The sequence below is a fragment of the Talpa europaea genome (assembly GCF_964194135.1).
Source record: "Talpa europaea genome assembly, chromosome: X".
NCBI lineage: Eukaryota > Metazoa > Chordata > Mammalia > Eulipotyphla > Talpidae > Talpa > Talpa europaea.
The window spans coordinates 7,283,742-7,419,871 of NC_140081.1; the positions used below are offsets into that span (position 1 = coordinate 7,283,742).

The window sequence follows — 136,130 nt, forward strand, 5'->3', positions numbered from 1 at the left end:
GCTGTGTAATCCTCATCGAATTGACCTCAACGTTTGTTGAACATCTGTTGGATGCAATGAAATCTGCTCCCTGTTTTGAGAGCTGTACAGATGAACAATGTCTGGGTGGGTTCCTGTCCTCTGGGATTTCACAAGCAAGTAGAGCGGATACATTCAATTTTCGGGGAGGAGCCACACTTCATGAAGGAGGTAATGTATGGAAGGGGACAGGGTTTATGAAGGAGGTAATGTAGGAAAGGGTTGTATGAACCGGTAATGTATGAAAGGGTTGAAGGACCAGTTTATCCTGAATGGACTCCATCCCCACCTCCATGCCAAAGAGAATTCAGGAGCAGCGGAGTACAACCCCCAGCATGCCATGAATCTGCCATGACGTGACTTCCTGAAGAGGGGTTGCTGGGAACTGAGGATGGAGTTAAGCAGCGTTGCTTGGTATCAAACGGGACACATGTGGGCCTGCACCCAGGGTTCCGGCTCAGACAGCCACACAGACATATAAAAAGATGCTGTAAATCCTATCTGCCCCCTTTAGGGTACGGTAGATGCGGACGAGAGACCGGGATCCCAAGTCAGGACTGAGATGGAAGGCAATGAGCCACACTTAGAGTAGCAAGACGGTAAAGTACCTTGCAGATTGTCATTGCTGTCATTGCCTTAAAATAGGGGAAGGTTGTTCACAATGGGATAAAGGGTCAGGGGTCCAGGGGAAGAGGGTTTGGAAGGCCAATGACTGAGATAGATAGAATGAAGGTATAGAAGAGGATCTGTTCTCGTTTTCTTTTTTAAATTGCTATGTGAACAAGAAATCAAGAAATAAGAATGCTCTGAAACATTTAGCCCCACTACAAACAAGGTATAAATAAATGATTGAATAATAACATAATCAAGAAGCCAGAATTCTGAGAGTAAATAAATATGCATGACTTTCCTGTGACACCTTATATCATGAGCAGCTTCCTATGGAAGTTGATTTTACTTACATAAAAATATGCTTTTGTATGTTAAATAGGATACATCTAGACAGCCAATTTATTCTCTTAAATAAAATAACCACCTGTGATGCTTTAAGCCAATATTTGAAAACACATCAAAGATTCCAATTTGATACAGAGGACTCCAAAGAAAGAATTAAAAGCCTCAGGGAAAATTGTGCTGCCAAAACTAGAACGATAATGAGCTGAAATTTCAAATTTTGTTCTTGCATTAGTTAACGCATTCTGGCAGAGGTGTTGCTTAGAATAAATGCATTGCAGTGCTTCTAAGAGCCAAATGGCTTGCTTTCTCAGAGTCTAGGCAAGGCAAAATCTCAAGTGCCCTTCTTTAGGTCAAATAACCCTACATGTTTGCCTTCTAGGTAGAAGATTCTATTCCTCTGCCCGCTCTGCAGTCAGAAGCGCTCTCGTCTCCCCTGGAAATCTGCTTCATCGGACCATTTATGCTCCAATGTCCGAGAGTCCCTCAGCACAGTCTTCCAGATTCAGGGAGCTAGATAACTATGAAGATTCCCCACATGGAAATCTACCGCTTATTGAACATTTTTAATAAGAAACAAGTGTAGGGGCCTCCCTGGTGGTACAGAGGGTTAAGTCTCAGCACTATGAAGCTGTCCGCAGCCACTGCAGCACGAGTTGCATCCCCAGCCGGGGAGCTGACCCACAAGGCGCAGCAGACCTCTCTGGTCTCCCCCACTGCTCCTCTCAGCAGTGTACTTCAGTCAGTCTGCCTGTTCTGTTCCTTGCTCTGTCTCTGGTGAATCCTCTGACCCCACCCCCCACACCTCTTGCTTGCACCCCAGTTCTTGTATGCATAAATACATAACAAATAAATCTTAAAAAAAAAAATAAGAAACGGGAACTAAACCATCAAAACTTAATTGTGTAAGGGAGGCCACCTCTTTATTTTCTATAAGACAACCTAAATTGAACTCTGAGCCTTAGTTTCTCCTGGCTGGCAGGAAATCCAGCCCAAGCCTTTTGTGCCCACTTCCCCTCCCATCCCCCCTGGGTTGTAAAATGCCAAATTAGGGCCTCCCTGGTGGCACAAGGGGTTAAGACAGAACCTGTGGGGCTATTGGCAGCCACCGTAGCACTAGTTCTATCCCCAGCCAGGGAGGTGACCCACATGGTGCGGTTGACCTCTCCTGTCTCCCCACTGCTCCCCTCAGCAGTGTATTTCAATCAATCCACCTGTTCTGTTCCCCACTCTGTCTCTGGTGAATCCTCTCACCCCCCCCCTACACACACACACCTCTGGCCTGTACCCCAGTTCTTGTATGCATAAATAAATGAATCTTTAAAAAAAAATAAAATAAAATGCCAAATTAGTCATCCATCATTAATCTGTGTGGTTCACAACTGAGAAGTCCAGTGACTCACAAACTACAATCACTTCCTGCCTCCTGGAATGCATACTTCCAGCAGTGAGGAAGAAGGGCCAGGGAAACTCCCTGAACCCTAGAAGCAGTCTCGGTGATGATGCCAGAAGTTACTTCACAGGGCTTCCCCTGGTGGCGCAGCGGTTGAGCGCTGGGTTGGGAGGCTGCCCGCAGCCAGTTTGATCCCCGGCCACCGGTGAGGGTCCCACCAAAAAAAAAAAAAAGAAAAGAAAAGGTCACTTCACAGACCTTAGCTGCCCTGACTCTACACTTTCCCCTAGAAATAGATCCAGATTCCCAAGCCCTTCTTGCTGTCATAGCAGGTGTGTGTGGCCCTAAGCTAGGACTCCAGAGCTGAGGCAAAACTGAGTGTTAAGGACAATCCTGCTCTGGTCTCTCTTCACACTGCATCAATCTTTGTCTTTTCCCAAAGGACAGAGTCAAGGACCAGTGAGACCATTGCAAGGGTCCAGAAGTTCATAGTCAAGGTGTAGGGGTCTTGTGCTACATAAGCCACCCAGTGGTGGTGCTGGAGGACTAGGGAGACCCCATTGAGCTTAGCATGTAAGGTCATTGGGTCATTCTGATAAAAACCATTTCAGGGGAGTGACAGGAAGGGAATCTGATAGAAATAGACCAGGAGTCTTTAAGAAGCAGGGATGGATACAGTAAATTTAGTCTGTTCTTTTGGATTTTTTTTTTTAGATTTTTTATTATTTTTTTATTTTTATACAAGAACCAGGGTGCAGGTCAGATGCATGGGAGGATGAGAGGATTCATCGGAGACAGAGCGGAGAACAAAACAGGCAGACTGACCAAATACACTCTGAGGGCAGCAGCGGGCGAGACAGGACAGGTCTGCTGCGCCATGTGGGAATCTCTCCTCCGGCTGAGGACAGCTTCATTGTGCAGCGCTCGACTGCCTGCGCCACCAGGGAGGCCCTAGTGTGTTCTTTTGGACATGTGATAGCTAGAAGTGATTTGGGGGTCTCTTAAAACTTGCTATAGTTGGGTTTTTGTTTTCTTTTTTTAACACAACAATAACTTGAACATCTCTGAAGGCTGCAGGGCAGGAGCCATATCTAAGAGGACATGGAGATGGGAGAGAAGGGACTCAAAAGCACAGAGAAAAGGATTTGCTTATGAAAGAAGGGAAAGGTGTGGGCGTCCCCTGGTGGCGCAGCGGTTGAGCGCTGGGTTGCGAAGCTGCCCGCAGCCTCTGCAGCGCCGGTTCGATCCCCAGCTGCTCCCCGGCCACCGGAGGAGGGTCCCACATGGTGTGCAGACCTCTCCTGCCGCCCGCTGCTCCCCTCAGCAGTGGACTTCGGTCCTTCTGCCTGCTCTGCTCCCCGCTCTGGCTCTGGTGAATTCTCTCACCCTCCCGCGCTTCTGACTGTACCCGGTGCTTGTATAAATAAATAAATAAATAAATAAATAAATAAATAAATAAATAAACTCTTTAAAAAAAAAAAAAAAAAACAGGGAAAGGTGTTCCCCATAAGTTCAGGAAAGCAGGCAAAGGTGGAGTCTGAGGTAGATAAAGGTAAATTGGAGGTGACAGTGGGATATTGTGGGAGCTCAGACCTCAAGAACTTGTTTTTCTCTGTGTCCTACAAAGCAGTCACCTGCCAGGGGATGGAGATCAGTAAGACTTTACTTTCATTTACTTATTTTTGGTTTTGCACATAAATATCTAGTGACCTCACTAGACCAGCACACTAGTTCTAGCAGTTTGAAGATTCTTTTGGGTTTTCCAGACGCACAGTCATAAAGCCTATAAATAAGGAGGCTTGCAAAGGAACAGACAAAACCAAATGAGAATAAACCCTAGAAATAGGACTGCAGAACTGAAGCTACTAGAGGGGATACGTGGGGTGGGGACACAGGGTGGAAGGGCCAATGGTCTGAGGGCAAAGGACTGTGGGTGTGTTGGTGGCGGGCGTGGTAGGGTGACAGACCGCCGAGGAGGTGTGTCCCTATTGTCCTAAATCATATATAGTGTTGTAAATCAATGTTACCTCAATTTAAAAAAATTTTAAATAAAATTTTTAAATAATGAGTTTTTTCTGAAATTGTGCCTCATTTCTTTTGCTTGCCTTATGCAAGGGCTATGAGGTCTTTGTGGTTCTCACTGAAACACAAAGGCCACAAGCTCTCACAGCTGCCTGGTGGCTGAGCTGGGCCTGGAAGTCAAGGGTAGTTGTTAGAGGAGGCACCATGTTCCCCGCCCCCACTTACATGCAGTTGCCTTGGATTAGCTACTGGGAGCCAGGGGTGGAGCCGGGTGGCCTGGGAAAGCTGTGGAACACAGAAGGCAGGTGGGCTCTGGAAGGAAAGCTCTTGTTTCTGCAGCCCAATTTGTACCCTGGTGCTGCTGGGAAGGAGACCTGGAGGAGATACTTGTAGGGACATTTGGAAGAGACAGGTGGGTGAGACGCGTGGTAGGTGGGGAGGCTGACAATGGCAGCCGTTCTCTTCATGTGGTGTCTCCTTTGGTCCAAGCTTTCTGGAACCTGCTTCAGAAGCCCTTTCCTATGGGTCCCCACCAGAAGGTAACTTGGACTTGTGGCAAACTTTCAGACCTCAGTGGCCTGGCTTCAGGCTCACTCTGGCTGGCTGGGATGTGCCCACGAGGGGATGGGTACCTTCGTATGATTTATTGGGAAAAATATCTCCTCTTCTCTTCTCTCTCTACCCACAACAGTTCTAGTAAAGTTCTCGCCCACTAAGAGTCTGCTCAGCCTTTGTGTGCACTGATGGCCAGACTCTGTTGGAGCGTGCACCCCACTTGTTTGGGGTCCCTGGTGCCCCTTGGTCAGGCACTAACATAACAGCTCTCAGTCTTGGGCTTCTTTGCTTGTCTCACTAGAGCGCACATCTCGGAGCTGAGGTGAACTCCGATGTCTTGCCAGTGTAGACAGTTGCTCAGCTAGTAGAAACTTCAGGGGACAGACAAGCTTACGGAAAAAACTAACAGGCTTCAGAGAGCTCAACTCCAGGGCTGTTCTAGTGCATAAATTAGCCGATTTCACAGTGCATGATAAGAAGTAGGCCTCTCCATTGTCTGTCTGAAACTAAGAAGTTTTTGGCAGAGGGATCATGATTTCATTTTCCAAAGTGTTATCTCTGAAAACATAATCAGCTGAAAGAAAAGGACCCCTTTATGTAAATTAATTTCGCAGACAATTTTTCACGAACACCTCCCTTGAAGGCTAATAAATGAGAAACACGTGTGCTTGCAAAGTACAATTTATCTTAGTTAGTGGGCATTTTTGCTCTCTGGGATAGAATTTTAATCTGCTACAGAACAAAGCAACTTGGGAGTTAAGAGGTATGTCAAACTGTCAACAAAGAAAATAAATGAAAGAACCAAAGAAACCAATTTAAACTAATTCAAGGCCAGCGGACCGGTGAGGAACCGTGGGGTGAGTTGCTGTCTGGAGGAAATTTTGAGGCTCTACCTCTCTGATTAACCTCATGTATTATCACCTGTCCTTCAACCCCCTTGCACTTGTATTTATCAGTTTCTTTGCTCATCGTTCTCATCCACAATTCCCTGCAGAATGCAGAACCTCACCAAACAACTGATCTCAAAACAAGGTCGTTAAATACAGAAATGGCCCCACGCTTTTTGGTAAAAGGCAGTGGCCCCAAGTCCCTTGAGTCCAACCCATTCTGACCTGAACACTCCAGGTCTGGAGAGCCCCAAGGGGATGTTCCATGGGCACTTGGTTTCCAGTCAGGGGGCAGTGTCTTCCAGGTGGCCCCCACCCGCCCCATGCACCAGCACCCACCTTTATAGGTCATCCCAACCAGTGAAGGTTCAGTCCTCAGCTGGGAAGAACCACTGCCGGTGGGCAGTGTTGGCATTCAGCGGACAGATCTCAGTGCCCATGTGGCCCAAGGCCACGGACCATCATGACAGGCTCATGTGCCCATGGAGATGACCTTGCGAGGCCACCTGTGAGAACTACACCCGCCCCAAGGTATCAAAAGGTTATTAGCCATTTGGAATACCACCTCTGACTGCCACCATGCTCACTGTTTTATTTTCTCCAAGGTGTTTCCTTTTCACTGAATGCTCCACCACACTGTCTGTTTCCCTGCGGCAAACTTGCATCGTCATTCTCTCCTTCCTACCTGAAAAGTGCACATGAACTTCTTGAAATGGCTGATTTCACAGAAGAATTTGAAATTGCTCGTGATCTTCAAGTTCTTCCCTGTGCTTACATTTCAAATAAGATGAATTTGGATATGTGTCTCCCATCCAAGAGAAAGAAGAAAAAAGATGCATATTATTATATTGATTGTTGATTATATCGCAATAAAGTTGAAATGCATTATACATAGATACACATTCATAGTGGAGGAGGGGAGAGGGAAAGGTACAGGAGCATTTTGGCTGCGTGGCATCTCGTATTTTCCTCTCCCCCGGCTCCCACTGGCTGCAATGCCATGAAAAAAAAAGTCTATTTCATTAAATATGTTAGTAGAGGAAAGTGGAATCACGTAAAAAGTTGGCCATCAGATATTTTAAAGAGATCAAGGTGGTTTTATTTTTTAAAATATTTATTTTATTTATTTAATGCATACAAGAACTGGGGTACAGGCCAGAGATGCAGGGGGTGAGAGGATTCACCACAGACAGAGTGGGGCACAGAACAGGCGGATCTACTGAAATCACCTGCTGAGGGGAGCAGCGGGCAAGACAGGAGAGGTCTGCTGCGCCATGTGGGTAGCTCCCTGGCCAGGGATCAAACTTGTGCTGCAGTGGCTATTGACAGCTTGATAGCGCTGAGACTTCAATCCCTGCACCACCAGGGATTATATTAATTTGGCTTGAGAATGACAAAAAAACTTCTTACACTTTGAGTTCCAAACTTTTGTGCTGCAACAGTGAGAGAGAGAGAGAGAGAGAGAGAGAGAGAGAGAGAGAGAGGGAAGGAGAGAGTATAATGCAGAATGTGGGGGCCATTTTTATTGCCTTTGCATACGTTGTGAAGTTTCATGATTTCCAAGCTCTATACTCAGAAACAACAGTGACCAACTCAAATAATGTTTTAACACTGGGGGTTCTTTTCCCTTCTCTAAAAATATCAATAGTGTTTTTTAATAGCTACCATCTGTTGGGGAATATTATGTGACAGGTATAATATTAAAGACTTGCTGCCTCACTTAATCTTCACACAGTGCTGTTGGAGGATGTCACTCACTTACGTGGTGAGCAAAGGGAATCAGAGGCCCTTGTCTAACGACTGTGCAAGCCTCAGCTCTGTTCCATTCTTATCTATTCCGCTACATTGACTCCTGCCCTGCCTCTGTTTAGACATCTGCCACCCATGCCAATAGGAGCAGATGCTCTGAACAGAGATCGAAATTTCACCTGGATTAAGGTAGCAGTAAAAAAGACTCTTGTTCTCAAAATGAAGATTTCTATGCCAATGAGAGCTCTCACTCACTGGGCAAACATTCATCAACTACCTCTTTTGTGCAGATCTTCTTCTGGGTGTTGATTATTAAATTAAAATTGAAAAGAATGCTACTCACTGGGTAACTTACCACTAAACTAGGTGGGGGGGGGGAACATAATTTAAAGTATTCTTATCTCTAGCAGGGAACTCAGCTTGAAGCTGAATTTTGTTCATCACAAAAATCAGGTATATTTAGAGGCTTGGGAGGTAGAATAGGCAGATCGTTAGTATTTACAGAAATGGGCTTTTAAAGAAACTCATTCTTACGGAAGAGAATCATAAAGAATAATTTGGGTACCAGGACAGTGGACAAGGTCAAAGAAGAAGGTAGGTCTTCAAATCGCCTGGATTTATGATGCAAGCCCAGAACCAGGGACCTTGAGCAAAGGAGCAAGTCAAGCATGTAAGAGTTGATCCATCAGGGCCTCCCTGGTGGCCTAGGGGTTAAGTCTCAGTGCTATCACTGCAACCAAGATCTCCCTGCAACCCCGCCCTGGGGAGCTGACCCATATGGCCCAGCAGACCTCTCCTATCTCGCCTGCTGCTCCCCTCAGCAGTGTATTTCAGTCAGTCTGCCTGTTCTGGTCCCCACTCTGTCTCTGGTGAATCCTCTCACCCCCATATCTCTGGTCTACACCCCAGTTCTTCTATGCAAAATAAATAAAATTAAAAAAAAAAGAGTTGATCCATCAGGTCTCCACTGCAGCAGCTCCGTTCATGGGCAACAGCCATGGCCCTGGGCTCTTGCAGCAAAGGGAGACTGTGCCTTCTAGGCTGGCATGAGTGCTCTTGGCATGGGACTTGGGCAGCTTCAGGACAAACATCATCTCCGAAAACCACCCGCAGTAAGAGAACCAGCTGCCATGCTGGGCAGCAGCTGCATGAAAAGACTTGCCTGGGCCTCCCTGGTGGCGCAAGGGGTTAAGACGCAGCACTATGAAGCTATCTGCAGCCACTAAAGCACAAGTTCAATCCCCAGCCAGGGAGGTGGCCCACATGGCACAGCAGACCTCTCCTGACTTGCCCGCTGCTCCCCTCAGCAGTGTATTTCAGTTGGTCCGCCTGTTCTGCTCCTCACTGTGTCTCTGGTGAATCCTCTCCCCCCCACACACACACCTCTGACCTGTACCCCAGCTCTTCTGTGCATAAATAAATCTTTTAAAAAAAAGGTCTGGAGCAGGAGAGGCAACAAACGTGGGTGGCACAGGGTGGCCAAGGGAACTTTCACAAAACACCTCCCTGAGACTCCCTAGGCCATCTGGAAGGAATAGAAAGGCCAAAGGTCCAACAGAGGGCTGGTGGTGGAGGCTGACCCTGCGGATGTGTGCAATTATGTTCTGCCAATTCATATTAAGTGGATTTGAAAGTAGCAGTGTGAGATTAATGAAGTTTTACTTTATGAGGAAATATGAAATAATTCACCCCTAATTTTCTAAATTCAAGAATCTCATAATTCCAAAGCTGCATAACCAAGTGAATTTCATGTTGAGTTTGTCCTGTTGTCACATGGCACAGCGACATTAGTTATTAACCAGAAGTAATGGTCCTATTATGATATTTACCTGAATTACATGGGTTTTGAATTATACAAGATGTCCGCGCTTAGTAGCTGTTTTCACATACTCATACTGCGGCTGCTGCATCTGGGATGCTTGGGTTATATAAACAGCTGAGACAAAGGGGTTGATGAGTCAGATAGAGCCGTTCTAGTCAATGAAACAAGTGTCTTTTCCTTTCATTCCAATAAATTAATACCTTCTTTCATACAACGTGGCATTTTCTCAGAAGACTCCTGAAAATGAATTAAGTAGGAGTTGCATTTTTAAGCTAGCTCTTGCAGAGATTTATCACCTAAGTAGCCATTACATTCATGTGGCTATAATATTTTTATTTTTCAATTCATCAGTGATTACATCAATCCATTTTACATCTCTCTATGGGCTTAATTCTGGCTGCCCACTCAGAAGTCACCTATGGTCAGAGGCAGCTCATAAGCCTCTTGTGAAGACAGACTTCTGAAATAAAGAGACTGTGCTATAATGAATTTTGGGGTTTTGTTTTGAATGCCAAAGGTAAATGTAGTCGTCGAGATAAACAGGCCCTTACAGCAAATTCTGTTCGTTGTTTTTAAAAGGCTTTGGAATTAGTTTAGTAATTACAGAGTATAAAGTGTGAGGTCAGCGCTGCGCACTATGGAAGCTATAAACTGTATGTAGCTACTGAGCACTTGAAATGAGGCTAGTCTGAGTTGAGATGTTCTTTATTTTTTTTTTATTTTTAAAGATTTATTTCTTTTTTTTTTTTTATAGAGGCATGTTTTTATTTATTTATTTATTATATTTGTTTGTTTGTTTTGTTTATACATGCACTGGGTACAGTCAGAAGCGCGGGAGGGTGAGAGAATTCACCAGAGCCAGAGTGGGGAGCAGAGCAGGCAGAAGGACTGAAGTACACTGCTGAGGGGAGCAGCGGGTGGCAGGAGAGGTCTGCGCACCATGTGGGATCCTCCTCCGGGGCCGGGGAGCAGCCGGGGATCGAACCGGCGCCGCAGAGGCCGCGGGCAGCTTCGCAACCCAGCGCTCAACCGCTGCGCCACCGGGGAGGCCCTAAAGATTTATTTCTTTATGCATACAAGAACGGCAGTACAGGCCAGAGATGTGGGGGGGTGAGAGGATCCACCAGAGACAGAGTGGGAGCAGAACAGGCGGACTGTCTGAAATTCACTTCTGAGGGGAGCAGTGGGTGAGACAGGAGAGGTCTGCTGTGTTATGCGGGTAGCTTCCTGGCCGGGGGATCGAACTCCTGCTGCAGTGGCTGCGGATAGCTCCACAGGTTGCATCTTAACCCCTTGTGCCATCAGGAAGGTCCTTAGATGTTCTTTAAATGTAAAATGGGGGCCTCCCTGGTGGCCTAACGGTTAAGTCTCAGCGCCACCACCTCCAAGGCCCTCCCCAGCAAGGCTGTCTCTTGCAAAGCAGCCTGAGTTGGATCCCTGGCCAGGGAGGTGACCCACATGGCGCAGCAGACCTCTCTTGTCTCGCCCACTGCTCCCCTCAGCAGTGTATTTCAGTCAGTCTGCCTGTTCTGCTCCCCACTCTGTCTCTGGTGAATCCTCTCACCTCCCTCATGACCCCCACCCCCACACCTCTGGCTTACACCCCAGTTCTTGTATGCATAAATAAATAAATCTTAAAAAAAAAAAAAAAGAACCAACAATGAAACAGCATTAGGAAACTCCAAATTTCTGAATAGAGATGCTTTTTTGAGGTCTTCAGAATCCAACCAAGCAAAAACAATACTACCAGAGAGAGGACACCGCTGAGGCCTATAGCAATGGCCTTAGAGGACAAATTAAGGTTCAGACAGCAGGGGTGGCTAAAAATTGAGGTCTAAGAAGGCTCTTGGGAGAGTGAAAACAACAAAGAAAAGGAAAGACTCTTTGGACTGAAAATAAAGATCAATCATGGAAAATACAAAAGAAAAGACTATGACTCATGAATTTCAGATACGGACAGAAAATGAATAACAATCATGCACAGGAGAAAATAGCATGAGGTTGTTGTTGAGATGTTGAAAACGGAACCTCAAGTCAGCTAAAGTCTTCTGCCTATTTCCATAGATATTTTCAAGAAAAATATTCAAGTAACCAACAAGTGCACAATTTCCGGTTCCCTTCACAGAGTCATAAATCAAGCCAGAAGAAATCCAAAAGCCATTTAAACCAATTATCTGTTCCAGGAAGGAGCAACATTTAAATGACTCAAAAGGAAATTCAAAGGCATTTGGGGGGCACTTTTACCACCTCTTCAGTTTCCCTTTCTGAACCCTCCGCAGAGATGATGCCTGGCACCTAGGAAGTCAGAGAGAAGGGAGCAGAGTCCTACCCCTACCATGTCTTGCTAAGGTTTTGATTCACACATTGATAAAAATATCAAATCCTCCTAAACCCTTGGTAGTTTACCCAAAACAGTATTTTCAGCTTTGTACATGAGAATCACTGGGCAGCTTTGCAAATGACAGAGACCCAGGCCCAGACCAGCTGAGTCAGAACTTGTTAGAACTTGCTCCCGGCGGGCCAGGGAGCAACCCACATGGCGCAGCAGACCTCTCCTGACTCACCCGCTGCTCCCCTCAGCAGAGTACTTTGGTCAGTCTGCCTGTTCTGTTCCCCACTCTGTCTCTGGTGAATTTTCTGGCCTGTACCTCAGCTCTTGAGAACTGGGCTGAGGCACAAGCATTTTCCTGATCACTCTGGGTGGTTCTACTGTGTAGCTTGGGTTGAAATCCACTGCCGTAAAGGAGTATCTCTCCACCCATGTGACTAAAACCAACTGACTTCTTGCTTGAATGAAAATACACTGTATGGCCCTCCTGGTGGCGCAAGGGGTTAAGCACAGCACTATGAAGCTATCCGAAGCCTCTGCAGCATGAGTTCAATCCCCGGCCAGGGAGCTACCCACATGGCGCAGCAGACCTCTCCTGCCTCGCCTGCTGCTCCCCTCAGCAATCCACCCTTTTCAGTCAATCTACCTGTTCTACTCCCCACTCTTTCTCTGGTGAATCCTCTCACCCTCCTGCACCTCTGGCCTGAACCCCGGCTCTTGTATGCATAAATAAATAAATCTTAAAAAAAAAAAAAAGAAAATACACTGAAAATCAATTTTGTCATTCCGTCCCTCAAACATGCCACATTTACACTTTCCCCTCACATTCTCATGCCTGTTTCATTTTATTTATTTATTTATTTTATTGTTTATTGTTGAGCAATTCTGGATGAACTTGTGATCCTGATTTACCCAGGAACTATAAAGATAATTTGATTCAAATCCCAGACTTGCTACCCCATTTCTTCGTTATATGATAAAATCCAAAGCTGGAAAGGCAAATCATGAATGAGACAATGGTACATGACAAATTCAAAAGTTACACATGAGTATCTGTTAGGTTATATAAAATTGATGAATCTAATTTTAATATTTTTCCTTCTCTCCAACCTAATCATGAATTGGAGATTTTCAATTATTCTCAGATCAAGAAATTCCATATTCAAAATGACATACTTGAAATCTTGGATATGTTTAGACTATTAAATGATTAACTAAATGAGCACTATTTGCCTGTTAAATTGCATGATGTAAAATGAATATTACTTTCAGATATTCAAATAAAAGACATAAAGCACTGAACATAATTGCAGTCAACTTTTCATTATCTACACTCACGAAAAAGTAAAGGTGACCTGAATAAATGCAAGTTAGAATATGTTTCTGGAAGGGAAGACAAATGTCCATTCTAGAAATAACATAAATGCCATTCTGATCAGCATGAAAGGGGAAATTTTAATGGGTGAAGTGATTCTAAAGTTCATATGGAAGAATAAATAGAAGGAAATAAAGCCAAGGAAAAATTAAATAAAAATGGTGAGGGGAGTAATTTATCTTTCCAGATAATAAAATTTGGGCCTCCCTAGTGGTGCAAGGGGTTAAGCACCGCACTATGAAGCTATCTGCAGCCTCTGCAGCATGAGTTCAATCCCCGGCCAGGTAGCTACCCACATGGCGCAGCAGACCTCTCCTGCCTCGCCCGCTGCTCCCCTAGGCAGTGCACTTCAGTCAGTCTGCCTGTTCTTTTCCCCACTCTGTCTCTGGTAAATTTTTTGGCCTGTACCCCAGCTCTTGTATAAATAAATAAATCTTAAAAAAAAAAAGACTATAAACTCCACTTGCAGTAGCATGTAACCTGCAAGCTTTGATATGCCACACTACCATTATCATTAACTTGTATCTCCATCATGATTTCTTCTTTTTCTTCATGATTACTGAGACATGTTTTTGTTAATTTCTAAACATGTGACATTTTTAAGATCATTTTTATTGGAATTTTAGATAAATACTGAAGAGTGGAGACATTCGGAGGACACACCTTGATGATTTTCCACAAAATGAATTCACTCAGGCACTCACTCACGGAGCAAGATAAAGAACGCTCTTAGTCCCAGATGCCACCAGCAGATCCACTCCCAGTCATCACCTCCCCAAAGTTAGCTATCTGTCCTCATTCCTGTCACCGTCGATTCCAGTTATGTGTCACTTAGAGGGATCCAGCCTGAGAAATGTGTCATTAGGCGGTTTCATCACAGGGCAAATGTCATAGGAAGCACTTCCACAGGCCGAGGTGGCACAGCCTATTGCACACCGAGGCTGCAGGTAGGGACCACAGTCACATGTGAGGTCTGTCTTGACCAAAATGTCTTTGTGCAGTACTTGACAGCTGGGATTTTATAGAAACAAAGATTCATCCATTTTGTTGCATGGATAAACAACTCTTGGAACTCGTGCTGCAGTGGCTGGTGATAGCTTCATAGTGCTAAGGCTTAACCTCTTGCATCACCAGGGAGGCCCCTTGCCTTCTGTTTTAGTCAGACTTCTGCAGAGAAATAGAACCAACGGGATGTGGGGTGTGAGAGACAGAGAGTGGGGGTGGGGTGGGGAAGGATGATTATAAAGAACTGGTTCCCATGACTATGGGGGCTGAGACGTCCCAAGATCTGCAGGGTGAATGCCCAAGCTGGAGGCTCAGCAAAGTGGGTGTAGACCTCTCAGGCCTCTGAAGGCCTAAGAACTCAAAGAACCAGTGATGCAAGTTCCAGGCCAAAAGCTGACAGGCTCAACCCTGAGCGCTCTGGCCTAAGAGCCAGAGGCCAGAAAGGACCAATGTCGTTTGGTTCACGTCCCAACTCAGCTGTCAGGCAGAAGGCGCTCCCCGTTTTACTCAGTCTTTTCTTTCTATTCAGGACTGCAGTGGATTAGAGGAGTCCGTCCCTCCTCCGCACCATCTCCACAAGGGAGGGCCATCTGCTTTACTGGGCCTACCAACTCGAATGTTCATCTCGCTTAGAAACAGCCTCACAGACAGATCCAAAAGAAAGTTTGGTTAAACATCTGGAGGCCCCATAGTCTCGTCCCCCTCTTCTATGGTTACAGCTGCCTTCTCTGGGTTCTCCCCCTCTTGCCCATTCAAGTCTAGAATGTTTCTTCACTCTACCTTCTTTTCCTTAATCCATACTACGGTAAATAGATCCTTGGGTAACCATTGCTTCATTTTTCTATTAGAGTCTCGACCTACTGCCTGCTGGCCCCTGGCTGGTAGTCTTATTTTTACATATTAATAGCTACAATTAACATTCCTAAATAATAAATTCTGTGAGCTAAGTGGTAAAGAACCTATTCAAAGCAATGATAGGCCAGCTGGGAGATTCAGAAGGCCTTTGATGCACAGTCTGGTCTTCCAGTCTGAATGTCCACGTGAAACCAAGGGCAGAGGGTCCAGAGGAAGCCTTAAATGCTAACACCTCAATAGCGCTTACTGTCCATAAAATCTGGGCCAAGATCCCTGAACTTGATCCGCCTCATCATCTCCTGTGGGACACAGCTGGCCACTGACAGGCAATCCAACACAACATTTAACATTCAAAATGTGAAACGTAGAATAATGAAGCCATCTGTTCCATATTATGTTGTCCAACAATTATAAGTAATGTGAGCTATAAATACAACAAGCAAAAGGAAGCAAACAAAAGACCATTAATCAATACAGACAATTTGCACGAGATATGATGACTCAAGTGTATTTACACAAACACAGAATAGTCTTTTGAGGAGAACGCAAGCGGTTGACTAAAGATCTAAACTACGACCCACCGATCTCCCGCAGTCCTACGACTTGTCTGAAGTAATGAGTCCGCATGGGAATTTCACATCGAGAACTTTAATGTTCACATTGAAAGACTCACATAGTCATGCAGTGGTGGCTTAGCATCCAGAGTAACTTCATGAGGGTTACATCATAAGGACACCCTCATGGAGAGGACTCTAAGAAACTAGTCACCCTCACACTCCCGCTCAGAAAAGCTGTGGGGGTTTAAGGGGGGTGGGGAATGGATAAGCAAAATGGTTTGGCTCTGGATGCGCACGGCCCGCAGTCTCTTGGTCACTCGGGCTACCCCATAGTCACCTCCAACTCAATCTACCTAAAATTGGACAAACCCTCTTCCTGGTATGGACTTTCTTTTACAGCCTGGGCTGTGGTCCCAGAAGGTGGACGCAACTCAAATATGTAAGTCAAATCAAAGGGTGGAACTAAGGGATATTGTGCTCAGAGCAATGAACTAATACACCCGCAGCGGAGGGGAGAGGCTTTCTAAACAGGCGCTCAATGATGAGTAACACCTAGAATAAGAATCGTAGCACGGGGGCCTCTCCGGTGGCGCAGCGGTTGAGCGCTGGGTTGCGAAGCTGCCCGCAGCCTCTGCGACACCGGCTCGATCCCCGGCTGCTCCCCGGCCACCAGAGGAGGGTCCCACATGGTGCGCAGACCTCTCCTGCCGCCCGCTGCTCCCCTCAGCAGTGTCCTTCGGTCCTTCTGCCTGCTCTGCTCCCTGCTCTGGCTCTGGTGAATTCTCTCACCCTCCCGCGCTTCTGACTGTACCCAGTGCTTGTATAAATAAATAAATAAATCTTAAAAAAAAAAAAATCGTAGCACGATGCCATTTATATAAACTAGACACCAACATGTGACCCCCAAAACTCCACCTCAACATTTTAGGGCTAATACTTTCTTGAGAACATGGGAAGGCTAGGGAGGAGACAAAAGAAATCAGACTTTGGACTGACCACGGAGGACAGTGAGCCACGAATGCAGACACGTGATAAACTTGAGTCTCTGGGTCAGAGATTTTTTTCAGCTACACAAGTAACAAAACGTAAATGTCTCGCTGATTCGCTCCAGGTGACTCAAAAAAATAAAGGAAATTAGAAAAAGAAAAATACTCACCCACATTCCCCAACACCCAAAAATAAGCATTGTGAACATTCACAAAACTTCCCCCATCCACTGCTTTTTATTTCATGTAGCTATTTTAAATATAAATAATTAATACTTGTACTACTTTTCATATAGCTATATTACGTGTAAGTGGTTCATCATTTTACCTCTTTGTGGTATTTTGATTACTATCATAAATTAGAATTTCTTTAGGTTAAAAGAACTATGACAAAAGGGTTTAAAAAGTGTTCAGTCCTCCCTGGTGGCGCGAGGGGTTAAGTCTCAGCACTATGAAGCTGTCTGCAGCCACTGTAGACTGAGTTCGACCGTGGCCAGGGAGCTACCCACGTGGCGCAGCAGATCTCTCCTGTCTCGCCTGCTGCTCTCCTCCTGCTCCCCTCAGCAGCGTGTTTCAGTCAGTCTGCCTGTTCTGTTCCCCGCTCTGTCTCTGGTGAAGACTCTCACCACCACCCACCCACCCCCGCACCTCTGGCCTGTACCCCAGCTCTTGTATGCATAAATAAATCTTAAAAAAAAAAAAAGAATTACAGCAACAAAAGTGACATTTAGGAATAAAACTAGATGGTTTATGGAGAAAACAAAAAAGAATGAGTCCCTTCAGATTCGGCCCCATTCAAGTCGAAATCAACTAAAAGTATAGGCTGAGAGCAAGCAGGTGATGGCCCCTTGGGGACAGGCCAGGTGACTTGCCCACCTGCCCACCAGGCAGAGAAACGCCCCACTGGGCCTCAGTCCTCAGCCCACTGTCTTCTGTCTAACCACAGGCACAAATGTGGGGAAAGCAATTCCCAGCTTTGCTCAAGCGGCCTTCCCTGGCCCCCCAATTTGTCATTTTACATTCTCCCACAAGTCATTCTGTCCTTATTCTTTGACACTCTCACAGGCCCCTGTACATACCGAATTAGAATCAAGTACTTCTTCGCACTAGATTTGTCTAAGGCCTATGAGACAGTCAGGTGCAAGAAGGTAGGTCGCTTCCCCAGCACCTGACATGCTGAGTGGCTATCGCTGAGGGTTTGAGTTACATTCGTTGAATGAATGACATGTAACAACTTCACGTGCTCATGTCCCTCCCCTGCGTCTCCATCTTCAGCGGTCATGCTACTACCATTCTGCACGTCACTGGATTCCAAGTTCAGGGGATGGCTCCATAGGAGAAAAATCTCATGTAGCAACAACAAAAAAGCTGGTTTATTGTTTTTTAAGTGCCTTTCTTTCCAGTCCATTTACATGCGCCCTTAACCCGCAGTGAACGCACTCTGTTTGAAGTGACTTTTAGAAACCATAATCACTAAAATTGAAAACGCCTATTTAAGCCAGACTCCCCCTTTGTGATATTAAAGTATCCCCTGTGCGCTGAGTCCCTCCATGAGGCCTATTCCAGCTTTTAGTCTACCTCATGGGCTTTTCATCTGGAACCTCTTGTGATCTTCAAGTTGTAATTTTCACAAGTGGAGCCCTAAAGCTCTTTAATATTTTTGTTTACCACAATTATTCATTTCATTTCTGCAAGTGTTTGGTAGCTTAATTCTCGGTAGTATCTTATGAAAGAATGCTGTAACATCTCACAGTATTAAAAGAAAAAAGTAAAAATGCTAAAGACAGCAATTAACTGAGCAGTTAAAATACTTCCATCAGTATCAGAAAGCTCAAACGTGAACACAAGTAATGATCTCAACCACATTCAAGAGGGAACATCGGGACGCACAGTACCTGAGAACGTTGTATATCAGGGCCAGGACTGGGGAGGTGCGGGAGGGGCAAGGCGAGATCCTGTCATATTTTAAAATTCTGTATTTTGTTCATTGTTAATTTTTTTAAAGATTTATTTATTTATGTATATAAGAGCTGGGGTACAAGCCAGAGATGCGGGGGGTGAGAGGATTCACCAGAGACAGAGTGGGGAATGGAACAGGCAGTCTGACTGAAATACACTGCTGAGGGGAGCAGCGGGTGAGTCAGGAGAGGTCTGCTGCACCATGTGGGTAGCCCCCTGGCCAGCCGGGGATCAAACTCGTGCTGCAGATGCTGCGGATTGCGTCATAGTGCAGTGCTTAACCCCTTGCACCACCAGGGAGGCCCCACTGTTAATTTTTTAAGTTGATTCTTCTTTTAGAATATTAATTAAAATATTACTGATGTGTCCTCTAAAGTTAAGGACAATTACCAGATAACCCAGGAATTCCACGCCTAGGTATATACTTCAAAGAATTAAAAACAGGTACTCAAAAAATATTTACACATGAATGTTCACAGCAGCATTACTCTAACAGACAAATGTGGAAACCACTCAAATGTCCATCAGCAGATGGAGAAACAAATCATCTTATAGCCATTTAGTGGAATATTATTCAGCCATACAAAAGGAATGAAGTACTCATAGATGCTATGGCATGCACGCATGTTGAAAACATGATGCTGAGTGCAATGACTCAAACATAGAAACGTCACACATTGTATGATTCTACTTATATTAAATGTCCAGAATAGATAAATCCATCAAAATGAAAGGAGATTAGTGGGTACCAGGGGCTGGGAGGGAGGAGGGAGAAATAGAGAGTGAGTGCCCATGGGTTGGGGAATTTATTTTCAAGTGATGGAATAGCTTCGGAAGTAGATGAAGGTGGCAGTTGCATAACATTGTAAATATACCTAATACCATTGAATTATTCCTTTGAAAGGGATTAATTCTGTGTTAGCTGAATTTTACCTTAATTTAATATGGATCTGTCTCTTCTGGATTCCTGTGGTGTATTAATGTTCCCCGAGTTCAGTGCCTGAAGTAAGGGCCTGACTTGTCATCTTTCACTTGGATCAACTCTTTAGTTTTACTTTTAACCAGAAATAAACTGGGTGAGAAACTGAAATAAGCTGGGGCCATACACAAATCTGTGCTTGACTCCAGCTAACAGAATAACTCATTTCTGGCTCAAAATTAGTAATAGCAGCTGCCCCACGACCCTTCCCTTGCAGCACTTCGAGGACTCAGTCATCACACGCCGGGCAAAACACCAACACACTTTCTCCTCAGCGAGGTTATTGGGAAAAGTTTAATCAGCTACGGAATGTTGTGGGAAGCAAAGGCCACCTGTGCAGGGGGAGGGACAGGACCCCTCTGGTCCTGGTTCGTGGAAGTGGGGTCTAGCAGGTTCCCTCAGATGCTCGACATCCCAGGTTGAGTGGAGAACAGAGTGATTCGAGAAAACTGGACGATTCCTTCAGATGGTTCCTTCACCTTGGCTTCAGTTACTTCAGAGGCTTACAAACAGACAGACAGAAAGGAATATATTAACACACCAGGAACTGAACAGCCTAAGTTTTCAAAGTGGCTCCAGATGAGCTTCACTCCACGCTGGTTTGCTCCTGAAGGTCTCCAGGTGTGAGGCTCAGCTAACTCGAGTGTTGCTCTACCCAGCGGAGCATGAAGATTCTGCCCCTGAGTGAAATGGGGAGGCCGCTCGTGCTGGAGCGACGAACGCTTCACAAGTCTTCCAAAAGCTGCTGTCCCGGCTACAGAGAGCAGCTCACCCAACCCGAGGCCGGCCACGACCCCTGGGGCTAGTGACCCCAGGCACCAGCTGCCTCTGAACTTGGATTTAATAAAACTATGCCCGCTGCTTCCCCCTCCCATAAAGGCTAATAGAGCCACGGGGAAAAACATGGGAAGCCGAGCCAGTCTCTGAGCTCTCCCTAGGAAGAGAGAAAATCCTGTTTTATTTTGTACAAATCCAAGGAAATCTGCTTTTCCATGAGTGACCTAGCGCAGAGGTCAGCGGACTGTTTAGTAAATAAAGTTCTGTTGGACACAGCCACGCCCGTTCATTTGTGGAAGGTTGCGGCAAGTGGAAGAGCTGCCACAGAGACTGTGGGGCCCACAAAGCCTTAAATATCTACCATGCGCCCTTTACAGAAAGGCAGCTGGCCCCTGACCTAACTACTGCAGCTCTAGCCGCGACGGCCTACAGGTCCCCAGTGGCAGGCGCGCTGGCGTGTTGACTCCTGACCGCAGGTCACTCCACTTCCCCCAGGCCAACAGCTCACTGCCAGCTCTGTCCCTGCGTGCCAGGTTCCCAAAAGCACCAGCCCACTATGTCAGTCAACAGGCGCATCCTGGCGCACGGGATCCCAGGAGACAGACCCAGTAACACTCCCTTCTACGCTAGGACAGCTCATCTGTAAAACAAACACGCACTTAGGGATCCCATCTTACCCACTTGGGCCGTCCCCGGTACCCCGAGTCACGCGTTAGTTTCAGCTTATTTCCAACTCCTCTAGCCTTGGCTCTGAGAAGCTGTCATCGCTGGCATCGCTGTATCTATCACTAGATTAAAAGAGGAACTCATTTAGCAAGGTTTTTTTTAAAAACCAACAACATCTGGACAATTATTCCATTTACAGTTCCAACACTTTCCGTAATTAACCCCCAACTCAGAGAAAATACTAAGGAATATTCTAGCACATTTCAGTCAGTCACCACAGGCCACACACAACGGCCTCCTGTGTGTGACCAGAGGATTGGGTTGCTGGTTTTCATCTTCAATTAGAAGTGACCTATTCAGAAAGTATATAAAAGCATTTCAATTTAGGTCAAAATTTATAATCTTCTGAAGACCACTGATCATTTCTGAACTTTGACAAAAACCCTGCAAGCAGATTGCTCCTGCTCCTTTTCCCTATCAACCAGAGGCATTATGTTAACAAAATGATTTAAAATGAAAGCCTGAGCTGATGGAGCCATTTATTTTCTGTGACTCTACACTGGTCCTATTAGGGTCTAAATCTCAGTATCTGATGTTGGGCATCACTTAGCCCTACGCCTAGTGATCTCAATTTGTTCTCAAGGTCAATAACATAGCATGAAATAGTACCTGGCTGCTCAGAGCTTTTCCATTTTTCACGCTCCCAACAACTGTTTCCTTTGGCAAGAGGAAAGGAGCGAGAGAACAGAGAGCATAGCTGTGTCTCCAACACCCTGAGTCAAGGTTGTCAGTGGTAAGCTGCGGTGTGTCAGCAGTCCCTCGAGTCATGTCCCTGATGCAGGCGAGAGGCTGAGGGGCCCTATTTCCTCATCACCCGCTGTTATACCTGCTTCCTTCCTTCCACACACACACACACACACACACACACACACACCACCTCTAGGCTGGGAAAAAGCAGGGTGATCCCACCCTTGCCTGGTTGTAGTACTTATTAGCCACATACCTTCAGACTGGTCATTTGACTCCTCTGAGAGTCTGGAAAAAATTAATACTAAAACCTACAACTCACCAAAATGTTATGAGGCTCACCTGAGTATGGATAAAGGTGTGCTGAAAATTATATAAAAATATGAGCCATTGTTGTTTACGTGGTTACATATTTCTGACTTGGAATCTCTCAAACAGTCATGCAAAGGGCCAAGCACGTGATTTGCAGACTGTTTCCTGCGCCGGGAGTAGTTCCCGCCCCCATCTGTTTCCCACCCAACAGCTCTCTTTTCCTGTCTGAGGGCTGGTAGTGCCAAGCGCTGCCAATGCATCAAAAAGGCACAGCTGAGTCTAGCAAAGTCAGGCTGGACCTGAGCTTCCTCCTGGCGAAGTTAAATGACTGGCTTAGATCTTTTTTTTCATATGTGTCAGGGGGTGGGGCCGTGATAATAAAGCAAAACATGACCCTCAACAACAGAATTATCAAAATAAGCAATGCTGCTCAGCTTGACTTTACGGCACTCCCACGCCAGCAAAGAGCAAGCGCTGGACTTACAGTGGGGATGATCACCCTCATGCCAAACAGCACTGGAGCCCGCACATTCAATAAATGGTGGGTGCTTATGATTTAGGGATTCATTTTTGCCTCATACAGAACAGACTTAAAGAAATCCATACAATAAAATCATCAGGGTATCTTTTCACTTAATTCAAGGCATCTCAGCCTCATCTGAGGACTAGCCCATCTTTTTAAATAATCATCTGCACACAGATACACTTCCCAGTGGGAGAGTTATAAGGTATTGGGGTTTTGCTTGCTACATTTTATGAAATGGGTACAGATTCATTCAAGGGGAACTTTTAAAAAAAAGATTTATTTATTTATGCATACAAGAACTGGGGTACAGGCAGATCTACTGAAACACACTGCTGAGGGGAGCTGCAGGCGAGACAGGAGAGATCTGCTGCACCATGTGGGTACCTCCCTGGCCAGGGATCAAACTCACGCTGCAATGGCTGTGGATAGCTTCATAGGTTGCATCTTAACCCTTGCACTACCAGGAAGGCCCTCAAGGGGAACTCTTTAACACCAAACTCACTGTCCCATAAGGTAGTCAGAAAGGCAGCTTAGTGATCTAAATTTAAATCAATTCATATCTAATCAAATGTAAGACAACATTCCCTCACTTGCACATATTGAGCCGCACCCCAAGTGTCACAGCCACACGGGGCTAGTGACACTGCACTGAATAGTACAGATGATAGGACACTCCTACCACGGCAGAAAGTTCCATGGGCTGGCGTGGCATTCAAAGCAGATGAAGGGTAATGAAGGGTAATCACCACGCAATTGGTCCTCTGGTTGCTTCCTTTTATTTTATTTATTTACTTATTTATTTATTTTTTCTTTTTGTGGGACCCTCACCGGTGGCCGGGGATTGAACTGGCGCTGCAGAGGCTGCGGGCAGTCTCACAACCCAGCACTCAACCGCTGCGCCACCAGGGGAGGCCCGCTTCCTTTTAGAAATGTGTTTGTGGTTCTGTTTTTAACATCTGGCTCTCTAGTTTATTAAAACCACGGCACATCTCCGTCATGCACGCGTGCGTCCTGAAATAGTGGAAGTGCTCTTTGAAAAAAAATACTCTGCCTCACTATTTGTTCTAAGACAAAATCACCAGCAGCAACACATAGGAATCAGTATCCCTACAGCCCCGGCTTGACTTTTAAGACTGGACCGTGATGGTCCGCCGTGGTTCGGACAAACAAAAGGCTTGTCACAGTCAATTGTCTACAGTTCCTACTAAATTCCCAACATAAGAAAACATGTCTCCCCAGGGGCCAGGGCAAGGCTAGAGCAATGGGCCCTGGCGCTCACCTTTTCTGCTACCCCGAGGCAGTCATTCAACTCTTCTTCATTAACAGAAAGAGGTGGTTGGAATTTAAAAAAGAAAAAATTTTAACGGCAGACTCAGGATTCCCAGTATGACTGAGGCCCTCCAGTACTTTCTATCAAAATCCACTTCATGTGGGAAAAGCATGTTTTAAACAGGATGCTATGCGCACAGCTCTCCCCAATGCGTTGTTACCACTGTACTGACTTCCTTCTCAAAGAGTCCCTGGAAACCATAAAATAGAAGAGCGATGGAATAAAATCTTAGCATGCTTTGAGTGAGTTTTGCATGGAATAGCAAATGGCAGAATGTAACCCCCGCGGGGCGTTAAAAGCACCGTGGTCTCTACTATGATAAACCACGCGTTCCTGGTGGTACCACATCAGCAGGGGGGCAGGGAGTCCCTCTGAGCACAGAGGACCTCTGAACCAGCACTTAAGCCCCAAGGAAAGGGAGAACCAAACGTGTTTTATCAGTGGAACTTCACCAGGAAAGGTCTCCAGGTTTGGAGTTGGTGTCAAATCACAGAGGGGGGAGCTTTAAAAAAAAAGAAGTTTAAAGAACTGTTAAAAAAAAAAAAAAAAAAAAAAAGCAAAGGGCCTCCCTGGTGGCGCAAGGGGTTAAGCACAGCACTGTGAAGCTGTCCACAGCCTCTGCAGCACGAGTTCAATCCCTGGCCAGGGAGCTACCCACACGGCACAGCAGACCTCTCCTGTCTCACCCGCTGCTCCCCTCAGCAGTGTATTTCAGTCAGTCTGCCTGTTCTGCTCCCTGCTCTATCCCTAGTGAATCCTCTCACCCCCCACATCTCTGGCCTGTACCCCACTTCTTGTATGCATAAATAAATAAATCTTTAAAAAAAAAGCAAAAAGGAATTTTTTTTTTCGGTTCACTTATATTTGAAATGTAACAAAGGGGAGAATGTAGTATTTCTCCACTAGTTTAAACCTTACAACACGCCATTATCAACTGTTCCTCACAACAATCCTCAAGGAGGAAGATGGGGAGCTTGGGGACAGGGGCCTTGGGAAAATGACCCAATAAGTGGCAGGCCCAGAAATTAAATCCATAGCACCCACTCTGTTCATGGACACTGCCCCCATGTAAATAAAATCTCTCCACCGGATATGGTAAGAACAGAACGACCCCTGGGAACAACAATCAGAGGTCCCAAAGGTATTAAAGGGAAAAACCAAAAGATAATTCTACATTGAAAACACTGCTGGAAAATGCGCCTGAATTCACGCAAGGAAAGAATATCTTATTCACTGAGTCAAAGAGAAGGCCAGCCAAGTAGAGCTAAGTCTGCCCAGAGGAAGCAATTCACACCCTATTTGCAATGGAGGGGCCTCCACCAATGGGGACAGTGGATTTTGATTCTGTCAACTGGCATCCTAACAGGATATAGATGGATATTCCAGCTCCACCTCTTGCTAAGAGGTTCAGGAATGTTTACCAAGAGCCAGAGAGCGGTGTGAGTTGAGACAAAGGCATTTAAAGCCTTTGGGGAGATTAAGGGGACTGCAAGATGTTCCGAATGGATTTGTGTGGTCAGGGGAAGGCACTAAGAGTTTAAAGCTCCAAAATATAGTGGGGAGATCCTTCTGCCAGGAAGATGGATCAAGAGGAGGCAATCTGGAGAGACCAAGCAGGATGCTTTACAGTAGGCAAGAAAGAGGAGACCAGAACTCAGGTCAGATTAACAACTCAGGTCAGATTAATCACATCCCCACTCTGTTTCCTACCACAGATCAGGCAGTGTGTCAAGTGCTTTACATTTAGTAGGAAACTTCACCTTTGTGACTGCTATGGCAGTGTGTGCCATGACCACCTCATTTTTATAAAGAAATAGATGCCTGGAGGAGTAAGGTCGCAGTCAGCTGGGAAGTAAAAGAGCTGGGTTTAAATTCAGCAAAGCCCACCTCCAGCACCCTTTGAAGCCCAGGCCACTCTCCCTAGCAGCACTGCAGAAGATACGGGTCCCAGCAGCAGGAATCTCCAGGCACTGCTGACTAGGATGGATGGGAGAGGAGTTGAGCCAGGCGTGTGGATGATGTGGATGGCGGGACCCTGGCAGGAAGATGTTTACTCTGATGTCACAATCTCAGGGGCCTGGGGGTATATTCAAAGAGAACAGGACAAGCTGCAGTGCCAGCACTTCCACGCTGTTGGGGCTACACAATTGTAGGTCCAAGTCCTTTCTTAGCTGGACCCCTAGAGGAAAGTCGCTGGGTGGGGGACTTTGGGGTCACGGACACCAGGAAATGACATTCCAGTTGGCAGGTCTGTGCAGTTTTCCAGGAAGTGGGCCCACAGCTTCTATCATATTCTTAGAAGGTTGTCTGTCCCCCCGAAAAGGTAGAGAACTGTCACACTACCTGATGAGTCCCCTAGGACAGGAGATGTGCTCTTACTCAACTAGGACTTGATTCTCTCGTGCCCAGCAGTGATGGGAACAAACTGATGCAGGTGGGACAGGGAATGAATGCTGACGGATGCAGCCATTAGACACTAGGAGCAACTTGGAAAAAAGCACAGGAGGTATTGCGTGCAAAAGGCAGCCCTCTGTAATTAATAAAGACTCTGCAGTGATGCTTTCAGAGCCTGTGAACATCCTGTTTCCCACAACCCTTTCATCCAAGGGTTCGGGCATCCCAGCTGATCCTCATTTGACCTGGTTATTACACTGAGGGTTGCGTCCACATTTTTAATTGGTCTATTTTTTAAAAAAAAATCTTAGTATCATTATGGAATTTTTTGAAACTGTGATGTGTTAAAATCCAATATTTTCACTATTCTTTCTCATGTTCTAATTGTCCAAATGAGGCCAGCAGTTCTTTTAAACCAACTTCTTTGACTTATATGAAAGCTCCTATTTGGTTTTTTAGTCTTTCCTTTTGAGTCCAGGAAAATGGGTGTTTTGATGGTGGCGTTGACATATATCTGAGGAGGTGAGACCCTATCCCCCTACATCATATACAGTGTTGTAAACAGTGTTACCTCAATTACAGAAAAAGATTCTATAATGACATTAACTTTACGAGAATCCTAAGATGTTGGTAACTGCCTCTGGAGTAATTGCTAAGAGCGGTAAGTCAGTTACCTGGAAGACAGTTTGCACCCCTGTTGTAGGTAGGCATTCAGATTCCCAGTTGCCGCAAGCAGTAGGCCCAGGTATGGCGGGGAAGGCTTCATCGGCCTAGAAGAAAACTCAGGATGGAATTGGACGCCAACAAAATAAGGGTGATCTGAAATGAGAACAATCACATGCAATTGAGGCAGGCAAGCATGAGAACTGCTTTAAAGGTCCTATCTCTGAATAAGGAAGTCGCTAAGTGGTGAACGGGTCACTTGCTATCAGAGCCAGTTACTTTCATGATGCGTCTGCACAGCAAAATTTCAGAGTGTGAAACACAGCTCAATCAGCTATCTGCCCTTTACTCGTGGAAGGTGGCAGAGCGCGTGCAATTAAGCAAGACTTTCAACGGCAAGATGAATTCCGCTCTCCCCAAAACTCTTTCCCATGGTGTCCCTCATTCCTGAGGCCTGCTTTCTCTTCCTTGGCTTCAGAAATGGACAGACTCTTCTCCTTTTACAAGGGAAGCATGTCCCGGAAATATAGTCAGTACTGCTGCTTGTCTACACTGGCACCCCTACTCGGCCTTCGCCAACCCATCCTGGGTCATGAAGAATCCCTGGGTGACAAAACGATGATCTTTCAACATGTTACTGGCGGTCACGGCTCAGGCTTGTAAGAGTTCAACATATTTTTATTTTCTTCCTTCTACTTTCTGTATCTTATGAATCTTTACAATGAGCACCCATTACCTACACTACCAGAAGGGAAAATGAAGCTGTTCTTATATTGAGGGAAATAAGAAGCTCTGGGATGAGCAATTCAAGTTCTTCAAGCCGCAGTAGGAACAGAAAAGTAACTTTTCCCAGGCATATGGAGTCCCCTGTTTTGCAATGATCACATTTTGAAATCTGGGTTACAGATTCTTTCCCTAATCAGAATTCTCACAAACTATGCTTATTCCCAGATTAGAAAGCAAATCCTAATTAGAGAGGCAGCAACACCCTAAACCCACAATTGCTACAGTGCAGAGCAGTGTCAGTACGCTGTATTCCCCACTTCAAAAATCATTTGTTATAGATATATACCAAGCTAGAGATAATAAAGTATATAAATAGACATATACATAATAAAAGTTATAATAAAAGTATAACTTTAAACCTTTCAGTGAGATACTTTATCAAATCATTTAAAAAGCTAGTCTGGAATTCAGAAATGCCCATCACTTATCCTGGAGACCCAAAACTGCAGTAGTCAGGAAATGCTGATTGAATGAAAATGTCCAGTCTCTTAAAGGTAGCATTTAAAGCTTTGCTATACAAAATGGTAGCCCCTAAGCCACATGTGGCTACTTCAATCCATTCAACGTGCTCAACAATCCCAAATGGGTAGTGGCTACCATATTGAAAAGAGCAGAATAGCTCCATCATCGTAGCAGGTTCTACTGGACAGCTCCGGGCCCAGGAAAATCCCGTGCAGAAATCCTCTGCATCACACATAGGAAGAAACCTCCTCAAATTAGAGGGACACCAGGCTCTGAAAACTGGGGGAGGGGAATGCTACCTTCTCCTGGGAATGTGTCCCCAACAAGGAAAGAAGAGAAATCACCCTCATTTAGAAAAGGAACTAAGCAATGTAACTTGAAATTTAAGAGGCAGTGACTCTTACAGAACAGCACTGAGGATGTCTCTGAAATGAGCAGACAGTCATTGCATGTTTGCGCTACGACAGACAGAAGCTGCATCATGGACCGTGGTCACAGCCAGGGACAGAATACTTAAATGAATGAATCATTGCTCTGAATCACTTGATTCAAAACATCCTCTACGCCAGTATGAGAAAAGAGACTAAAAAGTTTTTATTAGGCTGATGTTCTACCTGTCAGATAAAGTATCTTTCAAGTAATGCTCTTAATTGCTTTGAACCAAATTAGACTATTCTCAAGCTTTCTTGTTCGTTTTGGAAGATCTTTAGGAAGATAAGGATTGTTGGATACGGTTTCTAAGGTGTAGCTAAGATCAAACACTGCTGGGAGATTTTCCTTAATAAAATAAATTCCTCGCAGTCAGCTTTTAAAGATTTCACAGCAGCTCTCATTTCCTTTCCAAACCACATGAAATTTGAAAGTGTCAACGGGAATCTAAATTCTTGCGATGAAAGAGGTTTGTTAGTGTTTGCTGACAATAATGAGAACCAGGAGAATTAAAAGAGAATAAGTACTTGAACAAAGTACACAAATAGTAATATCTTGAGAAATTCTCTGCCCTCTGGCATGCCTCTTACTAGACTTCAACACTAGACACTGTTCCACATGAAAAACATTTTTAATGATGGGCATTCCCCTTAGAAAGACTATAGGAAATACATCCCTCCTATTCTAATTTAAAATTTTCGTATGGATTGACAATCATAGATGGACTGTCCAATGAAAACAAACAGGACAATACAATTCCACGAGGGACAGACCCTACAAAACCGGGGCAGGAACGTGACGTCTTTGCACTCTAGTCTCCTTCCCTGTAAAGTGGGAATGACATCACCTGCCTTGTAAATGACACAGGCACACGGACACCCTAGTGAGGGGTCTAGTGAGAAGCATCTAGTGCGTGCGCACTCGATGTCCATTGCTTTCCTTCCTTCGGGGTCCGGGGAACATGCTACTGAGTTCAAAGAAGCCTTCTCCAACTTCAATTCTCCTCCCTGCTCGGAACTCCTGAAGCACCTGAACAAATTAGAGACAGAAAAGAAAGGAACAGAAAGAGGAATTTGAAGTCGAGAATAGTGACATGAGCTAGATGGAAAAAGGTTAGAAAAAGAGTCAGTGGTTCAGGTTATGAGGGGACTAAAGTACACAGGTTGAAAAGGTAGGCTCTAAAATTTTATGCTGTCATTTTCAGAGCATCCTGTCCACACTAAGCATTCCATAAATCACACTGGCTTCTCCAACAACTTAGTGTCTCAGGCCCTGCTCAGTCAGAGCCCCGGGCTCGTTGGGAGATACTGGAAAGGGGAAAACCTGGAGGCAGCAAGGAGCTTGAGGACTAGTCTGGGTCAGAGACATCGAGTGCTGGGACTGGGGTAGCAGGGGTAGGAACGCAATCCCAGCGAATCCACAAGTCTTGACAACTGATTACAAGTTGGTGTATGAAGGGGAAGAGGAGCTAATGAAGGTCAATTTCAAGTCTCTCGGTCAGTGGTTCCCAACCAGAGTGAACGTGATGTTCAGGGACATTTGCCAACATCTGGAGATGTTTTTGGTCGTCACAACTTGAGTTGGGGGGAAAGGGAAGTGGGAGAGGTAGATGCTGCCACTGGCATCCAGAGGGTGGAGACCGGGGATGCTGCCAGCCATCCCACAGGGCACAGGGCAGTGCCTACACAAAGAATAATCCCACTCCAAACGTCACAGGTGGCAAGAGGGAGAAACGCTGCATTAGGAGATGGATGATACCTTAACAGAAAGTCAGGAGAAAGAACTAATTTGTAGAGCATGTAAATTTCATTTTCATAAGTTGAGTTGGAAGTGCCAGGAGACTATCCAGATAGACAAATAGGTCAAGCAGACGCCTGAAAAGGTTACGGTCCAGTTAGTTAAGTGAAGTGCATGTATGTGGGTCTAAAATAAGGACTGCCAAACAGTTCTGCACAGGGCCAAATACAACTGTATTAGGCTTTGTGGACCAGAAAGCCTCTTTCCAACTACTTATCTCTGCTACTGCAACATAAAATCAACCACAGACAACACAGAAATGAATGCGTGTAACTGTTCCAATGATCCTTTACTCACAGATACTGAAATTGCACATAATTTTCATGCATCACAAATATTATTCTTTGTTTTTTTTTTAACCATTTAAAGATGGAAAGGCCATTCTTAACTCCTGAGCTGTATCAAACAGTCAGCAAGCTGAATCCGGCCCACAGGCCACAGTTGGCTTCTCTTGAGCTAGAAGGTCAAGAGAAAGCACTGTTACCGAGGACTTCCCGTGTCCTTGCAGTTCTGAAGGACAAGAGCACTGCCCCCATCTGGTAACAATAGATGCAAAGCGGTTTGTGACTAAGCTCCTGAGGGTGTCCCTGCCCAGCACAAGCCACTTCTTCGATGATCTTCCTCAACAGAAGTCCAATCCCTTTGCGGTGGGCTGGGTCTGAGTGCAGTGATCAGTGTTCACAAGTGAAGTGAGTGGCCCTTAGAGCACGAGCAACAGGGAAAGGCAGACCCAGGTGCAAGAAGGGGCCAGGCCCCAAACGCAACAGATGTCAGTGCCAGCCACCTGCAGTGAGTAGGGCACTGGGCCATTCATCCTCAAAGGAGGAGAAAGCAGAGTACCACTCTACAGCAGGCTGCCCGCCTCTGCCACACGCTCTAACCTAGGGGCGAGCGACGAGAAGCGCCAGAAAGGGTGGGGGTGGTAAGGAAGGATGGTCCTGGTGGGGCGGGCAGGCCGGGCCCACACATCATCCAGAGGTAGGTTAAGACTCACAGGTCCCCAAATGATGAAGAGGTACAGGTGGTCTGATTTTTCAAGCACTTTATATTCAGCGCATATTATTTCTACTGTCATGCGTATTTATTTCAAAGGCGAGGGGGGAAAAAAAGAGCAAACAAATGGGTCTGGAGCTGTATCTTCATACATACGGGCAACAAAGGATGAGCGCACACTACAAACATTCTACTTACTTGCCAGTTCAATGATTTCCATCCTCTCCCCATCGACATCCTGACCTACAAAATTTAAATCTTTCTTCTCAAATTGGTTGATCAGCTTAGGGTTCACCTGGAAAAAAAAAAAAAAAAAGAAATAAAGTGTCTTTGGGAAGCAGAGTAACCCAGACATAAGTTTATGAGAATGCACTTCAGGGTCTCCCTGGTGGCGCAAGGGCTAAAGACACAGCGCTTATCAAGCTATAGCCAGCCACTGCGACATGAGTTCGATCCCCAGCCAGGTTGCTGACCCACATGGTGCAGCAGACCTCCCCTGTCTTTTTTTTTTAAAAGAGGCATGTATTTTTATTTTTTTATTTATTTGTTTGTTTTTTGTTTATTTGTTTGTTTATACAAGCACTGGGTACAGTCAGAAGACACGGGAGGGTGAGAGAATTCACCAGAGCCAGAGCGGGGAGCAGAGCAGGCAGAAGGACCAAGGTACACTGCTGAGGGGAGCAGCGGGCGGCAGGAGAAGACCTCCCCTGTCTTGCCTGCTGCTCCCCTCAGCAGTGTATTTCATCAGTCTGCCTGTTCTGCTCCCCACTCTGTCTCTGGTGGATCCTCTCACCTCCCCGCATCTCTAGCCTACAGCCCAGTTCTTGTATGCATAAATAAATAAATCTTTTTAAGAAAATAAAAGAAAGAGAGAGAGGCAGGAAGGAAGTAAGGAAGCAAGGAAGCAAGGAAGCAAGGAAAGAAGAGAGAGAGAAAATGCACTTCATCAATTGCGTGAGTTTTCTATTTCAGCGGTGCTGTGACTTGGAGGCCATGTCGTCGGGTAAGTAAAGTTGTACTGGCCCGCAGCCACACTCACAGTTTTTGTATTGTTTAACAGTTGCTTCTGCACAAACATGAGAGAGTAAAGCAATTGCAACAGAGAGCATGGCCTGCAAATATTGACCATCCCTATATTCAATCCCCAAAGTCTATTTTGTTTTTAAACTCCTGATGAACCTGAGAGAGTCTAATCACAGGTCCTAAATCTGGGAGACTCATCTTCTAGCGCTCAAAGATGAAATACACAAAGTCGGATTATGACTCAGATATTCTGACTGGGAGCCTTAAGACTAGTTATTTATAGTTGTCCCCAAGGTTGCTTCTTCCCTTGAGTTATGTATAATGGACTATCTCTCCCCAAACCACAACTCTGCTTGAGGGTTGAAATTATTTTATTTACCTTGTGATTAACTGCAATGCTTTCTTATCATTACATAAAAGCTCTACAGAGAAGGTTGGAGCGATTTTTCTACTAAAATAGTACTTGTAGGGCTTCCCTGGTGGCGCAAGGGGTTAAGATGCAACCTGTGAAATTATCCGCAGCCACCACAGGTCGAGTTCGATCCCCGGCTGGCCAGGGAGCTACCCACATGGCGCGGCAGACCTCTCTTGTCTCGCCCGCTGCTCCCCTCAGCTGTGTATTTCAGTCAGTCTGCCTATTCTGCTCCCCGCTCTGTCTCTGGTGGATCCTCTCAACCCCCCCCACGCCTCTGGCCTGTACCCCAGTTCTTGTATGCATAAATAAATAAATCTTAAAATAAATAAATAAAACAGTGCTTGTAAATGACAACCCGATGACATGGCCTCAGCCTCTCCCCTCACTCGGCCATCTCCAGCCCTTTCCCATCTAAAATTAAAGCAGTGTCCCACACGTCCTGCTCAATCTTAACTCCACAGGCTTTATTTTTTTAATATTATACCAATTGTCATAATTTGTGATTATTTTTCCTTTTGTAAACGGCTTCATTGAGATATAACTCACATGTCATACAAAGTGTACAATAAGATGTTTTTTAATAAAGGATGGCAATTATCACCACAATCATCCCAAAACAAATCCTGCACCCTTTATCCATCATCCCCCAATCCACTAATAAACCCCAGCCCTAGGCACCCACTAATCTATATTCTGTCTGTATAAATTTGCTTATTCTGGGCATTATATGTTCATTGAATCATATACTATGTGGTCTTTTTTATTGGCTTATTTCACTTAACAGAATCACATGACACTATGCCTCAAACTCAATGTAGACTTCCCAAGTGGTCCCCAAACTCCAAATCCATCAGAGAGGCACCCCTATTCCAAGAGGCAGTTGGTTCCCTTTCAGAAGATGCGAATCTCCCTTTCCCAAACTTGCCAAAACGAAGGGCAGGGGGTTAAGGATGAGGATGACAACTTGTCCTGGCCTAAGAGACAGAAGTTAGGGTAACATAGAATCCCGTTTATCCGTTGTGTAGATATTTAACGATTGTGCCTTTGGGAAAGCAAAAAAAAAAAAAAAAAGGCAGAATCTCCTCACCCATCCACTTCCTCTCAGAAATATGGAGACCCCCTCTTTCCCCGAGCCCTATGGACATCAGGGGCTGGCGGGACATCTTTTCCAAAGGCCCTCTTGTCATTGCTGGGGTTCCCTGCACTACAATGCACAGTCCACAGTAATTCATCATCAAGGCCGTACCTCATACCGATGTCTGTGTCTTTCTTCTATAAAAGGAACATCACCGTAAAGTTTCCCTGTGGAGATACAAGAGTGACATTAATACCGGCCTTCCGGTCCTGACCTTTAACCTGGGCCCTGCATCTCTGAATCCAGCAGGCTAGAAGAAATCACCCAGCGCATCATTATCTGACCAGCTTCGTGACCTCTTTTCTCTTGACAGAACTGCCTCACTTTTATACAACCCTCTTGGAAGTGCAGCGGCATCTTCATTTCTTTGCTTTTAAGACTGCCCAGACATGTGCCCTGTGCTAAGCAGGCATTACAAGAACCAGAGCTCTCCGTGTGTGTGCTGGGATTTGCTGGTGTTTGCCTAATTCAGAGATTCCAAGAAGGTGGCCAGGGTGCAGATATTTGGTGTATTTGGCTTGCATGAGATTGGCAAACAGACAGTGTTTTAAAATAGTAAATAAGTTACCAACATTTAAAAATCAGGAGATTCCTCATACAACTACAGCTTCTTTTGAAAAAATTAGAAGACTGGCAACAGTGAATTCAGTTTTTCATGCAACTATCAGCTGTAGCAGTTACTCCTTCAATGGATGGAGGCTGGCCAATTTTACCGTCCCCACCACTCCCTATTGTCTCTAATCCCAAGGCCCAGTGGAACTGCCGACCATTGATGAGCTTAAGCTATGGCCTTTCTCACCCCTGTTTGACTCATTCGTATTCCCTTCCAGGTCCTACTGACCAGGCTGCTCAGTCTAATGTTGATTCAGGGCTTGTGTCCCTCCTCAAGCCAAGCACCTGCTTTCAAATTGGTTTTCAGAAACCAGGGGTGGGGTCATCACTTTCTGTACCTCCCTCTACCCTTCCTACCACAAGAATCTCTTCCCAAAGCCTGTTAGCACCAGACAGCTTTCAGCTGTGCGTGTCACCAGACACCCAAACCTGTTTGGGTTTCACCATCTACTCTCTTTCAGGTCTAGGCATTTGGTAGAGTGAGATGGGCAGAGTTTAGGTTCTGAACTCAGCTCAGTGACTTTCTTCCTTTTTTTTTCTTTTAAAGATTTATTTATTTATTTATACAAGCACTGGGTACAGTCAGAAGCGCGGGAGGGTGAGAGAATTCACCAGAGCCAGAGCAGAGAGCAGAACAGGCAGACTGACGAAGTACACTGCTGAGGGGAGCAGCGGGCGGCAGGAGAGGTCTGCATGCCATGTAGGACCCTCGCCCGGTGGCCGGGGATCGAACTTGCGCTGCAAAGGCTGCGGACAGCTTCGCAACCCGGAGCTCAACCGCTGCGCCACAGGGAGGCCCAGCGTAGTGACTTTCTAACAAGTGAATTCATCTTGTTAAAATTCCTTTCTTTGGTGCAAAATGCAGCGGGATCCTGGGGTGTCGAGAGGAATAAATGTACTGATCCTGTTAGGTCCTAATCACTGGTGCACAGTCGGGGTCGGCCAAACCTTTCTCCTCTATTTAGGACTTGTAGATTTTAGTATGATCTTCCTTTCATTTCTCTAAAAACATCTACCCTTCAAGTATCAGCATCACTCCCCTTTCCCGGAATTTATTTTTCATGTTCTTTTCTTACCTCAATTTTCTTGTATAAAAATGCTAATTCTGTAGTTTAAAAATGGTAATCCTGGCCTTTAACTCAACAGTGCAGTGTTGCATTCTTTTTTATTGCTTGCTTCTCTTCCCACCATTTAGTATTCTTACCCCATTTTTAACATCTGTTTTCTTACATTTTCTGTATTCTCCTCTTGGCGCCTAGCTGCAGGTGGGCAGCGGAGAGACCAGAACAGGGACTGGAGACAACCTGCCAGACCAAGGATGCCTGCCCCCCCTTATCAAGCTCCCCTTCCACTCTCCTTATGGGACCCCATTCTTTTTTTATGCATACAAGAACTGGGGTACAGGCCAGAGGTGCAGGGGGGTGAGAGGATTCACCAGAGACAGAGTGGGGAGCAGAACAGGTAGACTGACTGACACTGCTGAGGGGAGCAGCAGGTGAGTCAGGAGAGGTCTGCCGTGCCATGTGGGTAGCTCCCTGGCTGAGGATCGAACTCGTGCTTCAGTGGCTGTGGATAGCTTCATAGGTTGCGCCTTTACCCCTTGTGACACCAGGGAGGCCCGGGACCCCATTCTTAATATTGGGTCACTCACCGCCACTCACCTGAGCTGTGAGAAAATCACAGGTAAACAGAAAAAGCCCTTCACATTTATGATCCTAACAGGGACAGTTGATCCCTGGTGCTTCTTCGGTGCCAGCCTCTGTTCTTAGGACCCAGGGGTACACCTGATCTACCCCTCACAAGTGAGCTGGGAGGCAGGAGGCAGGAGGTATTCTGACGTCTGTTGTCACAAGCAGAGGACGAGCGCAGGGGAGTAGCACCATAGTCCGTGAGGGAGATCTGAGGCTACAGGGGCCCCCTAAAGGGGTAGTGTGGCTCCAGGGGGCTGGGCTGCCCTGGGGTTGAAGGGCTGCCTCAGTGTGGGGAGGGAGGCATAAACGCCATCTGCTGCGATTAAAGAAGCAGTGAGCCCATTAGGCATCTCCATCTCCACAAACACATCGGAGGACGGAGGACGGGCACAGGGCCAGCAGCAGCAGGGGGCAGCGCTGCCCTGCACTGGGGCCACCGCAGGGGAGGGGGGGACACTCCTCTCTCCAGGCCCCACCCCGCTCCTTTCGAATTTGTGTCTCTGCAGGACAAATGAAGAAGGCCCGCGGCTCCCGCTCCCTACACCCAGGCCTCCGCCGTGAGGAGGTTTCGGCCGCCGTGAGGCGGTTTCGTGCATCACCTCATTAACCCGGCCGAGGCTTTTCCTGCTGGCTTTTTTCTCCGTAAACTTCCTAACAATCTAATCACACCAGGAACTAGGAGCTGGTTTTCTTTATCAACGTTTTGATAAGAAATAAGAAAGCAAAAGCAATTTTTCTAGCCCATGATATTTTGTTCTACCCTCTCCCCATCTCTTCACCGCTCTCCGGTTTGAGACGGAGCCGCGGCTGCCCCGGGCCAAGGTTTCCAGCCAGCTCCTCCGCCCTGGGGCTCGCTACCCTCGCCGCTGGCCTTCGCTTGCCTCGGTTGCCTCCGAACAAAACCCTCCCTCACAGTAAAGCCGGACGAAGCATTTTAGTCAAGTCCTTCTCCTCCTTAAGAGGAAACGCAGAGCGTCCCTAGCGGGACTTGAGCCTTCTCCCAAGGCAGCCAATGTCCACTCCCGCGCCGGACTCCGGCTCACCCCCAGGCACGCCCCGCCTCCGGCCAGCTCACATCTCGCCGTCCCGGGGGGTCAGCCCTGGTCCCCAGCTGAACAGTCCCCAGCACTGAGGGGCCCCCTAATTACTCCCAATACCCAGAGTGGCACTGGCCACTGAATGGCACCCACAGAGGAAGAAATGCACCCGTTCCCCTTTGACGAGCCCGGGGGCCCAGCCCTGCGAGGTGGCCCTTTGCCTCCCGAGCAGCCTCTGCATTCTGCCTCCGCCTCCTCCCACCGCTGCACACTCCTGTCTCTAAAGGCGAGGGCTCCCTAACCACGCGGGCGTGGGCTGGGGGGCATCGCTACACCAGCTGGACGAGACTGCAGGGCAGCTGTGAGCGGGGTTGTGCTTGGCCGCAGCGCGCTGCCGCGGGCGTCCAGAAAACATGTTTCTGGTCGGGGGCCGCGTGGTTTGCAAACCATGTTGGTCACGGACAAAAGACTGGTCTTCCTTCCTGGATGTCTTGGCAACACAGCTAGGACCCGACTGGAGAAGGAAGCCTGGGGCCTGTTATAGTGTGGACACGCTAGCAAACAAGTTCTTAGGCTCCCCCTGGGCCTGCGCCTGAGTTGCTCTCTTGTAAGTTCACATCTCCAGCTCAGGTGAGAGCCACAGGGAAGACAATTGAGTCTATTCTGGGTGTCTTAAAACCCTCGAATAACAAAGTGCCTCAGTGTTCTCCCAGGCGCCCCCCTCGCCTGAGCTCATCCCCTTCATCTCTAGGCACCCTTCCCTCTACATCTCTCACTATTCAAAGCATCCATGTAACCCCTAAGTGCTCCGGCCACTTCCCCCGCTTTTCTAAAGACCCTAGTGAGTTAATCCATCAAGTAAGGGGTCACTATGAGGAGACAAGTCCTACCTGCCTTGACAGACAAATGGTGTCTTTAAAAAGGGGGCGTCATTTACATGTAGTATATACAGACCAGGAAGGTAGAGCGTTTGACGAGTTTACTGCAAGACGTGGCTGTCAGGTAACACCGAGGGGTGTGACTGTGCTGGCGGGCTGGGGAGCCGGGCCATGAGTCCCAGTGGCAAACTAGGCACCATGAGAAAAGGGGGGACCGCCTTATTCTGTGGCTAAGTTGGGTGTGTACGCAGGCAAACAGCCTCATGGGGGGCCTTCCCTGAGTGCTCCCCAGGAGGGGAGCTGACTTCCTGCTACAGCCACAGGCCTCCTTCAGCCTGCATTTTTTCTCTGTAAACCCGGAATCTGGAAACTCTAGGCAAAACAAGATCCCCTTGGTTTCTTTCTGCTCACGAACTAAGAATGTTTTTCACATTTTCAGAAGGTTGAAAAAATCAAAAGGAAAATAATAATTCATGATGCATGAAAATTACATGAACTTCGAATTCCAGGGCCCATAAATACAGGTTTATTTATTGGCACAAGGCCAGGCCACTCATTCCCATACCTGCGGGTGGCTGTTTTCACTCGACAATGGCAGGGTGGCGTATTTGTGACATAGACCATAAGGCTCCGCAGCTGAAAATATTCATTATCTGGCCTTTTGCAGAAAAAGTTTCCTGACACCTGGCTTAGGTCATTTAGGTAATAGCCTTTGGGCAGGTCGATTCCCCCTTCCCAGGCTTAAGTGCTGGTGGAGACTGCAGACATGGGCCATATACCCACAAGTAAATCAGAGTGGGTGCGGGGAGTTCCTGTCTTGTAGCCATGAAAAGACCTGTCAACGCACAATAGTAAAGGGCTCTTTTTTGTTCTTGCTAATAGAGCTAGAAGGAAAATAATAAAAACACAAGCAAAAAGCCAAGAGGATGTAAGGACACTAAGGTACAGTAAAGGCACTATGAACTGGTTCACCTCTTCTTTCAAACAATCCGGCCCAATTAGCAGTCATAAAAGTGTTCATACTCTTTGACCTAATTGTCTGACTCCTGGAAATCTATCCTAAGGAAACGATTAAAAGAACAAAAACACTGTGTCAAGATGTTGGCATCAGCGTTTTTCTAAGAAAATGCCAGAAGCAACCCGAAATGTTTAGCCATTGGAAATGAATCAGTAGATTCTATGCCCAAGTAAGAGATATGAATGCTTGATACATGAAAAAATTAAACTAAAGACTATTAAAACTAAGCATGCTAGATAGTTTGGAAGACCATGAATATGCAATGAGTTACATGAAGGGTGAAGTAGCCAGCTGAGAAAAATATCTTATTCTTAAGGACACTTGAACCAGTTTCAACAATTCCACACACAGTCATTAGCCCTTTTAAAAGAAAAGCCTTTGCAGACAAAGACAGCACACACATACAGAACACAGGACTGGGTGGGCCTCTGGGACACATTTCTCACAGAGCAAAGAATGACTAGCAGTATTTTCATCCAAATCGATTTGTACCTAAAATCTCCACTCCAGAAAACTCAGATTCAATTCATCAACTTATATGTTACATATAGACAGCTTTTTGTATCTTAGTCATACGTCAAAAAAGCGGTTAAAAATTAAAAGAAAATGTGGGGGGCCTCCCCGGTGGCGCAGCGGTTGAACGCTGGGTTGCGAAGCTGCCCGCGGCCTCTGCGGCGCCGGTTCGATCCCCGGCTGCTCCCCGGTCACCGGAGGAGGATCCCACATGGCGCGCAGACCTCTCCTGCCGCCCGCTGCTCCCCTCAGCAGTGTACTTCGGTCCTTCTGCCTGCCTGCTCTGCTTCTGGCTCTGGTGAATTCTCTCACCCTCCCGCGCTTCTGACTGTACCCAGTGCATGTATAAACAAAAACAAATAAATAAAAAAAAAACATGCCTCTATTAAAAAAAAAAAAAAAAGAAAATGTGGGGCCTCCCTGATGGCCTAGGGGTTAAGCCTCAGCACTACCACCACAAAGGCCTGAGTTCAATCCCCGGCCAGGGAGCTGACTCACATGGCGCAGCAGACCTCTCCTTTCTCGCCCACTGCTCCCCTCAGCAGTGTATTTCACTAGATCTGCCTGTTCTGCTCCCCACTCTGTCTCTGGTGAATCCTCTCATCCCCTCCACCTCTGGCCTACACCCCAGTTTTTCTATGCAAAAATAAATGAAATCATTAAAGAAAGAGAAAAGAAAACACATCATTTTCGTAATCCTTAAGGAACAGGTGACTAAGAAAAGAATTGTTCTCAATGAAGATAAAAATTAGAATCATTCTAGTAATTCAGCCATTGTACCTAGACCTTTAGGCTTTGATTTTACTTCAAAGTATTCTCTTTTACTTAAAAAAAAAAAAAAAAGTACATAAATAAATCCTAAGAAAGAAAGGTGGCAGTTTGGGGAAAAAAAAAAAAAATGCAAGCTCCTACCAAAGATGATGCCAACTAGGAAAAAACCCACAAAACACCATGGTGCCATTTGCTTTTATATTTTTATGACACTCAATAGAGTCCTGCACGGTGATCCTAATCTCATCTCTTATCTCTGTCACAGCCTTTTTGGGACACTGTGGAAGATCTGGCACAGGCAGGAAGGCAAACCTTATGCCTCCTGGGGACCAGAGGGTCATACACTCACTCACATGGCTTTTACAATCTATTCAGTACAATTTAAATTTAACACAGGCCTGGAAACAACCCAAAAGTCCATCAACTGATGAAGGTATATCCATGCAATGGAATAGTATTCAGCCATAAAAAGGAGTGAAGTACTGAGACCTGCTATAAGGTGGATGAACCTTGAAAGCATGGTGTTAACAAAAGAAGTCAAACACAAATACCACATAAGATTCCATAACGGCCAAATCTATGGAGACAAAAAGTAGATTAGTTGTTGCTAAGGCTGGGGGGAGGGGTGTGAGCTTTAAAGGGAACTGGATCTCTTTTTAAGGAGATAAAAATGTGCAAACTTAACTGTGGTGACAGTTGCACAGCCCGGTAAATACGATAAAAGCCAGTGAATTGTATACTTTTAACTTATGAATTGTATGGTGTGGAAATTATATCTCAATAAAGCAATTTAAAAAATTTTTCAAGACAGGTGAAAGGTACTAATTGAACAACAAACAGAGCCTCCATGGTGGTGCAGGGGTTAAAGACTCAGTACTATCAGCCTATCCCCAGCCACTGCAGCACAAGTTCAATCCCTGGCCAGCCAGGGAGCTGATCCACACAGCGCAGAAGACCTCTCCTGTCTCACCCGCTGCTCCCCTCAGCAGTGTATTTCAGTCAGTCTGCCTGTTCTGTTCCCCGCTCTGTCTCTGGTGGATCCTCTCACCCCCCACCTCTGGCCTACACCCCAGTTCTTGTATGCATAAATAGACAAGTAAAAATAAAATCTTAAAAAAAAATAAGAAATAACAAATGTTGGTGTTATATTTAAGACTGATAAGAATCATCAACTCATTTTTGTGTCTACTGTAAAGAAAAAAATTTTAAATCAGGCTGGTTTCCATCAAGACAGATCCAATTTTTAAACATATTGAACACAATGCCCTTTTTAAAAGCCTGGTATGATTGTCACTGCATCTTCTATAGCAGATAAAATTTTAAAGCATCCCATGTCTCACTCACCATCTGTTGTCACTTAGGCAATTGTTTGAACCAAGTTTCAAAGTATTTGAAAACATCTGAAAGCCAAAGAATTGCTAATATGTACAAAGGGAAAACAATTCTTAAATTCTTAAGGAAAGAGAGTCACTTAGGAAACAATGGCTTCTTATCCAGAGGAAGTAGGGAAAAGTGTATACCTTGAAACCTTTCCATTTTAAACTCTTATTGTTGCTAGGAAGCTTTCTATTTCTATTCTTTGAAGCTGCTTATTATCTCTAGAGGAGAAACTCACAATTTCTGGTTTTTTCCTTCAAGAAGGCATTTTTCTAAAGTATTCTAACTTCACAGGAATGATGCTGACATCTGAGAGACCTGGGTCCCCTTCCTCTGCACCTGGCCCTCTTAGCACCTCATGACCCCCTCTATCACACTTCCTGTTGGTTTTGAGGCTCCCGGGCAGGGCTGGTATCTGTACCATTCACTCCTGTATCTGCAGAATCTAACACATTTGGCACGGAGCAGGCCCTCAAGATCTGTTTATTATGTTGAATTAAAGACTTTGGTGTTTTACATGGTTATTTCCATAAAATATGTTACTCTGTGGGATGGCGGGGAGAGTGCCACAGACATGAGAACCTTATCGGGAGTAGGAAAACCAGCCAATGCCAGGTGGCAAGCCACATTCTGTTTTCCTCTCCCCAAGCTGGAGCTTCCGGGGGACCAGAGAAACACAGTGTGAGAGACGTAGCTGCCCTCCTTCTCAAGAAGTCCATGAATTAGCCACTAAAACCAGCCAGACACGCAGCAATTAAACAGGGAGCGGGGCCCAGTGCAGTGGAGAGAAGAGTGGGTGCAAAAGCACTGAGCTGGAATCAGGGGTCTCCCAGTTCAGGGGCATCTCAGGGCCCTTGGTTGACTCACAAAGCAGCCCCCCCTGGGCAGGGTTCACGAAGAGTAAAGGAGAAGGGGCGTCTGTGTGTGTACTACCAACGCAGGGGCAGACAGGTGAGAGGCAGAGCCTCTAGAAGGGAAGGGGTTGGTGGAAGGGCGGGGTGCACCTCCACCGGGCGTTGCACACTCAGCCATGCCAAAGACCAAGGTCTTGGAAAACAAATGATCTGAGAAACTTACTTAATATTGAATTCTCAGTCTTGAAAACGGTTCTTCTCATTCCCAGCCTCATTGTTCCTCCCAAGTTGCCGGGGTGGTGTTCGGGCATATCAATCACCTGCGAAAACAAAACAAGTTTGGTTTTGCTATTTTGTAAAAATGTGATTTCCCAAATTTCAAGCTTCACTTTTAGAGGAATGATCGGTGGGGTAAGGATGCTCCCTAAACAATAAGATCGAATCATTCCTTCCAAGTTTCCTCCTCCAATATCACCATGCTTTCCACACTCCTCCTAGCGCGCTCTTTTTCGTCTCTGCTTCTCATCAGTCATTCAAATCACTCGTAAAAAATTCATCAGGAGCAGCTTTATGACCTTCCTCCTGTCATTACTCAACCTGTCGGTCCAGGCAATGTTCACTCTTCGCGTTCTGGGCTTCTGGGGCCTCCCACTTTGGTATTCACACCCCCCCATAATAACAACCCCCTCCCACTGCCCACTTCATTCCCTAAAGATCCTCCAGAAGCAAATCTGTCAATCTTGGTGGAGACGCACAGACATGCCTCATTTTTTCGTGCTTTGCTCAACTGTGTTTCACGGATATTACATTTTTCACAAATGGAAGGTTTGGGGCCAGCGTGCAGCAAGCACGGCTCCAGGCGCCATTTTTCCAGCAGCACGGGCTCACTTTGTGTCTCCGGGTCGCAGCGAATTAAAGTAAGTGCATTTTTTTAAGACATAAGGCAATTGCACACTTAACAGACTAGAGTCTGATGCAAATGTGACTATCACACACACTGGAAAACCAAATGACTCACTTTATTTCAACATTTGCTATATTGCGGGGGGTCTGGAAGAGAACCTGAAATAAATCTGAGGTATGGCACTATACCAAAAGCACTTTTAGAATTCCTTTCTTGAAAGAAAAAAAAGCAGTATCTATTCTAGCACATTCTGTAGATCAGCATGCTACCCTCTCCCCCTCTCCCTCCCCCCTCCTATCTAACCTGTCAAGTTCTGTCAGTTCACCCCCTCCAGACTTCCCATGCACAGGCTCCCACCTCCAACTAAAGCACAGCCCCTCACTCAGGCCACAGCCAGACTTTCCTCACAGGCTGCCCCACACTCCCCCTCCTAGGGCCCCAGGCCACCCTGCAGGCGCAGGCAGAGTAGCACCTGCTTGAAATCCTTGACTTGGGATATCAGCCCAGCCTAGCCCTCTAGCCTCACCCCACATGACTCCCCGTGCACCCTGAGCTCTGGTCACCGAGACCATCTTCAGTTCTTCAACTGCCTCTTCCTTCCTCCCACATGGGGACTCAGGACATGGTGTTCCCTCTACCCCAAACATGTTCTCCCACCCCACCCCCTTTTTCTTAAATTAAGCCATCCTCCACCTTGAGGCCTCAACTCAATTAGCATATCCATTGTGAGCTTCCACGGAGCTGACAGTCCAGGGGGCTCCGCTGGCCTGGTCCATCCTCTCATCCTCTCATCCTCGGTTTGGGTGCAGAGAGTGTGCTAGACTTTACATGACTGAGAGCCGGAGCAGCTTTTCCTTACCACAGCACGCCCAGCCCCTCACAGGTGAGCAACAGCCCATGGTGCCAACCGCACGGACACACGAGTGAGCGAATGAACTCAGACTCGAGCATTTCAGATTTATCTTGATGATTAATTCACAGAAATTCAGAATCATGTGATTTTTACGAAGAGCCTCTTCTCACCAGGCGTTGGTCTGTTTCCTCATCTGTTTAAGACCCTCTCATGACTTCGTTTCAGCTTTCTTTTCTAAGTTGTGAGAACAGGCTACCGGCGAGATAACCTGCTGAATTCGGATTGCTCAAGCTTCCCGCTCATAAAAACCTTTCCGTTTCTTTCCCCCCCAAACCCTAACTGCCACATATTGCTCTGTAGAAATCCTTCACAACTGTAATTTCCTGAGGTAAAAATTTTCCAAGAACTTGTCTGATCTTATCAACGCCCCAGAACTTTCCAAGCCATCTGAACCCTGTGTCCCAAGTACACTCTAAGAGTCATTGAGGGGAAGGGGTGGAGAACGAACTTGATTACCCCCTTGTTGGATGGAGTGCTCAGTTCTGAAGTGCTTTTGGCCTTGGCGTCTCTTTCCTATCTTCTCTGCTTGGCTAATTATGGCTAGATAGTATTATTGAGGAGGGGTGAGAGAGGGCATTAGCGTCCAGTTCACAAACCTGAGCTGCTTTTAAACGCCCAGCCCCTTATGTATTTTCTAGGAAAGAGCAGATAAGACTGCACCACACGACACAGAATCTAAGAAGTCCTAAGTTTATTCACAGCCTCAGTTTCCGCTTAAGCCATCTGGGAGGCCCACAGCCACGAAGCCGTCCTGGCCTGTGGTCCTCAGCCCACCCCGACTTACAGCGATGAAGTCTACCCAGGAAGAGTCTTTTCATGCAGTTTGTTCAGTTATTGTCTTTGGTAGTCAAGAAATGTTCTAGTATGAAGCATTGAGAACAGAGTCAAATAACCCAACCGAAAACAGGAAACCTGCCTTACTGCCTACGTGGAACAAAACTGACAAACGCAAGACCAGAGAAGAATTCCAACATTAAAGTGGGGGTGAGGAAGAGAAGGGAAGATCTGCAAATTCCTGACAGAGCCCCAGGAGGGGCCCACTTAGAAACCAGGAGATAAATAGCAGGAGAAACAGCTGCCAGAGTCCAGGGTGGTGGAGCGGAGGTGAGGGCTGCTGAATTTTTTCCTGAGAGGCCTTTTGCAGGAAAAGCATATTGTCTGTGTCTGGGAAGCTGGGGACATGGGGAGATCCCCAGTGGTCCAAGGGCATCGGACCTCATCCCCCCATCCCTCTTCCCTCCCTTGAAGCCCTTCAGTAAAGTGGCTTGAGTCTAAAAAAGAAAAAAGCAACTTCGCGCACAGTATTACTTCAATGAAAACACAAACTTAAGGCCCAAATGGTGAAATGTACATTTAGGCCTTACATGACAGTAGCAGTTCACGCATCCTGGCCGCTTTCAGGATCCGTCAACACAACCTTCTCCTGGAATGACAGCCGGGAAAGGAGCACCAAGGGTGTTCCTCCACGGTGACCCTCTGGTTAAAACATGTGAGCACAGTAACCAGCCGTAAAGGCAAAGAAAGTGTTAGAGCAAAGGGGGGCAGTGCGTGCAAGTAGTTTTCCGACTCTGAATGATACCCTGAAGGTTGGAGAAAAGGAGACAAGCAGAGCAAAGACAGGTAAGTTGCCCTCTGGGGTCTGGCTTGGGAGGGCGGGCTGGGGGACCCCCATGACACACTCAGTGAAGGTTGACCAGGCCAGGCACAAGCTGAGGGCACCCAGCACTCTGGAAGGGGAAGCTGGGGAGGCAGAAAGCACCACATCTCCCCACCAGCCGCCTTGCAGAGTTTCCAGGCGATCCTCCAGGCTCTAAAGATGACAGCAGACTGTGTCTTGGATTACAAGCTCCCTGATTCAGCAACAAAATTAAGGACGACTTTGTTCCCAGCAGTCCTTCCACAAAAAAGCCTGAGACAAGAGATCATCACACTTTCCGAAGATATCTTGGATCACTACTGAGTGATTAAGGAAAAGAACCTCAAAAATGCTTTCTTTCTGAACCCAGCATTTCCAATATACCTGAGATTTTTTTTTGCATCTCAGGGAGGGAATGTCCCCTCCGTTACAAAAGGGTCGCCTCTGCCCACTCTGACTCTGCCTAAATACTGGCTGACAGGCCCCACGAGAGACCTGTGATTTCTTGGAACTGAGCCATCTAGCATAAGAAAAATAAAAAAGGATCAATAAGTAACGAATATTGGTGGTGATAAAGTTCTAAGAGATGTAAAAGCACCACTAATTAACCTTTACCGAAGTTTCTACAGACCATGATAAAAGTGTAATGGATTCAAGACGTCATGAGTCCTGGTGCCTCAAACAATAAAGTCTAGGGAAGCGCTGTCCTCTTATCAAAGATGAAATTCCTCAATGGCAGTGTGTGAGGGAGAAGCCTTCCCACCTACGTGGCAGAGTCCGGGTAAGGCTGGCTTCCCCCGTGTCCTTGCCTTTGAACGTTTCATCCAGGGACCTTACCTCCCAGCAGACGTGTTCACAGACAAATCTCTCAGATTTCGTAGTATATTCCTGAAGTATTCTCCACAAGGATGTCCCCAGCACATTCCTTTCCTCCTGCTCAACAGGTTTTTCTGTTCCTTTTTTTTTTTTTTTAAAGATTTATTTATTTATTTATACAAGCACTGGGTACAGTCAGAAGCACGGGAAGGTGAGAGAATTCACCAGAGCCAGACTGGGGAACAGAACAGGCAGACTGACGAAACACACTGCTGAGGGGAGCAGCGGGCACGGCAGGAGAGGTCTGCATGCCATGTGGGACCCTCGCCGGTGGCCGGGGATCGAACTAGCACTGCAGAGACTGCGGGCAGCTTCGCAGCCCAGTGCTCAACCGCTGCGCCACCAGGGGAGGCCCTTTTTTGTTGTTGTTGTTCTTTTTTTTTAAGCCTGTTTCTGATTTTGATTCTCTTCAAGCCATATTCAAGTCGAGCATCAAGTATGAACCCATCTGGTATCCATATTATAGCACCTCACACTGCCTCACCCGGCACCACTGCGGAGCACACACAGCTCCGCCTGGGCCTCAGCTTCCAGCACATTCAGGATCTCCAACTATTTTATTTTATTTTATTTTTTTAATTCCCTAATAAACTAGTATTTTTAGTTTATTTTTGTTTTGCATTTTCCTATGATTTATTTATTTTATTTATACAAGCACTGGGTACAGTCAGAAGCGCAGGAGGGTGAGAGAATTCACCAGAGCCAGAGAGGGGAGCAGAGCAGGCAGAAGGACCGAAGTACACTGCTGAGGGGAGCAGCGGGCGGCAGGAGAGGTCTGCACGCCATGTGGGACCCTCGCCCGGTGGCTGGGGATCGAACCAGCTCTGCAGAGGCTGCTGGCAGCTTCGCAACCCAGTGCTCAACCACTGAGCCACCGGGGAGGCCCTCTCCAACTATTTTAGCTCGTGGTGCAGCCCTGACTCAGACAAGTCCACGCCAAAGGCTCCTCTGTGCCCCCTCCCCAGCCCAAGCCACACCTGTCACCTCTGTGATACTTTCTTAAGATGCCGTCTCCCTCCATTCCACATGGCTTGTGCTTCAGGGACCCCCTCCACCTCTCCTTACTGTCCCCTAATTAATACCACTGCTAGGATCCCCTCTTAAATAAATAACGCATGTGTTGTTCATGCATTTTCAGTTAGTCCTCATGCTTGGCTGAATAGTGGCACCTCAAAGACGCCCCAGTCCTACTCCCCAGAACCTGTGAGTGTTACCTTCTATAGCAAAAGGGATCTTACAGATGTGATCGAGCCGAGGCTCTGGAGCTGGGAAGGCTCCCTCAGGTTATCCAAGTGACCCAACGTAACCACAGGGTCTTTATGATAAGAGGGAGGCGGGAGGGCCGGAGGAGGAGCAGGAAATGTGCTGCTGCGAGAGACAGAGAAACAGGGAGAGGCAGAGAGAGATCAGAAGGGGCTACGTTGCTGACTTTGAAGATTAAGGAAGGGGTCAAGAGCAAGCGGTCTCTAGAAGCTCTAGACGCTCCCCTTAGAGCTTCCAGAAGGAATGCGGCCAACTCATTTTATACTTCCGAGCTCCAGGACTGTAAGAAAGTAAATGCTTGTTGCTTCATGTCACTAAGTTTGTGGAAATTTGTTGGTGCAGCAGCAGCCGTGGCTGGCATTTCCCACAGGCCTGCTCTTCCGCTCGTGCGATACCCCAGCACAGGGACCACCCCTTCAGTCTCCACCAGAGCTCAGCACAGAGTCTGGGTCTCACCAACTGCTCTGTAATTAAGTCTCCCTAGATTGTTCTCAAAAACTACCAGAGATAAGGGACTAGGGTGGTCCTAAGAGATGCAGGGGGGTGTCTGAGAGGCCATGGATAGTGCCCAGCTGCAAGGGGTGCCCTTCAGCAGACTGTGGGGGAGGGCCGCACCCAAGGGTGCCTCTCACTTGACGCAAGGCCATTACTTCCTTTCCTGATCCCCAACCTGGGTGTCTCAGAGCAGCATGGGGCTGGAATTGACCAAGACGAAAGCCTCCAGTGATCCTCTAAATCTGCTTTCTATTTTAACTTGATTTCTCCTCCAGGAAACGAAGGCCTGTTCCTTCCATCAGGAAACCTTGACGTGTGAAGTAGTGCCTTCAGGTGTGAACATAAGAAGTAGGTATAAGTGCTACCTCTGGGTCTTAGGCTAACATTGACCGGCTTGCTTCATGGACACGCTGTCCTGTGGAGGGGTAGGTGGCTTGGTGGGTAAGGTGCATGCTGGGCCTGGCCGGAATCCCAGCTCGACCCCTCCCCAGAGCCATGACCTCGAGCAGGTCCTTGAACATCTCTAGAGAAAGTGACCAAAGTCTCCACTTCTCAGGAGTCCTGTGGCGGGGGAGGGAGAGGGGGGTTCCCCAGGTAAAGTGTTGGGGGATGAAGGCAGCACACAGCCCATGGAGAAGATCAGCCCCCAATAAGCAAGGGCTATAGTTAGGGGGCCTCTGGGAACACAACCACCCAGCACCTGCAGGCAGGCCCCAGCTTTCGGTAATCAGGGTCCCTCCTAAATCTCAGGAACGAAGATAACACAAACCTGTGCCCATTTTGCTTGCCAGGGCCTGGGGACTGACTGTACTCTCTTCCTGAATGCACTTAACAGGTGCTTCCTGCTGTCTACTTCGAGGAGAATGCAGAGCTCAGGAGACCCGTGGTACCCAGAGCTGTTAAAGATACCCGTGGCTTTCTGAGGAAAGACATAAGTCTGTCCAAAGATCGAGCAATTGAATGGCAAGGATAGAAATAACCTTTGCCTCTCCATTTTTCCATTACCAATCTTGTGCTTGTCATTTTCCCCCCTTCTCTAGTTTCAAAATGCACTCTTTTGAACACACCCTGTATTTATTGCCAATCTCCATACATGTTTAGTTAATGTTTCATGAGAATATCTATTGATGGAGTTCATGTTTCTCGCTGAGGTTTTAGCCTCACGCTTGAGTCCACAGGTAAAGAGAACGTAAGAGAGGGGAGATGTGATGGCAGAGAAGAGCAAGTGCAATTTGAAGACGACCCATGGCTCGTTTTTCAAGGTCTGTTAGCATTCACTACCAGCACAAGTTCTGACAGCAAACAGCTCTGGTCTCACTGAACCAGGTCCTCCTCTGAAATGAGAGATTTGTAGCCTACAGGACTGTTAACCAAATGTTTTTCTTAGAGTTATTTATATCTATACATATACACATCATAACAGAATATATGCCACGTGTCCTGTCAGATACCTAATAAAATCATATAGTTTATGCACTATGTAGTTATTAAGTAATTATAGTTATTAAAATCACTTATTCCATATACACACAAGAAATATAACAAGTACCATGTTGATTTCAGCTCACAAGTGGTCGCTGAAGAGAACAGATAGTGGAAGATGTTATTTCACCCACCGGGGAGATATGAGTATGGACGGTCAGACTGGCTCTGTGGGTGTGTGGTTGGGTAGCAGACAGATGCCCAGGGGTTTCGGGAGCAAGCGTCTGGATGCCTATAATGGCTTCTCAGGTGTTCAAGGGGGAGAGTTGTCTGTCCATAGATGGACAAATGTGGAAATGTGAGTGATTTGAGAATCTGGATGAAAGGAAAGTTGATGCTTACTGACTATTCTTGCAACTTTCCCAAAGATTTGAAATTTTTAAAGAAGGCATAAGAGGAAAAAGGAATTTCTTGTGACAGTTGCTCAACAAAAATCACTTTTTTCCCCAAAACCCAGAAATTATCTCGAGCCTTGATTAAAATGCACAGGATATTTTTGTGTCAAGTATAAGCCAATGCCTACCTTTACTCTAAGTGAATTAATACATATTTCAGTACTAATGCATTTCACATCAAAGAATCTGTAATAAAAGCTCAAATAATATTTGTAGGACAGTAAAGGTGCATGGAGTGATAAAGGTTCAGGGTTGGTGGGAAGCTTTGAGGGAACCCCATAAGATTTCACATTTGTGCACCAAAATAAGTAAGACCCTAGAATTTTAGAACTGAAAAGTATTAGGAAAAAATAGTCCAATATGTCACTCTTCAATTTGGACATGATATGATTAAGTGTGAGAGAAAACTGCACAAGAGTGAAAGTGTACAAGGATTTAAAAGCTGGCGAGTGCTTTTAACATGGATCTGGAACCCCTGCTTGTGAGTCAAAATCAGCAGCAGATCAATGGTCTCTGGAAACGTCCTAGTTCTTTCATAGAACTCTTTGCAGGAGAAATAAACATTATCTCCAATTTTAAATCCTGGCAGTTGCGAAAAGGTTGAAGCATTTCCAGTGGACTAAAAGTAAGTCAAGTGCGTTCACAAGTTTTTAGAATGAAAAATATATTTGGTAAAAAAAAGATAATAAGAAATAGAAAGCAAGACATAAGAACAACAAATAACGAAAAAGGTGAGAGAAGACTATGTTCTTGGTGATCTCGCTTTGCCAAGTAGAACCACAAATTATTGTGTTGCTTTCCCCCACTGTTTCTCAGTGATATTCATATTCATATTCAAGAATGAATATTCTGTTCTTTCATTCATTTATTCAAATATGCGTGGACCTAAGATGCACAAAACTGCAGAGGGACTTGAGCGGTCATACTGTCATTTTTAAAACTTTTTTCTGGATGTGAAGAAAATTATTTCTCAAGCCTAAATATGCAACTAAATTGAAAAGTAAAATATACTGATGTTTCTTGAAATGTGGACAAATATCATAATTCCATGTTGGAGGGGAAATATAATCTAAGGGGGAAAAAAATCCCAAGCTGACTCTTGGGACTCTGACCCATTAAGCAACTGAGAAGATTGGCCTTTATTGGCTCTTGCCCTTAATTAGGAGGTGAGTGCCATCTTCCACGTGGGTTTCAAAAATCATTAATAATTACCCTTAAATGACAAACAAAAGGAAAATTTTATAATCAGGGTGGTGTGTCTGTAAAGGCTATAAAAGTCTCACATCCTGTTCAGCTCTTCATTGCTACTGCGTTCTGCTAGCTGCCTCTCGTTGGGCAACCAGGTAAGTGCAGTTTTGGTACTACCTAGAGCACTGTCTGCTTGCACTGATATTCTGCTTCTTTTACAATGGTGTGAAAGATAAAGGTCTGGAGAGAAGGTGGTTTTGTGTCATCAAGAGATATCACCAGTATCTCAGAGGCTAGAACCTGTGGCCAGGCGTTCTCCAAGACCACGGCCACAGAATGCAGAGCGGGTACATAAAAAAGTGGTTCTGGGGCCTCCCCAGTGGCGCAGCGGTTGAGTGCTGGGTTGCGAAGCTGCCCGCAGCCTCTGAGGCACCGGTTCGATCCCCGGCTGCTCCCCGGCCACCGGAGGAGGGTCCCACATGGCGCGCAGACCTCTCCTGCCGCCCGCTGCTCCCCTCAGCAGTGTACTTCGTCAGTCTACCTGCTCTGCTCCCCACTCTGGCTCTGGTGAATTCTCTCACCCTCCCGCGCTTCTGACTGTACCCAGTGCTTGTATAAATAAATAAAATAAATAAATAAATAAATAAAAATAAATCTTTAAAAAAAAAAAAAAAAGTGGTTCTGGGGACTATACCCGAACACATGTACTGGAAGAACAGACATTTAACAGTGTCTAAGATGATCTGTAGAACACCTTGGCAGTTACTGGTACAGCTCCTAGGGTTCCCTTCCATGTCTTCCCCTGCCCCCCTTTTTCTTCTCTCTCTCTCTCTCTCTCTCTCTCTCTCTCTCTTCTTCATTTACCTCCTCTCATATGGAGGAGCCAGCCCAATGGCACTTAAATCCTGCCGGTAATCTTCAGCAGGAAACTCCCCTTCAGCTTTTTGGTAAGTTCATGTCTCCCCCCACACCTACAGGACACCAAAATGAGTGTTAAAAAGTCTGCCGAAGAACTGAAGAACATTTTTGCAAAATACGCTGCCAAAGAAGGTGACCCTGACCAGCTGTCGAAGGAGGAGCTGAGGCTGTTGATTCAGGCTGAATTCCCCAGCTTGCTGAAAGTGAGTGGCCAACTGCAGAGCCCCGGAAGCGGACCTCTGCTGGTGGGAGGGGGTTGAGGGGACAGGAAAGGACACCGGGGAGAGGCTAAGGTCTGCGACACGAATCCTCACAGCACCCAAGGTGCGGGGGGTCCCTAGAAGGGGGCACTCGGACATGTACTCTTTCCCCCTTGACGGCTGGCCACGTCGCAGAGGGCAAGCGCCTAGAAAGCAGGCTTCTACCCCTCCCCACCAGCCTCAGCAGGACTGTCCACAGAGGAAACACAGGCCACACTTTTACCACGCCAGGTCTACAATAAACATACTCAAGGCTGCAGCACGCCTGTGCCAGGCTTTAGGAAAACCAAGAGGTCTGTAAAACGATATTAGCTCTCCTTGGACACACCTCGCTGTTCCTGGTAGGATGCCTCAACAAGGCCAACCCTTAGCTGGCAGTCTGTTAGGAAAACCCCGTTTAAAGTTGACAAATTGCCCTCGGTGGACACTGTTTATATTTCAAAAGCATTTGTATTTATTTGTGTTAAGCATCTAAATCTGTGTTAATGAGGCAACCAGGCATTTCTAAACAACTTATGGGAAAGGATTAAATTTCCTCAGCCATAAAGTTTCCTGTCAAAACCATCCCAGAGTTGTCAACATCAAAATGCACCTGGAGGCAAGCAGGAGCAGGGAAAGGCCTTGCTCTTGGCTCGATTTCCTTTGCAACTAAAGCAATCTTTAGCTGGGAAGCGACGCCCTAACTGTCATGTCAATGTGGCCACTATTTAGCAGAAACTCCAGAAAAAAGAATTTGCTTCCCAGTTTTTAACCAGAAACGTCCCTTCTGCCAATATATGTGAAGGTTTCTGGTTTTAGTTGTGAAGGTTTCCATTTTTAGTCCATAAAAGAAAAGCAGCTGAATTCAATGACCTTATAATCTGATCTCTATTCATGTTCTTATAGTTAAAACATAAAATAACTTTGAAAAAGTTAAAGGAGCTAGCAAGAAAAGATACAATTAATTAAAAATTAAAAAAAAATTATTATCCTACTTGTCAGAACTTAATCTGAGAAAGGCTGACTTCTCAAATACGCACATTTTCCAAAAGGAAGAAAAAGCATCATAATTAGTATGAATAATCCTAAAAGGGAGAAATATAACAATAAAAGAAAAATAATCAAGTGACGGGAAAGCTTAGGCCATTGACGCAGCTGTTTTGAAAGGTAAGACTGGTGATTTGTTCTGTCTCTATTTTATGTTCTTCCTACAAAAAGCATGAATGACTTTTACAATTTGGATAAAGGTGGGAGACTAAAGGAAAGTTCGAGAACTCTGCTCACTAAGTCATATATCTGATTATATTTCCATTGGGCTCACTAACGTTTCCCAAGCTATACCCCATTTACTTCTCACTCATCTGCTTTCGATTCTAGCAAATGCTCCAGGAGAACAGTGTTAGGTGTTTACAAAACAGATGCTGAGAAACTAACAGTTTGGTCTGGGGATTAACGGCAATGGGCCAAGTTCCTCTGTAGGAATCTCAGGCGGCAAAGCATTCCCTGCTGTAGCGATCTATTACACACAACATGAACACACACTACAAACCGCACACTTACCTACACTTAGGTAGTTAAGATGATAGAGTTTCTGTGAGGTGTTACCACAGTTTTATTTTTTTAATTTGAGGATAACTTATAAATGGGCTTCACTGTTCTAAGTAGGATCTATCGACAAGACCAACACTTAGTGGGCAGTCTTAAGAAAATCAGTCTACGGTGCTTGCGTGGTCTATTTCTCTGTGTGTGTGTATATATGCATTTGTATGTACTTAAATATCTATATTTATAAAATATATATGCTAACTTATAAACTCAACTGTTACTTCAGATACGCCCATACCTGAAAGTCAGCGTTGTAATGGCTTTAAGATTTGAATTTTATGGTAAAGACAAAACTTAAGTCGGCTTCAGACATGTCCAACCTGTCAGTAGTGAAAAGGGAATCGAGCTGGACATGAGGGCCTCATGCAATGTCTCAAGTTGGGGTCCCCGAGCAGGGTCAGTCCAGGACCAGCAGCGTCGGCAATGTCTGGGGATCTGTTGGAAAAACAGATTCTCGGGCCCCACCCCAGGCCTGTTGAATCAGAACCCCTGGGAGCGGACCTGTCAATCTGTTTAGCCCACCAGCCAAAGTCATCGTGCGTGGCATAGAGATGGGCCGAGCCCCGGGTATGGGAACAACTGGGATGCTTGCTGGTGACAGGGCTGGGCGCGCGAGTCCTTGTGAGAACCCTAAGCCCTCAACTTACCAGCCGTGGGCCCTGGACCTAGTTAGCGGCTGTCTCGAAGCCTGTTTCCCCACCTGTAACGTGGAGCTTCTCCACAGGGTGGCTGGAGGGGCTGCACAGGCTACGGTAAGCCCTAGGCACCGACCAGCTCCCTGGGAACCCTTGGGGCAGGGTCCTCAACTATTTGTGGATCCACGCTCCCCCACACCCCCAGCAGTCTAATGAAGTACTCGTCCTTCCTGTCAAAGGAATATTTTTAGAAAATTACCTAAGGGCCTCCCCGGTGGTGCAAGGGGTTGAGACACAACCTATGAAGCTATCTACAGCCTCTGCAGCATGAGTTCGATCCCCGGCCAGGGAGCAACCCACATGGTGCAGCAGACCTCTCCTGACTCACCCGCTGCTCCCCTCAGCAGTGGATTTCAGTCGATCTGCCTGTTCTGTTCCCCACTTTGTCTCTGGTGAATCCTCTCACCCCCCATGCCTCTGGCCTGTACCCCAGTTCTTGTATGCATAAATAAATCCTTAAAAAAGAAAAAGAAAAAGAAAAATGCCTAAGACTACCTAGGAAATCAGTTAGATTAGAATACACGTTAACAATATTAAAATAACAAATGTTGGCGGGAGTAAACAATAGCCCATTCTGTGATATGAAGCAGTAACACCACAGCGAAAGTTAGTTTTTCATCCTCTAACTCCCAGCAACACGTGACGAAAACTCAGCAGACTTCTTGGACAGACCCAGTGCCCCAAATTTCAGAGAATCGAATTCCAAAGAATGTGGAATAGTAATGTTCATTTTCTCTCCTCTCACCATCCCATCTTCTTTGTCCAAAACCAGGGTCCGAGCACCATAGATGAGCTCTTCCAGGAACTGGACAAGAATGGCGATGGAGAAGTTAGTTTCGAAGAATTCCAGGTGTTAGTAAAGAAGATATCCCAGTGAAGGAAAGAAAGCAGACACCAAAAGAAGACCGTCTGGGAATGTGGTTTTATCCAATGTGAAATTGCCAACGTCTGTTTCATTCTTTGCCATGAGAGTGATCTGGCCACCCAACTGTTGCTAATAAAGAAATTCTTGGACATACCTCTCACTGTGTCAAGTACTCACCCCCAGAGCGCAATAAAATGCAAAGTATCTTTGGTCTGATTCACCTCATGGTATAGATTTAAGAAAAAGAGAACCAGAGTAGCTCTACAGTCTTCACCAGGACTTGGGAAAGATTGCTCACGTACCAAACCCACTCCCTCACGCCGTTCTTCCACCAGAATAAACCTGCTCCTTGCTCGCCCTGCCCAAATCAGAGCTCAATGCATTTCCAAATTCGACGCGTAGTTCACTCTAGCCAACAGCTAGTGAGAAACAGGCTTCCAAAAACAGACCCATGTCTTTGGAGTCATCTCCCAACATTCACTGGGCTCCCTCTTGGGAGGGAAGGACCACTGGACCGGGAGACAGTTCCACGCCATCACCAGCAGGGGGCCTCAGTTCTGGTCTGTAACGTCTAGAATAAAAGGGACAGGAAGACTCAGGGCAACCCCAGCTCTGGCATCCAGTACTGCTGGGACTCGCTATCTGCGAGTGGCCACTCACGCACCACTTGAGTCCAGCTGGGTGGCGGGGGCGAGTTTGGGAGGAAGGGAGCTTTCCTCTACCCCTTACTACAAGAGTTAAAATATTCAAGTCCAAGTCAGTCCAAGCTGGTCCAAAGAGCCCCGCACAGACGTGCCGTGGAAACCAGCTCTTCATCTGCTCTAAATTTACCCTCTCCACAACTCTCTCCTCAACAAGTGCAAGGACCACATGCCCGTGGACAGTGTCTCTCAACCATTTTGCTCACTGTCGCCCTCCTAATGAGCCTTGGTAAGCATTTGTTAACTAATCGTCCCCGATGAAGTTTTAATTCCGCGCATTATTGTGCGTATCTGTTTGTGTACTATATGCACAGCCCTGCTTTTGACATGGAGGAAGATTTCTTTTTTTTTTTTTTTTGCTTCACCACTGCCCTCCCTTCACAAAAAAATCCAATGTGAATGCCTTTGGGAGTGATCCTGCATACCATTGAACAATGTTTTTCAATCTTTTTTATTTTCAACTCATGCTCTAGAGCACAAATTGCTATGCTTTACTTTCTGTGGTTGAGATCAGAAAGATAAGGAATTATTTCCACTTTCAAAATGGAGGAAACGACAATATTGAATGCTTTTCACATTACACAAGCTCTCGCAAAGATTCTGCTGCAATCTCATCCTCAACCTGAGAACCACTGTATGGAAAATACTGCCTTTGACTCAATTCTCTAACCCAATCTAAAGTATTCGCTGAGGGTGTCGGTCAAGGAGGCTACCATCATTTCCAGAGAGCTTGAACTGTGTGCTTATGCACTTGAAGAAGCTCCAAGGTGGGCAGTGAAGCCCCCTTCCACACTCCTACCTCCTTCACCCACTGAGCGACGGGTCCCTGGTAGGAAGAAGGGCCACACTAAATCTGAGGAATTCGATGTGAAAGGGCTCAAAGCAAGTGTTTTGAACTGAAGGCAATTAAGACCCAGCATATTCAAGGACAAACTTTTATCTCTCCCTTCATTGCCTAAAAGAATTTAGATGGGGGCCTCCCCTGGTGGCGCAGCGGTTGAGCGCTGAGTTGCGAAGCTGCCCACAGCCTCTACAGCACTGGTTCGATCCCCGGCTGCTCCCCGGCCACCGGAGGAGGGTCCCACATGGCGCGCAGACCTCTCCTGCCACCCGCTGCTCCCCTCAGCAGTGTACTTCGGTCCTTCTGCCTGCTCTGCTCCCCGCTCTGGCTCTGGGGAATTCTCTCACCCTCCCGCACTTCTGACTGTACCCAGTGCTTGTATAAATAAATAAATAAATCTTTAAAAAAAAAAAAAAAAGAATTTAGATAGGGAGCCTGGCCCGGGAATAAAAAAAAAAAAAAAAAAAGAGCCATCAATAACATCCTATCTCCATGCCCCATCTTCTGTATGGCAGGCAAACATGTAATTACCGAACATGTGCTCTTTATATCCTCCTGTGAATTACCTCCTTCCCTTGAAGCCCCAGGCCCCTAGCCCATTCCCTGGCTCAGATGGCATAAAACTTGCTTTTGCCTATATATCTCTGGACCTCTCATGTCTATGTGAGATCGCTAGATGTACATACCTAATTACATTTGTTTTTCTCCTGTTAATCTGTCTTATGTCAATTTCACATTTAGACAGCCAAAAAAATCTTGAAGGGTAGAAAAAGGTTATTCCTCCCCTACAGACCACAGACAGGGAAGTCCTAGTTGATGTAAGAAGGGCCAAGACAGCACAAAATGAGTAGGCAGTAGACAGTGCCTGGGGAGGTAGGGGAAAAACATATATTTAAATTTGTTTCAACGTGCACTAGAAAAACCTCAGAAGGACACACTAGAAACTAATCTCAGTGATTACATATTTGCGGAGGGCTGGGCAGATGGGGGCAGAGGTGGGAGAGCCACTCTTCACTCTCTATCTTGTCATATATTTTGATTTTTCGGCTCTGTGGATGTGTGTCCCCTCAAGTGACACTGTATGAACTTTAAATTAAAAAAAAAAATTTTTTTTTAAATACCACATTGTTGCTTTTCATGATAAGCCACTTTGCAACCTCTTATTTGGGGAAGTCAGAAAATATAACTATGTAAATTTTGAGAAATTCATTGGAAGCTATTTCAAGCATTCAGAAATTTAACCAGAAGAAAAGAAAATGGGGCCTCCCTGGTGGCGCAGCGGTTGAGCGCTGGGTTGCGAAGCTGCCCGCAGCCTCTGCAGCGCCGGTTCGATCCCCGGCTGCTCCCCGGCCACTGGAGGAGGGTCCCACATGGCGCGCAGACCTCTCCTGCCGCCCGCTGCTCCCCTCAGCAGTGTACTTCGGTCCTTCTGCTCCCTGCTCTGGCTCTGGTGAATTCTCTCACCCTCCTGCGCTGCTGACTGTACCCAGTGCATGTATAAATAAATAAATAAATCTTAAAAAAAAAAAAAGAAAACGATTTCTAACCCTTCCACAAAAACCAGAGATTTTTATACACAGTAAGGGAATGTTTAAATACAATCGGTATCACTCTAATTCAACATAAGCACATCCTCATAGCATCAAAAGCCTTATACATTCTTAATGACTAATTATTTTCCACTGTAGGGATACCCCATAATAGTCTTAATTTTTCCCACTGTGGGGCATTTAGATTATTGTCATTTCTAATTCTCCTAAATAATGTCCTATCTGTTCACCTGTTCACATCTCTGTCAATATATCAGATTTCCTTAGGAGAATTTCTAAGAAGCAAATGCCTGAATCAGAGGATTTGAATATCTTTATGCTTTGTGAAACAAACCACCTAATTGATTTTCCAAAAGCGTATGTAGATTCTTATTTCTACAAACAGGCAGAATACCAGCTTCACTCCCTCAACAGCATTAGTTGGTCTCATTTCAAATTTATTAGCCACTATGGTGCACACCTTTTATTGGTTTCTGGTTTTGATAGGAGTCCCCTACTACTCCCCTCACTGAGTTTACTATTGGATCTCAGTTTGTAAAATATATCCTTTCTCTTGTTTAAGAGGTACCCATCTCTTCCTAGTTTGTTTTGAAATTGCAAGCACCAGGGTTTAGATACTGAAGACTGCCTCCTGAGCACCTCTGGCAATCTGGCGTTGTCTCTTGTCTGATCAATACACTGCATTCATTGATTTCATGCCCAGAACAAACACCCTATCCACTCGTGATCAATTGTTCTTTAATGCTGTTAAATTAGGCACTCTAATATTTTATTTAAGATGTTCACATCCTTATTAGTAAGTTAATTAGTCTACAGCTTGGAGTTTTATTTTTTTGTTGTGTGTATTTTTCAAGCTCTACCATCTAATCGAGGTGACACTAGCTTTGCCGCGTAGCCTCTGCCCTGAATCACCACCAACCCGTTGCTGAGTAAATATCAATGATCTCTTTCAACTCCGACATATATAAAGCACTTACTATGGGCGGGGCATTACACAAAACGTCATAAAAGACACACGTTTCCAGCCCTCTGAGACTTAAAATCAGTAAATGTGGGATCAGGCCAGGGACAAGCTTCACCGAAGAAGCAGTGTTTCAACTGGGATTTGTAGAAAGAGCCTTGAGAGGCGCCTGGACATTCAAAAACAGAGCGGACCTGACATCCGAGTGCAAGGCAGTTCAGGGAACACACGCGCTATGTTTAGAGTGCAAAGCCAGGTATGAGGAACAAAAAGGCACACTGGCGTCTGAGCCTCAGTCCTTAGTCACCATGCTAACCAAGGTCACAGAGGGAGCAGCGAGGCAGAGGAGCCACCGCTATGTTTCAGGATGATGTGGGCACCAACCAAGAGTCTGCAATGTGTGTGTGTGTGGTGGGGGGAGAGTTGTCACAGAGTGGCCTGGTTTCCAACACTGTTCTCATCTTCCACAGCCAACACAGCTCCCCTGGATTTCCTCTGAATCACCTCCAGCACTTTCAGCCACAAAATTCCACTCCTCACGCCATCATTGGCTCCACCAGGGCAAGGATTTTTAATGTTGTTTCACTGACACAGTCCCGAGTCCAGTGAGGGGCCTGGCCCATGGGAGAGACTCAGTAGTTATTTCCTGAGGAAATGATTCTTTTTTCTTCTCACAAGTTTTATTGGTTTGCCAATCATTTACTTACCTATATAATTTGGGGAGTACACACACCTTCACCCCTCCATATGTGCGTGTGCTTCACTCACCCTCCACCAGAGCTCCGGCACAGGTACCTGTCACCTTCCCTCCCCTTGCCACTCCTTCCTCTACTCCCGCCATGGCTCCACCCTGACCAGTGAGTGAGTCTTGACTCTCCAGTTACTAAATATTGATTGCGCCATCACGCCACCCCACCAGCCAAGTGTAGCTACGGCCACTCCCACCCCCGACCTAGCTTCTGAGATTGCAGACTGAAGGGGGCATAAAAACGTGACGAGGTACCTTTTCCGGAGTCATTTCTCCCCTCCTAGTCCTCAATCTCTCACGCCAATCTTTTCTTCCCGAAGCACCCATTCTGTTGGCACGCCTTCAGTAACGGGGATGGTGCGCGCATGACATGACACAGTTGACAGGTATTATCTTACCGGTTCTCTTCAGGATTTTGACACTCGAAAACCTCCACAAAGTCACACCCACCTCCTTTTCCTCCTCCCGCTTCCCTACAGGTGCCATGTGTTCTAGCCAAGTTACTTGCTACTTTATCACCTCGCCTTGGACATTCCAGCCTGGCCTATGTCTCCCTTCCTTCCCATGAAGTCTCCAAGTCTTTGATAATCTTTCCTTCTTGCTGTGGCCCACAGTATTTTTCCAGATTCTGAATTCATAAGCATGTAAGGTCTGTGCAATACTGTGGCCACTAAATCAATGTGCCTATTGACATTTAAATTAATTAAAATCAAATACAATTTAAAATTCAGTTGTATTCCATAGCGCCGTGTGGCTAGTGGCCCTCATCCTGGGTGGCACACATACACTCGATCATAGAAGAACGTTCTAGATGACAACTCTTGCGGCATTCACAGGGCAGACTCTCACACTACCCAGTATGTTTGGAATCCCCAACTAAGCCACAAGCAGGGATGTGGGAGTAACTCATGGTAAGACACTGTATTTAGGACAGTATTTAAGGGGACAAGCTCCAAATCTAGTGATTTTTTTTTTCCATTTTAAAAATCTCTTTCGGGCCTCCCCTGGTGGTACAGAGGTTGAGCGCTGGGCTGCGAGGCTGCCCATGGCCTCTGCAGCACCAGTTCGTTCCCCGGCCGCCGGCGAGAGTCCCCCCCCCCAAAAAAAAACAAAAAACTCTTTCCACTTGCTGCATTTATTTCTACTGCAAAAAAAATCTTTCAAGTGATTGACATAACTAGGCAGTTCCTAGTGAGTTCAAGGTACAAAAGCTTCAAGATACATTAGCTATGAAGTACTCATTAGTCATTCATTTATTGTTAAGATTATATACTACCTGGTGTTCACTAATGGGGGCTCACCCCAGGCTTTGCCATCTCCTTTCAAAACGCAGACTCGGGAAGGTGGAGGGTAGGTGGAAGAGATGCCCTTGTCATTAGACAGCAGCCATCATTCCTGGAAGAATTCTCCAGAGAGAAAGAAGTTGCTGTGGCCAACGGCCTGACACTAACTCTGAGTCTATCATCCGCACAGACAGGCTGAAATGACCATAGGCTCTCGGGCTGATCCATAAAAAGCTATTTCACCCGGATTATAGTGTATTCTTGAGGACTGCTTTATGGGAGAAAATTCTAAAGCCCAAATTAGGCTCCAAATGACGTCTATAAAATCTTTTTGTTAGTTGGGAGAAGGCTACTTCGATGTTCTAAAAGCAAAGCAGTCTTCAAAGTAATAAAAGTTGCCTAAAGGTGACTCTAAGTGACTGTCTGGTTTTTCTTTTATCACCGTAACTTAATTTGCTATCCACATAAAGCTGTGGAAAGGTAACATGGAAGAAGAAAATATTTCAAACAGGGCTTCAACTGAAGACAGGAAAGTGTCATACGTTAATTATCCTTAATATATAACACAAATTACCCTTCACCTGAATTGACTTTTAATTATAGGCGACTATGTCACAAATCCACTGTGTCAGACAGAAAATTAATTTTGACTCTGAAAATCCCTGGGTCAAAAAGGAGCAGGAAAAGCCCTATGTATGATGAATAATTAAAACTGAAATAATATTGTAACAGGGTGGTCCCCAGGAAGGATTTGGGCTGCCCCTCTCCCTGCCCTGTAACTATATCAAATACCACAATCTGAAATTTCCACTTCCATCTGTGTAAAATGCTTCAAATCTCTCGCCTTTCCTTACTGAGACCACCACCCAGGTGTGCATGTGTGCTGACATGTTTTGAAAGTGGACAATGGATTCTGTTTTCAGGATGTTGTATCTTATGAAAAATCAGATTCGTAAAGCTACCATGTTCAATAAACAAAAGACAAATGCTAAAATTAAGCATAGCTACATACCTAAACCCCTGGTTGAGATCATTCTTCCTATCTGTGTCTCAAAAGCCAAAAAACTCCTAAATATTGGGCCTTCCTGGTGGCACAAGGGATTAAGTCTCAACACCATGAAGCAGTCCACAGTCACTGCAGCATGAATTCGATCCCTGGCCAGGGAGCTGACCCACATGGCACAGCAGACCTCTTCTGTCTCACCTGATGCTCCCCTCAGCAGTGTATTTCAGTCAATCTGCCTGTTCTGCTCCCCACTCTGTCTCTGGTGAATCTTCTCACCACCACCACCCCCCCCCCGTACCTCTGGCCTACACCCCAGTTCTTGTATGCATAAATAAATAAATCTTTAAAAAAAATAAAAAATTAAGTTCTTTTACACTAAATATGCTTTGTAATCTTCGTGAGCATGGATGGCCAGACTCCTGTAGAATGCACAAGTTTGGGGGGTCCCCCTGTCGGCGCACTAACAAAATGACACAATAAATCAATTTTAGTCACTCTCTCCGGGTACTCTGAGACAAAGACTCTACCTTCCCGCTTAGAGAAATATCTTTCTCCTTCATGTGATCGGATACCTCTTAGGTACCTGTCCGGCATGCCAACGTCTCTAGTGATCTTCAAAGCAACCATGACACACTAATCATGCATGACAAAAGAAGGGTCCGAAGGCACGTGAAGAGAAGCAGAGTATACCACCCCAAAATAAGCCTCTGTGGCAGAAGGATTATCTTGAGCTATTTAAGGATTATCTTGAGTTTTTAAGAAACTGCAGATGTAGGAGAAGCCCCAAACCCTGAGTGAAAGTTACTGTATTGTGAAGAACATTTACATTTATAAAGGAAATCTCCATTTGTAAAGGTGTCTCCCTCTAAGACCAGAAGAGGACTAAATTCCTAGGAATGCATCAGTGGAGAAGGCAGCAACTTAAATCTGCATAACAAACAGGCCTTAGTTTACTGTATCTCTCCCACTAACCTTCCGAAACTGACTTTCCTCCGGCTTCTTTCGTGTTTAGCTGAAAATGGTACTTAAGATGAGGACTTGCCGAATTCAGGGAGGTAACTTGAGTTCCTGGGCCTCTTCAGGTGTACAGGAGGCGTACGTGCTATTAAACTTCTGCCTGTTTTTCTCCCGCCTGGGGTCTCAGTCGGGAACTTGGAAGGGTAGCGGAAAAATTATTTTTCCTAGCCCACACACAAAACAGATTTTAATAGCAAATATACCCTAAAGGAGGCTTCTGTTTCCCAAAACTGTTTACTGTTTTAGCGAGAAAGGTCAAAATGACCATTCCCACTGTAAGTCATTGTTATTTTGCTCGTTTAAGTGAATCCCCGGGCTTCCTGGTGTTTGTTGCCTTCTGATTGTATTCCCGTAGTCTTTTTTCTTTAATAAGACTTCCCACCACCGTCACAAATGCTGGCTCTTAAGGCTATTTTTCTCCAACAAACTGATTGCAGGCCATAAAGATGTTCAGTAGCAATGAGGTTTTATTGTTCTCATCTCACTTATGAGCACAGAAGCTATCATCTCCTCTGACTCAGCGACCCCCCCCCCCTTTCCAGGAATCCAGCCCTGAAGTGTGTGTGGACACAAAGACATATGTACACAGATACTAATTTGCAGCATGATTTAAAGTAGCATAATGACGGACACAGCCTAAATATTCATCAATGAGGCTGATTAAGCAAAGAATGATGCAGAGAGCAGGGCGAGCTGTGGAATATCCCCTCGCATTGATGTGAAATGATCTGTAGAAAAAGCAGGGGGGAGGTATGGCAAGCAAGCCAGCACACGGATTTATTAAAAGGGGACACGTCCATAGGTGTGTGTGGATAGATAGATGGACACACACACGCAATCTTCTGCAGCATCACAAGGAAATGGGTAAAGGCTCTGGGAAAGGAAGTGAGATGAGATGGGGACAGATGAGTTTCACAGCTTTTCTATGGGGCTTTCTTACCCTGTATATAATTTTTTTTTTTAACACACAGTAAAGGATAGTCATGGAAGAATGAACCTTGCCAAAGCTATGTAACAGTGGCACCTACTGGTGAAATCACTTTCTAGGCCGAAGTGTTATCTTAGGAAAGAGAATCCACGGTTTGCCTGCATAGCCATGTCGGCCATTAATCAGGAAATATATTCCCATTAAAACCTCATAAGGAACTCTTCACTAGTATTGGGTCTTCTGAGCATAAGATTTAACAGGACCATCTGGCTGGGAAGTTATGGTTCATTATGGTCTGAATTGCGAGCTATAAAAGGAGTCAAGAATATTTCTATATTCTTCCATGGAGTGATGTACACTCCATAGAGTGCTATGTGAAAAAGGCAAGGCAGAAAAAAAAAAGTGCCACATTTTCTAAGAAGGAGAGGGGGTTATAAGGAGACATACTGGCTTTCTTCTATTTTTTTTTTCTTCTATTTTTTTAATCGAAAGGTAACCCATTTAAAAAAAATGAATGGCTGGGGACCTCCCCGGTGGCACAGCGGTTGAGCGCTGGGTTGCGAAGCTGCCCGCAGCCTCGGCAGTGCCGGTTCGATCCCCGGCTGCTCCCCGGCCACCAGAGGAGGGTCCCACATGGCGCGCAGACCTCTCCTGCCGCCCGCTGCTCCCCTCAGCAGTGTGCTTCGGTCCTTCTGCCTGCTCTGCTCCTCGCTCTGGCTCTGGTGAGTTCTCTCACCCTCCCGTACTTCTGACTGTACCCAGTGCATGTATAAACAAAACAAACAAACAAACAAATAAATAAATGAAAAACATGCCTCTATAAAAAAAAATTTTTTTTAATTAAATAAAATAAAAAAAATGAATGCCTGTCATAATGGGGGGGGGGGTGGAATAGAACTAGATTTCTCTAAATCAGTGGTTCTCCCTGGGGGCTAGTGCATCTGGGTCCCAGGAGATGTTTGACAAAGTGTGGAGGTAATTTCATTGTCACTCTTGGGGGTTAAGAGGAGTACCATTGACATCTAGTGGGTGGAGGCCAAGGAAGCTAGTAAATATCTTCCAGGGCACAGGATGGCCCCTGTGACAAAGAATGAGCTTGCCCAAGATGTCAAAAGTGCACATCTGCTATCTGATGAGGAAACTGGGATCTAGAATATATGGCGACTCTTACAACTTAATAATAAAAAGAAAAATAGCCCATTTTAAAAGCAAGCAAAGGATCTGAACAGATATTTCTCCAAAGAAGATATACACACCTAGGATGGCTATAATCCAAAAGACAGCTGATAATGAGGATTGATGATGTAGAGAAGTTGGAACCCTCCTACACTGCTGATGGGAATGTAAAGTGTTCAACTTTGGAGAACAGTCCGGCAGTTCCTCAAAGGGTTCAACACACATGACTACATGTCCCACATCCACTCCAAGCAAAATGAAAAATATGTCCACCAAAAAAAAAAAAGAAAAGATGTCCACCCAAAAACTTGTACAAGAACGGTCATCAAAGCATTATTCATAAGTCAAAACGTGAGAACAACCCAAATGTCCACGAGCTGATGGAATGGATAAATGAAATGTGGTATGTCCATACAATGAAGTATTACTCAGCAACACAAAGGAACAAAGTACTGACAGATACTACAACGTAGACAGAATGTGACATGATACTATGCGAAAGAAGCCTGTCAACAAACCCACGTATTGTATGATTCCATTTGTCTGGAATAGGAAATCAATAGAGAAAGCAAATGAAGGGTCGCCTACCGCCACTGGATAGGAAACTTGGGGGGTTCAGCCAAGGACACAGGGTTTCTTTCTTGGACTCATGAAAAAGCTCCAAAATTGACTACGGTGATGGTGGCACAAACCTGTGAATATGCTAGAAGGTCATCATTTTCAATGGCTACATTTTATGGTGTGTAAATTATATCTCAATAAAGCTGTTGAAAAAGCAAGCCCAACACAGCGGTTTGGTGTGGAGCCTGTTAGAGGCAGGTGTAAGACACAGAAGGCAGAAGAGGGATAAGGAAGGTGGTCAGAAGAGGCTTCCCAGGATGAACAGGAAGTTGCCAGTCATCAGGTTTGGTTTTGCTTATTCAATTAAATTTTTCAGTGGTTTTAATGAGATTCCAGGGAGGGGGAAGCTGTGTGAGGGACAGGGAGGCCACCATTGTCTGAATTAGCAACACAGCAGGTGATAGCACAGCGCACTTTGCCAAAAATCCTGGACTGAATATTTTACAAGGAAAGGAGTCAGTGGAAGATGAGGAGCAGCGAAACGGTTGTCACTTTTGTTTTCAAAAGACAGATGACCGCCAAAGTGGAAACTAGACAGACGAGGGACGAGTCTAGAGACAGGACAGCCCATTTATTTATATTAGCCATTATAAATTGTTGTCACAGTCAATTTAATCCTTTCCTAAACATTAAGCTTAAAAGTGCTACAAAGAGAAATCAGTCCAGGGTTGTGTCTCTTCAAGGCATAGCTGGCAAGTCGGGCTCTTGAGAACCAAGTGGCTTGCCGAAAAAATAATAACAATGAGTACTAATAAGACTAAATTCAGGGCTCCCTGGTGGCGCAGCGGTTGAGCGCTGGGTTGCGAAGCTGCCCGCAGCCTCTGCAGCACCAGTTCGATCCCCGGCTGTGAAAGGTCATGCAGGAGGCCGGAATGCAAAAGCCTACCAGGAAGCCCGCCTGGGGGCAGGAATGCGGATACCTGCCTGGAGGACTCAGACAATGAGCCTGCCCCCTCCCCCTACGAGTCCCTTCTCAGACAAAGAACCTCTACCTGCCCCACGAACCTCTACCTGCCCCACGAACCTTTTCATGCCCTACAAACTTTTCCCGCCATACGAACCCAACTTCCACCTGACCTCTCCTTACCCTATAAAACCCTGCTTCCCCCTGACAACGTGCGCGGCTTCACTGACCCCCACCTTGGGTCTGCCCGGGGCGCAATAAACTTTCCCTCCCTCTGAGAAATTTAGCCTGGCTCTCCTTTTCTTTACAGCACCGAACCTTTCAGGCTGCTCCCTGGGCACCGGAGGAGGGTCCCACATGGCGCGCAGACCTCTCCTGCCGCCCGCTGCTCCCCTCAGCAGTGTACTTCGGTCCTTCTGCCTGCTCTGCTCCCCGCTCTGGCTCTGGGGAATTCTCTCACCCTCCCGCGCTTCTGACTGTACCCAGTGCTTGTATAAATAAATAAATAAATCTTTAAAAAAAAAAAACAAAAACTAAATTCAGGGCCTCCCTGGTGACGCAAGGGGTTAAGACACAACCTATGAAGCTGTCTGCAGCCTCTAGCACGAGTTCAATACCCGACTGGCCAGGGTGCAGCCCACATGGCGCAGCAGACCTCTCCTGTCTAGCCCGCTGCTCCCCTCAGCAGTGTACTTCGGTCAATCTGTCTGTTCTGCTCCCCACTCTGTCTCTGGTGATTCCTCTTACTCCCAGCAACTCTGGCCTGTCCCCCAGCTCTTGTATGCACAAATAAATAAATCTTTAAAAAAAAAAAAAAAAAAGAAAAGACTGAATTCATATCTAATTTAAAATGTCCTGATGTTGTAAGGGAAAAAAAAAAAAAAGAAATCACAGCCCCTTTATGAGTTTAGACAAGAGCCAGAAATAAAATGACAATGATCCAAGCCAGAAAGATACACAAGCCACTCACCACAGGAACACGGGCATTTGGCTCAAATTCCGTGGAATCAGCATCTGAAGATTAAGAGACAGGTTCAATAATTCACTGATATGGCTGGAAAATCTTTGCGGTCATAAGAATTTTTTTAAATAAAAGGTTACTAGCAAATCCCAGACGTACCTTTCAAGTCAAGGCAGTTCCTTGCAAACTCGATCACTGCTAGTTGCATCCCAAGGCAAACTCCTATTTTAAAAAGCACAGAGACAGCAAATGAGCACACTGGCTCGCTCAGTACCATCTGTCCTTGTGTTTGCTGTCTCCTCCATCTAGAACGCAGGCTGCAGGAGAGCGCCACTACCTGCTGGGCCCCTGGCTGTACCCTCTTCCCTCAGAAGTGCCCTGCAGAGGCTGCAAAGGGGGTGAGAGGACCCAGAGTGGAGAGAGGAGGAACATGCAGTCAGAAGAGGACGGCAGAGCACAGGGCTAGGTGCAAAAGGCTCATCTGCCTCCTTCCAAATGTGTCCCTAAATCAGGGCGTACCTGTGGACTGCTCCAGGGCACCCTGAGGGTGTACAGGACAACCCCCCCCCCCCCCCCCCCCGCCAATTACTCAGAAGAGGCCTCCTTGAGAGGTCCCACTTTGGTGTGTGGATTATTTCAAGCTGGACTCAGTGGAAGCCCTGCAGGCTCAATAGAAACAAACTAAATTAAATTTGGTTTTTCCCTCCTGTTAATCTGTCTTATGCTAATTTAATTATTCGATCAGACAGAGAAAAACCCAGAAGGGTAGGGTGACAGTCCTCTCCTCCACTACAGCCTGATTCCTTTAGAAAATATGGAGAACACCCACCCTCACCCTGAACCCAAGAGGGTGTCTCCGTGGGCTGAGACTCCCACCTCCAGGTGATTTCACAGACTTAAATACAAGTTTTGCCTCAGGACAGCCGGAGGAGGGGACTGGCATCTCAGGAACCACAGGTCTGTGCCAGGCTGCCACAGGTGGGGAGAATGGGCGCCTCCCCTGTGGGCATGGGCATGGGGCAGAACAGGGACAGGAGACCCAAAATGGCAGTGAACAGAGAGCTCGGTAAGGAGAAGACTCAGGGAGCCCCAGATCATCAGTCACAGAGATGAACCCTTTGGCCATTCCCTGTGATCACTGCAGCCCCCCGGTTCTCTCCACTAAACTAATGCCACAGAGCATTCCAGGTGCTTTACAGACATATCCAAGACATCCAAGAGACTCAAAAGAGAGAGCAATCAATATAGCAGGCATGCCAGAACAAAAGTCAACAGGCATGAAACAGCTAAGCACTTTGGGGGGACTTCACAAAGTTCCATAAGGCTAGGACATAAAAGAGACTGTTAAAGAGAAATGTACCCTATGCCTTGTCAATTATCTGAAGAACACTACCCATGTTTAGAATAAAGCAGAACCAGATACTTCCAAAGAAAACAATGACCCAGATGATGGGAAAACAAAGCAAAATGTCAAGGTAAATACTCTCGGCTTCTCTTTTGAAAACAGATCCCAAGTGGAGAGCATCTAGAAAGCTAATCAAAAAACAGGCAGTGGGGAGAGGGAAGTCAGTGTACTGACAGTACAAGGCCCCAAAGCCCGTCCACTGGGTTGGTAAACCCAGAAATACCCCCCATGGACCACGTGAAACACAGGCTTTCCCCAGTCCCTCTTCTGCCTGAACCCCCAGTTGCAGCACCGCTGGTTCCCAGCAATGACCTGTTTCATCTGGTTTCATGGGTATAGAAGCCAGGCTGTGGCAATTTGAACAAAACCATTAAAAAGACTCAACTCTACCAAATTTGAACAGAGCTTTTTGTATGATGCTGGATAATCTTTCTCTATTACTTTTTCTAGAACAGGCAGAGAAATTTCAACTTAAACTGTTTTTTTTTTTATTTTTTTTAGGTAATTTTTTTTTTTTATAAATTTTATTGTTATATTCCCCATACAATTGCAGCCCCCCCATTCTGACCCCAATCCCTCCCCTCCCGCCCCCGCCCCCGCCCCCCTAAAAGTGTCTCTGGTTCATAGTTTTTTGTTGATTTTGATTTTCACTTTCTTATAGTTATTCATTTTCCTGGTCCCTTATTTAAGTTTTCTAGATTCCTGCTATGAGTGAGACCATCCGGTTAAACTCTTTTATTTTCCTGATTGGAAAGACCATTATGGAGATCTGTTGAATGGTTCTCGTGATGAGAAGACAAATCAGGGTGGGAATCGGGGAAAGTAAAGGCAGTTGTGGGCAGCGACTCCTTCCAGCCTCTTGCCACCCACCCAGAAGAGTGGCAACTTCTTCTAGGTTGGCCAACTTTTTCTATAAAGGGCTGGATAATAAAGATCTTAGGCTATGCAGACTGTAGGGTCAAGCTCTTCCATTGTACCACAAGCCGCCATAGAAAATATGTCAACAAATTGGTGTGGCGGTATTCCAATAAAACTTTATTTATAAAAACAGACTGAAAGCTAAGTCTGGTCTGCAGGATATAGTGTGTTCACCCCTCTAACAGACTACTTGGCACCTGATATTCAACTCTGAGTTCACACCTTTTATATTAACAAACCCTGTTAAATGTTACCCCTATTACATATCAAAAAATCTAATCAACTCATAGTTAGGATCCATAAACATGAGCTTTACCCAGAAAAGGTATCTTCTTCGACCTTGCCCAAGAAATCGCCTGCAGTTTTCCCAATGTTCCTCTGATGCCGAAGCCTCCTGGCACAAGAACACCGCTGCAACCAATACAAGATGAGGTTGAATTTGACATGATTTTTATTTTGAAAACTCTTGCTTTCAGCCATACAAGCTTAATGATCCCAAATCCAAGCCTCGGTACAACTGCTAGGGAATATGTGTGAGGTTGATTTTCAGAACTGACTACATGATTTCGCATCCACAACTTTCTTTTGAAATCCTCCCAACGTAATGAAATTGTGACAATTTCTCACAGCTGACCTTGATCTATATTTTCTGATAGGTCTTTGGGGTTTGTGAACACAATGACTGAGAAACATGACTCAATTCAAAATACCACTGGGGGAATAATCTGAATAAAAATAGTAAAGTTTCTTTTAAAAGCACTATCATAAAAAGGTTAAGATCTCTCTTACAGTCAGAAAGAGTTAATCTGGTAAAATCCAGCCTAAGATTTCAGGTTTTAATTACAAATGATGCATGAAAATTTCCTGGCTCGAAGACACTATTGAGACTTTCTAGACAAACACTCTCCTTTGAAAAAGACAAGTGTTCAAGAGAAAAGCCATGGACTCATGCTCCCTCCCCAATACAATGCTGCTGATTATTTACAAAATAAAACCTAGAATCAAATAATGTGGAAGAGAAAATGTAGCCAAGAGAGAATGGTTCCTATATTTAACTTTGCAACTTTGTATCAAACCACTTTCTTTCCAATACAATATCCTCATTCTCCACCAAATCAAACCACTTCAAATTGCACATGCCACAAGAATTAACATGGCACCTTTCAAAAGAAATTCAGTGTGAATGAGACATAACCACAAGTACTCCAAATTGCTTCTCAAAATGCACAAAATTGAGTAACTGGAGTAATTCAAATCACTCTAGGAAAAACACAATGGGCATTCCCTTCGCTAGTAAGGGTGCTCCCCAGTACTTACTCAGCCTTGCAGAGCTTCTGCCAAGCTTCATGGAATCTCACAGGGTCCTCAGATTTGGTGGTCTGCTCCAGATCAATGGAGTCTATGTACTAAAAAACATCCAACACAAAGATGTGCTATATGTACGCAGTGGACTACTACTCAGTCATTAAAAAGATGAAATCCTGCCATTTGTGACAACATGGGTAGACCTTGAGCGAGTTATGCTAAGTGAAGTAAGTCAGGAGAAAGATAAACAGGATTTTGCTCACGTGTGAAAGACAAACGGAAAAAAAAGACAAAGGAACAAAACTAAAAAAACCCCAAAACCTTAGACTCTGACAACAGAAGGGTGGTTACCAGAGTTGAGGTGGGAGGGAATGGATAGAGACAGCTGGCTGGGTGGCAGGCAGTGACTGACATCGGGTGGTGGGTGTGTGGTGAGATATACAGTTGCTAAGGTGAGAAACTCTACGCCCGGAATGTAGAGTGTTGTAAATTAATGTTACCTCAATTAAAAAAAAAAATCCAACCAATTAAAAGAACATTGAAGAAAAATAAATACTCGAAAAGGCTACAGCCATCTCACACCATGACACAATTATTCAGTAACGACTTAACTGCACAAACACTCTACCAAACATGGTGCTAGAAAAGCATGAGCTCTGTCTTGGGATCTTATCAACTCTCAGGAAGATGACGAAAGCAGACAGACAAGCATCCAGGCTAGACTGTGGTGACAGGAACGGGCACAGAAGACAGCGCTGGGGAAGGAACCAGGAGGCACCACCTACCCTAGGCCTGGATGCTGGAGGCAAGAAACAAAGGAGTGACATCAGGGAAGATGGCTGGGGAATTGACATCCACAACACCAGGTCCCGAGGGCAAATGGGAGCAAGACGAGCATGTATGTGCAGCTAAGGAGGGAGGCGGGAAGGTGTGAGGGGATAAAGGCAGGAGAAGAGGCAAACAGCTTGTATGGAGGAAAGAGAGAGAATGGGGGCCACCCCGGCACCTTCAAATGAGGCTCCACCACACAAGAGAAGTTTATACTTGAAACATGGAAAGATCTTAAGGAACAAAGAGTGAGTTTAGAAAAATCATTCTAGTACAATGTGGAAAATGGAGAAGCTGGGAAGAAGCCAGGCGAGATAAAGACAGCAAAAGCTGGTCTTAAAAAGAATATAGGGGGCCTCCCTGGTGGCGCAGCAGTTGAGCGCTGGGTTGCGAAGCTGCCCGCAGCCTCTGCACCGCCTGTTCGATCCCCAGCTGCTCCCCGGCCACCGGAGGAGGGTCCCACATGGCCCACAGACCTCTCCTGCCACCCGCTGCTCCCCTCAGCAGTGTACTTCAGCCCCTCTGCCTGTTCTGCTCCCGGCTCTAGCTCTGGTGAATTCTCTCACCCTCCCGCACTTCTGACTGTACCCAGTGCTTACATAAATAAATAAATAAATAAATCTTTAAAAAAAAAAAAAAAAAATATAGGACCGTGATTCAAACGGTACTTAGCAGAAGCTAATGTCAATGAATTCTGTTAAATGAAAACCATATACAATTCCTGTATATATTGTCCCTATATATCTATATTTAGTATTTCCCTTGCAAAAACTAGATAGGTATATTTGATACCTGCATATATCTTAAGATACACAATTTTAAAGACATTATAAAAGCTTGTTGGGGCCTCCCTGGTGGCGTAGGGGTTAAGTCTTAGTGCTATCAAGCTATCACCACTGTGGCCTGAGTTTGATCCCTGGCCAGGGAGCTACCCACATGGCACAGCAGACCTCTCCTGTCTCGCCCGCTGCTCCCCTCAGCAGTGTATTTCAGCAGACCTGCCTGTTTTGTTCCCCACTCTGGTGAATCCTCTCACCCCCCCACACCTCTGGCCTACACCCCGGTTCTTGTATGCATAAATAAATAAATCTTTAAAAGAAAAATACAGATTGGATTTCAATGCTGGAGAAGAAAAAGCTCTATTATCTTCTTGTTAGGTAAATGCCGTGTACTTACACTAGCAGGAAGTGTCTATTTCCCAGCACGTGCAAAACCTAGTATCAGAAATTGTGTCTTAAACCTCTATGTGGAAAAAGTGAACATAGCAGGCCTGACTGTTGGCTTAGAAAGGTCTGCTTATAAAGTTGGCCCTTGACTGACACCTGGAAACTTGGATTTGGAAAGGGGACTGATGGCTGCCAGACTGTGCCTAAAGTGTCTGTAGAAACAACATGCTTTCTGCTCAACGCGTGCCTTCCTTCTGGGAGTCAAGAATGTTGGTACTTGGTAGGTTGAGGTTGCCTACGTGATCAGTCCCCAATGAAATCCCTGGGCACTGAACCTCTAATGAGGTTTTCCGGTAGTCAGCACTTCACACGTGTTGTCACAACTCACTGCTGGGGGATCAATTGCAAGCTGTGACACCACTTCAGGGAGGCCTCTCGGAGACTTGCACCCAGTTTCCCCAGGACTTTGTCCTGCGTGCCTTTTGCGCTGGCTTTGTTCTCTATCCTTTCACTGTAAGAAATCTTAGCCACACGTCCAATTATACGCTGAATATCGTGAGTCCTGTGGAGGTGGTCGTGGGGACCCTCCAACCTGCTTCTCTCTGCAACATGCACTATCACGATGAATGGCGTGGATATCTGGAAGTCTGGCCAGGACTCACCATCAGTTTCAACTTGTGGTTGATGGCCAAGGCTGAGTGTTCCAGGGCTTTGAACACCGAGGCGTAGCAGTCCCTGAGCTTGGTGTATTTGCCAACCAGGGCTATGGAGCAGGTTTTCTGTAACCTCTCGTACCTAGGAAGGAAGACAAGCTTAAAGGTCATATGCATGTACCATAACATCACAAACACCACGACAGCTACCATTCTTATTCCAAGGCATTCTTATCCCTAAGACTGTAGACTAGACGAGGCCAGACTTTATGAGCTTGACTCAAATCCCCAACCAGCCCCAAAGATCCAAAATCTATATGCCAGAAGATTTCAAAATCATGAGAAGTCCAATACTGGCTTCCATAAGCAGGGACAGACATAAATCCAAGGAAAGTGTATCAGAGAAAAAATTAAAAGCATTGAAAATACTACATGGAGAAAATCTTTCTTTTTCTTTCTTTTTTTCATATCCACAGAGAAAGATGGATGCTAACTAGTTATGGTGCTAATCATTTCATGGTCTAGTCATGATGAGTCAAATCATTATACTGTATTCCTTGAACTTACATAGTGTTGGATATCAATCATATATCAATAAAACTGGAGGGGGAGGAAGCATTAAAAATAAAAGAGCTGTCCACATCTCATAAACATGAGTTGTCCTTAAATTCGTTTATAAGGTGACAACATATAAGACTGTGCATTCTGAGAGGCAACAGGCAACATTTCAATATTAACTTTGTAAGGTGACATTATGTAAGAAAATGCATTCCAAGTGTCTACATTAAAAATGGCTACATTCCCAGCAGGCCCACAATAGCCTGGGTATTCATGGCATGCCAAAAGAATGGTGCTAGGAGAACTATTTAAAATATTACAAGCCATTTACATCATTTTTATGAGAAAATCCCATTCTTGTAAGATGCTCGACCACATCTTACCATTAGAGACACAATCTTTACTGTTGCTTTTGTCAGGGAATCTGTTCAAAGGACATGAAAGATGTCAGGCCGGTGCTAAGTAGGTGGAATGTCATCTTGGGGCTGAAGATGTTTTATAAGGCTTTGAAACCAATCTCCTCCCAAATGCCTTAGAACAAAAACATTACTGTGATGAGGAATAGTCCTCATTCATTTCAAATTCGGCCAAAAATACAACAGAAACGTGGTTGCAAACACGCTGGAAGGAGAAAAATGCACAAGACGCTTAGAAGTCACCTAGTAAGGGTGACTTACTAGGACAGTGACCGAAATACCCAAGAGCAGGCTGCTAACTTTAGCATGCTCGTTAACTTTATGTGGCTCTGGAGATTGCGTGGCTACCTGTGCATCCCCCTATCTCTGCATGAAGGACGCCGAAACAAAGCCAGTTGGCATCAAGTCAAGATTCCCAGCCGACACCGGAAGTCACTGCTTCGGGGTGTGACCTGGGGAACTGGCCATCACAAGCACATTTGAGCATAGAGCTTGGCCAGCCCTCGCCCCTGTTCTCAGTCCTCCGCTGAGGGAGGACTCTGCATGGAACTTCCGGAAGGAAGCAGAATGGAGTCAACCCCACCGGTGGGACAGGTGAGTCCACTGGTTCACACTGACCAGGCAGAAGGATCGCTGTCCAGGTAGGACCTTAAGCCCGCCTCCCCCGTGCTGTCTTCCCACTGGGACTCGCAGGCCAGGCCCCCGGGGCACTGGACAGACCAGCCTCACTCTCCACAGGGTCACCAACTGACACAGTGTGAGAGGCAAGCTACTACCACTGCTGTGAGCTGCTGGTGGGAGGCAATCGGGGCCCATCTTTCACAGGCAAGTCCCCAGATATGGGGTTGTTGTCCCCACTGTGGCCTGGGGTCCCAGGTGCGATGTCCTGGGACTCAGTTAAGCCAGGCACCCTGGGGCCTCCCCGGTGGTGCAGCGGTTGAGCGCTGGGTTGCGAAGCTGCCCGCAGCCTCTGCAGCGCTGGTTCAATCCCCGGCTGCTCCCCGGCCACCGGAGGAGGGTCCCGCATGGCGCACAGACCTCTCCTGCCGCCCGCTGCTCCCCTCAGCAGTGTACTTCGGTCCTTCTGCCTGCTCTGCTCCCCGCTCTGGTGAATTCTCTCACCCTCCCGCGCTTCTGACTGTACCCAGTGCTTGTATAAACAAACAAACAATTAAATAAATAAATAAAACATGCCTCTATTTAAAAAAAAAAAAAAAAAAAAAAAAAGCCAGGCACCCTGGCCTCTGAGCCGCACTGGACCTCCATGATCAAGGTTCTCCTTTGACCCCTGCTTGCCTCTTAGTAGCTCTCTACAGGCTGTGCTGAAGGGACGGGGTCAAAGAGTGGACACTCCATACCGCCATGCCCAATGAACCGAGACAGCCAGCACGATTTAGAGGGACTGATGCTCAGTATCGCCTTTGCCTGAAGACTGAGATGAGCTGAACGGTCAATCCCAAAACATGGGTCTCCCAGAACCTATGAATATGACCCTATCTGGAAAACAGGGTCTGAATTGAGGATGTAATTAAGTTTAAGGCTGTCAAGATGAGATCACCCAGGATTTGGAGGAGTCCTAAACCCAAAGACAATCCGCTGCTGTATCTGCATGAGAACAAGCCTGGAGAGGTTAAACAATCTTCCCAAACTCACACAACCAGTGAGCGCAGGCGCTGAGGTCTGAGTCCGCGCTGCATGAGGTCACGCTGACATCTGTGACCCCTGCACCTCCTGTCCCTGCCCAAGTGGCAGAAGCTGGGCAGCCAGGACGTCATGGAGTTGAAGCTCCTCTAGGGTGAATGAAAGCAAGCCCGCAAGGGGGGCTTAATCTGCATATGACTTCAAAAGACAGCGACCTCCCTGAAATGACTATTGTCCTAAAACTAAAACCTATCCAGGATTTTAATAATATTGCTGGTAGTTAAGAGCTGCAGGGTAGAAGAGCGATGTTATAGCCCAAACTTCCCATTTATAAGGATTTTCTTTAGAACATGTTAGCCAACTCTTAAAAACAAGCAAAACAGGGGCCTCCCCAGTGGCGCAGCAGGTTGAGCACAGCGCTGTGAAGCTGTCCGTAGCCTCTGCAGTGTGGATTCGATTCCCAGCCAGCCAGGGAGATTCCCACATGGCACAGCAGACCTCTCCTGTCTCACCCACTGCTCCCCTCAGCAGTGCTTTCGGTCCATCTGCCTGTTCTGCTCCCTGCTCCGTCTCTGGTGAATCCTCTCATCTTCCCGCACCTGTGGTCTGTACCCCAGCTCTTGTATAAATAAATAAATCTTTAAAAAGATTTAAAAAACAAACACGCAAAAGAAAACCAAGAAAAAACAACCTGTGATATATAAATCTGTTTCAAATATTCAGAAATGAAGAAATAGACTAATAAATAAAGCAAAATCCTTCTAGAATTAAAAAAATAATAAAAATTCCAGAATCTAAATTTCTTCCATTCTTTTTGGGTTAATTAGAGCAAAATCAAAGGCCCCTGAAATCTTGAAAGAATACAGCAAACCAACAATGTGTTAGTGCCTTAGATACATCCATACACATACAGGAAGCCAAATGCAATACAGGTTCCTTTAAGGTATCTCTCAGTCCTATCCCCAAGCCCAGGAATTATTAAAGATTCCATTAGTGTTTCCTTTCACGTACCTGTCAGCCATATTTCTCCATTTGAAAAGCAAATTACTTGCAGAATCACCAATGGGCAGATCCAGTCTCTCTTTGAAATATTTAACAATGCCTTGCTCCTCCAAAAGCACAGGCACTCGGTATGTGGATGAAACGTCATGGATACATATCACCTGATTGATGATGAGAAAACACCAGATTTAGATGAAACCACTCAAGTACACCAGAAGAATAAGTTCAAGAATGAGCCAAAACTCAATTGAGACAGCAATCCATTTAGACTGAGAAGAAAACCGAGCACCCCGCAAGTGAAACCAGAGTCAAAATTAACACAAGTTTAGCATGATCTAATTGTCAAACATTTCAAATTCCTTTTTCTACCTCCAGAACCATGCATGTGGTGGTAGGATAAAAAAAATATATAGGGCCTCCCTGGTGGTGCAACAGGTTGAGCGCAGCACTGTGAAGCTGTCTGCAGCCTCTGCAGTGCAGGTTCGATTCCTAGCCAGCCAGGGAGATTCCCACATGGCGCGGCAGACCTCTCGTGTCTCGCCCACTGCTCCCCTCAGCAGTGCTTTTGGTCCATCTGCCTGTTCTGCTCCCTGCTCTGTCTCTGGTGAATCCTCTCACCCTCCCGCACCTCCGGCCTGTACCCCAGCTCTTGTATAAGCAAATAAATCTTTACCAAAAAAGTATTTAAAAAAATATATATATAGTTATATATTGTTATATATATCTTTGTTCCCAGTTCCTGGCACAAACTTTCCAAACCCTTTGGAGTTTCCTGAGTGGCAGGGCCATCTTATGTTAATGAGGGGACACCCGAAAAGCCTAGGTAGGTGGCGGCAGGATGAAAACTGGGCAACAGAAAAACTAAAAAACTAAACAAGTCATTGGGGGGGGGGGGGGGGGCTGGAACTTTCAGCCACCTGACCTCCGGAGAGCAGAGGGCACAGATTGAGTTTAATCACGTGACCAGTGATTTAGTCAATCCTGCCTATGTCTTGAAACCCCAATAAAAACTCTGGATACACTGTTCCTGTGCTAAGAGCAGAGCTGGACCTGAGGCGGTTGTTCTTCTGTCTTGATTCTTACTCACAAGCTGAGACTTAGAGGTGTGAAAAATAAGTGGACATGTAAGAACAAGATCCAAATCTGAAGGATCACAAGATGATCGAGAGCCTTCCAAACCACTTGGACCTTTGGTTCTCATTGATAAGCAACTGCAAGGAAAGGGGTCACCAACTGAGAGTCAGGATATTACATGCGGTCAGGAGAAAAAAGATGAAGGAGGAGCTGTGCTTCAAGATGAAGGGAAAGGGCCTAACACCAGAAAGTGATCTCCAGGAACTGCCTCAGCCAAAGACTGGGGCTGAAGGCAGAGATGATCTTCAAGCTAATGAGGAGATTTTACCAAATCTAGAGCCTGCTAAAATGCCAGAAGCAGGTGAAGGGCAAGCGCAGGTTTAAACAAGGAAGAGCAGCAAAAATGCAAACTATTCTAATGTTGCATATTTGACCTTTAAAATGCTTTCTATAAAGTTTTACAATTTGCTGCAAAAAAAAAAAAAAAAAAAAAACCTAAAACTGGACACTGAGACTCGGGGCCGTGCTGGTTGGTGAATGTACAGAAGTATCAGAGGGGAGTGAAACTTGACGCCACGGGGCCCAACAGTCCTGTGCGCCCGATGAGGACGTCCAAGCCCTTGCGTGCGTCTCCTCCTCTGGCAGTCCCTTCGCGCCCTTTACAGTAAAACAGTAACCGAAGGTGTAGCGCTTTCCTGAGTATTGTGAGTCATTTAGAGAAGTATTGAACCCGAGGGGATTATGGGAAGTGGCACATTTGTAGTCAGCCAGACATAAGTGTGGGCGGCTTGGGGACACTAGAAACGTGTGACTGCTGTCTGCAGTGGCAGGCAGTCTTGTACAGGATTCAGCCCTCCAACCTGTGGAGTCCAATGTCGCTCTGGGTAGTTAGCGTCAGAGTTGAAATGCGGGACCCCCAGCTGGTATCAGAGAATCTGCTAGAACGACAGAGGCTTTGTATGTCAGCATCCCAGGCCACGGCCCCGGGCACCATCTGAGTCTGGGTTAAAGCAGCAGCCCCGAGTACACACACCTCGTCTTCTAACTGGCTAAGTAGGAGGCTCGTTTGTTCATTTGCTGTTGCGCCTGCAGTAGCTGCTTTTGTCCGCTCCCTTCATTTGGGAAGATTTACAAGCACACATTGACCACAGTCCAATTAATTACACCTGTGTTAGACAAGAACGGCTCCTTTAAATGCCAGGTAGGGTGGTTGTTTTTCACACTTTCCCTAATGAGCTGTCACCATCCTCGCAAGTACATCCAAGGGACTACTGGCAGGCATTTAAGGAGCTGCCACGTCCTAAACAAATGCCAAGAAACGTTCTGCCAACTCTGTGCTTAGTCTTTCCAAATCCATAGTTATCCAATCAAGGGTTCCTAAGCTGTTTGGACATCACCAGCTAAATACTTTAAGACCACTGTGCCCCACTATGCCTCCATCAGTGCCATCCAAAGTGCCAAGTTGCCACTGACATGAGGCTCCATCCCAGGTGCAAATTAAAATGAAATCTCTGGACAGCCACGACCTCCAACGTGGAAGGCGTGCAGTGCAGAGCTCTCTACTCGCTCATCCTCTGGGCCAGAGACTTCTGCAGACATCATGGAAACAGACCCCGTCCACAGAGACACCATGATCCTCCCTCAGCAATCCAGAAGACAATTGTAAATGCAAACTGGCCAGAAACTAAGAAACGGGAGAATGAACTTGTCGGGAAAAAAAAAAAAAAAAAAAGATGATGTGCTGAAAAAAAAAAAAAAGGAATAAACTAGCCCGAGCACTGGTGCAACAGAGCCTGCCCCAGAATCCACAGAGAAAACAGGTTCCTTGGATCCGGTCAATAGTCTGGATTAAGCTTCCGTTCTCAGGATTCTCACAACCCAGCTCTAAAAGCCATCTCCTCCTCCTCATCCAGAGACCTGTTCGCATTTGTTTAAAAAACACACAAAGTACGAATAGGAGACATGCAAAAACCAATCACACAAAACCACAATGACTTGGCGACACGCAAATCCCAGAAAGTGCTGTGAACCTGCTGTGACATTTGTCAAAGCAGCTCAGCCAGGCGCACTGACCTGCAGAAGGGCCACCCGCCTCTGAGTTGCGGGATCCCCAGGCAGTGGTTTGTAGACTTCAGAGAACGCCCTGGAAGAAATTACCTCACCCTTGTCTGAACGCCATTTAATATCACTTTTTTAAACTATAGCCTCCCTGATCCCTTCCACGGAGCCTTCTTGCGAACAAGAGACAGAGCTAAGAGAAGGAAAGAAAAGGGAGACGCTGCCTCTCAGACCCGAGTCCACATCACTGCACAGTGTCCACAGGCACGAAGTGAACGGAGCTCACTCACGTGATCCGGTTTGGTCGCGTGAATGTCTGTGCAGTGTGTGGTTTGGGGTGAGTCGAGCTAGAAGGCATAAAAAGGAGGAATCACAGGGACAACGTCCCTGAAAGACACTAAAGAGATGAAGAGCAGGCTGCTTTTGTAGCTATTCGTTAAGGAGTAAGTGGCAAAGTCACACAATCTGCCCAAGGAACCGGGAGCCTCCAGTGTTCTTTTGAGGGCAAGGGAGTGGGGCTGGGTAGGAGTGCCCCAAAGCTTTTCAAAAATGTGATGGGGGTCTCCCTGGTGGCTCAAGGGGTTAAGTCTCAGCACTATGAAGCTATCCACAGCCACTGCAGCCCGAGTTCAATCCCTGGCCAGCCTGGGACCTGACCCACATGGCGCAGCAGACCTCTCCTGCCTCCCCACTGCTCCCCTCAGCAGCGTATTTCAGTCAATCTTCCTGTTCTGCTCCCCATTCTGGTGGATCCTCTCACCCCCTGCACCTCTGGGCTATACCCCAGCTCTTGAATGCAAAAATAAATAAATCTTAAAAAAAAAAATGTGGTGGGGAATGCCAGGATCATTTAAAAGGTGCCAAAGTTGGCATCAATAGAAGTGCCTGCAAGATACTAAAATCTGAAAAGCAGCACTAACCTGTTCAGGGTTGACATGACAAAACATGGAAATCTTTTCCTTCACAGCCATTTCGACGGGCTTCGAACTTCGGCAGACAATCTGTCAAAGGTAGTTGTGCACAGATCAGCAGGCAGGAATTGGGTTGTTTCCACTCCCATTAATTTTCAGGAGGATGCTATTTTAATTTCTTTTTGCTACAAGACACTTGCCCAAGTATATGCTCTCATCCTGGGCCTGTGATGTATGATCTGAAACTGGCCTGGGCACACCTGCTGACATGGATATTAAACTCCACACACAGCTACAGGAAGTGTGCAGGCGTCTCTGGTGAGTGGAGTCAAGTCTCACAAGTGTGGCTTCTTTAAAACTGCAAGAACAGAGCTAGCCCAGGGATCGGCCAACTTACTGTCTCAAGGGCCAGATGGTAAATATATTGGGTTTTACCCATCATGCATCACTGTCCTGACTACTTAACTGTTCCTCAAGGTGCAGTGGCAGCTGGAGACAAATGAAAACAAGGGGCAGTCCTGCTTTCCAATCAAACTTGACTTATAGGTCACAGTAGGCTGCAGCCCATCGTTTGCTGACCCCTGAGCTAGACCTGGATAACCTACTATAGATAAGAGCAATGATGTCATACCCCAGTCTGGCGGGGTCACAGCACAATGTGCAGGTCCCACCCCACTCGAAAGGCCTCAGGGACATACAAATGACAGGACATTGTGCCTGCCCAGCTGTCAGTGTGGCCAATGAAGTGAGGGCCAGGAGAAGAGATGGTGGATTCAGAAATAGATGGAGCAACAGCTGAGGAGGGGGACTAGGCTCCCACATACGAAGGCTCACAGGAAACATTAGAGAGCCAGAAAGGACTTAGGTGATATTATCGATGAAGAGATGGCGGCCCAGTTCCAAGAAACTTACCCACTCTCCTTAACTCACCAGATCTGGAGACAGGCCTAACCCCCTCAGCGCTCGGACACTGTTCTGTGTAGGTTTGGTTTTTTGCTCTCCGGTGGCACTGGGCTGTAAGAAATGGGTCACCGTCAGCACACTGGACATGGCGCTTTCTGGGCAATGTATGGCTCCCCCATTGAAAATATGGAATAAACAGAAGACCACAGGAAGACGTAGAGAAGTTGCTATCTACGTACTTATCTGGAAAGCTCACCTGAGGAACAAGGCTAACATGGATATTACAGAAATTCTCTCTTTTTGCCTTGAACTGGAACTGCCTGAAGGCTTCGACAAATGGCATTCCTTCAATGTCTCCGATGGTGCCACCCAGCTGGGAGGGGAAAAGAAGACACCGGTGATCTTCCATGGCACGAGAACAGACGTTCACAATTGGCCTAAAAATCATTGAATTGCACGCTCAAAATAGGTGAGATTCATGACATGTAGATTAAACTTCACTGAAGCTGTTAGAAACGGAAAAGCGCTGTAACCCTTAAAAGGGAGATGAAGCAAAGGGAAGAGAAAATGGCGAGCTGAAGGCAAAATAGGAAGAAAGAGGTGACGTATAGCCCAGCCAGGCAAGCAGTGTGAGGAAGGGCAGAGAAAGCAAGATCGGGAGGCCTTCAAGAACGAGCTAATCCCTGCGGATGAGATTACTCTTCCATGGTGAGGCGACATGGACAAAGTTAAGAAAATGCATCAGTGACTCACTAGGATATTACAGGCGAGTCAGTTCCCCCTGCTCCCAAAATGGCAGGTCCTCATAAGGTGACCCACCCTTCATCTTGCCCCAAATGAAAATGTTTTAAAAAAAGAAAAAGGAGAGCTTTAGTAAAGGAGAAACGAATTCATACACAGAGGCCAAAATATAGGCCACAAATGAGCGAGATAAGCTAGTTTCTCCCAGAAGTCCAGCAGGAAGGCAAAGCCCAAATCCACTGAGAATATAAGCCGCCTGGCTCTGTCTGGTGGGAATAGAGCATTCTGTGTGTGTGTGTGTGTGTGTGTGTGTGTGCGTGCGCGAGCGCACACATGTGCACACATGCCCTGCTTGCATCTGAACAGTGTCCTTATAATGGTGGCACTTCTAGAATGAAGTCACTACTGTTCAAACATGCTGTCTTTCTGAAGGGAGTACTACCAAGAGCTCTAAGAACATTCCTAACATTGTAATACTTGCATAAATGTTAACTTAATTTACAACGAATGTGCTTCCAGTAAAGTTATGCTGACATTTTCATTTAGACTAGGATAAAATTCACCTTAATCCATTCGCCCTCACCATATTTAAATACTTAAAGGCCACCACATAGATTTTGAGATGAATTCTCTAGCATTTGAACACCAACTACATGCTCAAGGCTAGAAATGAGGTGACAGGAAGAATTTAAGACAATGTGCTCCTAAGAAGCTCAGAATTTATGGAGGGAAATGAGGTAGAGGTGAGGAACAAGCACCAAGAGTAAAACAAAAACAAGTTCTCAGTGGAGTGACCTGGACATGGAAGAACACGAGATCTCAACGGAGCCCGTCCCAGAATGCACCATCTTCTGTGGCTTTGGCTACCTGGCTGGATCTAAAATCTACTTTAAGCCTTGACCTCTTGCCAGCTCACTTAGGCTTTGGAGACAACTCACCGTTGACATCTTGGAGTGTTCAACAATTACTCAAATGTACCAAGTGCCAAACTCAATTCTCAGTTTCCCCCACCACCCACCCCCACCCCTGCCTTCAGCCTGTCTCTCTGGGGGCTTCCTCATCTCAGCACACAGTATCTCCCCCCAAGACCAAGTTCAAGCTATGTAACAGGGTGGTCCCCAGGAAAGGGGGAGGTTCCAGGTTCCCCACAGGGAACCTGTTATAGCTAGAAGTCTGGAACTCAGCCATCACCCCTCTTTTCTTCACGGAGCCAATCCAGTGGATTGGACTTCCAAAACCTCTAGAAAATCTTCACAGTGCTCTCTATCTCCATTGCCATCCACCATGACACCCCAGGCAACACCAGCTTTTGTGGGAATTATTGCCATAATCTGAACAAGGAAGTGGTAAACTGCAGCCCACTGCCTGTTTTTATATATTAAGTATTATTGGCACCAGTTATGCCCATTAGTTTGCATATGGCCTGGGCTGCTTTCCCTGGCAGAGCCGGGTAGTTGTGACAGAGACTCAGTGAACCACAGGATTCCTTTGTAATCCTCATAACCTGAGGCTTCTTAGTTTGGGTCCATTGGAATTCCAGTAACAGGCAGTAGAACTGTGACCTAGGGAGCAGACTGAATTGTGAGACCTCTGTCCTGTCCTGACCACTAAACTAGCCACCCCACCCCCCACCCCCCGCCGTGGGCAGGGTGCTGGGCTTGTGCTGGGGAAACACAGGTACAGTCCTACCCGCCCCCCTCCTATCTACACCAGAGTGGGGCCCATGAGGAAACGGACTCACATGACAAAACGGCCCCTTGAGCTGAGTGGCTGGGAAGGGCAGGGTGCTGGGGTGGGGAGACGCAGGAGCCAGGATGCACTAGGTGGGTGATCAGAGCAGGGTTGGGGGTGAGGGCACAGCTCCCTGGACTGAAGGGTGAAGCAGAGAGGAATGATGAAGGCAGGAAGGAGGCCTTAAGGGGGAGGGTCGATGTGAGCACTGAAAAGCCAGCAGGCCAAAGCAGTAGGGGGGAGGGGAGGCTGGGGGAAGGGTGATGGGGACTTGATCTGAGCTTAAAGAAGGGCCCCAGGGTGAGATCTGGAAGGGCCTTTTGTAGTTGTGTAAAGCAGTTTAGGTTTTATTTTTAGTGAAGTAGCGAACCACTGAAGGGCCTAAGCACGGGAGAGATTGTAGGACAGAAGGTGGCGACTGGGAAGCTATTTAGATGGGGGTTGACCAACTTTTTCTATAAGGAATCAGCCCTCTCTGCCCTCCACCCCCCGGCCCCTCCCCCCAGCGCCCCACCGGTCCCCCTGTGTGTCTGCTGCCAGTGGACTCAGCCTGAGCCTTCTCATCCAGATGTGGGAGGGCCAGTGCAGTGGTTTGGGGTGGGTGATTCTGAAACCTGCCTGTGGAACCAGGACTCAGTGGGGGTGAGGCGGCTGCCCGAGAACGGGCTCAGAGAGACCCCCGGGCGCCAACTGCGAGGCTGTTCCCCGGTGGGGGTGCGCTGTGAGCCGCAGAGGCCGGTACAGAAGGCAAAGCCTCAAGCGTTATGCGCTTCTGCCCTCACATGGGCAAAAGTGGAACCGCATTCCCTCGCCAATTTGAAAGGTCCCAGTACAGCTTCTTCTGGTTCCCCATTATCAATGTTGTGATCAGAAACTTTCAGAATGATTACTAAAATAGTCCTAGATTAACTGTTTCCCCATCCAACAGGGAAAATATCACCCACAATATTTTAAGATCAGTCCGAAGCTGAAATTGAAACAGCAGCACATTTATGAGAAATGTCTTATCTCATACCTTGCCTTTAAGGAAAGGAGTCTTCTTCTTTGAACAAAAAATAAACCTTTCGTTTTCCTCTAAGCCAGGCATGAATTAGTTCAAGTTCATGCTTAGATCACTGTACTAATAAGAATAAAGCCTCTGAGGGCCACTGATCTGAGAGATGGAGACCTCACCCATAAAATGACTAGGGACATTTCATCAGCTTCTACATACTTAAAACTCAAAGTCAACTTTGGTGTCCTTCGGAAGCTTAAATCAAGCACAAACACAACGGTTGAGCACAACTTAAAATGAACCCAAAAGGAATTCCCGACCTACAAATAAATGTAAACATCAGGGTAATACAGAGAACGGGGTTTGCTGGAGACAACTAGTCAGTTTCTCTGTTTCCATGAAATTAAAAATCGAGATGATGAGTCCTGGCGAGCAGGAGTCCAATCACATTAGTCCTCATACTCCTACCAGATCGGGACTGGTATATATTCATCACTAAATGAATATTTGTTAGGCCAAACAAGTCAATTCAAGAGCAGAATAAAAATAAAGATAAATCAATAGAAGAAAGACATGCGGGGGAGATGCAGGCACAGGTCTGAAATGTTTGCTTGCAATTCGGTTATTTGAGATATCATGAGAATTCTTGATGTTATTGTAAGAGTGGAATCTGCAGCAACGAGGGTCTGAATCTCTAATATATTTCTCTGTAAAATTATAACAAAGGTGTCCCAGCCTCAGAATGAAACAAAAACCTTGTTCAAGGACAATTCTCAAAATCCAATAGCTAGAAAAGCTGAGATAGAACAGAAATGTTAAGTAGGCTCATCCTGGGCCTCCCTGGTGGCGCAGGGGGTTAAGCACTGCACTATGGAGCATTCTGCAGCCTCTGCAGCACGAGTTCGATCCCCGGCTGGCCAGGGAGCAACCCACATGGCACAGCAGACCTCTCCTGTCTCGCCTGCTGCTCCCCTCAGCAGTGTGTTTCAGTCAGTCTGCCTGTTCTGTTCCCTGCTCTGTCTCTGGTGAATCCTCTCACCCACTGCATCTCTGGCCTGTACCCCAGCTCTTGTATGCATAAATAAATAATTCTTTAAAAAAAAAAAAAAGAAGTCTCATCCTAAGGTCAAGCAGGATTTATGTTTTGAGGTTTTTTTTAGATTTATTTTTATTTATTGTTGCATATAAGAACTGGGGTACAGGCCAGGGGTGTGAGGGGTACAGGCCAGGGGTGTGAGGGGTAAGAGGATTCACCAGAGACAGAGTGGGGAGCACAACAGGCAGATCTACTGAAATACACTGCTGAGGAGAGCAGAGGGTGAGACAGAAGAGGTCTGCTGTGCCATGTGGGTTACCTCCCTGGCCAGGGATCAAACTCCTGTTGCAGTGGCTGGTGATAGCTTGATCGCTCTGAGACTTTAACCCCTGCACCACCAGGGAGGCCCTGGATTTATGTTTTAGTGAAGTTCAGAGGCAGCTCAATTACATTACAAAATATATTTCCTCTTCTTTTTTTTTTAATTTTTCTTGACAATTTCTTGTGATTTCATATTTTTTTTTAATTTAAAAAGCAGAATGAGGGAACAAAAGGCAAAAACAGGGGCCTCCCTGGTGGCCTAGGGGTTAAGTCTCAGTACTATCACAGCTGTGGCCCCAGTTCCATCCCGGTCAGGGAGCTGACCCACATGGTGCAGCAGACCTCTCCTGTATTGTCTGCTATTCCTCTGAGCAGTGTATTTCAGTAAATTCACCTGTTCTGCTCCCCACTCTGTCTCTGGTGAATCTTCTCAACCTCCATACCTCTGGCCTATACCCCAGTTCTTCTACGCAAAAATAAATATTTTTTTTTAAAAAAAAACAGTATCTGTAGATGCCTCGCAGTATACAATGAAGTTTATATCTTCCTCCACCCAACCACCTCACCAATCCTATTTTGAAAGCTGATGACATTTACATCCCTGCTTTTAAGTCTTCTCTAATGCATCTTGGGGATTGAGTCCAAAAACTGAAAATCAGTAAATAAAATGATGGGATAAGTCTCCTTCACTGCAGAATCAAGCCTTGCCCCCTTGTGCATCCTGCCCTCATAGCAGATGTTATTCTTCCTGGAGTGTTATATTAACTTTTTCAGCCATACTACTGTAGCCGTACAAGATATAGTTAATATGTGACAGTCGAGCTCATTTATGCTAAGTTCATCCATTCTACCACTAACAAAGTGGATCTAGTAGATAACATACTGTCTTCCTCAATGCCCATAATGATGACAACAGTAACAGTCAACATGTTTATTGAGCACTTTCTAAATACAGGCAGTGCCAAGTGCTTTATATTATTGCATTTAATCTTCATAACAAGCCTATTACTGTCATCTTGTTATTATTACAGTATTAAATTATTACCATATTGTTTTAGATGAAGACATAGAGGCCTTGAGAAGTAATCTGCAAAAGTCATATAGGCATCTTATTAATGCTTAATAATTTTTGAGCACAGACTATAGATTTGACACTATTCTAAGCACTAAACGTATTGATTCATTTAATCCTCAAAACAATAAGTATTATCACTATCTTCACTTAGCAAGTAAATAAATTGAGGCACAGAGACATTCACCAAACTTGTTCAGGGCCCCCCTAGTTGGTAAGTGACCCAGCTGGGATATGATCCCAAGCAGTCTGGCTCCAGACTCTAACCACTGAGCTGTACACCACTCAGGGATCACAGATGAAATCTGAACTTGGGCCGTATGATGCTAAGAACCAAGCTGTTCCTGATTCTGCTGTCCTGCCTGGCAATTAAGACAAAAGATGTTTAAAGAAGGACATCGGTGCCTCCCTGGTGGCGCAGCGGTTGAGCGCTGGGTTGCGAAGCTCCCCTCGGCCTCTGCAGCGCCGGTTCGATCCCCAGCGCTCCCCGGCCACTGGAGGAGGGTCCCGCATGGCACGCAGACCTCTCCTGCCGCCCACTGCTCCCCTCAGCAGTGTACTTCGGTCCTTCTGCCTGCTCTGCTCCCCGCTCTGGCTCTGGTGAATTCTCTCACCCTCCCGCGCTTCTGACTGTACCCAGTGCATGTATAAAAACAAAACAAACAAACAAATAAATAAACAAATAAATAAATAAATAAAATATGTGCTTCTTTAAAAAAAAAATAAAGAAGGACATCGATATTATTCTCATTCTGCACGTGCAGAGGAAGGAGCACAGTGAACTAGTGGCAAATTCAATGCTATCTTCTTTCTTTAAACCGTTAATACTCATAACTCACCTCCCAATCACCTCTCCCATCAGGCTTCCCTAGCTCTGTCTCTCTCTAATTCCAATGAACTTGGCACACAGGTCTCAAGCAGCACCCCCTAGAATGCATGTTGGTGCAAATGGGCAGGGCCATCTGCAAGTCCCTCAAAGCCAGAGATGGTGCCCATCCCAGGCCCTGGCACAGAGGCGTGCTTTACATCGACTTTCTGAGGGTCTGTTCTTTCTTCACCTGCTGACCATCACACCCACCCCACAAGTACTCACCCTGTTTAATGTCAATCTTGCTCACTGACTTATGACCACAAGGGCAGGGGCCAGCTATGTGGCTTCCTGCTGTAATCCTACCTCTTCACCTGGTGTCCAGCACACCAGCCACCTATATGTATTTGCTGAATGAATGAAGATCTGATGCTTTAAAACCCAGTAGGTTATAAGTTTAAAAAGAAAAGTTCCATGCTTGCCTCTATAACGCATATTTGGGGCTCTTCCTTATGACCATCCACAGGCACCATGGCTTGATTCATAACCCAGTCCTGGACAGCATCAGTAATGTGAGGGACAACTGCAGAAGAAAGGGAGAATTAGCATCAGAGCCTATTTCACGATACCAGTCATGGTCACGAGAAAGGAATGTGTTTCTTGTCTACAGAATGACCTCCCTGAAAGTCACCTGGAAATTCAGACAAGCGCCAGTGCTCATGTAATTGTCCATCTCACTGGAATTAATTCTACAGATGCTCTATAGGCTTAAACATGGAAAATTTATGCAAGGGTGGGGACAAAAAAAAAGTTATGCGGAAAAAATAAGTGTTATGCTGTTTCTGTTGAAACTGATTAACGAGACAACAAGAAACAGAAAGAAGAAATGCTACCTTCAATGCCAGTAGAAAACACCCATAATGTCACTAAAAACAGGGCAGGGATGGCAACCGAGGGTGCGGAATGCTGGTCTCCTCGGGCACGAGGGGCGGGGTGGCCTGTCCCTGAAAACAGGGGGTTAGAGCCGCAGCCAGTGATGTACACCCAGAGGCTGACGAGGCCAAAAGGTGGCATCTTCGCAAGCATGTGGGTCCCAGGTGTCCCTCGTGGGGTGAACGGGTCTGCAGCTGCCCATTTCAGCTGAAGCCACAGAAAGGTGACATCCCCGTGGTTTGTGCTGGGACTCGGCGCCGTCACCATCACGTCAGCCGAACTTGACGCCTGAAGTAGGAATGCTGGCCCCGGGAAGCTAAACGCACGCAGAGCATGTGCCGCACCTGCCACGCCCTCCACGCAGGAGGCAGTCCTGACCCACCACACATGCCCTGACTGCCCCTTCCCCTGGAGGGTGGGGTCGGCCAGGCTCTGCCTCCATATGGGCAGCTGAGGGATCAGAGATCAGGGTCCAGGTTTGGAGTTTCGCCATCACCCCACCAAAGAATGTGTCGACGTGAGGCAACCGCTCTCCCTCCCACAGGTCTTTCCAAGGCCTGCATTTGGTGGCGGGGGTGGGGGAGGTGCAGGGGTGAGCAGGGGGTGGAACCAGTGAGAAAGCACGGTCGTGGCGAGAGCTCCACCAGACCATCCAGTTTCAGCAATAACATAAGTGATCCTTTGTGCGCCGTCTGTCCTTGTCTGCTTCTCAGCTGGTTCCAACGAGAAAGTGACCTAACAGGATGGGGGACCATCACCCTCACCCACCATGTAAGAACATATGAATACAAGACTTCAGGGGTGCGGGGGGCCTCTTCTAAGACAAAAGAGAACCCCACCTTCCAGGGAAAGAGTTGGTATAAATAGGACCAGGCTGTGTTGTCTGCCACTCCAGTTCAACCCCCCAGTTCCTCCTCAAAGGTGCGACGTTCAAAGATGCGTCGTCATCACCCATGCAAAGATACAAGAAGAAAGGCGCCAAAGGACAAAGTAAACACAGCCAACCAAACCACACCAACGCTGCACCCCGTCAGGTTAAAATGATGAACAAATGGTTCTCTGTGAATTTTCTGAATAAAAGCAGAGATAGGAGAGCACAAGGATATCAGTAAAATAGGAAAAAGGCCCTCAGGATGAAAATGCCATCAGGAACGTGGGACATGAGCTTGCCGCTTCGGAGGAAAAGGAGATGAATGCAAAGATTTGCAAAGAATTAGAGCTTGTGGAATGCAGGGGCTCAGCCTCTTCATGTCTACTTTGAGGAGGGTGTGGGGCTCAGCACACAGGGGTCCCCAGGGTCTGCGGAATAGAGTACCTTGTACTGTTTTCCCCAGGAAGTCACCACGCCTCTCTTTATTGATCACATGCTGATAGATCTTTCCAGTGGTGATGTTGTTGTCCTTATAAAGATTAATATCCAAGAATCTTTCATAATTTCCAAGGTCTAAATCAACTTCTCCACCATCATTTAAGACAAACACTTCACCTAGGAATGAAAGAAATGGAAAAATTCAAAAGTTGCTGCCAATAGATTACTTTTCAAAAAAGAACACGTTATCTTAAAGAGCTGATGAGAGACTTGTAAAGGCACATTCTCACCCTTTCCTTGTTCTGACGGGAAAACTTAACAATTCAGTTCCATCCATGGAAACGCACTGGGAACGTTCTGGTATCCTATTGTGTTTTGTTAAATGTTTACTTAAGTTCTGTTTTCAAGATTTTGTTTTCTCAAACTTACTACATACACATGAAAAGGGAGTTTTAAAACAGAAATTTTAGAAGGAATAGTTTCAAAGCTTCAGTATCCTGAATTATCCAGTTGGCATAAGAAGGTTTTAATTGATTCTCATTTTGGTTGAAGTCATAGTTAGACAGTAGCTGAAAAGCAAGGCAACGGTTAGCCCACAGACCACCTTTGGTGAAAGTGTGGGGGGAAAAAAACAAAAGAGCACATAATAACCTATCAGCACAACCATGCTGAGAAAAAAGGAAAAGAAGATATAATCCCACCAGGAGCACCTCTGCCAACTATTGGGAATCTGTGGGTCTCCACCATCACTTTTGGGCAATGATTGGGAACAGAATGTTCTTTTTGTTGTTGTTCTTAAAGATTTTTTTATTTATTTATGCATACAAGAGCTGGGGTACAGGCCAGAGGTTCAGGAGATGAGAGGATTCACCAGAGACAGAGCGGGGAACAGAACAAGCAGACTGACTGAAACACACTACTGAGGGGAGCAGCGGGGGAGACAGGAAAGGTCGGCTGAGCCATGTGGGTCAGCTCCCTGGCCAGCCAGGGATAGAACTCGTGCTGCAGAGGATGCAGATTGCTTCATAGTGTGGTGCTTAACCCCTTGCGCCACCAGGGAGGCCCAAAATTTTCAATTTTAAAATGTTTTACAGAAACTACCAATAGCCACAAAATTATGAAGAATTTAAAATCTTCAAAGATTTTTGGATTTCAAAGTTATAGATAAGAGATCAAGAGCCTAAAAATCTTAGGCAACATGCTTTGTGTGTCAAAAGTCTGAAAAACATACCTAGCCTGCATCACAAATTCCACCCCTAAGTAATTATGTTAAAAAAAATAATAACTTGAAAGTTTTCCATCATAGTGCTGTTGATAACATCAATACATTGGAAATGATTTTCCCTTACTGTACTGTTTCTATGCAGTCTTTTAAAAGTATAGAATGTATAAAAATCTTAAGAGCATATTAAGCTTTGAAGCTAGATTTAAGGGCCTCCCTAGTGGTGCAGGGGTTAAAGACACAGCACTATCAAGCTGTCACCAGCCACTGTGGCCAGGCCAGAGTTCGATCCCCAGCCCGGCCAGGAAGCTAACCCACATGGCGCAGCAGACTTCTCCTGTCTTGCCCGCTGCTCCCCTCAGCAGTGGATTTCAGTCAGGCTGCCTGTTCCTGTCCCCACTCTGTCTCTGGTGAAGCCTCTCACCCTCCCGTGCCTCTGGCCTGTATCCCAGCTATTGTATAAATAAAATAAATCTTTAAAAAGTCAGTATATACATCAAAATGTCACCATTATTAAGTGCCACTCCAAGCAGTGGGAAATGGATGATTTTTATTTCCTTCTTGCTATTCTATATTGCCTGAATTTTTATCTCAGCAATAAAACGTTAAGAGAATATGTTACCTTTATAATCAAATAAAGCAAAACATAAGTCACATCGCAAAAGGTACAATGAAAATGATATCCTCACACAGTTTCCCAAAGGGCTGAAAAATTTGGAAAGTCATCAACAATCTGGAAAATGTATCAACAACCACAAGAACATTCACATATTTGTAATGTAGGGCCAGCAACTCCACTTCTGACATTACCCAAAACACAACTAATTTACCCAAAGGACAAAAAAGAACTGCAATTTAACCGAGAGCTTGGGGAGGGGAGTCTCCTTCCTACCATGCTCATAGGGTGAAAAAGTGCCTGCGTCAATGTTAATATAGGGGTCAATTTTGATAGCAGTCACTCGGAGTCCACTGGATTTCAGAATTGTCCCGATGCTGCTCGCGATGATCCCTTTTCCAATGCCCGAGATGACCCCGCCAGTGACCAGGATGTACTTCATTGGCAGAGGAGCAGCTGGGTGCCAACACCCAGATGTAACCTGAAAGATAGTAAAAATAAAGGTCAAGGAAGTGAAACATTTTCTCAAACCAGTAAAGCAGAGTGTATTAATCCAGAATTTCAAAAACACACAGCATTTTTCCATTGAAACTAAATAACTGAAGTTTAGAAATAATGTCATCTCTGGACCTTTTGCACCTGCAGGGAGCTGCGCTAGCTTCCTTGCCCTGACTCCCACGTGGTAAACTTTCCCATAAGAAATCAAACTTGTCTAGGATTTAGAGTCACGGTAAGGTAGGTATGAGATGAGATCGGCAGCACTGTGCAGGCCATGCCTGGACAAGTGACTTATCTTTTCTGGGCCTGCTTCTTCATCTGTGAAAAAGAATAAAAGCACCAATCCCTCGAGATGTTATTCGGCATTAAGAACTGGGTTATCGGACCTCCCCTGGTGGCGCAGTTGTTGAGCGCTGGGTTGCCCGCAGCCTCTGCAGTGCCGGTTCGATCCCCGGCCACGCGTGATGGTCCCACATGGTATGCAGACCTCTCCTGCTGCGCCCGCTGCTTCCCTCAGCAGTGTATTTCATCCATCTGCCTGTTCTGTTCCCCGCTCTGGCTCTGGTGAATTCTCTCACCCTCCCGTGCTTCTGACTGTACCCAGGGCTTGTGTAAATAAATAAATAAATCTTTAAAAAAAAAAAAAAAGAACTGAGCTATCAAGTCATGCAAAGACATGGCAGAGCCTTACGTGCATATTGCTAAGTGCATGGCTAGTCCTCATATGCATATTGCTAAGTACAAGAAGCCAGTCTGAAAAGGCTGCATACTGTATGATTCCAACTCTTTGACATTCTGGAAAAGGCAAGACCATGGAGAAAGTAAAAAGATCAGCGGTCTGGCTGCTAGGGGATCAGGGAAGAAGGAAGGGTGAATAGGCAGAACACGGAAGATTTTTTTAGGGCAGTGAAGTTGTTCTGTGAAATACTATAATGGTGGCTACAGATCGTTATACATTTATCCAAATCCATAGAAAGAACAACACCAAGAGCAAACTCAGGTGTAACCTATGGACTTCGGGTGATGACGTGTCAGTGCAGGTTCAGAGATTGTACCAAGTGTACCACTGGTTCAGGCTGGGGATGGGGGAAAACTACAATGAGGGGGGCAGGAAGTGTGTGAGATATCAGGACTTTCTGCTCAATTTTGCTGTGACTCTAAAATTGCTCTAAAAATAATCTTTTTTTAAAAATCAATATTCAAATATGCTAACCAAAAAAAATCTCAGATGTGGTTGTGAGGATTAAATGAGCTAAGATAAAGGTCAGACCCACTCTGACACACAGGCATGTTAAAATTGTATGAAACTCAAACCTCAGTGTCCATAAATCAAGTTGCACTGCCACACAGCCACACCCATGCATTTATCAGCTGCTTTCTGGTTTTAACAGCAGAGCTGAAACTGAGGCGTCCTGCAGAGCCTGAAATATTTACTATCTGGACTTCCACAGAAATTGTTTACAGATGCTGCTATTGAGGGAGTCAACATCGACCTCCTATACGAGCCTCTAATAAGATCTTAATAATATTTAGCAATTACATTGCTACTAATGAATGTATGCTCTATAACTAAGCATGCTAAACACTGAATCTGGTTCGTCACCCATCAGCTACACCAATAAAGCAGAAAAAAAATGGAAAATACTATGTCATAAGAAAATTTTATGATCTTTCAGCTGCTGTTTGATTCAAACCCTTTTCTTTTAGAGGCAGGCAAGGGATCCCAAGAGGTACTATTTTGAGCACTGTTGCTTTTCCCTGGAGAGCAAGGAGGGACTTCCTATCCTTGTCATTTCATCATGCACAGGAAAGTCATCCTGAACCAGATTATTTGTGTAGTCACGGCAGGCAACGAGTAACTGCACTAACATCAAATCACAACTGCCAAAAGAGATAACAAAACTATTGAGTCTAAATTCTACTTTCTATTACTCCAGTTCGCAATTAAAAATAAAAGACTTCGAAATTAAGCACAAGCACATTTATTTGAGGTGTCTGTCCTCCAAGGAATACCCATTGTGATTTTGTACTTTCCTCCACTTACTCTAAAAATAAGCCATCTCATCTTAAGGGTGTCAGTTATCTCTCAGAGCTATGAGTTCAGTTCGAAGCAGCTGACCACAGTCAGAGCAAGTAAAATGGCGTCATCCCATCCCAAATGGCTTCTCTGAGCCCGTCAGTGGGCCTGCCTTTCTCTACCCAAGATACTTGATCACGTTCAGTGTCATGGTTCTTCACTAGCCACCTGGTCATCACCTACCCAAGCTAGATTTGGCCTGGAGGGTTCTCAATTCAAACCCACTTCCAGAGGCATCTGAATAGTCATTTCTTTCTACTCCTACCTCACAGCCCTCCCTTCCCCTGGCCCCCCGCTGATGTTTTGTTTTGGTAAGTGCTCTTCCTCATGAGTCAAGGGCCTGGGTTCAAATGGCCTAAGCAACTTCTTCAACTCTTCCAAACCTGAATTTTCTCCACCTAAATGGCATACAGAAACAAATAGAGATAATAAGGCCTCCCTGGTGGCGCATGGGGTTAAGCACAGCATTATGAAGCTATCTGTCCTATAACATTACCAGTTGAGAGCCACCTACTCACTATTCAGTCGGCTCACTAACTTTTATTGGGCATCTATTACAAGCTTGACTGGTTCCCGGGTCCTGGAGACAGGGCCCCACAGTCAAGGATCCTGCTCTCTTGGACTTTACCTCTCCCATGGGATTAAGGGGGAAGTAAGCAGGACTGTAACTGCACCTTATCCTGCCATACTCTTCAAATGAATCCCCATTTGTAAAAGTTAGCAAAATGGAAAAATGCCACAGAAAACTGCAGCATATTCTTGTGAAGTCACTTTATGTGACTGTCAAAAGCCTGAGAATTTTTCATATAAGATGCTCAAGTTATATGAACAAAGGAGGATATAAAATTGGATATACTATTAGTTTTGTTTTTTTTTTTTCAATTAAGACAGACCAAGGATACACCAAAAGGCTAAATTTTAATATATTTAGGTGGTTGGGCTGCAGGCAACTATTAGTTTTATCTGTCTTCCAAATCACAAAATACCTTTATTAAGCACATCCGATATCTTCCAAGTCCTTTTGCAAAACATAGTATGATGCCAAGGAGACATCTAGACCTTTCCACTTATCTTGAGCAAACAAGTTGGAAACAAAGTTTTAACAATGCAGGAAAGGGCAGGCTCTTCAAGCAACTGCCTTGAATCTGGTGGGTTTTCCCCTGCAAATGTTGTTTTCACTTACTCTTTTATGCAGTGAACACAAACAATTGTCTGTAAAATAGGAGAGTTTCAGGCTGAAGGAATAAAAATATTACACGAGTCAGCCGTGTAATTTTAAATTTTCTAGTAACAATATTTAAAAAGTGAAAGGACAGATGAAGTTAATGTTAGTAATATTTCCTTTAACGGAATGATCCAACTTTGATAACCCACGTATTTGGATACATTAAAAAATTTGGCTGCATTAAAAATGTTTTCAAAACCAATGTATACAAAAGATCATTTTAACACATCATACAGGTATTTGTTAGTGAGAGATAGTTCCCTTTTTTTCTTTTGAGTTACTTAACCTTCGGAAATTGGGTGTGTCTACTCACAACACCTCTCAATCCAGACTCCTACATTTCCAGGACTCAGGAGTCACTTGTGGCAAGTGGCCACCACTCTGGAAAGTGCGGGACTTGGAGCAACTAAAAAACTTGAGCAGCACCAAGGGATACTGTCTCAATAACAGCAATTTTAAAAGTAACGTTAGAAACAAAAGCGTACTTGCTGAATGATCTCATTTTGTAAAGTTCCAGAACAGGCAAAAACTACGGTACAATCGAAATCAACGGGGCGGGGAGTTGTGGGTCGACTGGGGAAAGACACGAGGGAACTTTCCGGGGCGACGAAACCGATGTCCATCCCGTTGGGTAGACGTTACCCGGTGGCTTATTCATCCAGTCCCCGATCTGCACACTGCAAACCCGGGTATTTTATTGTATGCAAATTACACCTCAAACGTGTAAAAAGTGTTGCAAAGCGAAAGCTATTCTGTAGCTGTAGCGTCCTGGGGCACAGTGCGCCCTAAGAGGCCAGCTTGGGAGAAAGGCGAGGGTCGGAGTTAACCCGAGCGCGCGGCGGGGGAGGGGACAGAAAGGCCATTTCTCTGCGCGCCCAGTTTCACTTCCGCTAACGCCATCTCGGGGCTCCCCCGGCTCCCAAGGTCCCGGCCAAAGGGGGGCTTGGGGCCGCAGTCGACCCTCGCGCCCCAGCCGGGACCGGTGCCCCGGGCGCCCGATTCCGCGGCGGGGTGCGGGGAATAGTGCACCCCAGGGACGCGACGCTCCGGACCCCGGGCCACCGGCCATCGCAGGGCGAGCTCCGACGGCGCCGGACCTGGTCAGAGTGGCCCCGCGCCGCAGCCGCGCCCGCTCGTCCGCCCCGGGGCTGAGCGCAGGGGAGGGGGGTGCGGGGACGTGACCCGCTGTCTGCCCCCGTGGACTCGGCGCGGGCGCTACCCGAGAGGGGACAAAGGCGCCCAGTCCCGCCTGCACTCGGGGGCTGGGGGGCACCGGCGGGGGCGGGGCACTGGGGGCGCTGGGGGCCTCGGCACGGAAACCCTGGGGGCCCTGGGGCTGCCCGCGGGAACTGAGGAGGCCCGGGTGGGGAGTTACCTGCGTGCTGCTGCTAGTGGCACCCGGAGAGTGGCCCGTGGGGACGGCGGACTCCGCCTCGAGTCCAGCCCGCTGCTCACCTGTCAGGTTGAGGAGGGGGCAGCCGCTAGGGGTACCCCGAGTCGCCACCGAGTGCTCCTCGCCTCCCACGCGGGCCTCGGGGTGCGATGCGCCTCCTCGCCCACCTTTCGCTCTGCCCCTGCTCCGGCCCCGCTGACTCACTCTGTGAGCTCCGGGGTTTGCACCGGGTTTGCGCGACGCTCCCAAAGCAGCGCTTAAAAAGTGATTCCTCCGGCACAAACAGCCTCGCGTCACCCTCCGCCCTGGACGCACTTGGCCCCAGGCCGCGCTCAGCCGGGACTGCTCCTCCCCTCCGCGGCTCGCTGAGCACAGGCACCTCGCGAACGCCACGTTCCCGGCGCCCCCGCAGCTGGGCGAGGCCCTTGCACGTCCACTCGCAGCCCCGGAGGGAGCCTCACTCTGTTACAGAGGTTTGTGGATCCCCGGCTGCGCGCCAGGAACTGCTGGGGCGCCGAAGAGGGGTCCGAAAAGTCACGGATCCTGCCTTGGAGGAGCTCCCGGTCCTGGGGGAGTCTACGCGGCCGCCGGAATCCAACATTCCTAGAACGAAACTCCGATGGAAAAACCAGCCGGGGGGCGGAGGGGGGGACGGGGAGGGGGGACTATTAGGGCTTCACCCAGGGACGCTTTCACGTTGTTATATTTGCGGGCTCGGGGCATTGGTTCTTGTTTCTAATTTTGAAGAAAACCAAAAAAAAAAAAAAAAAGCAAAAACAAAACCCCCACCGCCCTCCCTTACAGCCCTTCACCCTTTTCCCCGCCCTCCATCCACCATCTTCGCCTCCTGCAACCTCAGAGCACTTATCGGTGTCCACGAATTTAATTTTTATTTGCTTGGCCAGGTCATCTGCTTTGTTTCTTTATATCCCTCACACAAGTAAAATCATCCAGTATTTGTGTCTTTCTGGCCGACTTCACTTGACACAATCCCCTCGAGTTCCTTCCATCTTGCTACAAATGGTAGAATATCAGACTTCCTTGTAGCTGAATGGCAGCCCACCATGTGGCTAGACCACATCTTCTCGACCCCATCCTCCATCGGTGAGCGCTCAAGTGGCTTCTGTCTCTTAGCTATCCTAAAGAATTCCCAGACAAGGCCTCCCTGGTGGCGCAAGGGGTTAAGCACCGCACTATGAAGCAATCCACAGCCTCTGCAGCACGAGTTCGATCCCCGGCTGGCCAGAGAGAAACCCACATGGCGCAGCAGACCTCTCCTGACTCCTCACTGTATTTAGTCAGTCTGCCTGTTCTGCTCCCTGTTCTGTCCTCTGGTGGAGCCTCTCTCGCCCCACCACCCCACATCTCTGGCCTGTACCCCAGCTCTTATATGCATAAATAAGTAAATCTTAAAAAAAAAAAAAAAGAATTCCAAGACACCCAGTGAGTTTTTAGGAATATTTGGAGAATGGTTGGTGTTGAGAAAGGACACAAAAAGTTATGAAGGTGAAGGGAACAGACACAAACCACAGAAGGAGAGAAAATCTATTGTCCTCTTGGACAATAGGAGGGCTTGGAAGGATGAGGAAATTAGTACAAAATGTTGAATAACCGGAAATAGGCAGTATAGAGTGTCAAGTCCTGTTGTACAAATAAATTCTAGCCTTTTACCCAGGCAGAGGAAGAACAAGCAGTACTTCAGGAATGGTGAGATCACGAGAAGCTTTATTACTCATGCATGCAGTCCCAGACCTGGGGAGCCCGGTAAGTTCTGAGCACCTGTTTAACAACCAAGGGTTCCTTTTACGCACAACTCTCTCCATATCTGTTACATTGATAACATCGTTTTTTCAGCAGGCACAACCATTTATAGCAAACTCCCAAGCAAGGGGGCAAGGCAAGGGGGGAATGAGGCACGCATCCAGGGATGGCCTTGGAGAGAGAGAGACCAGCTTGGCCCGCTGTCCAACCTTGCAGATAAGTGCTGAGGCCCTGGCCATGAATCTTGCAAGGGAAGTAGTTGTAAGTAAGCAAACTTGTTGATTATGCCTGCATTTGGAATTTTTTTTCTTTTTAGATTTATTTATTTATACAAGTACTAGGTACAGTCAGAAGCACAGGAGGGTGAGAGAATTCACCAGAGCCAGAGCGGGAAACAGAACAGGCAGACTGACAAAGTACACTGCTGAGGGGAGCAGCAGGCGCGGCAGGAGAGGTCTGCGCACCATGTAGGACCCTCGCCGGTGGCCCGGAATCAAACCAGCGCTGCAGTGGCTGCGGGCAGCTTCGCAGCCCAGCGCTCAACCGCTGCACCACAAGGGGAGGCCCTGCATTGGAATGTTCATTGCACCTGGGCTGGAAGTTCTGCTGGAATCTTTATTATATTCATTTGCTCAATAATATATTTTCTCATCACTGTAACAAAGTCATATATGTGGCATTGAAGGCCAGCTGCAATTTAGAGTCCATCATGATGTAGTGCTCTCAGCTCTATCATTTTGCAAGCGATCTATAGGTAGCTACATAAATACAGAGATTTATGATGAAACCAATTTCTGGTTGGGTTGGGTAGAAGAACAAGAAAAAGGGAGTTGAGGGCACCAAAGAATGAGATTATAATCATGCACTGGGAGGGTCCCAGAAGCAAATACATGACAATAACAAGGAAGGGTAGAAGTTTGTATGGCAAATTTAAATGAGTTTCAAAACAAAAGGAGTTTCTCCCCAGCAAGGATGTCAGAGTAGTGTTGTGGATGAAGCGCTAAAGAGCTTGGGATAGTGATGTCAACTTCTGGAAAAGTGAGCAGAGGCTCCACTTGGCAGGAACTATAGGGGGAGAACCAAGTCTGGTAAAGGCCAAAGAAAAATTACTTTTTTTTTAAAGATTTTATTTATTTATACATGCACTGGGTATAGTCAGAAGTGCGGGAGGGAGAGAGAAGTCACCAGAGCCAGAGCGGGAAGCAGAGCAGGCAGAAGGACCGAGGTACACTGCTGAGGGGAGCAGCGGGCGGCAGGAGAGGTCTGCGCGCCATGTGGGACCCTCCTCCGGTGGCCGGGGAGCAGCCTGGGATCGAACCAGCCCCGCAGAGGCTTCGGGCAGCTTCGCAACCCAGTGCTCAACTGCTGCGCCACCGGGCAGGGCCAAAAATACTTTTTTTTAAAGGAGGAAGCTCCTCATAAAAAGGCTTGGGTCATAGAGGAATTTGTTAATGCAACAAGTCTCCCAGGGGACCCGTTGAAAAGGACACTTGACATGGATGTTAAACGGTTTGACATGGACGTTAATACGTAATATCTATTATGTTTGGTCCCTTCCAAATAGTAGTACTTCATTTTTTTTTTTTTTTGACAACCTGGGCAGTTATGATGATCCCCTCTTTAAGATGAAAAACCCAAGCCTTTGAGATGTGAAGTGTTGTGATTAGTTACTATGAGTAACAAAGCCAGGATATGGGCAAAACATCTGGTCCCAAAGTCAGACTCTAGACCAGAAGATGTAGAGCTTTCTCTTTATTTTATTCTACAAATCTATGAGACTAAGGGATGAAAGATTTTTTGTGAATACAAGAAGGGTTATTATAATAACTATTTTGTTAATCCAAAATGGGGGAGAGGGGTCAAGCAGAAAAACAAATTTGATAACAAGTTTCAGACTGAGGGTTTTGCAGGGCAGGAGGGTGTTTATTCATGGCAGTCTGAGACCAGAACATCCTGGACCCTTGAGAAGATGAAAAAGATATGAAAAGGAAGTCTGGCTTTAAGTTGATTGCTGGTGTTCTTTTATAATCATTTCTTTTGAAGAACTCTACCTTTCAGAACTATTGTAAAACTGCCAGTCCTCTGGGAAGCTCAGCCTTCATTGTGGTTTTGCCCTGGAGATAAAGCAAAAGCAAATGCAGAATGAGCTTCTGACTAAAATTCTGGACTCATTCCAATCATACTTCAACCAAATCTTTTTTTTTTTCTGAAGAGTGTCAACCATTTTCAGCTTCCCACTGACTTAAAAACTAAAAAGGTGTTAGTCCTAAGATGTCGCCTGACTTTCAAAGCTGAATAAATACCCTGTTTAACAACAGGCAAAAGGCAAATTTCGTTGCATATTTATCATAATTTTAGGAGGTAGTAGTACAATATACCAATATCTTTGAATTTTATACTGTTAGCAGGTGAATTGTATGCTATGTGAATTTTTGCTCAATGAAGCTGTTTGAAAATACAAACAGGGGCCTCCCTGGCAGTGCAAGGGGTTAAGTACAGCACTGTGAGGCTGTCCCTAGCCTCTGCAGCACCTGTTCGATCCCCAGCCAGCCAGGGAGCTACCCACATGGCGCAGCAGACCTCTCCTGTCTTGCCCGCTGTTCCCCTCAGCAGTGTTTTTCAGTCAGTCTGCCTGTTCTGCTCCCCACTCTGTCTCTGGTGAATCCTCTCACATCCCACACTTCTGACCTGTACCCCAGCTCTTGTATGCATAAAGAAAATAAATCTTTAATAAATAAATAAATAACAAAAATGAAAATACAAACAGGTCAGGCTTGTTAAGCTAAAGTTCTGAAACTTAAAAAACTGTAAATATAGATCAGACTGTAAAACTGGAGAGCAGAGAAGTAAGAATTACATATGACTCCTCCCACCCCAATAGTCACATAAGTCACTGAAACTATGCTGCTCTCCTGGAAAGGGTGCAAGAGGAATAATGGGTGTCCTCTACTAATAGATTGTGTTTGGAAAATAGGTACGTTAAGGGGTAGTTGTTCACTGGACCAGTTTACTTGTTATTATGGGAAAAGATAAATATATAGAAAAGCAGACAAAAATATAACCACCCAACTTCAACACTTATCAACCAGTAGTCAGGCTTGTTTCATCTACATTTGCACGCATTTCCTCCTATCCCATATTAGTTTGCAGCAAATGTCAGACAGCCTATGATTTCATTGGTATTTCAGTATCTCTCACTCTGTCTGTCTCTCTCTCACACACACATACGCACACACACACACACACACACTTAATTTAGAAATTAAGTCCTGTGTCCAGCCACAGAGGAATGGATAAACAGAATGTGGTATATACATACAAAGGAACAGTATTCAGCCTTTTTAAAGGTAGTCTTTAAGGTGAAAATTCTGATTCAAGCTACCTGACTGAAATTTAAGGACATTTGCTAGTGAAATAAGCCAGTCACAAAAAAACGAATGATGGTATGATTGCACTTATATGAGGTTCTTGAGCAGTGCAACTCATAGAGACAGAAAGTAGGGTGATCGCCAGGGAATGGGGGAAGGAAAGAATGGAGAATCCTTTAATCCCCCAGTTTGCTTTGCAACAGGAAGAGCCCTGGTGACGGGCTGCACAACACCGTGAATGAACTTCACACTACCGCACTTGTACAATCAAAGTGGTTAAAGTGGTCAATTTGGTTATGTATGTTCGCCCACAATTAGAACTTTGATATTTTAACAACTCCTTAATTTCATGAAATATCCAGTGTCCAAATTTCCAATTCTTAAAGTATTCCAATTCTTAAGTATCTCAAGTATCCCTGCCCCCATGTGTGTCTTTGAATTAGGATCCAAACACAATCCCCAAGTGTCCACCGCCCATGACGCGTAGATCTTTTTTAATCTATAGGATGCCCTTCCTCTCCGCCTCACAACGTATCTGAAGAAAGGAGTGATTTCTGCTAGATTCTGTTGCCTGCATTGCGGAGTGTGCTTTGACACATTCCTCCGTTCCCCATATTCCCAATAAGTCGGTAGTTGAAGCTAGAAGCCCTGGGCTACTTTTGATTTGGAAGCAGGAGGCGGCTAAAGATACTCGTTTCCGCGGGGCTAGTCCAGTCGGCCTTAAAAGGAGGAAGCTAAGTCAGCAGCCGAGCTGCTTAGAGTGACTGGGGCGCAGTTTACTTGCCAGGGCAGTTGCCTGCAGAGCTGGGCGAGGAAGAGAAGGGGCGGGGCGGGGCGGGGCCGAGCTACGGGGAAAGCCCTTTGTCCGCTTTCCGCGCACGCGTAATAAAGCCACGTCAATAAACAGCGTGTGGGGGCGGGGCCTTTGGCCGGAAGTGACGCATTGAGGTCGACGGCGGATTTGTAATAGAGGCGGGGAGGCGGCCCGACGGGCGGCTCCGGGGCCGCACTTCCGGCTACCTTCCTGGGAGACGCGAGTCGTAGGATCTGAGTCGTAGGCGGCACCGGCTGGGGTCTCCCGTGGCCGGCACCGCGGCGGCGGCGGCGGCGGCCCGGCGAGCGGGATGTTCCGGGGTTTGAGCAGCTGGTTTGGCTTGGAGCAGCCGGCGGCGGGCGAGCGGCAGCCGGGGGGAGACGGGCCGCCCGCGGGAGACGCTCCACCGGAGCAGGGCTCCGAGGCGGTGGCAGGGACCGCCGAGGGGGAGCCGCAGCTAGCAGTGGACCAGGAGCTCCTTCACCAGGCCAGAGACCTCGGCAGTGAGTCTCCCCGACCCCCGAGACCAAAGAATGTCCCAGAGGGTCCGCCTCCCTCCTCTTCAACCCCCTGGGCGCGGGCCAGCTGGTCGGAGGGCGGTGAGGAAGGTGTGTCTGTCGGTCCTTTCAAGACAGTAGAGTTTGGTGAGGACCTTGGCAGGGCCGAAGCTTCACCTAGCAGTTAAATCCTGCGCCTGGAGTTCCTGGTCACTCTTTACAAAGTGTAAACAATGGGAGAAAGTCACTCTTTACAAAGTGTAAACAATGGGAGCAGGGCCGCACTAAAGCCGTGTGACCCGAGTTAGTTAGGTTTGTCGAGAAATCTTTTCGTTCCACTCGCCGACTTTCACCTCCACACCCTTACACGCTCTGAAAAGGGGACTTGAGTTGGTTGGAAAGGTGTCTTTTTGCCCTGAGGACAGAATGAGTGCACCGAAGTAAGTCTTGGAGGACTTGCTCAAGGTTTGCGTTCAGGTTAGTCTCCTTTTTAGGTACAGTGGGACCTTTTTCCTTAAGGCGGGAGAGTAGCTGCCAGTTACTGTCTAGGATGTGCAAGTTTCAGTAGTAGATGTTGTATGAATGGTATCATTTCGTATGCTAAAGGCTCTAGTGACTTCGGAGAGGCCCCGATTACAGGCTTAAAGTTATACTGATAGTAGGTGGTAGATCTGGAATTTGAACTTCGGTCTAATTTCAAAGCCCATGCTCTTTGCGAGGTTACAGGTTCGTTAGGAGAGATAAAGTGGTAGACTGGAAAAATACACACATTTTATGTAGTATATCTGATTCTGGAGAGACCTTGGCAGGCTTCAGTGTCAAGTCAGTGTGTTTGAAGAGGTGGGCCTTAAAGCAGACAGCACTGTATGTGAAAGAACTATAGCAGAGATAGATAATAAATTTAGCAAGCAGGGTTTTTTTTGAGATTTATTTATGCATACAAGAGCTGGGGCACAGGTCAGAGATTGGGGGGGGGGTTGGAGGAGGGGTGAGAAGACTCACCAGAGACAGTGAGAAGCAGAACAGGCAGACTGACTGAAATATACTGCTGAGGGGAGCAGCGGGCGAGTCAGGAGAGGTCTGCTGTGCCATGTGGGTGGCTCCCTGGCTGGTGGAGGATCGAACTCATGCTGCAGAGGCTGTTGATTGCTTTGTAGTGCGGTGCTTAACCCCCTGCACCACCAGGGAGCTGTTTAGCAAGCAGTTTTAAGACTCCTGAAAGGTATTAAAAAGGCAACACCACGAGGCAAGTTGGGAGCATGAGAGCGAAGAAGAGTGAAGAAATACATATTTGAATAGGAAAGACTCTTTGGGAAGTTTGTTGTGGGTGGAGAATACAAAATCTTAAATCATGGCAGTCCATAATATCAGCTCAGGCCCCCAGATAGTGCACAAGATATCTGGCACTAAGTGCTGTACAGTAAACATCCCTAAAGAGGGAACGACTATTTCCTGTGTAGGAAATTGGAAAGAAATTAGCCCAGACTATTTGAGGGATATGAGATGAATTCGACTAGAGCCGAGAAGTTATGGAAGGTAGATGGTATAGATAAAAGTGGGCAAGATAACGCATGGGGTTTACTGGATTTTCTAGAGCAGAGAGGGCCATTCTTATTTGTCTTGAGGGGAGAATCAAAAGTGGCTTATTGGGCCTTCCTGGTGGCCTAGGGGTTAAGTCTCAGCACTATCACCTGTAAGGCCTGAGTTTGATCCCTGGCCAGGGAGCTACCCACATATGGCGTAGCAGACCTCTCCTGTCTCTCCCTCTGCTCTCCTCAGCAGTGTTCTTCAGTCAGTCCACCTGTTCTGATCCTCACTCTGTCTGTGGTGAATCCTCTCACCCGCCCTGCACCTCTGGCCTATACCCTAGTTCTTGTACACACACACACACACCTCTTCTTGAAACTCAGGGCGCGCACACACAGACACACACACCTACCTCTTCTTGAAACTCAGGGCTTTATCCTCAACTTAAAACATCATGTATGTGTTAAGTGATGACGATCTCTGGATATTTTTAATAGGTTGTTTTTGATATGGCTGTCTACTTTGGAGCTTAATGCTGCCATCTATTTCCTCACTAGACTTTTTTGATGTTTGGAGAGGCTAAAGGTAAATGGAAGTACCCCCCCCCCCCGTTCCCTGCCCACACATGTATTGTAAATGTGAAGTTACCAAATAAATGAAAGCCCTTTGGGTTCTGAAATTTTTGTGATTTTTTAAAAAGATGTAAATGTCTGGTCTATACACAAATCTTCAGAAGGAGAGATATTTTTTATTTCTGTTGACCCTAAGAGGCATGATCTTTAAAAACACCCATCTGTGTTTCAGAAACTGAAATTAAACATCTCTGATCCTGACTCCCACTGAGTAGGTTAGTTTCTTTATCCTGTTTTATTTTTCATACAGAACTGGGATGTAGGCCAGAGGTGCAGGGGTGTGAGAAGATTCACCAGAGACAAAATGGGGAGCAGAACAGGAGGATCCACTGAAATACACTGCTGAGGGGAGCAGTGGGCGAGGCAGGAGAGGTCTGCTGTACAGTGTTGGTTAGCTCCTTGGCCGGGGATCGAACTCATGCCACGGTGGCTGGTGATAGCTTGATAGCACTGAGACTTTAACCCCTGGGCCACCAGAGAGATCCAGTTTCTTTAGCCTTTTAAACGCCCCAGGGAATGTCCTGGGAGCCTTATTTGTTCTGTAAATTCTTACCGAGTTCCTACCTTCAAGATAGGACCCAGAATACTTCTGGTTCATGGTGACTTATACATTTACACAACTCACCGGTTAACAGTGGTGGACACCCCGGCCTACATTCCACTACGACATCCAAAACCAAACCTCCCCATACTTGGCCGTGAGGCCTCCTGATAAACTTAGGCCCTCCTATGCTCATCTGCCTCAGAAAGAGGCAGTCCTGATTCTGGAGAGTGTGGCCTTTGAAATGATACTTATCTATACCTAGGCCTGCACCTGCAGAGCCTTGGTCCATATGTCTGGAGTCCTCAGGGAAGTTAACTTTGTTTTTCATTTTGTTTTGCAAAGGTGTCTTGTGTGTTGCAATTTTAATTTTTTCCTACATATCTGCTCATGATTGTTAGTTAAGGAGAATTTATATTATGACTTCCCCAAGATTCCTATTTGTTAAAAATCCCCCTAGATTTATTATGAGATGAGTTAATCTAAGAAGGAAGGCACCTTTTTTCCTTTGAAAACAGGAAGGAAGGAGGAGAAAAATATAAATGGGATATTTAGGGTGTAGGAAGGAAAGAAAAGAACGCAGAGCCTTGATCTTATGTGTGAAGTAGGAGGGGAGATGGCTGACTGAGCTATGTTAAAACTAGGGGCTGGATAAGGGCAAAACCAGTTTAAACAGCTGCTGGGGAGAACTGGGAGGTACATCTTTGAAAGCGTGGAATTGAAGACCCTGTACCCCCGACTGACCCGCCGAGAAAGAGGAGTGCAGTTGGCACTTCCCTGTCCTTGTTTCAGCCACAAGCACATGCCCTGTGGCCCAAGATTCTCATCAGCTGTGTAAGGGAAAAAACCGCAACTACAGTAAGCAGCGTACTTGAATGGAGCATCGACTTTTTTTATTCTTTACAGACTATCTGTTTAACTTTGCAACTGCTGCTACAAAAAAGATTACTGAGTCCGTTGCCGAAACAGCCCAGACGATAAAGAAATCGGTAGAAGAAGGAAAGATAGATGACATCATTGATAAGGTACAGGTCAATAGCTCTTGGAAGGAGAAATTTATGAGATTCATTAGCAGCTAATATGATTGTCCCTTCTTGCTATGAACTTTATTATCATTCTGATCATGAGATTCTTGGGTTTTTTTCCCCTCTCTTTTTGTGTAGCAAATGGCTGTGATATAAATGACATGATTTGGATAACCTTGGATTTTTAATATATTCTAATACATTGATACTTTCAGCCATACTAAACTACTCATTGTGAATTTACACTGTACCCATCTCGGAAGATATATAGGCCTTTGCATCATTCAGCTAAGTTTTCCAAGTCCTAGTCCATTAGGAACAGCCCTTTTTGACTCTAAGGAATGAGTTTGTTCATTTTTTTTGTGGTGGTAGAGTGGGGGCTTTGGAGATTTCACTTATGTTGGTCACTATTTAAACTGGGACGGTCATTCACGTTTGCTATTTAGATACTTGTGTTATGAGTATTATTTGTTAAAAATGAGATTCAATCTTTTACTTTTTTTTTTGGTAAAATGCAAAAGTTCACTTTTTAACTCATTTTATTTTTGCACTTGAAAGGATAATCCATCATAAAGGGGGTTGTATACTTAAAATTCAAAAACAGTGATCCCCTCTTGTTGGGGAAAGGGAAAAGTATCACTTTTTTTAGCCTTTTTATTTGAAGAAAATGAATAAAATGTCTCGTGTCCTTCACAAATCTTAGCTGTAAATCTTTTCTAATAATAAACTTTTCAAAGTAATTTGACTTTTTTTTTTTAACAGACAATTATAGGAGACTTTCAAAAGGAACAGAAAAAATTTGTTGAGGAACAGCATACAAAAAAATCAGGTATGCTATAGATTTCTTGTACATGACTGACTTACCTGCCAGGCTTTATCGGACTTCTGTGCCATGCCAGACACCATGCTTGGGGTAGCACAAAGGCACCTGGAAGAGACGGGCTCCTAAAACTTCAGGTTTCGAGGAAGAAAGAAAATTTGTTCCCTGCTGTTGGATGGTGGGTGAGGTCAGCCAGTGACGGGCCCCCTCTGGGGAGCTGACTGAGAGAGAGAGAATTCGCTTTCCTTTCTCACTTCATAACATGCCCAACCCAGTGCACTTAGCAAATGTTGGCTCCCTTCCCATTTTCTTCTGGAGAAAAAACGAAAGTGCTTTCCAGGGGAGTGACGCCACTGTGAAAAGTCCTGGCGTGTCTGGGAACTTGCACAATGCATTTCTTTGCGAACAAATGCTCCTCTAAATGCATACGATTTTAAGATCTCAGTCTATCTGCTTTTCTCACTTGGCAGTGCTCAAACACAAAACTGACCACATGTTTTTCAACTTGGCCTTAGTGTAAAACAATTTAATTGGCTTGAGCAGTGCCTCAAACGCACCTTAGTTGCTCCTAAGGTGAGTTCCCCATCAGGCATGGTTGCACCTAGGTAAACTCTCTGGGACAAATAAACGGTGCTAGTTAGAAGAACTTAGTGACCATGGGACGCTATACAATTGATCCTGGCTTGATGTAGGAGCTGTGTGGTGCCTCTGAAATGGGAGCTGTGAAGGAGTGGGAGTGAAAGGTTTGGAGGTGATTTCAGTTTTGAGGTGCCCATTAGATAGCTAGGTGAGAGGAAGATGTACAGGACAGGGAAGGGAATGCAGGTGGCATATCAAGAAAATTCCATGCCTTGGTTGCACTAGTCTAGTACCCAGTAACCACATGGGGCTAGTGACTGCCATAATGGACAGTGCAGAGATAGAACATTTCCTTCACTGAAGAAAGTTCTATTGGTCAGCACTCTTAAGTGATTGGGGTCCAGCAGCAGTTTGTCCCTGTTTGAAGAATGGAGAGGAAATCCATCTGTGATACAGATCGTTAGTCAGATCATATTAGTAAAATGGAAGTAAGTGAGCTCCTTGGGGCTCCCTGGTGGCATAGGGGTTAAGTCTGAGTGCTAACAAGCAATCACCACTATGGCCTGAGTTCGATCCCAGGCCAGGGAGCTAACTCAAATGGTGCTCCTTTCTCACCCGCTGCTCCCTTCAGTAAATCCACCTGTTCTGCTTCCCACTCTGACTCTGGTGAATCCTTTCACCCCCAGCTCCTCTGGCCTATACCCCAGTTGTTCTATACATAAATAATCTTGGGGGAAAAAGTAGGTGAGCTCGTTAATGACAAGTGTCAGGCAGGAAGAGAGTTGAGCGAGAGCTCCAGTTTAGGGGAAAGAGGACTGGAAGGAACTGACAGTTCCCAAATGCCTGCCAAGTGGTAGGCACTTTATATATAACATCTCACTTAATAAAAAGAAGGATCAGCAAGGCTAATAACTTGCTGAAAATCACTTAGCTGGTAAAAGATGAAACAAATCTGAATTCAGGATCGTCTGTTACATAATCCCCGTACAGTTACCAGCTTTTGGATATTTAACATTGATATGATATTCGTAGTATGATTTTGTCACCTGACCTCCTAATGTCTTTTTTTTTTTTTTAAAGATTTATTTTTTATTTATGCATACAAGAGCTGGCCAGGGATGCGGGGTGGTGAGAGGATTCACCAGAGACAGAGTGGGGAGCAGAACAGGCAGATTAACTGAAATACACTGCTGAGGGGAGCAGCGGGCGAGACAGGAGAGGTCTGCTGTGCCATGTGGGTTAGCTCACTGGCCAGGGATCGAACTCGTGCTACAGTGGCTGCCAAGAGCCTCATAGTACTGCAACTTAACCCCTTGCACCACAAGGGAGGCCCCAAATTGTGCATTCTTGGGCAGAACAATACAGATGTTGTTGTGTCCTTAGCATGCCACCTGGAGGCCCACAGGGCCACCTCTTCCTTGTTAGTGATGTTGATCCTGGTTACCTGATCGAGGTGTTGTCCAGTTTCTCCACTGTATAGTTCAAGGAGAGTAACTTTTTGCCAAATACACATATGCATGAGATTCGCACATTAAGTCTGTGTGTTGTGAGTTGAATCTTCCTATCTGGAACTGGTTGGTAAATTGAGAAATCATTGTGTGGAAAATTTCTCATTCATGATTTCAGCCACAGACTACAAAGTCACCCTGGTAACCTGTTGTTCCCTTTTCTTCTTCACTGTTTAAAACCTTCTAGAAGCGGCAGTGCCCCCGTGGGTTGACAGTAATGATGAAGAAACAATTCAGCAGCAAATCTTGGCCTTATCAGCAGTGAGTATCTTGTATTCCCTCTCCTGATTGTAGCCTTAGCAAAATGTTGTTCTATACAATTTTCTAAATATTTTGAGCTATTAGGAATATACACATCTGTGTGTGTGTTGTATATTTTTTTTAAGCCTTATCTTGCTTCTCCTTACTTTTTTCTTAACGGGAAAGGTAGCCTGTTACACAAAATAATCCTTTCAGTTTTAAAAGTATTCTTTTATGTTAAGATAATCTCTTGATATATGCTATCATATAAACTTTCAATGAAATGATTATAGTCTAAATTTTCTCTCTATCTGCTATATGTACCTGAAACTGAAATTGAAAGAAACAAAATTCCATAAACCGGCCCACAGAAATTTTCTGAGGACTTCAGAGGGAACATTGGGACACCAGTTTTCAATCGGGTAGCACCTGATGGTTCCAGAAAGCACTTTCTCACACATTATTTCTGAGCCTCACCAAAGGTTGGTGAGGCAGGCAGGAGATTTTATCACCATTGTCCAGGTGTGGGAGCTGAGTCTCAGAGGTGACATTCACCTCTTACCTGCGTCTCCACTGGGCTGTGAACTCTCAGCAGGCAGAGGCTGGCTTTGATCTCTCCGCACACAGCTCCCCACCTGGCGTGGGACTGAGCCAGTAGAGCATTTCATTATATCACTGGTTTTCAAACTGTTTTTAACCTATTCTTTTACTTTCTTTTTAATAATGAAAGTTGTAAATGGGACTGCAGTCTAGAAAACAACTGTAAGGATAGAGCTGGGCTTTTCCACCCTTCCGCTGCCATCCTCCGGGACATTTTTTTTCCTTTCCATTAGCTCTTTAAAGGCCTGAGCATCCATTACCAGCCCAATGTCAATACCGTGTCTCTAATGGGAGGGAATGTAAGCATCGCGAAGGCAGGTACTCCTGTGCTGTGCCCTGCTGAGCAGGTGGCACCACGCCTGGAGCACGCGGCACTGAGCGAGTCTCTGCTGAACGCAATGCATTGAGTGCTGCACACAGACATAGCTGACACCGGAGTGGCACAATTTCACCACGACAGAGAGGCTTTGACACTGTCTTCAGCACAGCTTTTGTGATGGCTGATGGATTTGTTAATGGATAGGTTAAATTTCTCTAGTGAAGACATCCAGAAATACTTAGAAAAATAAGCTGTGTCTTTCGCTGCCCCTCGTGTAACAGTCCGGAAGTGAATGGTCCAGGTAGGTGTGCTATGCCCGTGGAGTCATCTAGAGACCCAAGTTTTTCCTGCCCTACTTCTCACACCCACCCTAGACTGATGTGGTGTGACTTCCACATGGCGAGCCAGCTTCCTGTGGCCATGGCTGCCTTTTAGCCGTGGGGAGTGGGAAGGATGTGAGCAGGCCAGACCATTTGAAGGATGAGACTCAGACACTGCACCTGTCACTCAGGCCCACATCTCTTTGGTAGCTTGGGGCACACAGCCATCCCCAGATGGCCTCGATGCCAGGGAGCCTGGGAAATCCGGTCTCTGGCCACCTGGCCACGTGCCCAGCTGGAACTCAGAGTTGTGGTCCGAAAAGAAAGGAGGGAAGAAATGAATTCTGGGAGACAATTCGCGAGCTGTGCCAGAGTTGCCTTGCATTCTCTGTCTTGCCAGGCATGCATTTGGGACAATGCAGAGTAGGATAGAGTGGCCCTTCCAACTCCCTGTTTAAATGGGGAGCTGTTTGGGGCCACATAGTACATGAAAAGAAGCCGATCGTGCAGTTGTCATTTGGGGCTTGTGAGAGCACACTCCATCAGCAGATTGTTTTTGGTAACTACTCTGGGCCAAGCCTTGTCCTCAGACTTGAGAGAAAAGACACTCCCCCAAGAGTCTGCAAACTTGCTAAGCTGCTCAGTGGAGACAGCAACACCCTTCCTCCCTGTGGTTAGTGCCAGGGCACGGGCGCTGGGGCGAAGGGAAAAGGATGCTCCCGTGGGAGCTTCTGAGGCGCAGTGACCCTGGAGTCATTGAGTCTTAGGAGGAGGATGTGGGGGTGGGGGTAGTGCTGGATGTCCAGGTAGGGGTATTGGAGGCAGTTAGGTGTGACTGGACTGTAGGATGAAGGTGGAGAAGTGGATGAAGAGCCAGATCATGAAGGCCTTTTTAAGCCATTCTGACAATTTTAGATTTTACCTTAGAGGCAACAGAAGTCCTTGAAATATTCCAGTTCTAGGTAAAATGTTTTTCTTGGGGCAGTGTGGAACGAATGTTGCTGTGACGAGGGTTGTGGGCTGGAGACAGCTGCTCGCTAGAAGCCCAGGGGAAACATTGGGACAATTTCAGGCATTGACATTTTTGCATCAGAAGGTAAAGCGGCAGCCTCTCTGGTGGCTTAGAGGTTAAATCTCAGTGCTATCACCCCTAAGGCCTGAGTTTGATCCCCAGCCAGGGAGCTGACCCACGGTGATTTCAAGCTGTAGCATTCCAAATGATGGCACGATTGAATTTCCTGGCCTCCTACGAGGCTCTCTTCGGTTGAGAGCGTTGGGAACTATATGAGCAGAGTTATCCTCTGTGTGCTCTTACGTGGCCAGGTTAACGATAACTCGGTGCTCTTTGTGGCTGACGTCTTCAGATGAATTCAGTATTTGTAAAATCAATGATGCATTGTTACAGCCTAATTGCATTCTGTGGTTTTCCCCACGTTCTTCCCCTGTTTTTCAAAGGACAAGAGGAATTTCCTTCGCGACCCTCCAGCTGGTGTGCAGTTTAATTTTGACTTTGACCAGATGTACCCCGTGGCCCTGGTCATGCTCCAAGAGGATGAGCTGCTGAGCAGGATGAGATTCGCCCTGGTTCCCAAACTGTAAGCAGCCTGTTCTCCAACCCTAGTGGCGCACACGCACAGCAGCTGTTTGTGTGTTCTGTCGGCCGTGCTTGTGTGTGCAGCGACAGGAGGGGTCATGGAATGGGGCCAGGACAGCCTCATACTTGCTGCTCATAAAAATTGGCTCTGCAGAGCTTCAGCACCTCCCCATCTCTCTCTCTCTCTCTCTCTCTCTCTCTCTCTCTCTCTCTCACCCTCTCACCCTCTTCTCTCTCTCTCACCCTCTTCTCTTTCTCTCTCTCTCTCTCTCTCACACACACACAAACACACTCACACTCACACACATGTGCGCACATACACAAGCACACTTCAGAATCCATACTGATAATGGACTTTTCCAGAAATTTAGGATGCAGATAAGATGCACTCCTTGATCCCAGGTTAGAAGGTAGATGGGCGAATTGAGAATACAGAAACAACGAACATGCCGCCACCTTACTGAAGAAAGTGAGCTTTCCCCGCCCTCAGGACCCCACCTGCTCTTTTTCCACTCAGGCGCGCTCGCCAGCTGCAGTGCCTTTCTCTTCCCCACTGCGGCCCTTCCTCCTACCGAAGGCCCTCGCTCTGGAAGTCGCGCTTGTCCTTCCAGCTGCAGCTCAAGCGTGGCTTCTGTGACACCCCTACCTGGCCTCAGCACTGGCTCGGGCTCCCTGCCTGCCTGCCTGCCTGGGTTCTCCCACTCCTGTCCTGGCTCCGGCCCCTTGGTTTGAATGTGCACACTTTCTGAGTCAGCGCACCCTTCTTGCTGGGAATGCCTTTTTTGTCGTGCTTTGTTCTCACTGTGAATGGACGCACCTTGCTCTTCTCTGAGGGCGAGAAGCAGAGTCTTCTCTGCTCACACACAAACAGGACTTCTAAACTTTTCCTTTGAGATACTTTTTCTGAACAGCACCTATCATTAACCAGGAATAAGTTAGAAAATAAAGCAAATACTTGCTCTTTCTTTCCAAATGACTTAGTATATTAGCACTTGCCTGTGACAGCAGTGCTGGCATGTGATGGGGCCCTGCTGGTGCATCACAGGCACCCTCTGATGCCTGGGTCTTGATGCCAGTCAGGACATCACACATTCATTCCAACTCGGACTGTGACATATGCCCATTGCTTCTCAGAGGGTGTTCATGGCATGCTAATGCCAGAACAGTCCACGGGAACGTAGTGGTCAGTTTGAGACTTACTACTTCTGATGGATCTCTTTACCACGCTCAGTCACCTGCGTTGTGACTCCGCAGAGGGCAGCCATTTCCACCGTGTGCCCCTGTGACCACCTTCTCATGCAGCAAGAGAGAGACTGGAAAAGAAAACAATGCAAATGTTTGTTTCCAGTAAGAGGGCAAACATTGCCCGTGACCCACCATAAACTTGTTTCAATTTGGACGTTTCATAGAGCTCAGAGTTAAAGTGAAAATAGGCCAACAGGTGCAACAGGTGCAGCAGACCTCTCCTGTCTCCCCGCTGCTCCCCTCAGCAATGTATTTCAGTCAGTCTGCCTGTTCCCCGCTCTGTCTCTGGTGAGTCCTCTCACCCCCCACACCTCTGGCCTGCACCTCAGTGTGCTCCTTCTACCCTTTTGTCATGTCTACCAGCAAAGCATTGTTAGAACACAAAATGAGTGACTGCTCCAGGCAGACAGAAACCCTGCACAGAATCTGCAGGTCACCACAGCTGGCCCTTCCTTCGCTGTCCTCAGGGCGTGCGTGCATGTGTGTGTGTGTGCGCGTGTGCAGTCTTATTTTGTCTTCACTCAAGATTTGTATTTCATTGCTCTGAGATGACGTAGTTACTAGTGTTTGTTATTATTTTGAAATAATCACAAGCTTATTGAAAGGCTGGCAATGCAGCGTAAAGAGCTCTTTTTCTGAATCGTGAGGCCCCATCACCCTTGAGTGCTTTCGAATGTATTTCCTATGAACAAGATTCTCCTCCATGACCACAGTGTAACCAGCTGAATCAGGAGGTGAGTGGTCACTCACGTGACTGCCTTCTGATTCCCACACTCTGCTTGCATCTACCATGTGTCCCCATGATATTCTTTGCAGCACAAGGATGCAGGTCAAACTGTTTCAGTGCCTCACCAGCCTCCTTCAATCTGTTGCATCCTGTCAGGTGGTGCACACTGCCACTTTGTCCCAGTAGTTTGGTCACTTGATGAAGGTGGTGTCTGCCTGGCTTCTTGACTAGAAGATTGTTCCTTTCTTTTTTGAGACGATAGGTATTTTCTAGGGATGTACTCTGAAACCGTTAAGTATTCCATTCCTCCTGTACCTGGTGGTGGGGTCATGCGTTGTGTCTGTGTGGACGCACGGTCCTGTCGTATTGGAGTTACAGCCCACTGCTGGCATCTCATGCTCAGAGTATCAGGTTTGGCCGGTGGGCCCATTCAAGCTGCCTGCTGTGTCCTTTTCACTCATCCCCCCTCTATTCTTCCAGCACGTCCTTATTTTCTGGCACAAGAGAGTCCAGGGTCATCTTGTTTCCCTCCTCTAAACCGGGAATTAGCCATTTGTCCAAGGACCGCTGATTCCTTTGAGTGGACAGTGGTATTTATAAACCAACATCCGAGCACTGGGTATGCTCGTTGCTTTTGGGGCATTACTAGTGCCTGGCCTGCTTGTGGACAGCTAGGGAATATGAGTGTGCTCATGTACACACACACACTCACATACACTCACTCACTTGCATCTCTGCTGAGTGAAAGCCATGTGTTCATAGTGATTCCCCACAGCAGGGATCATCCTAGCACTTACCCTCTTCATGTTTGCGCCTGCCTCCCTTCTCATGGTGACACCGAGATTCCACCACCCTTAGCATTTTTACTTAATGTGTAAGCAACCTTCCATTTGCCACCGCCCCCTCCCCTGCTCAGACACCCTCTGGCCTGTTCAGACATCTCACTCCCCTTTGCAGACCACCTCCCAGCCCCCATGTGGACACTTGGCCAGAACATCCCAAGCTGGGCGATTCTGATTGTAGCCAGATTTGAGAACCTCTGGTCTCAGGTTGGACTGCACTTCAGCCTTTTTGCCTCTCTCCTCCCTGCTAGCTCCTATTGATTGGTAGTTATTTGCAAGCTGCCAAACATTTCCTTTCACAATGAACAATACCCACAATCCTTTCTTCTCACTGCCTGCAAGCACTTAAGCCTCTGAATAATCGGTGGAGCCCTGGCCCTGCTTTCATTCTCCCAGCTAGAGGGCAGGAGGTGCTGCTTCTGCATCTCGGGGTGGCTTGCTTTCCTCCCTGGGCAGCGGTGCGCTTGTGAAAATACCAAGAAACACTGAGGCCTCCTTGGTTTCCGCTGCTGTGGAGAGGAGAGGAGAGGATAGCTATTCGCATCCTGTACTCAGCTTTCATTCAAAGGCAAATGAGAATGTCCTTTGAATTGAAAATGCCCCTAAAAAAATCATCTATTCTAGTCTCCACTACAGCAAAGAAGCCCTGGTGCATTTGTGTGTGCGCAGTCTCAAACGTGGTGTTGTCTGTCTTTAAAAGCGTGAAGGAAGAAGTGTTTTGGAGGAACTACTTTTACCGCGTCTCCCTGATCAAGCAGTCCGCCCAGCTCACGGCCCTGGCCGCCCAGCAGCAAGCTGTGGGGAAGGAGGAGAAAAGCCTGGGCAGAGAGGATGAGCTGCCCCTGCCAGGTACGTTCAGAGCACGCTCTGGTGACCACACCTGAGGGGAGAAGCCATATATTGTCCCAAAATTAACAACAATGTAAGAAAAAATTACTGAATTAAAAAAAAAGTCACTTTCAGGATATTCTTTTTTTTTTTTTTTTTTTTTAAAGATTTATTTTTTTATTTATACAAGCACTGGGTACAGTCAGAAGCGTGGGAGGGCAAGAGAATTCACCAGAGCCAGAGCGGGGAGTAGAGCAGGCAGAAGGACCGAAGTACACTGCTGAGGGGAGCAGCGGGCGGCAGGAGAGGTCTGCGCGCCATGTGGGACCCTCCTTCGGTGGCCGGGGAGCAGCCGGGGATAGAACCGGCGCTGCAGAGGCTGCGGGCAGCTTCGCAACCCAGCGCTCAACCACTGCGCCACCGGGGAGGCCCGACTTTCAGGATATTCTTAACTTGGAGACTCTCATGAGCTTGTCATCTCGAATGTACCAGAAACGTCACCCTCATCTAATGAGACATTCTTTCCTGAAGAAACGTTCATTCTTGTAGCCCTTTCTCTCACTCCATTCACACGTCTTTCCTTTCCTTTGCTTTCTTTCATTCTTCAGATTTTTTTATTTCTCTTTATTTCTCCCTAATCATCTCATCTCTTCCCTTGTCCTGTACTTTGGGACATTGCCCCTCTGTCCTCCCCCAGTCCCTTCTCCCCGCCTTGATTCTCAGTTTTCCACCCACCCTGCGGTTTTCCCAGTCCGGGCGTGCATCGCTTCACATTTTGATCAGTGACACTGGCCCTGACAGGTTGTACTGTACCGCCCGGTAGGGGGTGGCGCCGCCATCCAGGTGGGCGTAAGAATTACTCTCGTGTGCTTCCACACAGTGACAGAATCACCTAATGACACAATTCTCAGGTGTCATCCCCTCAGAAGCAAGCTCCATTCCACTCCAGCTTAACAAGCGTCTGACTCGGAACTAGGCACCATTAAATTAAACATTTTACCTCTCTGTACTGTGACAGTTTACGCCTAGTTGTTGGGGAAAGTGTTTTATAATATTAGCAGAGATTTAACAACAGTAGAAACAGCTAAAATAAATGTATTTTGTGAATTATTTTTAACATCTGATGAGTACCGGCTATAGGTGCTAGTTACAGTGGGACACAGGCCCTTCATGGGATTTTAAATGATTATGCAAAACGGAGTCCCAGGCATGGGTTGTGCAGGACGGGTCCTGACCCTAGGTCTCGGTTTTGATGTTGCTCTGCTCAGTTAAATCTGATACTTTGCATATAGTTATTAATACAAATCCCAATTGCCTTTCATTCTTTAGTATTTCTTTTTATTAATTATGTTAGAAAATACCCTTTTACCAAATGCTTCCTGTGTCACAAAATGGGCTTGAGGACTGTGCTCAGTAAAAACTGTTCCTCTGGTAAGGTTAGTCAGATAGGAAGCAGCGCCTGAGAACAAGGAGATGCCGTGATTGAGGATGCCACACTGTGCTCTCTGACCCTCGTGACCAAAGGGAAACTGGATAAAGAACCTCATTCTCTTTATCATAAAGAAAGAGCAGAACTACTTTGCAATCAATTTTGCCAAAACTGAAGTCAAAAATTATTTCTTGCTGGAAATTTTATAAAGGGGGCATCAGATATGATGGCGTGTTAAAAACATCTCCATTAAGATAGAGGTTGAGATGGTTTCTCATGGCTGTTTCTTGTAATAACTTAGAAGGAGCTTAACATAAAAGCTCATTTCTGAAAATTATTTAGTATCATCATGTGGATATTTTAGTTGTTATAAATATGCATTCTGAATTGAATCAAGCAATTATTGTCTCTCTTATTCTCACTTCTTAGAGGCAGTACGGCCCAAAACGCCACCTGTCGTAATCAAATCTCAGCTTAAAACTCAAGAGGTAATACAGTTTTACGTTGTACCTAGTAGTTGTGTGAAAATGAAATAACTGTTAACTATCTCAGATACCGTTCACATTCTTGTGGGTCTTACCTGTTCTGGAGCGGGTCAAGTTCTTACCTAGTTAAGGACCTACAGCTGAGACAGGCGCTTTCCTGCCATAATCCTAGATAAGCTCATGGGGGGTTGGATTAATGGCTGCAGTCACCCAAACTGGGAGTGAGCACCCTCGCTTTCCCTGTGACTGCTCTAGTTCTCGAGCCCTGACGCTTGGAAGGTTAGAAGGCTGGAGAGCAGCGCCCATCGGACTAGGAACTACAGACTCTGCTTTAGGTCGTGGCCTGAGCACGAGGGCTCTGGCATGTGTCGCTTCAGACCCCATTTCCAGAGTTCATTTGTTGCATTTCAGGATGAAGAGGAAATTTCTACCAGCCCAGGTGTTTCTGAATTTGTCAGTGATGCCTTCGACACCTGTAACTTAGACCAGGAGGACCTGAGGAAGGAAATGGAGCAGCTGGTGCTGGACAAAAAGGAGGGAGAGACAGCCGCACTGGAAGGTACCCAGCAAACAATTCTTTTCCCCAATTCAAAGTTGATGGTAGAACATTGTTCTCCTGCAGCATATACATAAAAATCTGTTGTTACTTTGGCATCAAAATTGCCCCTCTGTTCCCCACTATAAGGTGGGTGCTGGGCAGATGTGCGCAGACCCCAGGCCCCTCGGCCCTAAGCTTGCACAGAAGCATAGAGAGGAGAAACTGGGACCCAGAGAGGTGAAGTCATTTGTCCCAAGCAGGCGGGGCTGTGTGCTCGTCCTTCAACAGGGTGCTGCCCTTGGCCTGCCGCTCTAGGCTGGAGCCCCACTTGGGTCTGCACTGGGTGTTGGAGAGCCTTTCCGAGCTGCTGTGTGTCACAGGAGCATTGCGCTGGCAAGGGGCGGGCTGCCATCTGAAACATTAAGTAATTCAGAAAACAAGTCCAGGGTGGGGGCGGGGGCTGCTTTCCTGGGGATAACAGGACAAGTTACGACGAACAGCAAAGGCCTGCATCAGTCACCATTGAATGAAGAGTGGCTTAGGAGCCTTCTGAGACTTGGCACTCTCGGGGGGCTGGCTGTTCCCTCAGTTGTGCAGAGTACGTGTGAGAACACTCGCCTCCCAGGGGCTGCAAGCAGGGAGGAAGTAAAAACCCAGGCTGGGGCCTCCCCGGTGGCGCAGCGGTTGAGCGCTGGGTGGCGAAGCTGCCCGCGGCCTCTGCAGCGCCGGTTCGATCCCCGGCTGCCCCCCGGCCACCGGAGGAGGGTCCCACATGGCGCGCAGACCTCTCCTGCCGCCCGCTGCTCCCCTCAGCAGTGTGCTTCGGTCCTTCTGCCTGTTCTGCTCTCCGCTCTGGCTCTGGTGAATTCTCTCACCCTCCCGCGCTTCTGACTGTACCCAGTGCTTGTATGCATGTATGTATAAATCAATCAATCAATCAATCAATCAATCTTTAAAAAAAAAAACCCAGGCTGGCCAGGCCCTTAGATACCTCCCAGCAGCTCTCTGATAGAGGGGGCTGCTGGCCACTGAGCAAGGAAGGTGGGCATGAGCCCTGGGTGTTGTGGGCATCAGCTGGCACAACTCCACACAGCTTCCATGGTTGCTGGGGATGACACTAGCAGGGGCCTCGCAGGAGGCTGGAAGGAGCCCTGGCTCGGGTTGGCCACTCCAGGCAAGCTGTTTTTTCCCAGAATGCCATGCTAGTTTTATTTGGACCATTTAATATTCTTCTATATAATAGATGCCTTAACACCTCCCACCCCCCCAGCTAAATTGTAAATTCCTCAAGGGCAGCTACACCTTGTTATCTCCTGCAGTTTCTAACATGGAGCTTAGTACCCAGTAAATACCTGGCATTTGTGAACTTGGTAGTTTGCAACCCAACAATCTTCCCATGAGGTTGCTGCTGTACAAAATGAAAACATTTGGCTTCTGTTTTCTTTTTAAATGGTTGACCTGTTGGTTTACTTGCTGTTTTATAACCGCATAGCAGCTGCCTTCTATACATACATATGAGTACACACGTGCAGGTATATTGAGTGTCTGAGAGGAAAGTAACAGTTTTCTATATCAACGTGAAGATCAGTTTGGGGGCTCAAATGGAGCCCCAGTGAGGAGCCAGGCTTCAGGAGCGACCGCCTGATTTCTGGTCCCCGGCTTTGTTGCCACTCCAAGGAGACTGCTGCTACCCTGTTCATTAAGCCCACACCGAGGAGCCTGCAGATCTGGTTCCATCTGAATGTCTGTTGCTGTCAAGCTGAGTGGCCTTGGGCTAGTCATTTAACCTCTCCACATGTACAATGCATGTAATAGTGCTAGCTAGTTCATGGATCATTCTAAGCATGAAAAGAGTGATATGGGGCCTCCCTGGTGGCGCAGCGGTTGAGCGCTGGGCTGTGAGCCCGCAGCCTCTGCAACGCCAGTTCATTCCCGGCCGCCGGCGAGGGCCCCACAAAAATAAATAAATAAATAAATAAATAAATAAATAAATAAATAAATAAATAAATAAATAAATAAATAAAATAAATGATGACATTTAAAAAAAAAAAAGAGTGATATGTAGAAAGCAGTTAGCCCAGTAGCAGGCTCAGAAAGTGCTAAGGAGGCATTAGCTGTTTTTGCTGCCATCATCACCGTTATCGGTAAAATATTTTGCAACCACATATTATCAATTATCCATTTAAATAGATGGACAAGTGGAGACCTGGGTGAAGCAAAGTAAATTCCCCACATTTACTGATGACGTCTGATACCTTTGCTTCTACATTTAACAAGTACCTTTCTAATCATATTTCTCGTTGTTCACTGTTCAAATTTGTTCAGCTTTTCTGGAGTGCACACAGTGATGCAACCTGAGACATTGAAAATTACTGTGGCTAAAACTTCACATAGATAATTATAGCTGAATTGTTAAAACCAGCATTATGAATTCAGAGACAATCTTTTCGTATGTTTCTTTCAGAGGATTCTGCAGACTGGGAAAAAGAACTGCAACAAGAACTTCAAGAATATGAAGTGGTAGCAGAATCAGAGAAACGAGATGAAAACTGGGATAAGGAAATAGAGAAAATGCTTCAGGAGGAAAATTAGTTGTATCCTGAAATAAAAGAATAATCCTTAACATGTTGTAACTGACATTAAATAGATATGGGCACTCACTGAATCAGAAAGCACTAGAGTACACCTTTTGAAATTCAAAATTACTCTTTTCAAGCTTAAAGTTGCCTCTTCTACTTAAAAAAAAAAAGTATATAGAGCAGTTATTCTAATAATCAAGAAAATGTTTTATGTAAAGTTTCTCTAATATAATTCTGCTTGGAGATGTTCTTCTGGTTGGTAGGAATATCTTTGCCACAAGTAAAATTTTACAGTTTGTCTTTTGTGAGGTCAAAAAAGTAACTTATTCAATTGTAGATTTCTAAACATTTCTACTTACTGCGTTTTTGTTGATACATGTCTGTTAAAGTACTTATTTAATGGGTTGATAACTATCAAAGTGTCCAAATTGTACCAAAGAACTTAAGAGGAAGCACTTTCAGAACAATTTTCTTGCAAGGTTTTTTCTAAAATTCCATCTGGAAGCCAAAAGATAAAATTTTATCTATTGATTTTAATGGTAAAACATCACACAATTTGACTTTGAGAAATACTGTGCAAAACAATTTTTCTTTGGGGCCTTTTCTTTCTTGTTTGTTTTTTAACTGTATCATGTTTAATAATCGTGTTTTCCTATTTTCACATCACAGTTTTTGTAGAAAGTAAGGCCATTCATCCTGTCTGTATTAATGACCTTCAGAAGCCAGTTTACCTTAAGTCTCTTGTTCTTATTTAAATCATCACCAGGTATAAATATTTTAGCTTTGTCTTAATTAAACTGTCAGTCTTTAGAAGATTGTATTCCTCTGAGTACAACTTACGGAATTTCATCGATCGGTCCTAGTTATATTCTGCTACACCAGCAGGCCCATGTTCAGAGAAAATGGAAAATGGTCATGTTAAAAGTGACTTAATTCATGTCAGGCATTCCCAAGGCATTTGCTTCCCAAACCTTTCATCGTTTTTAAGGAGCCTTTGTTTCATAAAGGGGAATAGAATTAAGATAATTCTTTATAAGAATAATACAAATATTGGGCCTCCCCGGTGGCGCAGCGGTTGAGCTCTGGGTTGCAAAGCTGCCCGCAGCCTCTGCAGCACCAGTTCGATCCCCAGCTGCTCCCCGGCCACCAGAGGAGGGTCCCACATGGCTCGCAGACCTCTCCTGCCGCTTGCTGCTCCCCTCAGCAGTGTGCTTCGGTCCTTCTGCCTGCTCTGCTCCCCGCTGTGGCTCTGGTGAATTCTCTCACCCTCCCGCGCTTCTGACTGTACCCAGTGCTTGTATAAATAAATAAATAAATCTTTTTTTAAAAAAACATCCCCATTGCTAAGAAAATTCAACTTACATGCTTTAGCCAATATGAAAGGACATCAGAAAATGAACTATCCAATCTTTAAAAAAAAATTAAAAATAAAAATAAATAAAATAATCCGATGAGGGGAAATGTTTGTTTTTTAAATGATTTGAAGTAGCTAAAAACCCTAGAGGTAGTAAGATAGAATATGACAGTGTTTAGTCCTTAGTGCATGCATGAAAATATTTATGGATGTATGTTGAATAAATACAAAAAAAGCACAGGTTTCAGAAAAAGTAAAAAAGAAAACCCTAAAATGAAAGAGTATGTTATGATTGTTGCTGTCAGTTTTACATGACACTCTTACTGGGTTTAAAAACAGGCTTCACTGTGCATTACCCCATGAAAATAAAAGGATAAAAGAGATTTTATACATGACAAAAAAATACACTCACTATATTTGTATGGATTCATCAGGGAGTAAAATGTTCTGCTTTTGTAAATTATACGCGTAACTGAAGTCTTACTCTTTTAAAGGGCAAAGTAATTTGTAGCTATGTGTGGTGGAAATTTTCTAAGTGCTACATGCCTGGTGGTTAGCCAACAAAATATACTGGGTCTAAAAACAGCTTCCTAACGAGTTTAAATACAGATTTCCTCATGTTATGTGGATGATACCTGGCTGGGCCCAACCTACTCTTGGGCCTCATGCAGCCTCCAGCCCTTCCCTGAACCCCACCCCACGCCCACCCCTAATGCGTCACTTTCTGCAAGGTACCTAGGCCAGGCCAGGAGACTGGTCCCTCCTCTGAGCAGCAAGGTCTCTGGGACTTTTTACCTTTGACCCTTCCTCTAGCTTTCTTTGGATGACATTCTTTCTAGCTGGCATTGCAGCCTCCTCTGCTGGCCCATCAAGTCTCCTTTCCACATCGGCCAATTAAGATGAACCAAATTCCCCAGGGACAGTGAATAACCCTGCTCAGCTGTATTTCTAATAATACGCATTTCAAAAGAACATGACAACTACGAAGGGCAGGGGCAAGGCTCTCTGAGAACCCATTTCCACATTCGTGAGCTTTCTGTGAGGTTCTTAGCCATGAGGCCAAAGGTTGATAGGGACTGATGGCGTCGTCTGGCATGTTTATGCACATGAAGTCAAATAGCAAATATAGTTTAAAAGGTAACAGCATCCAGCCAAACTGAGTTTTTAAAGCCTGTTTCTGTTGCACGGAGTCAAGGTCACACCAGAAGGAACAATATTCACTGACTTGAGGTTACAACAGCATATGAGTAAAATCCTCAGCTGACTAGGCCGTCTTTGTGCTCTGGTTAGTGTCAGCATCTCCTTGTTTATACTCAGAAGCAGCAACTTACACAAAGTGACAAGTGCCAGTGTGTGACAGATGAAAAGTTAAAACTAGAGAAGCTTACCTTGTAGGAGATAAAGCAGCCACTAGACTTGTGGACACAGCTTTCAGATGTCCTCCTACAATCAAAATACTGGTACAAATATGGTTTGTGGGACAGCTTGTGGGTTTACCAGAAGAAAACTTGGGATCATGTCCAACTCGCAATATTTTATTTGCCTCCTTGAGTGCTTTTGATATAAAACCCAGGACTCTGCACTTTCATAATATATATAACTTGATATGGTTGCTCTTTCTAGTAATTGTGAAATATTTTTCCTCCATTTTTAAGAAAACATTTTACACCTATGAAAATTCAGTACATTTAACAGTAGCAAATTTATCGTTAAGCTTTTAGAAATATAAGTGGTGGGAATTTTGATGTGGCTTCTGTAATGTGTTTTACTGAGGGGAAGACTGGCCATTCATTTATTTATTATTTTTTAAAGATTTATTTATGTATACAAGAACTTGGGTGTAGGCCAGAGGTGTGGGGCCGGGGGTGAGAGGATTCACCAGAGACAGTGGGGAGCAGAACAGGTGAATCTACTGAAATACACTGCTGAGGGGAGCAGCAGGCAAGACAGGAGAGGTTTGCTGCGCCATGTGGGTCAGCTCCCTGGCCAGGGATCAAACTCTTGCTGCAGCTGCTGGTGATAGCTTAATAGTGCTAATACTTTAACCCCTGCGCCACCAGAGAGTCCCAAACTGGCCATTTTAATGAATGATTATTTCCACAGACTATATTGCTATGAAGAAACTAAAATTACAAGATGCATGTTACAGTCCCTAAAAAAGACAGTGCTTAGAGAGTTCAGACAGGGGACAAATGTATATTTGAGGCTTGAATCACTTGCAAACAGTTCTCATCAGCCATCAGTTGTTTATCTGGTCTTCACCCTAAGGGACTTGTTTAGATAAAGTCATTTATAATTTCAGTTGTTAAACTGATGCTTTTCTGCCATTTATTCACTGCATTCTGATTTATTTCCAGTATGAAGCACTATATTAAACTTTGTTCTAAATAAATAAACCTCATTTTCAGTGGTAAGATCCTTCCTTGAATAAGTTAAGATTCTGGTAGGGGATCTATAAATATTTCAAGGTTTTCTGGTATTAGCCTCCTAGTGTTAGAATTAAAACTGCTTTGAGGGCCTCCCCTGGTGGCGCAGCGGTTGAGCACTGGGCTGCGAGGCTGCCCACAGCCTCTGCAGCGCTGGTTCGTTCCCCGGCTGCCGGCAAGGGTCCCACCAAAATAAATAAATAAATAAATAAAATAAAACTGCTTTGAGATAGTATGAAGAACACATTTTATTTTCATTGTATAGATTTCTACTCAAATGTGATGGGTTGTCCTTTGTAATAAAAGATCATTCTAGGGCCTCCCAGGTGGCACAAGGGTTAAGACACAACCTATGAAGCTGTCCGTAGCCTCTGCAACATGAGTTTGATCCCCCGGCCGGCCAGGGAGCTGACCCACATAGCGCAGCAGACCCCTCCTGTCTCGCCCTCTGCTCCCCTCAGCAGTGTATTTTAGTAGATACACCTGCTCTGCTCCCCGCTCCGTCTCTGTGTTAGGGGAAAATGATGTCCTGAGTTAATCCCAGGCACCCCGTTTTGTATCGGGGTTGCTCTACAACATCTGGTGAATCCTCTCACCCTCCCGCACATCTGGCCTGTACCCCAGCTCTTGTATGCATAAATAAATCTTTTTAAAAATTTTTTTAAAAAAGGGGCCTCCCCGGTGGCACAGCGGTTGAGCGCTGGGTTGCGAAGCTGCCCGCAGCCTCTGCAGCGCCGGTTCGATCCCCGGCTGCTCCCCGGCCGCCATCGAGGGTCCCACATGGCGCGCAGACCTCTCCTGCCGCCCGCTGCTCCCCTCAGCAGTGTCCTTCGGTCCTTCTGCCTGCTCTGCTCCCCGCTCTGGCTCTGGTAAATTCTCTCACCCTACCGTGCCTCTGACTGTATCCAGTGCTTGTATAAATAAATAAATCTTTAAAAAAAAATTTTTTTTAAATGAAAGATCATTCTAGCCTAGTCAGTAGACCTTTCTGTCTACAGCTATAGTGGCCCCGCCACGTGTGGTGGTATAGTTTCATCCATCTCATTTCCTGACCGTGTTGGGCAGTGACTGCCTTCGGCTTGTCACTGGAGCTAAAGCTCATCAAGATTAACCAGCTTCTTTAAGAGTTAAGCCTGTTCTCAAAGATGGGGGGCCAAGAGGGATGGGAATATAAACCTGTGACCTTATAGAGAAAATAGATTGATTTGGAACAATGGAGGATTTTGGTGACTACTCAAGTATCCACACTGTGATCATGATAACAGCCATTAAGTGAATAATCTCTGCCATTAGCGCATTTAGACAATGCCAAAATCTGAATACAACAAAATGGCCACTGCTCTCGACAACTTTAACTCTTTCATGGCGACTCACTGCAGGGTATAAGTATGACATGAGAACTGAGCTGAATCACGCGGCTCTATCAAACGAGTGTGGCCGGCCCGGGAATACAGTATTAATGCCACTTGCAAAATCAGTGTAAAGTGTTCTTTGTAAATCGAATTAACAGCATGCATGCTTGCGAAATTAAGGCATGAAAGTAAACACTTCAGAATCTAGACAACACGCAGAAGTAATTGCATAACAATTTCATAATTGGCCCTGGGTGTAGTCCTGGGGGTAAGATTTTTTTAAACCTGAGTCATTCTCCTGGGCAGCAAACATCGCTGAGTACTGGGTCCAGGGGAAAGGCCTGAGGGAAGAGTCAGATTTGCTTGAGCAAGATACTGAACCAGGGCTGCTCAGCTGCCTTCTAAATGAAAAGGTGGGAGGGCATGTTTTTTGAGGTCCATCTCATCTCCTCAAATGTTACTGTTTTAAGAGAGGCTTTTGTAAAACAGGTACTGTTTCTTTTTTTTTTTTTTTAAGTTATTATTGTTGGGCCTTCCCTGGTGGCGCAGGTGGTTGAGCGTCGCACTGTGAAGCTGTACGCAGCCTCTGCGATGCCCATTCAGTCCCAGCTGGCCAGCGAGGGTCCCATGTGGCGCGGCGGACCTCTCCTGTCTCGCCCGCTGCTCCCCTTGTTAGGGGGAACAGGATGTCCTAAAGCTAATTCCATACAGGCTTTGTGGACTCCACCCCCACCCCAGGCCAAAGCCAAAGACACTGGGAACTCCAAATCCCATCACCACCCAAGGGAAGGTGGCTGGGACCTGAGGGTGGGGTGAAGCAGCCAGGTGGATATAAAGGCAGACACGTGGGTTTTGTGGATCCCCCATTTTGGCTCTCGGCCATCTCGCAGCCTCCGGCCAGCTCGGAGAGTGCCTTTGGGTTTCCAGGTCGGCAGATCGGGTAGGACGCATGAAAGACTTTATTTCCCTATTTTCTCCCTGAGTTGTCCATTTTCCTTATTTCCTTTTCCCTTGTAAATAAACCTTTTACGAACCTTTTGTGTGTGCCTGCAGTGGAGTATTCATAAGTCCCTTGTAAGCGCGCGGGTGAGGACCCACAGCCAGGAACCCGTTCAATATCGGGGCTGCTCTATAACACCCTCAGCAGTGTATTTCAGTCAGTCTGCCTGTTCTGTTCCCCGCTCTCTCTCTGGTGAATCCGCTCATCCTCCCGTGCATCTGGCCTGTACCCAAGTTCTTGTATAAATAAATCTTTAAAAAAAAGTTATTACTGTTTATTATTTTTTTAAAGATGTATTTATTTATCCATACAAGAGCTGGGGTACAGGCCAGAGATGCAGGGGGTGAGAGGATTCACCAGAGACAGAGTGGGGAACAGAACAATTACATTTACTGAAATACACTGCTGAGGGGAGCAGCGGCCGAGACAGGAGAGGTCAGCTTCGCCATATGGGTAGCTCCCTGGCTAGCCGGGGATCGAACTTGTGCTACAGAGGCTGCGGATTGCTTCATAGTGTGGGGCTCAATCCCCTGCGCCACCAGGGAGGCCCCTAAAACAGGTACTGTTTTAACTCTATTTTCATTTTTAACTTTCTGAAATGTATGATATCTTGGACTTTAAGATTGAATATGGCAGATCAAATATATGAATTCATCTCCACTCCATCCACAAACCCCATTAAGAGCCAGTAAAGAAATTAAAAGAGGGGCCTCCCCGGTGGCGCAGTGGTTGAGCGCTGGGTTGTGAAGCTGCCCGCAGCCTCTGCGGCGCCGGTTCGATCCCCGGCTGCTCCCCGGCCACGGGAGGAGGGTCCCACATGGCACGCAGACCTCTCCTGCCGCCCGCTGCTCCCCTCAGCAGTGTCCTTCGGTCCTTCTGCCTGCTCTGCTCCCTGCTCTGGCTCTGGTGAATTCTCTCACCCTCCCGCGCTTCTGACTGTACCCAGTGCTTGCATGAATGCATGCATAAATAAATTAATAAACAAACAAACAAATAAAAATCTTAAATAAATAAATAAATCATTAAAAAAATAAAACTATTAAAAAAAAAGAAATTAAAAGAAAGAATATAAATTCAGACAAAAACTGGAAAGCACGAAATGGCACCCAGGTGGTGTCGAGGACAAGATGCTTCAGAATCCTGGGAAGACCCAGGAATTCTGGAGGCACTACCAAGGAAAGCCAAGGAAAACCTGGTGTCAAGGTGGGTGACTAGCAATCTCTGCCACAATTCAGAACTGAAAAGAAAGTGGTCAAGGCAGAGTATTAGGTGATGTAGAAGTGAACAGATGAAAACACAGTGTTGAAAATGGCCCTTTGAGTGAGTGGGAAGTGAAGGTGGGGTACGGCATGTCAGGGGTCGCTGTTCTGAAAGGCTATGTGACCAGACTTCTAAATTTAAGTATTTATGCATCTTTTCAAATTTATTTAATTTTTAAAAATATTTATGTATGCACACAAGAACTGGGGTGTAGGCCAGAGGTGTGGGGGGTGAGAGGATTCACCAGAGACAGAGTGGGGAGCAGAACAGGCAAACTGACCGAAACACACTGCTGAGGGGAACAGTGGGTGAGACAAGAGAGGTCTGCTGCACCATGTGGGTTGCTGTGGATCAAAAGAGATCAAAATCGTGCTGCAGTGGCTGCCAATAGCTTGATAGCACGGTCTTTAACCCCTGAGCCACCAGGGAGGTCCTATTCTCCAAATTATTATATTGATAGATCTTGGTGGGGGACCTGGCATCAGTATTTTATCATTCCTCATGAGGTGGAAATTGTGGTTCTCAGGCAGTCTTTGAAAAACACCACTAAAGAAGGAGACTATATCAAGTCAGAGATATTTCCCAAGGAAAGTTCAACATTCTATATAATAGATTTTCAATAGAACCTAATCCCAGAAGTACTTCATATTTTTCTTTCCATTGTCTCTATACATAGACTCTCCATTTCCTTAAAAGTCTATAATTGTAGCTGAGACTTGGGGAAATAAATCAGAACAAAGCTCATGAACTCCAGTGGTGCTCCCTGAATTATATAGTTTTGTAAACAAATGTCAAATCAATAAAATTTAATAAAAAACTAAACCAAAACGCCAGGGTGCCAATACTGTGAAATATGCAAATATGGTTTTGAATGTTTGAAATGCACATACTCCCAATAGCCCGTATACCACAAGTTTTTCTTTGGAGTGCCCTTTTCCTGCTGGAGCTGGCACCCTGCGTGTGCCAATCTAATAGTGCACTCCACAGCTGGCCATCAGTATGCCTGAGCAATCTGGGTATAATCGTTTTCTGAATCTTTCAGCGTCTGCCAGAAATGTGGAAGTGTAGAGCAGATGCTGAAATTGGCTGAATTCTTATAAGGACTAAAATTGGGGTTAGCTCAGAAGGATGGTATTGGGCAACTGAATTAAACAATAGGTTCTTTGTTTTATGAAAAGGCAAATACTCCTTTTCACTACCATCTCAAATAGTATGCAACAAACATGAAATTCAACTCTGATGAAATAATTGTCTTGACTGTTTTAAAGGTTAGTAGGAGCTTTTCTTTGAAAATACTCTGAGGTGCACAAGTCAAACTAGTGTGCTTAATTTAACTCCTGCTGACCCTTCAAGACATGGTTCAGATGTCACCTTAATTCCACCTTAGACCTCCCCACCCCCAGTAGAAAACAATCCTCAGGACATTACTTTGCCATACCTCTCTTATTGTTTGCTGTCACTGCCCAGGAGTGGCTCAGGAGTCCCTGTTCTAAATTGTGGTCTGCCTTTTTTTTTTTTCCTAAAGATTTATTTATTTATGCATACAAGAACTGGGGTACAGGCCAGAGATGCGGGGGGTGATTCACCAGAGACAGAGTGAGGAGAAGAACAGGCAGAATGACTGAAATACACTGCTGAGGGGAGCAGTGGACAATACAGGAGAGGTCTGCTGCGCTATGTGGGTTAGCTCCCTGGCCAGGGATCGAACTTGTGCTGCAGTGGCTGCCGATAGCTTCACAGTGCTGAGACTTAACCCCCTGAGCCACCAAGGAGGGTCCCAGACTCCACCTTTTGAAAGGGGGAGCATCAAAGAACTTGTGGACAGATTTTAAAACCACCATTGCTTACATTAAAGGCGTTATGAGAAACAGACCTTTACAATTCGTATTTCTTTTATTTTTTTTTACAATTCGTATTTCTTGTAGGAGCAGTAATAGCTGTGTTTGTCTTGAGCAACCAGTAGCTTTTATTTTGTAATGTTGTGAATCACTCTGTAAATTATGTTTTCCTCTTGTCTTAGTTGTCAAGAAGCTCAAAATAAAAAACTGACTCACTTCCAGCTTGTATACAAGACCTAAAGCCTGGTTTTGTGGATTCAACTCACCCATGACCTGATCTTATTTTTTCTATTCTTGTGTCACTTTATTTATTTTTACATTTTAAAAGGACAGGTTTATTAGGAAAAGGAAAGGAGAAGATGCTTGCACAGATACAAGCAGGAGGAAAGAGCTGGTGCTGCTTTGCAAAGGGAAAAGGTTTGTGAAGAGAAACACCTGCACAGGCATGAAAGGGCAGGAGAGCTGCCCCTTGTTTCACTTTGAATTTATTTCTGGAGGGGCCTCCCTAGTGGCACAAGAGGTTAAGGGTCAGCACTATCAAACTATCGGCAGCCACTTCCACCTGAGTTCGATTCCTGGCCAGGGAGTTATCCCCAAGGTGCAGCAGAGCTCTCCTGTCTCACCCGCTGCTCCCCTCAGCAGTGTATTTCAGTAGATCCCCCTGTTCTGCTCCCCACTCTGTCTCTGGTGAATCCTCTCACCCTCCCGCATCTCTGGCCTATACCCCAGATCTTGTGTGCATAAATAAATAAACCTTTAAAAAATAAATTTATTTCTGGAGATACATGTATAGATGTATGAATGATATGTATGTAGCTACCAACATGTATGTTGCTACATTTTTTTTTTTTTTGGTGGGACCCTCGCCTGTGGCCGGGGAACCAACCGGCTCTGCAGAGGCTGCTGGCAGCCTTGCAGCCCAGCGCTCAACCTCTGGGCCACCAGGGGAGGTCCTGTTGCTACATATTTTATATATGTTTACAATTTATCTAAATCCCTTTTGAAATAAGGATGCATATAAACAGAATAAATACAAGGAAATAGTTTTCATTTCCTTTTAAGACTTGAGGTCACTTGCATAGTTCTTTTGTATTCATAATCAAAATAACTATAGATTGTTTTGCTCTATATATACTTACATTCAAATGTATACAGTATACAGAAAATCACGAATTAGGATGCTCCCAAACCTCACCACCTATGGGAAAACATTAACATTTTGATTAATATTCTTCAAAATATTTCTTTAAAGTCTACTCTATAAATGTAATCTGGTGTTTTTTTTTTTTAAAGGTCACCATGCTATGTATATTTTCTGAGTGAATTTCATATGCCTGCTGGCCATTAGCATTTCCTCTTTGGAGAAGTTTCTTTTTAGCTCTTCTGCCCATTTTTGGACTGGATTATTTTCTTTGTTTTTGTTGAGTCTCATCAGCTCTTTGTAGATTTTTGTGATCAGTCCTTTATCATTAGTGTTATGTGCAAAAATTTTCTCCCAATCGGTGGGGTTTCTCTTTGTTTTGGTTACTGTCTCTTTTGCTATACAGAAGCTCTTTAATTCCGAGTCAATTTCAAACATGTTTATCATTTTCTGTAGCTGCAGGATGTTGCATTGTACCGTAACTTAACTGTGTCACATTTTTACACTTAATTCCCTGGATGTGTTAGAAGCAGCTTTATGGATAGATTTATTCTGCATGTCTCCTCAAAAAAAAAATTGTAAGACTATTTTGCATCTTGTTGGGACTTTTGCCTTTAAGAAAGTGAGGGAATATAAAAGTAAAGGTCAGGCATAGTGGCTGAGGCCATCAGCTTTATATCCAGCCTGGGTAAGTGTTCATCGCTGTTGTAGATTTGAAATCTCAAAGCTGGACTGAGGTGTTTTGTTCATGAAATCAAATAATGGTACTTTCCCCCAATGTACAGAAATAAGTACAATTAATAGATAGCATTTCCCCGATATTGAAATTTACTTTCACGTATGTTGTTAATCTTTTTGGAGGGTGTTACCACTGATTTGTATTCAACTGATAAAAGGTGGTAGAGGAGTTACAGAGGTTTTCACAGTGTGCTGCTGAAGACAACCCATCAGGGTTTCACGACGGTCTGTCACTTTCAGAAGCTTGGTCACTAGAGATGTGATTCCATCAGGTGGAAATAGAGAATAGTCCTGCGGAAAACTCTACTGCCTCATCTCGTCTCGTCCCATCCCACCACAATCTCGTGAAGAAGAAAAGTCTATCCAACAAACCGAGTTTTTTGTTTTTCGTGTTCCAAGTTAAGGAAACGACTGACAGAGAAAGCAGGACATATTCAACATGTATTAAGTGCCAGCCAGCTTAGTGCGGACAACAGTGCCAGAAGCGGGGAAGGTTCAGCCAAGGTGAACAGGACAGGGCCCGGGGGCCGGCGCTGGGGCGGGTAAACGGGGCTGGGACCTCAGGTG

General features: G+C 46.0%; 3 protein-coding genes across 3 annotated transcripts; 2 read left to right on the plus strand and 1 right to left on the minus strand.

The window, feature by feature from the left end:
* Window positions 1-20,940: 20,940 nt before the first annotated feature.
* On the minus strand, window positions 20,941-94,912 carry CTPS2 (CTP synthase 2; the record flags this gene model as incomplete). Its single annotated transcript, XM_084258040.1, has 17 exons — window positions 94,720-94,912; window positions 92,612-92,782; window positions 90,846-90,946; window positions 83,917-84,033; window positions 83,688-83,771; window positions 82,767-82,847; window positions 78,724-78,875; window positions 75,107-75,239; window positions 72,463-72,551; window positions 71,462-71,556; window positions 68,982-69,044; window positions 68,832-68,875; window positions 42,875-42,971; window positions 34,012-34,067; window positions 31,526-31,622; window positions 26,872-27,016; window positions 20,941-21,010 (listed from the first exon to the last, which is right to left on the minus strand). The coding sequence occupies exons 1-17, from the start codon at window positions 94,883-94,885 to the stop codon at window positions 20,941-20,943; spliced, it is 1,761 nt and encodes a 586-aa protein (XP_084114166.1). The 5' UTR covers window positions 94,886-94,912.
* Window positions 52,790-56,137, plus strand: S100G (S100 calcium binding protein G; the record flags this gene model as incomplete). Its single annotated transcript, XM_084258041.1, has 2 exons — window positions 52,790-52,924; window positions 56,033-56,137. The coding sequence occupies 2 exons, from the start codon at window positions 52,790-52,792 to the stop codon at window positions 56,135-56,137; spliced, it is 240 nt and encodes a 79-aa protein (XP_084114167.1).
* Window positions 94,913-105,889: 10,977 nt separating the features above from the next.
* Window positions 105,890-124,704, plus strand: SYAP1 (synapse associated protein 1; the record flags this gene model as incomplete). The annotated part of the gene is made up of 9 exons (XM_084258469.1): window positions 105,890-106,082; window positions 109,683-109,801; window positions 110,564-110,630; window positions 112,896-112,969; window positions 115,643-115,782; window positions 119,296-119,444; window positions 121,282-121,340; window positions 121,749-121,896; window positions 124,340-124,704. 9 exons carry the CDS (start codon window positions 105,890-105,892, stop codon window positions 124,465-124,467), a joined length of 1,077 nt encoding a protein of 358 aa, XP_084114595.1. The 3' UTR covers window positions 124,468-124,704.
* Between the last annotated feature and the right edge of the window lie 11,426 nt (window positions 124,705-136,130).